This window comes from Rana temporaria, chromosome 5 (genome assembly GCF_905171775.1).
Source record: "Rana temporaria chromosome 5, aRanTem1.1, whole genome shotgun sequence".
Taxonomy (NCBI): domain Eukaryota; kingdom Metazoa; phylum Chordata; class Amphibia; order Anura; family Ranidae; genus Rana; species Rana temporaria.
The window spans coordinates 4,551,973-4,673,407 of NC_053493.1; the positions used below are offsets into that span (position 1 = coordinate 4,551,973).

At 51.2% G+C, this 121,435-nt stretch overlaps 3 protein-coding genes across 3 annotated transcripts; 1 reads left to right on the forward strand and 2 right to left on the reverse strand.

The window, feature by feature from the left end:
- The first annotated feature begins 471 nt into the window (after positions 1–471).
- Positions 472–29,908, forward strand: LOC120939744 (atypical protein kinase C-like). Its single transcript, XM_040352078.1, has 7 exons — positions 472–1,469; positions 20,758–21,026; positions 22,651–22,739; positions 22,943–23,144; positions 25,341–25,535; positions 27,221–27,349; positions 27,453–29,908. The coding sequence occupies exons 1-7, from the start codon at positions 1,196–1,198 to the stop codon at positions 28,506–28,508; spliced, it is 2,214 nt and encodes a 737-aa protein (XP_040208012.1). The 5' UTR covers positions 472–1,195; the 3' UTR covers positions 28,509–29,908.
- A 27,348-nt stretch (positions 29,909–57,256) lies between these two features.
- On the reverse strand, positions 57,257–85,600 carry GPAA1 (glycosylphosphatidylinositol anchor attachment 1). The gene is made up of 13 exons (XM_040352079.1): positions 85,492–85,600; positions 80,492–80,621; positions 79,195–79,374; positions 78,514–78,625; positions 78,135–78,282; positions 74,680–74,781; positions 74,400–74,596; positions 69,536–69,732; positions 68,718–68,871; positions 68,497–68,568; positions 65,375–65,571; positions 62,206–62,376; positions 57,257–58,493 (listed from the first exon to the last, which is right to left on the reverse strand). Exons 2-13 carry the CDS (start codon positions 80,563–80,565, stop codon positions 58,250–58,252), a joined length of 1,848 nt encoding a protein of 615 aa, XP_040208013.1. The 5' UTR covers positions 80,566–80,621; positions 85,492–85,600; the 3' UTR covers positions 57,257–58,249.
- Positions 85,601–92,561: 6,961 nt separating this feature from the next.
- On the reverse strand, positions 92,562–98,936 carry EXOSC4 (exosome component 4). Its single transcript, XM_040352081.1, has 3 exons — positions 98,610–98,936; positions 95,274–95,480; positions 92,562–93,137 (listed from the first exon to the last, which is right to left on the reverse strand). Exons 1-3 carry the CDS (start codon positions 98,778–98,780, stop codon positions 92,766–92,768), a joined length of 750 nt encoding a protein of 249 aa, XP_040208015.1. The 5' UTR covers positions 98,781–98,936; the 3' UTR covers positions 92,562–92,765.
- Between the last annotated feature and the right edge of the window lie 22,499 nt (positions 98,937–121,435).

Below are 121,435 nucleotides of genomic sequence, written 5' to 3' on the forward strand. Positions count from 1 at the left end.
TCCTTTCAAATTTGTCTGTCAGTGAAGGTAATGAATTATTAACCAATATTATAGTTTATTATTATTATTATTATTATTATTATTATTAATACAATTGCTAATAATAATGAAAACTATAATAATAGTTATAAATGAATACATTTTAGGAATTGTTTTTTGTTTCAAACCTGGCAGTTAGTGAACATAACAAATTATTAACAATTATTATATATAATAAAATATTATTATTCTTTATTATTAATAAGTAATAATTAATAAAAACTATAATAATAGTTATAAATTATTTAATTATAGGTCTTGGAATTTCCTTTCTAATTTGTCTGTTAGTGAAGGTAATGAATTATTAACCATTATTATAGTTGTATTATTATTATTATTATTATTATTATTTATAAATAATATATTATAATAATAAAAACTATAAAAGTTATAAACTAATAAATATATTTCCTTTTAAATTTGTCTGCTAGTGAACGTAAGAAATACAAAAAAAAAAAAAAAAACGATTACCGCATCTATACAATTAGAATGTACTGAATTAGAATTTTTCTGAATTTGCGAATGATCCTAAAAAAAAAAAATGAATTTTTCGGCCGTGCAAATGTCTTTAATTAATTGTTAAAGGTACAAAGAAACTGCCTAGAAGAGACACGTTTTGTCGGACAACAAATGCAGCAAATCGCACAAACCTTCACAAATTGGTTATAATATTGCTTTTGTTTGCTTTAAAAGTCATTTTAGCGAATTTGTTTCCTAATAATATGCGATTGATAAACAACTGTGTAAATATCTTGTGACATAAAAAATTACAAATGCCGCCATTTGATTCTGCAGAGCCTCCGCTTTCAGAAAATATATACTTTTTACAGTAATTTCTGCTCATTTTAATGAACAAAAACATATTAAGAAAAAGTCCCCGGCAGTGAAGGGGTTAAACAGTTGTTTGTACAGTGCACCAGACTGGCTGTAGATTTGAATTTTTGTCGGTTGGTTCTAAAAATAGAACAGGAAGGCTCATTTGCATACTGAACACTGATTGGCTACGGAACATGATGATGTCACTGGCTCCTCCCCTTATGGAACACTGATATGCATATGGGACTATGTGATGTCACTGTGGCTGCTCCACTTTTGCCAATTTAAGGAACACGCAGGGGACTGCAGCTCACTTGCTGCGTGTATCTGACCGAGCAGGATGCGTTATCTCTCTCTCAGCAGTGTTGCGAGTTCCATGAGAACAATGACACGATTTATGAGAAAGAACGTTTACAAAGCGAAGAACAACAAGGAAGAACCTGTTGTATTGCCCAGTGTGCGCCCTTTATCCGAGGAGCACCAGGCAAACCCACCGCCCCAAACTACCGCCCCTAAAAAGGGTGGAGCCAAGACTATTGGGCAGAAGGTCAGGGATGCCATATATAGAACCTGTCCCTGCCTACAACCCGAAATCCTAAAAGATGACTTTTATGGTAAGTAATATATTAGAGAATTATAATGCGAGGTGCAGAAATAAGCCGCAGTGCAAAGCAATCAATCCTTCCCATAGGAGATATATAGAAATAAGAGAAATCTGCCCTTCAAAGAGCACATTATGTAATCTGTGTAACATTTTGGATTTTTTATTTTGGATTCGATGTTATATATATATATATATATATATACACACACACACATTTATATATATATATACACACACACACATTTATATATATATATATACACACACAAACATTTATATATATATATGTGTTATATTTATTTTTTTATATATATATATATATATATATATATATATATATATATATATATAAAACTTCGAATCCATAAAAAATCCAAAACTAGATATATATAACATTTTAATATATATATTATGTAATTAATTATTTAACACAAACACACATATGTATACATTTATATATATATATATATAGATATAGAAAAATTATATTTTATATTATATTTTAATATATATAATATATATAAATATAACATTTTTATATATATATATATATATATATATATATATATATATATATATATATATATATATATATATATATATATTACATACTTACTTATATATTTTTTATCAATTGATGTAATTAATTATTTAACACAAACACACACATATGTATATATTTATATATAGATATAAAAAAATATATATGGGGTCACCTCTATATACACATAGTGGGCTCACCTCTATATACACATAGTGGGCTCACCTCTATATACACATAGTGGGATCACCTCTATATACACATAGTGGGGTCACCTCTATATACACATAGTGGGGTCACCTCTATATACACATAGTGGGGTCACCTCTATATATACACATAGTGGGATCACCTCTATATACACATAGTGGGGTCACCTCTATATACACACATAGTGGGGTCACCTCTATATACACACATAGTGGGGTCACCTCTATATACACACATAGTGGGGTCACCTCTATATACACATAGTGGGATCACCTCTATATACACATAGTGGGGTCACCTCTATATACACATAGTGGGATCACCTCTATATACACACATAGTGGGGTCACCTCTATATACACATAGTGGGGTCACCTCTATATACACATAGTGGGGTCACCTCTATACACACTTAGTGGGATCACCTATATATACACATAGTGGGGTCACCTCATCCATTGATACTAATCAGTCAGTCAGTCAGTGTCAGAGGTGGAGTAGGGTGCTTCGGACCTTCCGCTTACGAGCCTGCTCCCACCCAGACCTGGCAGTCAGAAACTAGGCAGACTAGGCAGACTTCCATTACCTGTGCTGCACAAGAAACAGCTCCTAGGAACCAGGAATCCAGCTCTCTCCTCTCCTCGTGGACTCCTTCTTTCCCTGCAGGTAAGACCCTGTCTCTCAGGGCCTACCATCCTGGGGAACCACTGACGGCCGTCCTTCTCAGGGCAGCCGTCACACAGACCCCACACTGCGGCTCTCTATTTTCGTCTTTTGCTCGGCATCCTCACTCGCACGGCCACCCACGATTGTGGTGGCCCCCAGACACCCCCCCTGGGTGTATTTTCGGCGCTTTTTGGCGTTTTTACACGCCCGCGCCAGCCTGCTACTTTTCGTGGCCGCCGCGCCTCAGGAAAGTCCGCGGCTTCAGCCGCGGCCTACCGGCGCTCCGACCGTTTCTCCCTGCACCTACCACCAACAGTGCAGTTTTCTTTGTTTATCGCCCCTGCACCCCTAGAGGTCCCCTCCACCCCCCTATTAGCAACCAGATCGGTGGAATCATTTTCTTACCTACCTGATTGCCCCCCCCAGCCTGGGTCCTGTGTCTTCGCCTGGCGGCCATCTTGGTGCACCCCAGCAACAGTGACACCCAGCATCCCCCCCCCTTTTCCCCTCATTAAGTCATCAATCTTTGATCCAGGGCTTGAGCCGATCGCCTTTAGGGATCAGGAAGGAATTTTTTTCCCTGCCGCAGCACATTGGCCAGCTTGCCCAGGGTTTTTTTTGCCTTCCTCTGGACCAAGGATTGCTGAGAGCGAGGATTCTCCGAATCCTCTCTCACCAAACACCCGCACCCCCCCGCACGGTGACTGGCAACAATGGTTAAATTGCGATACTCTGCGGAAACCATTTGGGGTCTGAGACAATTCGCAACAATATTACCTGCCGTCACCACAAAAGCCTTAAAATCAGATCAACTTTTGAGAATCGATCGACGATCGATCATCAAAAATTTCAACCATTCAACACAGCTCAAGCACATATCATGTGCGTTGCTTAACACTAGATCGGCAGTTAAACACCGCTCAGAAATCCATGATTTCTTACTACAAAACGATCTAGACTGCCTCTTTATTACAGAAAGTTGGCTGTCAGACGACTGCAACACCATTCTCGGAGAATTGGTGCCAGAAAATTATCGCATCCTAACGGAAAATAGAATAGGGCAAAGAGGAGGAGGCCTGGCGGTGATTCATAAGTCGCATATTGCAATCACTAAACCGGTCCTTCAAAATCCTCTACCTTTTATGGAAACCCTTACGCTTCAACTTCAATCTCACTCTCAGGAGACCGTTCACATTCTCCTCTGCTATAGGCCCCCTGGGCCCAAATCGCAGTTGATTTCAGCATTAACGGAGTTCATTTCCACTTACTCCCTTAACAGCAATCATCTTTTGCTGCTCGGGGATTTCAATTTGTGGGCCAACTCCTCACAGGATCCCATCGCGGAGGCCTGCATCGACCACCTGGAAGGATTAGGACTTCAGCAACTTATATGCGGACCCACGCATGCCTCAGGTCACACACTCGACCTAATTTTCAGACAAAATCTGAAAATAAACATTTTGGGAAATGAACCTTTGCCATGGACAGACCACCATGCAATTAGCTTCATAATCCCCAGAACTCCATTAGTCATGAAAGTACCCAAGCCGGTGACAATACACTGGGCTAGATCTCAGAGGAAGCTCCACTCGGAACTCTTCAGATCTACCCTGGGAAACCGAATTGGGGCTATTCCTCCTCAGCTAGCAGCCTCAGATACTTTGGATGCCATAAATGCAGCTCTGCTACAGTCAGCCGACTTAGCAGCACCAAAGCGCAAACTCCGCAGCCGGGCAAAAAAGTCCAGCTGGTTCAATAACCAGCTGTCGCTATTGAAGCAAGAGCGCAGAAGGGCGGAAGCCGCCTGGAAAAGAAGTCCTTCAGAAGACCGCCTCAACTTCTACAAAGCAGTAACAACACGATATCACAAGGAAATTTTCAAAGCCAAAAAACTTCACTTTTCTATGGTAATTAACAGCGCAATGAATCGCCCACGCGAACTCTTCAGGATGGTCACCCAGACCATGAATCCGGGATGTCTTGAAGTCCCCACTTCAGACACCCAAGAGTTCTGCAATGAACTATCGGATTTCTTCATCAACAAAATTGAAAAAATTCGGGTAAGTATTCGGCAAAACAATACTCCACTCAGCCCCCTCTTCAATCAATACACCGACGGAACGCCTCTACAATCAACTAAGTTCACTTTGGAACCCATCTCCATCGATACCACAAAAAAATTCATTGGTGCGCTGCGCAACAGCACAGCACCCAATGACATCATTCCCACCAAGCTACTGAAGGAATGTGCCGACATCCTGGCGCCTCCGATCACGCAGCTTATAAATCAGTCATTTAAGGAAGGCATAGTGCCTTCCCTGCTGAAAGAGGGCACAATCCTGCCGATCTTGAAAAAACCTAATTTGGATCCTATGGACCCAACTCACCGCCGTCCCATAACAGGTCTAAATGCTCTGTCCAAGATAATGGAGAAAGTGGTGGTAAATCAGCTGCAACAGCATCTGGACACCCACAACCTACTCGATCCATTTCAATCCGGGTTCCGTCCCGGACACGGTACAGAAACGGCCTTACTGAAAATATGGGACGATGCGCTCGAGGCCGCAGACGAAGGAGAATCGTGTCTCCTGGTTCTGCTGGACCTAAGCGCAGCTTTTGACACAGTAGACCATAAATTGCTACTGAGACGACTAACAGAAGTCGCCGGAGTCTCAGAAGATGCCTTACCATGGTTCTCCTCTTTTCTCGGAAACCGATCACAAACAGTGAAACTGGGATCCTTCACGTCAGAAAAACGCACGGTGCCATGTGGGGTCCCCCAAGGATCCCCCCTATCACCGGTGCTGTTTAATATCTATCTTCGTCCTCTCTTTGATATTATCGGTAGCCAAGAACTACTCTATCACTCTTATGCAGACGACACGCAGTTGTATTTTCGCATCTGCCATAAAAAGGATCATCATCTCAGATTAGAGAAATGTCTCTCTTCAATAGAAAACTGGATGACTAAGAGTTATCTCAAACTCAATAGCGCTAAAACAGAACTCTTTATCTTCGATGCCAGTCGGAAGAAACAACCGACAACAAACTGGACACCATCTCCCATCCTGGGACAAATCATCTCCCCTAGCTCCAAAGTCAAAAGTCTGGGAGTCACGTTTGACACCTTCATGACAATGGACGCACAAATAGGGTCAGTAGTCAGCGGGGCGCACCATTTGATGCGCCTACTACGCAGACTGATTCCATTTATCCCCAAAGAAGACGTAGCAGTCGTGGTGGGAACAATCGTGAATTCCAGACTGGACTATGCAAATGCCCTTTACCTCGGGCTACCCAAGTACCAAATCGCTCGTCTTCAAGTCGTACAGAATACGGCCGCTAGACTGGTGACTGGGAAAAAATCTTGGGAATCAATCTCACCTTCACTGAGATCCCTTCACTGGTTGCCAGTGAAAGACAGAATTGCATTTAAAGCACTCTGCCTGACACATAAGTGCATCCATGGGAAGGCTCCTAGATATCTATGCGACAAGATCAAACCGCACAATTGCAACCGCATTCTGCGATCCACCGACCAAAATCTGGTCAAGGTTCCTAAAACCAAATACAAGTCCAAAGGAGAAAGAAGGTTTGCTTTCCAGGGCCCCAGGCTTTGGAATGCTTTACCAACCAGCATTCGGTTGGAGCAAAACCACCTGACTTTCAGAAGGCAGATCAAAACTCTGCTTTTCTGAAAGGCATGAGACACAAACAACAAGCGCCCAGAGGCGATTCAGTTCGCATGTGCCGCGCTATATAAATTTTTCATTCATTCATTCATTCACCTCTATATACACATAGTGGGATCACCTCTATATACACATAGTGGGCTCACCTCTATATACACATAGTGGGGTCACCTCTATATATACACATAGTGGGATCACCTCTATATACACATAGTGGGGTCACCTCTATATACACACATAGTGGGGTCACCTCTATATACACATAGTGGGGTCACCTCTATATACACATAGTGGGGTCACCTCTATATAAACACATAGTGGGGTCACCTCTATATATATACACATAGTGGGATCACCTCTATATACACACATAGTGGGGTCACCTCTATATACACATAGTGGGCTCACCTCTATATACACACATAGTGGGGTCACCTCTATATACACATAGTGGGATCACCTCTATATACACATAGTGGGATCACCTCTATATACACATAGTGGGGTCACCTCTATATATACACATAGTGGGGTCACCTCTATATACACATAGTGGGGTCACCTCTATATATACACATAGTGGGCTCACCTCTATATACACATAGTGGGGTCACCTCTATATACACACATAGTGGGGTCACCTCTATATACACATAGTAGGGTCACCTCTATATATACACATAGTGGGCTCACCTCTATATACACACATAGTGGGGTCACCTCTATATACACATAGTGGGGTCACCTCTATATACACATAGTGGGGTCACCTCTATATATACACATAGTGGGGTCACCTCTGTATATACACATAGTGGGGTCACCTCTATACACACATAGTGGGGTCACCTCTATATACACATAGTGGGGTCACCTCTATATACACATAGTGGGGTCACCTCTATATACACATAGTGGGGTCACCTCTATATACACATAGTGGGGTCACCTCTATATATACACATAGTGGGGTCACCTCTATATACACATAGTGGGGTCACCTCTATATACACATAGTGGGGTCACCTCTATATATACACATAGTGGGGTCACCTCTATATATACACATAGTGGGGTCACCTCTATATACACACATAGTGGGCTCACCTCTATATACACACATAGTGGGGTCACCTCTATATACACACATAGTGGGGTCACCTCTATATACACATAGTGGGATCACCTCTATATACACATAGTGGGATCACCTCTATATACACACATAGTGGGATCACCTCTATATAAACATAGTGGGGTCACCTCTATATACACATAGTGGGATCACCTCTATATACACATAGTGGGGTCACCTCTATATACACATAGTGGGGTCACCTCTATATACACATAGTGGGATCACCTCTATATACACATAGTGGGATCACCTCTATATACACATAGTGGGGTCACCTCTATATACACATAGTGGGATCACCTCTATATACACATAGTGGGATCACCTCTATATACACATAGTGGGATCACCTCTATATACACATAGTGGGGTCACCTCTCTATACACACTTAGTGGGATCACCTATATATACACATAGTGGGATCACCTCTATATACACATAGTGGGATCACCTCTATATATACACATAGTGGGGTCACCTCTATATATACACATAGTGGGGTCACCTCTGTATATACACATAGTGGGGTCACCTCTATACACACATAGTGGGGTCACCTCTATATACACATAGTGGGGTCACCTCTATATACACATAGTGGGCTCACCTCTATATACACACATAGTGGGGTCACCTCTATATACACATAGTGGGGTCACCTCTATATACACATAGTGGGGTCACCTCTATATACACATAGTGGGCTCACCTCTATATACACACATAGTGGGCTCACCTCTATATACACACATAGTGGGGTCACCTCTATATACACACATAGTGGGGTCACCTCTATATACACATAGTGGGATCACCTCTATATACACACATAGTGGGCTCACCTCTATATACACACATAGTGGGGTCACCTCTATATACACATAGTGGGGTCACCTCTATATACACATAGTGGGGTCACCTCTATATACACATAGTGGGATCACCTATATATACACATAGTGGGGTCACCTATATATATACACATAGTGGGCTCACCTCTATATACACATAGTGGGGTCACCTCTATATACACATAGTGGGGTCACCTCTATATAAACATAGTGGGGTCACCTCTATATACACACATAGTGGGGTCACCTCTATATACACACATAGTGGGGTCACCTCTATATACACATAGTGGGGTCACCTCTATATATACACATAGTGGGGTCACCTCTATATACACATAGTGGGATCACCTCTATATATACACATAGTGGGGTCACCTCTATATACACACATAGTGGGGTCACCTCTATATACACATAGTGGGGTCACCTCTATATACACATAGTGGGGTCACCTCTATATACACATAGTGGGGTCACCTCTATATACACACATAGTGGGCTCACCTCTATATACACACATAGTGGGCTCACCTCTATATATACACATAGTGGGCTCACCTCTATATACACACATAGTGGGGTCACCTCTATATACACACATAGTGGGGTCACCTCTATATACACACATAGTGGGGTCACCTCTATATACACATAGTGGGATCACCTCTATATACACATAGTGGGGTCACCTCTATATACACATAGTGGGATCACCTCTATATACACACATAGTGGGGTCACCTCTATATACACATAGTGGGGTCACCTCTATATACACATAGTGGGGTCACCTCTATATACACACATAGTGGGGTCACCTCTATATACACATAGTGGGGTCACCTCTATATACACACATAGTGGGGTCACCTCTATATACACATAGTGGGATCACCTCTATATACACATAGTGGGGTCACCTCTATATACACACATAGTGGGATCACCTCTATATACACATAGTGGGCTCACCTCTATATACACACATAGTGGGGTCACCTCTATATACACATAGTGGGCTCACCTCTATATACACACATAGTGGGGTCACCTCTATATACACATAGTGGGCTCACCTCTGTATACACACATAGTGGGGTCACCTCTATATATACACATAGTGGGCTCACCTCTATATACACATAGTGGGGTCACCTCTATATACACATAGTGGGCTCACCTCTATATACACATAGTGGGCTCACCTCTATATACACACATAGTGGGGTCACCTCTATATACACACATAGTGGAGTCACCTCTATATACACATAGTGGGGTCACCTCTATATACACATAGTGGGGTCACCTCTATATACACACATAGTGGGATCACCTCTATATACACATAGTGGGGTCACCTCTATATACACATAGTGGGGTCACCTCTATATACACATAGTGGGCTCAACTCTATATATACACATAGTGGGGTCACCTCTATATACACATAGTGGGGTCACCTCTATATACACATAGTGGGGTCACCTCTATATACACATAGTGGGGACACCTCTATATACACACATAGTGGGGTCACCTCTATATATACACATAGTGGGGTCACCTCTATATACACATAGTGGGCTCACCTCTATATACACATAGTGGGGTCACCTCTATATAAACATAGTGGGGTCACCTCTATATACACACATAGTGGGGTCACCTCTATATACACACATAGTGGGGTCACCTCTATATACACATAGTGGGGTCACCTCTATATACACATAGTGGGGTCACCTCTATATACACATAGTGGGGTCACCTCTATATACACACATAGTGGGGTCACCTCTATATACACACATAGTGGGGTCACCTCTATATACACACATAGTGGGGTCACCTCTATATACACATAGTGGGGTCACCTCTATATACACATAGTGGGCTCACCTCTATATACACATAGTGGGGTCACCTCTATATACACACATAGTGGGGTCACCTCTATATACACATAGTGGGGTCACCTCTATATACACATAGTGGGCTCACCTCTATATACACACATAGTGGGCTCACCTCTATATACACATAGTGGGATCACCTCTATATACACATAGTGGGCTCACCTCTATATACACACATAGTGGGGTCACCTCTATATACACATAGTGGGGTCACCTCTATATACACATAGTGGGATCACCTCTATATACACATAGTGGGATCACCTCTATATATACACATAGTGGGGTCACCTCTATATATACACATAGTGGGGTCACCTCTGTATATACACATAGTGGGGTCACCTCTATACACACATAGTGGGGTCACCTCTATATACACATAGTGGGGTCACCTCTATATACACATAGTGGGCTCACCTCTATATACACACATAGTGGGGTCACCTCTATATACACATAGTGGGGTCACCTCTATATACACATAGTGGGATCACCTCTATATACACATAGTGGGCTCACCTCTATATACACACATAGTGGGTTCACCTCTATATACACATAGTGGGGTCCCCTCTATATACACATAGTGGGGTCACCTCTATATACACACATAGTGGGATCACCTCTATATACACATAGTGGGCTCACCTCTATATACACACATAGTGGGGTCACCTCTATATACACATAGTGGGGTCACCTCTATATACACATAGTGGGGTCACCTCTATATACACATAGTGGGATCACCTCTATATACACATAGTGGGGTCACCTCTATATACACATAGTGGGGTCACCTATATATATACACATAGTGGGGTCACCTCTATATACACATAGTGGGGTCACCTCTATATACACATAGTGGGGTCACCTCTATATAAACATAGTGGGGTCACCTCTATATACACACATAGTGGGGTCACCTCTATATACACACATAGTGGGGTCACCTCTATATACACATAGTGGGGTCACCTCTATATATACACATAGTGGGGTCACCTCTATATACACATAGTGGGATCACCTCTATATATACACATAGTGGGGTCACCTCTATATACACACATAGTGGGGTCACCTCTATATATACATATAGTGGGCTCACCTCTATATATACACATAGTGGGCTCACCTCTATATACACATAGTGGGGTCACCTCTATATACACATAGTGGGATCACCTCTATATACACATAGTGGGGTCACCTCTATATACACACATCGTGGGGTCACCTCTATATACACATAGTGGGATCACCTCTATATACACATAGTGGGGTCACCTCTATATACACATAGTGGGATCACCTCTATATACACACATAGTGGGGTCACCTCTATATACACATAGTGGGGTCACCTCTATATACACATAGTGGGATCACCTCTATATACACATAGTGGGATCACCTCTATATACACATAGTGGGGTCACCTCTATATACACATAGTGGGGTCACCTCTATACACACATAGTGGGGTCACCTCTATATACACACATAGTGGGCTCACCTCTATATACACATAGTGGGCTCACCTCTATATACACATAGTGGGCTCACCTCTATATACACACATAGTGGGGTCACCTCTATATACACACATAGTAGAGTCACCTCTATATACACATAGTGGGGTCACCTCTATATACACATAGTGGGGTCACCTCTATATACACATAGTGGGGTCACCTCTATATACACATAGTGGGCTCAACTCTATATATACACATAGTGGGGTCACCTCTATATACACATAGTGGGATCACCTCTATATACACATAGTGGGGTCACCTCTATATACACATAGTGGGGTCACCTCTATATACACATAGTGGGGTCACCTCTATATACACATAGTGGGGTCACCTCTATATACACATAGTGGGGTCACCTCTATATACACATAGTGGGCTCACCTCTATATATACACATAGTGGGGTCACCTCTATATACACATAGTGGGGTCACCTCTATATACACATAGTGGGGTCACCTCTATATACACATAGTGGGCTCACCTCTATATACACACATAGTGGGGTCACCTCTATATATACACATAGTGGGGTCACCTCTATATACACATAGTGGGGTCACCTCTATATACACATAGTGGGCTCAACTCTATATATACACATAGTGGGGTCACCTCTATATACACATAGTGGGGTCACCTCTATATACACATAGTGGGGTCACCTCTATATACACATAGTGGGCTCACCTCTATATACACACATAGTGGGGTCACCTCTATATATACACATAGTGGGGTCACCTCTATATACACATAGTGGGGTCACCTCTATATACACATAGTGGGCTCACCTCTATATACACATAGTGGGGTCACCTCTATATACACATAGTGGGCTCACCTCTATATACACATAGTGGGCTCACCTCTATATACACATAGTGGGCTCACCTCTATATACACATAGTGGGGTCACCTCTATATACACACATAGTGCGGTCACCTCTATATACACATAGTGGGGTCACCTCTATATACACACATAGTGGGATCACCTCTATATACACACATAGTGGGCTCACCTCTATATAGACACATAGTGGGGTCACCTCTATATACACACATAGTGGGGTCACCTCTATATATACACATAGTGGGGTCACCGCTATATATACACATAGTGGGGTCACCTCTATATACACATAGTGGGATCACCTCTATATACACATAGTGGGGTCACCTCTATATACACACATAGTGGGGTCACCTCTATATACACATAGTGGGGTCACCTCTATATACACACATAGTGGGGTCACCTCTATATACACATAGTGGGGTCACCTCTATATACACATTGTGGGGTCACCTCTATATACACATAGTGGGATCACCTCTATATACACATAGTGGGGTCACCTCTATATACACATAGTGGGATCACCTCTATATACACATAGTGGGGTCACCTCTATATACACATAGTGGGGTCACCTCTATATATACACATAGTGGGGTCACCTCTATATACACATAGTGGGGTCGCCTCTATATACACATAGTGGGGTCACCTCTATATATACACATAGTGGGGTCACCTCTATATATACACATAGTGGGGTCACCTCTATATATACACATAGTGGGCTCACCTCTATATACACACATAGTGGGGTCACCTCTATATACACATAGTGGGCTCACCTCTATATACACACATAGTGGGGTCACCTCTATATACACATAGTGGGGTCACCTCTATATACACACATAGTGGGGTCACCTCTATATACACACACATAGTGGGATCACCTCTATATACACATAGTGGGGTCACCTCTATATATACACATAGTGGGGTCACCTCTATATATACACATAGTGGGGTCACCTCTATATATACACATAGTGGGCTCACCTCTATATACACATAGTGGGGTCACCTCTATATATACACATAGTGGGGTCACCTCTATATACACATAGTGGGATAACCTCTATATACACATAGTGGGGTCACCTCTATATATACATAGTGGGCTCACCTCTATATACACATAGTGGGGTCACCTCTATATACACATAGTGGGGTCACCTCTATATACACACATAGTGGGGTCACCTCTATATACACACATAGTGGGGTCACCTCTATATACACACATAGTGGGGTCACCTCTATATACACATAGTGGGGTCACCTCTATATACACACATAGTGGGGTCACCTCTATATACACACATAGTGGGGTCACCTCTATATACACATAGTGGGGTCACCTCTATATACACATAGTGGGGTCGCCTCTATATATACATATAGTGGGATCACCTCTATATACACATAGTGGGGTCACCTCTATATACACACATAGTGGGGTCACCTCTATATACACACATAGTGGGGTCACCTCTATATACACATAGTGGGGTCACCTCTATATACACATAGTGGGGTCACCTCTATATACACATAGTGGGGTCGCCTCTATATACACACATAGTGGGGTCACCTCTATATACACATAGTGGGGTCACCTCTATATATACACATAGTGGGGTCACCTCTATATACACATAGTGGGCTCGCCTCTATATACACATAGTGGGCTCGCCTCTATATATACACATAGTGGGGTCACCTCTATATATACACATAGTGGGGTCACCTCTATATATACACATAGTGGGCTCACCTCTATATACACACATAGTGGGGTCACCTCTATATACACATAGTGGGGTCACCTCTATATACACATAGTGGGCTCACCTCTATATACACATAGTGGGGTCACCTCTATATACACATAGTGGGCTCACCTCTATATACACATAGTGGGGTCACCTCTATATACACACATAGTGGGGTCACCTATATATACACATAGTGGGATCACCTCTATATACACATAGTGGGATAACCTCTATATACACATAGTGGGGTCACCTCTATATACACACATAGTGGGGTCACCTCTATATACACATAGTGGGGTCACCTCTATATACACATAGTGGGCTCACCTCTATATATACACATAGTGGGGTCACCTCTATATACACATAGTGGGGTCACCTCTATATACACATAGTGGGATCACCTCTATATACACATAGTGGGCTCACCTCTATATACACACATAGTGGGCTCACCTCTATATACACACATAGTGGGGTCACCTCTATATACACATAGTGGGGTCACCTCTATATACACATAGTGGGGTCACCTCTATATACACATAGTGGGATCACCTCTATATACACATAGTGGGGTCACCTCTATATACACACATAGTGGGGTCACCTCTATATACACATAGTGGGGTCACCTATATATATACACATAGTGGGCTCACCTCTATATACACATAGTGGGGTCACCTCTATATAAACATAGTGGGGTCACCTCTATATACACACATAGTGGGGTCACCTCTATATACACACATAGTGGGGTCACCTCTATATACACATAGTGGGGTCACCTCTATATATACACATAGTGGGATCACCTCTATATACACACATAGTGGGGTCACCTCTATATACACACATAGTGGGATCACCTCTATATACACATAGTGGGGTCACCTCTATATATACACATAGTGGGGTCACCTCTATATATACACATAGTGGGGTCACCTCTATATTCACATAGTGGGGTCACCTCTATATACACATAGTGGGATCACCTCTATATACACATAGTGGGGTCACCTCTATATACACATAGTGGGATCACCTCTATATACACATTGTGGGGTCACCTCTATATACACACATAGTGGGGTCACCTCTATATACACACATAGTGGGGTCACCTCTATATACACACATAGTGGGCTCACCTCTATATACACATAGTGGGGTCACCTCTATATATACACATAGTGGGGTCACCTCTATATACACATAGTGGGATCACCTCTATATACACATAGTGGGGTCACCTCTATATACACATAGTGGGATCACCTCTATATACACATAGTGGGGTCACCTCTATATACACACATAGTGGGGTCACCTCTATATACACACATAGTGGGGTCACCTCTATATACACACATAGTGGGCTCACCTCTATATACACATAGTGGGGTCACCTCTATATATACACATAGTGGGGTCACCTCTATATACACATAGTGGGGTCACCTCTATATACACACATAGTGGGGTCACCTCTATATACACACATAGTGGGGTCACCTCTATATACACATAGTGGGGTCACCTCTATATACACATAGTGGGGTCACCTCTATATACACACATAGTGGGGTCACCTCTATATACACACATAGTGGGGTCACCTCTATATACACATAGTGGGGTCACCTCTATATACACATAGTGGGATCACCTCTATATACACATAGTGGGCTCACCTCTATATACACATAGTGGGATAACCTCTATATACACATAGTGGGGTCACCTCTATATATATACATAGTGGGCTCACCTCTATATACACACATAGTGGGGTCACCTCTATATACACATAGTGGGGTCACCTCTATATATACACATAGTGGGGTCACCTCTATATACACACATAGTGGGGTCACCTCTATATACACATAGTGGGGTCACCTCTATATATACACATAGTGGGCTCACCTCTATATACACACATAGTGGGGTCACCTCTATATACACATAGTGGGGTCACCTCTATATATATACATAGTGGGCTCACCTCTATATACACACATAGTGGGGTCACCTCTATATACACATAGTGGGGTCACCTCTATATATACACATAGTGGGGTCACCTCTATATACACACATAGTGGGGTCACCTCTATATACACATAGTGGGGTCACCTCTATATACACATAGTGGGGTCACCTCTATATACACACATAGTGGGGTCACCTCTATATACACACATAGTGGGGTCACCTCTATATACACATAGTAGGGTCACCTCTATATATACACATAGTGGGCTCACCTCTATATACACACATAGTGGGGTCACCTCTATATACACATAGTGGGGTCACCTCTATATACACATAGTGGGGTCACCTCTATATACACATAGTGGGGTCACCTCTATATATACACATAGTGGGGTCACCTCTATACACACATAGTGGGGTCACCTCTATATACACATAGTGGGCTCACCTCTATATACACATAGTGGGGTCACCTCTATATACACACATAGTGGGGTCACCTCTATATACACATAGTGGGGTCACCTCTATATACACACATAGTGGGGTCACCTCTATATACACATAGTGGGGTCACCTCTATATACACATAGTGGGGTCACCTCTATATATACACATAGTGGGGTCACCTCTATATATACACATAGTGGGGTCACCTCTATATACACACATAGTGGGGTCACCTCTATATACACATAGTGGGCTCACCTCTATATACACACATAGTGGGGTCACCTCTATATACACATAGTGGGGTCACCTCTATACACACATAGTGGGGTCAACTCTATATATACATAGTGGGGTCACCTCTATATACACATAGTGGGGTCACCTCTATATACACATAGTGGGGTCATCTCTATATATACACATAGTGGGGTCACCTCTATATACACATAGTGGGCTCACCTCTATATACACACATAGTGGGATCACCTCTATATACACATAGTGGGGTCATCTCTATATATACACATAGTGGGGTCACCTCTATATACACATAGTGGGCTCACCTCTATATACACACATAGTGGGGTCACCTCTATATACACATAGTGGGGTCACCTCTATATACACACATAGTGGGATCACCTCTATATACACATAGTGGGGTCATCTCTATATACACATAGTGGGCTCACCTCTATATACACACATAGTGGGGTCACCTCTATACACACATAGTGGGGTCACCTCTATATACACATAGTGGGGTCACCTCTATATACACATAGTGGGGTCACCTCTATATACACATAGTGGGGTCATCTCAATATATACACATAGTGGGGTCACCTCTATATACACATAGTGGGGTCACCTCTATATACACATAGTGGGGTCACCTCTATATACACATAGTGGGGTCACCTCTATATACACATAGTGGGGTCACCTCTATATACACATAGTGGGGTCACCTCTATATACACACATAGTGGGGTCACCTTTATATACACACATAGTGGGGTCACCTCTATACACACATAGTGGGGTCACCTCTATATACACATAGTGGGGTCACCTCTATATACACATAGTGGGCTCACCTCTATATACACACATAGTGGGGTCACCTCTATATATACACATAGTGGGCTCACCTCTATATACACATAGTGGGGTCACCTCTATATACACACATAGTGGGGTCACCTCTATATACACATAGTGGGGTCACCTCTATATACACACATAGTGGGATCACCTCTATATACACACATAGTGGGGTCACCTCTATATATACACATAGTGGGCTCACCTCTATACACACATAGTGGGGTCACCTCTATACACACATAGTGGGGTCACCTCTATATACACATAGTGGGGTCACCTCTATATACACATAGTGGGCTCACCTCTATATACACATAGTGGGCTCACCTCTATATACACACATAGTGGGGTCACCTCTATATACACATAGTGGGGTCACCTCTATATACACATAGTGGGGTCACCTCTATATACACATAGTGGGGTCACCTCTATATACACATAGTGGGGTCACCTCTATATACACATAGTGGGGTCACCTCTATATACACATAGTGGGGTCACCTCTATATACACACATAGTGGGGTCACCTCTATATATACACATAGTGGGATCACCTCTATATACACACATAGTGGGGTCACCTCTATATACACATAGTGGGGTCACCTCTATATATACACATAGTGGGGTCACCTCTATATACACACATAGTGGGATCACCTCTATATACACACATAGTGGGATCACCTCTATATACACACATAGTGGGATAACCTCTATATACACATAGTGGGGTCACCTCTATATATACATAGTGGGCTCACCTCTATATACACACATAGTGGGGTCACCTCTATACACACATAGTGGGGTCACCTCTATATACACATAGTGGGGTCACCTCTATATACACATAGTGGGGTCACCTCTATATACACATAGTGGGGTCACCTCTATATATACACATAGTGGGGTCACCTCTATATACACACATAGTGGGATCACCTCTATATACACACATAGTGGGATCACCTCTATATACACACATAGTGGGATAACCTCTATATACACATAGTGGGGTCACCTCTATATATACATAGTGGGCTCACCTCTATATACACACATAGTGGGGTCACCTCTATATACACATAGTGGGATCACCTCTATATACACATAGTGGGGTCACCTCTATATACACATAGTGGGATCACCTCTATATACACACATAGTGGGGTCACCTCTATATACACATAGTGGGGTCACCTCTATATATACACATAGTGGGATCACCTCTATATACACATAGTGGGCTCACCTCTATATACACACATAGTGGGGTCACCTCTATATACACATAGTGGGGTCACCTCTATATACACATAGTGGGGTCACCTCTATATACACATAGTGGGGTCACCTCTATATACACACATAGTGGGGTCACCTCTATATACACACATAGTGGGGTCACCTCTATATACACATAGTGGGGTCACCTCTATATACACATAGTGGGGTCACCTCTATATACACATAGTGGGATCACCTCTATATACATAGTGGGGTCACCTCTATATACACATAGTGGGGTCACCTCTATATACACACATAGTGGGGTCACCTCTATATACACACATAGTGGGGTCACCTCTATATACACATAGTGGGGTCACCTCTATATACACATAGTGGGGTCACCTCTATATACACATAGTGGGGTCACCTCTATATACACACATAGTGGGGTCACCTCTATATACACATAGTGGGCTCACCTCTATATACACATAGTGGGGTCACCTCTATATACACACATAGTGGGGTCACCTCTATATACACATAGTGGGGTCACCTCTATATACACATAGTGGGGTCACCTCTATATACACATAGTGGGGTCACCTCTATATACACATAGTGGGGTCACCTCTATATACACATAGTGGGGTCACCTCTATATACACATAGTGGGGTCACCTCTATATACACACATAGTGGTGTCACCTCTATATATACACATAGTGGGGTCACCTCTATATACACACATAGTGGGGTCACCTCTATATACACACATAGTGGGGTCACCTCTATATACACATAGTGGGGTCACCTCTATATACACATAGTGGGGTCACCTCTATATACACACATAGTGGGGTGACATTCTATATTCAATTGTCGCCACTGTGTTATGCCAAACGCAGCCACTGTGCCATCAATTGTCGCCACTGTGCCATGCCAAACGCAGCCACTGTGCCATCAATTGTCGCCACTGTGCCATGCCAAACGCAGCCACTGTGCCATGTTATTCAGATTGCTGGCGCTCACTAGGGGGGCGGCCATCTGAATAGTGGGCAGCAGCAACAATGCACGAATCTATGTATTGTATTTCAGTGGCGGTGCAGGAGCGAGAGGGGGCGGCGCTCCTGCGCCCTCTATGGATGCACCGCCACTGCTCATGACACTCACTAATATCTGATGATCCATCTAAATGTGCACAGATTTCGTGTAAGATCGATCAATGGGGTGTAAAGAGCAAGAATAAAAATGACTGTTTTCTTCTCTCTCTAGGACTAGACGGTGAACGTCGCAACCAGTCACGCGTACTCTCCATTGAAAAGATGAACTGTCATAGAATGATCGGAGGGGGACGCTACGGGACTGTGCATTTGGGCTCTCATCCCGCCATTGACCAGAAGCTGGCAGTTAAAATTATAAAAAAGAAAAAATTACGGAAAAACGAAGATCATTGGAAAACGGTTTCCACAGAACTTGGCGTGCTGGAGAAAGTCGGCCAGAGTCCATATATCACACATATGTATGGAATGTTACAGACAAAGGTAAGTCTTTTCACCTTCCACTTTCTTCACCTCTTTCCTGTACTGCACTCCACTACTGATCCAGACCCCCTGAAATTTACACAAGGCTAAGCAACCCCCTTCCCCCTCATATGACGGTCTTCACACCAATAGTCCCTAAGGCGGCACTGAGTGCTGAATTGTGAGCTTCACTTGTGTCCCACACCAGGTTTTTCCTGAGGGGTCCGGCTGTCAGGGCCGCCATCAGGAATTATGGGGCCCCTTACACAGCTTCAGGCATGGCCCCTTTCTGGAGCTGCCGCGAATCGAATTGAGAAGCGGGGGGGCTCTTTACAAAAAAAAAAAAGAAGAAATAAAGAAAAATATATATAATAAAAGGGGGGTAGCCATCCGGGGCCCTGGGGACCTCTGGGCCCTTTAATAAAAATAAAAAAAGAAATAAAAAATATATAAATATATAAAAAATAAAATAAACATTTATAAAAAAATAAAAAAAGGGGGGGGTTGCCATCCAGAGCCCTGGGGACCTCTGGGCCCTTTAATAAAAAATAAATATATAAACAAAAATAAAAAAATAAACATTTATAAAAAAAATAAAATAAAGGGGGTTTGCCACATGGGGCCCTGGGGACCTCTGAGCCCTTTAATAATTATTAATAATAATAATATTTTATATATATATATATATATATATATATATATATATATATATATATAAAATAAAAGAAATAAAAAAATATATAAAAAAAGGTTGTCATCCGGGGTCCTGAGGATCTCTGGGCCCCTGGGGACCTCCGGACCCCTAAAAAAAAAAAAAAAATGGCCCTTTAATAAAAAATAAAATAAAAATATATTAAAAAATATATATATTTTTTATAAAAATAAATAAAAAGGGGGGGGGGGTTGCCATCCGGACCTCCGGACCTCTAAAAACAAAAACAAATTGGCCCTTTAATAAAAAATAAAATAAAAATATATTAAAAAATATGTATATATTTTTTATAAAAAATAAATAAATAAAAGGGGGGTTGCCATCAAGGGCTCTGGGGTCCTCCGGGCCCCTGGGGACCTTTGTACCTCTAAAAAAATAAAATAAAAAGAATTGACCCTTTAATAAAAAATAAAATAAAAATATATTAAAAAAAATATATATATTTTTTTTTTATAAAAAAATAAATAAAAAAAATTGTCCCTTTAATAAAAAATAAAATAAAAATATATTAAAACAAATATATATATTTTTTTATGAAAAATAAATAAAAAAAGGGGGGGGTTGCCATCCGGGGTCCTCCGGGCCCCTGGGGACCTCCGGACCTCTAAAAATAAAAAAAATTGGCCCTTTAATAAAAAATAAAATACAAATATATTAAAAATATATATATTTTTTTAATAAAAAATAAAATAAAAAAAAGGGGGGTTGCCTTCTGGGGCCCTGTGGGCCTCCGGACCCCTGCCTGTACCCCCCTGATGGCGGCCCTGCCGGCTGTAGTGGATGGAAAGCAGTATGGGTAAGAGCAGAACTCTAGAGTGCCTCCTACAACTACAACTCTATCCACTTTTCCTAACTTGTGTGTGTGTGTCTGTCTATTACAAAATGAAATCCTGCATGACTATAATGTAAACTTTTTCTCTTATTTCTACACAGCATGAAATCGTCGTTGTCATGGAACGCCTGAGCAGAGAGGATCTCTTCGACAACATGGTTCCAGGTCCATTACCCGATGACACCATCAGGTAAGTTCAATACCCGGGTCACTCTGGAGTCGGGGGAGGGGGGGGGGTGAACGACCACTGAGAAAATGGCAGTGATCACCCCCTTCACCTGAGCCCTGACCATCCACACCCCTATGTACTATAGGGGGAAGTCATTTCATCTTTAGATTAAATTAGTCTGCAATGATTTGGGATGCTAATTTATATATCTCTTTCCCCATCAGATACTTCATAGCGGAAATGATCTGCGCTCTACGGTACCTGCGTTCTAAGGAGATCGTCCACAGAAACATCAAGCCTAAAAATATCCTCTTGAGTGATGACGGCCACATCAAAATCACGGGTTTTGGCTTGGCAGTTGCTGGAGTCACAGAGTCCAAGAGGATCAAAGGACAAGCCGGGAGTCTAACGTTCAGGGCGCCAGAGGTAAGATACATGCTAGCCACCTGATATTAGATCTAATTGTAATGTTTGTTATTATGGGATATAGACATAAGATAAAGTGGGGCCTATTGGGGCCCCCCCCCCATCTGTGTGTATTGGTGACCACTGTCATTGAGGAAGAAAGTAAGATCCAAAGTTATAGAGTTTTCCCCAAAAACCTTCAATAGGGGTGCCTGTTCTGGGGACAATTCTTTAACCACTTAAGCCCCGGACCTTTAGGCAGCTAAATGCCCAGGCCAGGTTTTGCGATTTGGCACTGCAACGCTTTAACTGACAATGGCGGGGTCGTGCGACGTGGCTCCCAAACAAAATTGGCGTCCTTTTTTCCCCACAAATAGAGCTTTCTTTTGGTGGTATTTGATCACCTCCGCGGTTTTTATTTTTTGCGCTATAAACAAAAATAGAGCGACAATTTTGAAAAAAATTCAATATTTTTTTACTTTTTGCTATAATAAATATCCCCCGAAAACACATATAAAAATTTTTTTTTCCTCAGTTTAGTCCGCTACGTATTCTTCTACCTATTTTTGGTAAAAAAAAAATCACAATAAGCGTTTATCGATTGGTTTGCGCAAAATTTACAAAATAGGGGATAGTTTTATTGCATTTTTATTATTTATTTATTTTTTTACTACTAATGGCGGCGATCAGCGATTTTTTTCCTGACTGTGACATTATGGCGGACACTTCGGACAATTTTGACACATTTTTGGGACCATTGTCATTTTCACAGCAAAAAAATGCATTTAAATTGCATTGTTTATTGTGAAAATGACAGTTGAAATTTGGGAGTTAACCACAGGGGGCGCTGTAGGAGTTAGGGTTCACCTAGTGTGTGTTTACAACTGTAGGGGGGTGTGGCTGTAGGTCTGATGTCATCGATCGAGTCTTCCTATAAAAGGGATGACACAATCGATGCAGCCGTCACAGTGAAGCACGGGGAAGCCGTGTTTACATACGGCTCTCCCCGTTCTTCAGCTCCGGGGAGCGATCGCGAGGGGGCGGCTAGAAACAAATAGCCGCGCCCTCATCCCGGATCGCTCCCCGGCAATTTCCGACCGCCGCATGTACCGGGGGGGGGTCCCGATCGGACCCCCGACCCGCGGAAAAGCAGGGACGTACATGTACGCCCATTTGCCTGTACGTGCCATTCTGTGGACGTATATATACATGCGGCGGGCGTTAAGCGGTTAAGAGAGAAATTTCCCTCAATTTGGGAGACTGTGACAGAACCCACTGTCACTGGGCCAGATTCAAGAAGCACTTGCGCCGCGCAACCTATGGTTGCGCGGGCGCAAGTGCTTACTTGCTCCGGTGTAACGAGTGCTCCTGATTCAGGAACCTCGTTACACCGACTGCAGCCTAAGATATGACAGGCATAAGCCTCCTTATGCCTTCATATCTTTGGCTGCATTCTTGCGTTGGCCGCTAGGTGGCGCGGCCATTGTGATCTGTGTATAGTATGCAAATTGCATACTACCACCGATTCACAAAAGATGCGCGGGCCCTGCGCACGCAAGGTACGGAGTTTCCGTACGGCGACTTTAGCATAAGGCTGCTCCTGCTAATAGCAGGGGCAACCAATGCTAAAGTATAGCTGCGCTTCCCGCTCGTGAAATTTAAATTTCACGTCGTTTACGTAAGTGAACCGTGAATGGCGCTGGACGCCATTCACGTTCACTTAGAAGCAAATGACGTCCTTGCGACGTCATTTGCCGCAATGCACGTCGGGAAAGTTTCCCGACGGAGCATGCGCTGTTCGCTCGGCGCGGGAGCGCGCCTAATTTAAATGATTCCTGCCCCCGGCGGGATCATTTACATTAGGCAGCCTTACGCCCGGCTGTTTAGCATATCGCCCGCGCAATTTACGGAGCAACTGCTCCGTGAATCGCGGGCAAAACGCAATATTTGCGTGGGCGCAGAGAAAAATATTTGCTCTTTGCCCACGCAAATATTGCTCGGATCTACCTGAATCTGGGCCACTGTGTGTTTTGTTAGGGACTGTAGGCGGGCCTCCTACCCACAGATTAAGGCCCAGAAGAGACTGGAGACAAGCTGGCATTGAGATAATGTAATGCTACATCCCTGCTCCCCCATCCCCCCTCTTGTTGCTGTGTCTAATTGTGTTGGTAAATGACAATCAGCTAATTTATCTTTCTCTTCATCATGTTTTTACAGGTCCATCGAGGTTTAAAATACTTCGGCATGGTCGACTATTTTGCACTGGGAGTAATAGTCTATGTGATGGCGTTCGGCTGGCATCCATTTCTTAGAGGCGGAGAGCCAACCATGAAAATAACAGGGAAAGTGCTCGGCAAGAAACCGCGTTTTCCAGAAGGCGTGAACCCTGCCCTCCGTAGCATCATAGAGATCGTAAGTATACATAGAGGTTTTATATCTTTTAAGGGACAAAGTCCTTTCCAGGTTACATATATCTTATTAGGATTGTAGAAGACACATTAGAAATGTCACATGTTTACCTGCACACATTGATGGAACTGAGCACCACACTCCCAGAGTCCATTCCCTTCCTACAATAGTGCTGACCAGCCTGATTCCTACACCAACCACTACACTTCACTCTACACTGACCTATACTGACCACTACACTGTCCACTATGCTGACCACTACACTATACTGTCCACTACACTACACTGACCTACCCGATTCATATACTGACCACTACACTACACTATACTGAATACTATACTGACTGTTACACTACACTGACCACTACACTATACTGACCACTGTACTACACTACACTGACCACTATACTAAGCACTATACTATATTGACCAAAATACTACACTACACTGACCACTACACAATACTGACCACTTCACTGACAGTTATATTGACCGCTACACTACACTGACCACTATACTACACGCTACACAACACTTACCACTATACTATACTGACCACTATACTATACTGACCACTATACTATACTGACCACTATACTGCCTGCTACACTACACTGACCACTATACTGACCACTACACTATACTGACCACTACACTATATTGACCACTACACTATACTGACCACTATACTACACTGACCACTACACTACACTGACCACTACACTATACTGACCACTACACTATACTGACCACTACACTATATTGACCACTACACTATACTGACCACTATACTACACTGACCACTACACTACACTAACCACTACTAACCACTATACTATACTGACCACTACACTATCCTACCTACAGTATTTCTATACTGACCACTACACTACACTGCATGAATCTAGCTGCACTAGCTGCTCTTCTCTCTCTCTCTGGCTGCTCCATCTCCCCAGACTGTGTCCAAAATACCCCCTCACGATCACGAGGGAATCTCCTTCTCTGTTATCCATTGGTCCGGAGAAGAAGTAGACAGCGGCGGTTCAAAATCTTAATTTCTTGTGTCTCCCGCCGCCCGCGCTTTGCCATGTTCAGACTCCATCTCCGGAACCCTGTGATTGGGCGTATGGGGTCATCAGCGGCGGCGGGGCAGGCCTGTTAACGATTGCGGTTGCTCCTGAAGTCCAGCCTTCGACCAATCACAATGCCGGATACTGGACATGGGCAGAGGCGGGACTCCAGGATCTACCGCAATCGTGGACCGGCCAGCCCCGCCGCACATGCCCCCATACGCCCAATCACAGGGCGCCTGAGACTAAACATGGCGGCAAAGCACGGAGGAAAGTACATTTAGGAGGAGACAGCATTTGTGACACATACTGGAGGGGAATTGCGCCCCCCTAAATGTTGCACCCAGTGCCATGCCCCCCCCCCCCCCACGCTACACCACTGGGTCTGTGTGGTTTCCTTGGATCAAGACCGAACCAATCACATACGCAGTGAATTCAATTTCTGGGGACATTCCTTACACAGACAGCATCTAGAACTCCCCTGGGGCTGCCATCATCATAAGAGCGATATAAGAAATATGTAACTGTCAGAATCAAATATTAAAAGGGGAATTCTATTGTTCAGAGATTGTTTATGTTATATCAGTGTTTCTTATTATATTCTTTTCCTTTTTACAGTTACTATGTAAAAACCAAGATGAGCGGATGATGCTAGCACGTGGCATCCGAGGACACCCCTTCTTACGGAATGTGGACTGGAAGGAGACAAAGCAAGGGAATTCACCGCCACCATTTCCATCAGGAAATGTAAGTATACGTATAAGGGAGGAGTCCCAGCACAATTGCGAGATTTATAGATATTTTTTTCTGAATAAATTCGAAACATTGACAAGTCTTTTTCTCTTTCCAGGTTCCTGAGGAAGATCTGAGTGCAGGAATACCAGGGGATAAATTCCTTCAATCTGAAGAACACCATGAGTCGCCGATAGAGCCAGAGGAGCAGAAGAAATTCCATGGCCAGGATCCTCACCGTAGTGCCTCATCACCACCATCGGAGAGCCAGGATCCTCACCATAGGGCCTCATCATCACCATTGGAGAGCCAGGGTCCTCACAGTATGGCCTCATCACCACCATCGGAGAGCCAGGATCCTCACTGTAGGGCCTCATCACCACCATCGGAGAGCCAGGGTCCTCACAGTATGGCCTCATCACCACCATTGGAGAGCCAGGATCCTCACAGTATGGCCTCATCACCACCATTAGAGAGCCAGGATCCTCACAGTAGGGCCTCATCACCACAATCGGAGAGCCAGGATCTTCACCGTAGGGCCTCATCATCATCATCGGAGAGCAGGGATCCTCACCGTACGGCCTCATCATCACCATCGGAGAGCAAGGATCCTCACCGTACGGCCTCATCATCACCATCGGAGAGCCAGGATCCTCACAGTATGGCCTCATCACCACCATCGGAGAGCCAGGATCCTCACCGTAGTGCCTCATCACCACCATCGGAGAGCCAGGATCCTCACCGTAGTGCCTCATCACCACCATCGGAGAGCCAGGATCCTCACCATAGGGCCTCATCATCACCATTGGAGAGCCAGGATCCTCACAGTATGGCCTCATCACCACCATCGGAGAGCCAGGATCCTCACTGTAGGGCCTCATCACCACCATCGGAGAGCCAGGATCCTCACAGTATGGCCTCATCACCACCATTAGAGAGCCAGGATCCTCACAGTAGGGCCTCATCACCACAATCGGAGAGCCAGGATCCTCACCGTAGGGCCTCATCATCATCATCGGAGAGCAATGATCCTCACCATACCGCCTCATCACCACCACCAACGTACAGCTTCACCATCGCCATGGAAGAGCCAGGATCCTTACAGTGGAGCCTCATCACCTCCATCGAAGAGCCAGAATCCCCACATTGGAGCCTCAGCATCACCTTTGAATAGGCAGGATCATCAATGTGGAGCCTCAGATCATTAGACTCTGAAGGATCTACAACCATCTAATGTGACATTTATTTTTCAGGGACAACTTTTTAAGGTCCCAATGATATAGGTAGGAAGATACATTTTATTTATCATCTACGGATGACAAGACATAAAGACATTGTGACAACAACCACTGACTTCCCTATTACCAAGATCTCCAGAGAATGTGGTTGTGTCACATATCAGACCACCCATCACATGTGATCTGACTGCTGCATGATAGCGGCGTATGACGTCACACGTGACATGGGCATGCCTACTGTGCATTCGTAGAGCAGCCACAATCCAGAAGGCCAATCAGAGCGAAGCGTGATCTCAAGCTCCACCCCCAGGCAACAACCAGCTCAGACCACTCCCAAAGAGTCACTGCCATTGGCAGGACATGTGGAGGAGGAGCGGGCTATATGGGAAGGAGTCTAACCAGCATATAATTGGGAAAAAATCAGGAGTGTCCATCTTCTTAAACCACTAAGGACTCCTTCACACCTACCATTTTAGCATGCAGCGAAATGGAGTATTATCCATGGGTGCAAAGTGTGCAGTGCACATGGGCCCCATTGGGGGGTGGGGTCCACTGTGCTCTGACCCACACTGCAACCATGGAACTGTGACGACTGTGAGACACCATTGTCCTGTTTTCCCACTTATATGCCGGATAGAATCTTCCCCCATAGCCCACTCATCCTCCATATTTCCTGCCAATGGTATCTGCAGCATTGACTCTCCGGGAGTGATTTAGGTGGGTTGCTCCCCAGGGGGGGAGGGGGGACTTGGGAATGGGCCTCCCTCTGTATGGCTTCCTGGAATGATATCCATGTAACCCCAGGAGATGGTTGGGGTTACATGGATGGAGGTCGTAGTAATAGGAAAGTCAGTGGATGTTGTCACAATGTATTTATGTCTTGTTTTCTGTAAATGAGAAATAAAATGTATTTTCTTATCTATCCCGCCTTGATGTGGGGACCTTAAAAAGTCCAACTTTGTCCCTCTAAAATAAAAGTCAAATCAGATGATCCGAGGCTCTATATTTATGAGAAATAGAATGTATGTTCTGATCTATAATGTCTTGAACAGTATAGAAAGTCGTGCATTTCATAAGGAGATGAACTGGTCACCCTAGACTGATGATTCAGGGACTATCTGATCGCCTTAGGGGGTCAGGAAGGAATTTTTTCCCTTTGAAACTCATCTGACTGAGGGGGTTTTCGCCTTCCTCTGAATCATCCTAAAGGTTTAGGAGTCTGAAAAGGCCCCGCCTCTGAGGAGTCAGAGGATAACAATTAGAGGTAGACCTATATGGGTTTTTCTATGGCCGATGCCGATATTTAGAAATCAGGGCGGCCGATGGCCGATATATAATGCAGATTTTTGCGGCCGATTTTTTTTTTTTTTTGCTAGGCGCGGGTGGTGCTGCGTTGTGGAGAGGGATGGGTGGTGCTGCGTTGTGGAGAGGGATGGGTAGTGCTGCGTTGTGGAGAGGGATGGGTGGTGGTGCGTTGTGGGGAGGGATGGGTGGTGGTGCGTTGTGGGGAGTGATGGGTGGTGGTGCGTTGTGGGGGGGAGGGATGGGTGGTGGTGCGTTGTGGGGAGGGATGGGTGGTGGTGCGTTGTGGGGAGGGATGGGTGGTGGTGCGTTGTGGGGAGGGATGGGTGGTGGTGCGTTGTGGGGGGGAGGGATGGGTGGTGGTGCGTTGTGGGAGGGATGGGTGGTGCTGCGTTGTGGAGAGGGATGGGTGGTGGTGCGTTGTGGGGGGGGAGGGATGGGTGGTGGTGCGTTGTGGGGGGGAGGGATGGGTGGTGGTGCGTTGTGGGGGGGAGGGATGGGTGGTGGTGCGTTGTGGGAGGGATGGGTGGTGCTGCGTTGTGGGGAGGGATGGGTGGTGCTGCGTTGTGGGGAGGGGGATGGGTGGTGCTGCGTTGTGGGGGGGGAGGGATGGGTGGTGCTGCGTTGTGGGGGGGATGGGTGGTGGTGCGTTGTGGGGAGGGATGGGTGGTGCTGCGTTGTGGGGGGAGGGATAGGTGGTGGTGCGTTGTGGAGAGGGATGGGTGGTGCTGCGTTGTGGGGGGGATGGGTGGTGCTGCGTTGTGGGGAGGGATGGGTGGTGCTGCGTTGTGGGGAGGGATGGGTGGTGGTGCGTTGTGGGGAGGGATGGGTGGTGGTGCGTTGTGGAGAGGGATGGGTGGTGCATTGTGGGGAGGGATGGGTGGTGGTGCGTTGTGGAGAGGGATGGGTGGTGCTGCGTTGTGGGGGGAGGGATGGGTGGTGCTGTGTTGTGGGGAGGGATGGGTGGTGGTGCGTTGTGGGGAGGGATGGGTGGTGGTGCATTGTGGAGAGGAATGGGTGGTGGTGCATTGTGGGGGAGAGGGATGGGTGGTGGTGTGTTGTGGAGAGGGATGGGTGGTGTGTTGTGGGGAGGGATGGGTGGTGTGTTGTGGGGAGGGATGGGTGGTGGTGCGTTGTGGGGGGGGGGATGGGTGGTGCTGCGTTGTGGGAGGGATGGGTGGTGCTGCGTTGTGGGAGGGATGGGTGGTGCTGCGTTGTGGGGAGGGATGGGTGGTGGTGCGTTGTGGGGAGGGATGGGTGGTGGTGCGTTGTGGAGAGGGATGGGTGGTGCTGCGTTGTGGGGGGAGGGATAGGTGGTGGTGCGTTGTGGGGAGGGATGGGTGGTGGTGCGTTGTGGGGGGGGATGGGTGGTGCTGCGTTGTGGGGGGGGGAATGGGTGGTGCGTTGTGGGGAGGGATGGGTGGTGCTGCGTTGTGGGGGGGGGATGGGTGGTGGTGCGTTGTGAAGAGGGATGGGTGGTGGTGCGTTGTGGGGGGGGGGTGGGTGGTGCGTTGTGGAGAGGGATGGGTGGTTCTGCGTTGTGGGGGGGATGGGTGGTGCTGCGTTGTGGGAGGAATGGGTGGTGCTGCGTTGTGGGGGGGGATGGGTGGTGGTGCGTTGTGGAGAGGGATGGGTGGTGGTGCGTTGTCGGGGGGGGGATGGGTGGTGCTGCGTTGTGGGGGGGGAGGGATGGGTGGTGCTGTGTTGTGGGGGGAGGGATGGGTGGTGCTGCGTTGTGGGGGGGGGGAATGGGTGGTGCTGCGTTGTGGGGGGAGGGATGGGTGGTGGTGCGTTGTGGGGAGGGATGGGTGGTGCTGCGTTGTGGGGGGGAGGGATGGGTGGTGGTGCGTTGTGGAGGGAGGGATGGGTGGTGGTGCGTTGTGGGGGGGGATGGGTGGTGGTGCGTTGTGGGGAGGGATGGGTGGTGGTGCGTTGTGGAGAGGGATGGGTGGTGGTGCGTTGTGGGGGGGGGGATGGGTGGTGGTGCGTTGTGGGGGGGAGGGATGGGTGGTGCTGCGTTGTGGGGGAGAGGGATGGGTGGTGCTGCGTTGTGGGGGAGGGATGGGTGGTGCTGCGTTGTGGGGGGGAGGGATGGGTGGTGGTGCGTTGTGGGGAGGGATGGGTGGTGCTGCGTTGTGGGGGGGAGGGATGGGTGGTGCTGCGTTGTGGGGGGGATGGGTGGTGCTGCGTTGTGGGGGGGGGATGGGTGGTGCGTTGTGGGGGGGGATGGGTGGTGCTGCGTTGTGGGGGGGGGTGGGTGGTGCTGCGTTGTGGGGGGGATGGGTGGTGCTGCGTTGTGGGGGGGATGGGTGGTGCTGCGTTGTGGGGGAGAGGGATGGGTGGTGCTGCGTTGTGGGGGGGGGGGGGGTGGGTGGTGCTGCGTTGTGGGGGGGAGGGATGGGTGGTGCTGCGTTGTGGGGGGGGATGGGTGGTGGTGCGTTGTGGGGGAGAGGGATGGGTGGTGGTGCGTTGTGGGGGGAGGGATGGGTGGTGCTGCGTTGTGGGAGAGGGATGGGTGGTGCTGCGTTGTGGGGGGAGGGATGGGTGGTGCTGCGTTGTGGGGGGGGATGGGTGGTGCTGCGTTGTGGGGGGAGGGATGGGTGGTGCTGCGTTGTGGGGGAGGGATGGGTGGTGGTGCGTTGTGGGGGGGGGGGGGTGGGTGGTGCTGCGTTGTGGGAGGGGAGGGATGGGTGGTGGTGCGTTGTGGGGAGGGATGGGTGGTGCTGCGTTGTGGGGGGAGGAATGGGTGGTGCTGCGTTGTGGGGGGGGGAATGGGTGGTGCGTTGTGGGGAGGGATGGGTGGTGCTGCGTTGTGGGGGGAGGGATGGGTGGTGCTGCGTTGTGGGGAGGGATGGGTGGTGCTGCGTTGTGGGGGGAGGGATGGGTGTAGGGTGACCACATTTCCAAACTACCATTCAGGGACACCCCCCTTCCCAAAAATCAGGTGGGATTTATGATTTCTCCAATCACAAGAAGGGGGCTGGGACTGTGCTCCTCCAGGCATTCCCGGCCAGGGCAAGTACCGTCGGTGAGTAAAGCGTGATGTGGCGGCCTTTTTTGGGGTCATCAGATTGGCCCGGGTGATGGCTGTGTCAGTTTCATTCCGGGACACTGTATTGTCCTGGAATGAAGGTGCCCGGGACAGACCTGCAAAATGCGGGACTGTCCCGGGCAATCCGGGACACGTGGTCACCCTAGATGGGTGGTGGTGCGTTGTGGGGGGGGATGGGTGGTGGTGCGTTGTGGGGAGGGATGGGTGGTGGTGCGTTGTGGGGGGGAGGGATGGGTGGTGGTGCGTTGTGGGGGAGAGGGATGGGTGGTGCTGCGTTGTGGGGGAGAGGGATGGGTGGTGCTGCGTTGTGGGGGAGAGGGATGGGTGGTGCTGCGTTGTGGGGGGGGGATGGGTGGTGCTGCGTTGTGGGGGGGGATGGGTGGTGCTGCGTTGTGGGGGAGAGGGATGGGTGGTGCTGCGTTGTGGGGGGGGGGATGGGTGGTGCTGCGTTGTGGGGGGGAGGGATGGGTGGTGCTGCGTTGTGGGGGGGATGGGTGGTGCTGCGTTGTGGGGGGGAGGGATGGGTGGTGCTGCGTTGTGGGGGGGAGGGATGGGTGGTGCTGCGTTGTGGGGGGGAGGGATGGGTGGTGCTGCGTTGTGGGGGGGATGGGTGGTGCTGCGTTGTGGGGGGGGATGGGTGGTGCGTTGTGGGGGGGGATGGGTGGTGCTGCGTTGTGGGGGGGGATGGGTGGTGGTGCGTTGTGGGGGAGAGGGATGGGTGGTGGTGCGTTGTGGGGAGGGATGGGTGGTGGTGCGTTGTGGGGGAGAGGGATGGGTGGTGGTGCGTTGTGGGGAGGGATGGGTGGTGCTGCGTTGTGGGGAGGGATGGGTGGTGCTGCGTTGTGAGAGGGATGGGTGGTGGTGCGTTGTGGGGAGGGATGGGTGGTGGTGCGTTGTGGGGAGGGATGGGTGGTGCTGCGTTGTGGGGGGAGGGATGGGTGGTGGTGCATTGTGGGGGAGGGATGGGTGGTGGTGCGTTGTGGGGAGGGATGGGTAGTGCTGCGTTGTGGGGGGGGGGGGGGGATGGGTGGTGCTGCGTTGTGGCAATGAAGATGATTGATTTGCAATGCATTGTGAAAATGAATGAGGATGAGAGTTACATTGTGAAGAGGATGCGTTGTGGTTGCATGGGTGGTGCTGCGTTGTGGGGGGGGATGGGTGGTCCCATTGGGTCCCGTCCCATGGACAGACTGCAGCACTTATAGCAAGCGGCTGCTGGGGGCCCCTGGCCAGCTCGGGGCCCCAGGCAGTTGCTTGCTTTGCCTGTCCTGTTCCGACGGGCCTGCCGATCGCCTTAGGGGATCAGGAAGGAATTTTTCCCCTTTGGAGCCCATCTGACTGAGGGGGTTTTCGCCTTCCTCTGAATCATCCTAAAGGTTTAGGAGTCTGAAAAGGCCCCACCTCTGAGGCCTTGTACTCACAGCAGGACATGTCCGATGAAAACGGTCTGCAGACCGTTTCCATCGGACATGTCTGGCCGGGGACTGCCCGGGGACTTCTGTTCGATGGCTATACACACCATCGAACAGAAGTCCGCGCGTAAACAATACGCGGGGCGTGTCCGCGGTGTCGACGCGTCGATGACGCGGTGTCGCCGCGACAATGACGCGGCGACGTGGGCGGCCCGCCTTTAAAATACTTCCACGCATGCGTCAAAGTCATTCGACGCATGCGAGGGATGGCGGGCGGCCGGACATGTACGGTAGGTCTGTACAGACGACCGTACATGTCGGGGGGACAGGTTTCCAGCGGACTGTTTTAAAGCAAGTCCAGGAAACAGTTGTCCGCTGAAAACCTGTCCGATCCGCCCGAAAATGGTCCGCTCGGGCCTACACACGGCCAAACATGTCTGCTGAAACTGGTCTGCGGATCAGTTTCAGCAGACATGTTTGGTCGTGAGTACGGGGCCTGAGGAGTCAGAGGATAACAATGACCAATCTCCAATAGACAGAGGATGAACTTGCCACCCTAGACTGATGATTCAGGGACTATCCGATCGCCTTAGGGGATCAGGAAGGAATTTTTCCCCTTTGGAGCCCATCTGACTGAGGGGGTTTTCGCCTTCCTCTGAATCATCCTGAAGATTTAGGAGTCTGGAAAGGCCCCACCAAGGTAAGTAACCCACTTATTCGGGGTACTTTGTCGCAGTGAGTGGGCTTAGCACTATAGACCATATAGTGTGACCAAACCCCCGTATTTTTTTGAATAAGTTCAGGTGTTTTTAAATAGCCTTGCATGATAAATGTAATTCTTGTATGTGTGTGCTGTAATCTGTTTTGTAGGAGTCTGAAAAGGCCCCGCCTCCGAGGAGTCAGAGGATAACAATGACCAATCTCCCATAGATAGACGATGATTAGGTCACCCTAGACTGATGATTCAGGGACTATCTGATCGCCTTAGGGGGTCAGGAAGGAGTTTTTTTCTCCTTTGACTGAGGGGGATTTTCGCCCTTCCTCTGAATCATCCTGAAGGTTTAGGAGTCTGAAAAGGCCCCGCCTCTGAGGAGTCAGAGGATAACAGCGATGGACCAACCAATGTTCTCCGAAGACCTACAATCATTTTCTTGTAAAAATGTTTCCTTGTAAAGAATTAAAAATTTCAATAAAATTGTGTGTACCTTAATTGTCTTTTGTATGTGAAGGTTATTTTTCCTATCTCTATAGTTTAATATAATGATGAATGACAGCAGGGTGGGGAGTCTCATCCCATATTTCATGATTATATCACCCATAGGCCATGGGATGGTGATGGGAAACACCATTAACATAGGGTTGCCAACTCTCTGAAATTCACTTGGACAGTCCAGGTTTTGAATCGTGTGTCCGGGTTTCAGTTCACCTGAAACCCGGACACATTATTCAGACAGGAATGTGGTTCGGAATAGGGCCTGAAGCAGGGTCAGGGGGCACTATGTGTGCCGCATTACTATTCTCATTGGAGTGCCCAAAGGTGTTACAATCCTATAGTGTATATTAGAAAAATCAAAAATTGCTGCGCACCGCTAAAGTGTTGGGGTTTGGCCTGAAGAAACGGTTGCAACCCTAAATTAACACCAAAAGTCTAGTCTCTATATTGTCAAAAGTATTAGGACGCCTGCCTTTGCACGCACATGAACTTTAATGGCATTCCCGTCTTAGGCTCGCAGATTCGTAATTTCGTAAGGCGCAAGTTTTCCTATTCGGACCCGTTCGTATTTTCGCAACAGTTTTGTTTTCGTTGATACTGAATGATTCGTAATTCTGTCTAATTTATTTTCGCTGATTCGAAATTCGTAATTTTGTGAGCTAATAATTTTAGTTTAATGGATTCGTAATTGTGTACTTTCGTAAATGCATCGCGGCGCGGTCATTCGCAATCTCATATTTTAGTTTAACCACTTAAGGACCTCCTCCTGCACATATACGTCGGTCCGAAGCTCCGTGACCTATTTTGTAAACGCTATAAATTTTGCGCAAACCAATCGATAAACGCTCATTGCGATTTTTTTTACCAAAAATATGTAGAAGAATACGTATCGGCCTAAACTGAGGGAAAAAACGTTTTTTTATCTATTTTTGGGGGATATTTATTATAGCAAAAAGTAAAAAATATTGAATTTTTTTCAAAATTGTCGCTCTATTTTTGTTTATAGGGCAAAAAATAAAAACCGCAGAGGTGATCAAATACCACCAAAAGAAAGCTCTATTTGTGGGGAAAAAAGGACGCCAATTTTGTTTGGGAGCCACGTCGCACGACCGCGCAATTGTCAGTTAAAGCGACGCAGTGCCAAATTGCAAAAACTGGCCAGGACCTTTACCTGCCTAAAGGCCCGGGTCTTAAGTGGTTAATGTCTTAGCCAATCAGCTTATCTCTTTTGTGCTGAGTCACATTGGACAGTGTAAAGCCTCGTACACACGATCAGACTTCAAACTTTTCCGTGGATTTTTGTCAGAAGGGAGTTGGCTGGACTTTTGTTGCCGAAAAGTTTGTCCGTTTGCAGAGCGAACTTTTGTCCGATGAAAACCGAAAAAAGTTTGTCCGATGGAGCGTACACACGGTCGGATTTTTTGGAAAACGCTCATTTTGAAGTTTGTTGCCAAAAAGTCAGACTGTGGATACAAAACAAAGATACGCCGGAGCAAACTAGAAGTTACGCGGCGTATCAATAAATAGGCCAGCGTAACTGCTCCGTGGATCTGGCCCTGAGTGCTCACTTCCTTTCAGTCCGGCCGGGAACAGGAAACTGAATCTCCTGTACCGCGCAGTACCCGGCCGGACTGTCAGGATTAGGGATGAGCCGAACATACCCGGGTTCGGTTCGCATCAGAACGTTCGAACAGACCGCGGGTTCGCGCGAACATTTAGAACCCCATTGAAGTCTATGGGACTCGAACGTTCGAATTCAAAAACGATCATTTTAAAGACCAATATTCAATTTAATGTTGGTAAACGTCTTTCAGAACCCGGGTCTTGCCCCAGGGAACATGTATCAATCGAAAAAAATATTTTAAAAACGGCCGTTTTTGCGGAGCAGCGATTTTAATGATGTTTAAAGTGAAAAAAAAAAAAATGAAAAATTCCTTCAAATATCACACCTGCTGTGTGTCTCTAGTAGTGGCACATGTTTAGAAATGTCCCTGCACAACATTAAATTATTATAAGAACAAAGTAATTTAATACTGGTTGCGCACGTGCTGTGTGGGAACAATATCTCGATTATTTTAGGGGTGGTGGGGGGGTGGCATTATCTTTTTGGGAAAGCAAAATTGTAGAAAAAAGGGCACCCCTCAAACATACTGTAATTGTAGCGCAACAAAGAGCCACGTGCAAAGTATTGCATCAAAAATTGTTATTAGGCGCCCTTGTTACACAGGGTCATAAAAATGTGTCCGTAGGCGCAACATAACACTGCAACCCCTCCCAATATCTGTAATTGGAGCGCAACAAGGAGCCACGTGCAAAGTATTGCATCAAAAATTGTTATTAGGCGCCCTTGTTACACAGGGGCATGAAAATGTGTCCGTAGGCGCAACATAACACTGCAACCCCTCCCAATATCTGTAATTGGAGCGCAACAAGGAGCCACGTGCAAAGTATTGCATCAAAAATTGTTATTAGGCGCCTCTGTTACACAGGGGCATAAAAATGTGTCCGTAGGCGCAACACAACACTGCAACCCCTCCCAATAACTGTAATTGGAGCGCAACAAGGAGCCACGTGCAAAGTATTGCATCAAAAATTGTTATTAGGCGCCCTTGTTACACAGGGTCATAAAAATGTGTCCGTAGGCGCAACATAACACTGCAACCCCTCCCAAAATTTCTTACTAGCTAACAGCATGAAAAGTGAGGAGGAGAAGGATATTCCATCAGCAGCACAACAGGACAGTCACTCAGCATCAGCAGTCTCAAAGGGATCTGATATTTCAACACAAAATTCTTATTCAGTAACATCAGCATCAGGTGCTTGGTAGCCGGTGTTGATCCAAGCCTGATTCATTTTGATGAAGGTCAGTCGATCAACAGAGTCGGTGGAGAGGCGTACCCTGTGATCGGTCACAAAGCCTCCAGCAGCACTGAATGTGCGTTCTGAAAGAACACTGGATGCAGGGCAAGCCAGTAGCTCAATTGCGTACTGTGCAAGCTCTGGCCAGTGATCCATCCTCAAGACCCAGTAAGTCAGAGGATTTTTCGTGGGGAAGGTGTCCAAGTCGGATCTTGCCGCTAGGTATTCCCGGACCATGTAAACCAGACGCTGGCGATGGTTGCTGGAACCGGTCAGACCTTGGGGCTGCGGACTAAAAAATTGTCTGAACGCATCGGTCAGACGGCCACCTTCTCCACCGCTCCTTCTCTGACTCACCGAAGCCTCAGCAAGACGTTGTCCAGGGCCAGGTTTTGGTAATCCCCCCGGTTCTGGGAACGCATTGCACAGACCCTTCTGCAAGGCCTCCCGCAGTAGTTTCATCTTCTGCTCCCTCTGCGATGGCAACATAAGATCCGTTACCTTACTCTTGTAACGTGGATCAAGGAGAGTTGCCAGCCAGTAATGATCCCTCTCCTTGATAGCACGTACACGAGGATCCTTACGCAGGCTTTGCAGGATCAGGGAGGCCATGCAGCGTAGGTTTGCAGAGGCATTCGGGGCACAGTCCTCTGGGTCACTGAGGACGACAGGATCCTCAGCCACCTCATCCCAGCCACGTAAAAGTCCACGTGTTCCTTGGGACTGTAAATGATCCCTTGAAGACTGCTGCTGTTGATGCTGAGTGCTAGGCTCCACCTCCATGCTGCTGATACAATCCTCCTCCTCCTCCTCTTCCTCATCCTCCTCCTCCTCTTCCTGTGTTCCAGGTGGGTAAGCAGGAACAGTGTCTGGATAAAGGGGGCCTTGAGAGGTAAGGAAGTCCTCCTCTTCCTCCCTCTGTTCTGCCTCAAGGGCCCTGTCCATTATTCCACGTAGGGTGTGCTCCAACATGTGAATAAGCGGGACAGTCTCACTGATGCATGCACTGTCACTGCTCACCATCCTTGTGGCCTCCTCAAATGGTGACAGGACAGTGCATGCATCCCTGATCAAGGCCCACTGGCGTGGTGAAAAAAACCCAAGCTCCCCTGAGCCAGTTTTGCTGCCATATTGGCACAGGTACTCATTGATGGCCCTCTGCTGCGTGTGCAGCCGCTGCAGCATGGCCAACGTAGAGTTCCATCTGGTGGGCATGTCACAGATTAGGCGGTTCTTGGGCAGGTTGTATTACCTCTGGAGGTCTGTCAGCCGAGCAGTGGCATTATATGACCTCCGGAAATGCACACAGACTTTCCTGGCCTGCCTCAGGACATCCTGTAAGCCAGGGTACCTGCCCAAGAACCGCTGCACCACCAAATTGAGAACATGCGCAAAACAGGGCACATGGGTGAGTTTTCCACGTCGCAGGGCAGAGAGGAGGTTGGTGCCATTATCGCTGACCACCATTCCAGGCTTCAGCTGGCGTGGCGTCAACCACCTCTGAGCCTGCCCCTGCAGAGCTGAAAGAACCTCTTCCCCAGTGTGGCTCCTGTCTCCCAAGCACACCAGCTCTAGGACCGCATGGCATCTCTTGGCCTGCATTCCTGCGTAGCCCGTCGTACGCCTACGGAGCATGGCTGGTTCTGAGACAACATCACCACAGGAAGAGGCCACAGAGGAAGAAGAAGAGGAGGGGGTGGATGAGAGAGGTGTGTCACAAGCAGTTGTAGTGTTTTGGAGGCGTGGTGGTGGAACAACCTCCAAAACTACTGTACCTTGACCTGCGTCTTTCCCAGCTGCCAGCAGAGTCACCCAATGGGCCGTAAAAGACAGGTAACGTCCCTGTCCATGCCTGCTGGACCATGAGTCATCGGTAAGATGCACCTTACCACTGACCGCCCTGTCCAGCGAGGTATGGACATTGCATTCCACATGCCGGTAGAGAGCCGGAATCGCCTTCCGTGAAAACGCCTGGCAGGTCGACATATGTCTGGACAAGCATGTGGTGCCCAAGCGGGTGATGTTTTGGCCATGCGAGATACGCTTGAGACATATGTTGCAAACAGCAAAGGTAGGATCTGATGGACAGGTTTCAAAAAAGGCCCACACCAAAGAACTTTTGCTGTACCGTTGAGACACAGCAGCGCCACGTAATGCAGTTGGTGTACTGCCCTTAAGCTGACCCCTGGAGGGCTTCCTGCCTCTTTGAAGATGTGCCTGTGCCTCGTCCTCTTCCTCCTCCTCCTCTCTCCTACCAGGCACCCAGGTAGAGTCAATGACCTCATCATCCCCTCCCTCCTCATCATCACTGGCGACAACCTGGCAGTATGCTCCAGCTGGGGGAACATCACTCCCAGATTGTTGTCCCTCTCGGCCACCCCCTCTCCCTGGGCTCACATCAATGCCTTTCCTCTATCAGTGTTCCGTCATCGGAGTCTTCAAAACGCTGTGCATCTTCAGCTAGCATGTACCCAACACTGTGTTGAAACAGTTCGGGGGACTCCTCAGGAGGACACGGTGGGACTAGGGAAGGATTGTGTGATCCCATTGTGCAGAGGGTAGAGGACGCCTTGGCAGCTGCTTTGCCAGACAAACTATAATCAGTCTGTGTGAGAGAGGATGAGGAGGATGAGGACGGCTTGGTCATCCACTCAACTAATTTCTCAGCATGTTGAGGCTCAACACGGCCAGCTCCCGAAAAGAAGGACGAGCGGCCACGGCCACGTGCTGAAGAGGATGCACCACATCCATCACCAGCGTTACCTCTAGATGCAGAGCCTGCTTGCCCTCGTGACTCTCTGCCTCTCTTTGTCCTTCCAGCCATAGTTATGCGTTCAGGTGTTATGTAACAAAATAGTCGCTGTCACACCAACTGCGTTCAGATGGTATTAAACAGCAACCACACAGTAAGAGCGACTTGGCTCAAGTGTAAAGTAACAAAATAGTCGCAGTCACACCAACTGCGTTCAGATGGTATTAAACAGCAACCACACAGTAAGAGCGACTTGGCTCAAGTGTAAAGTAACAAAATAGTCGCTGTCACACCAACTTCGTTCAGATGGTATTAAACAGCAACCACACAGTAAGAGCGACTTGGCTCAAGTGTAAAGTAACAAAATAGTCGCAGTCACACCAACTGCGTTCAGATGGTATTAAACAGCAACCACACAGTAAGAGCGACTTGGCTCAAGTGTAAAGTAACAAAATAGTCGCAGTCACACCAACTGCGTTCAGATGGTATTAAACAGCAACCACACAGTAAGAGCGACTTGGCTCAAGTGTTATGTAACAAAATAGTCGCTGTCACACCAACTGCGTTCAGATGGTATTAAACAGCAACCACACAGTAAGAGCGACTTGGCTCAAGTGTAAAGTAACAAAATAGTCGCTGTCACACCAACTGCGTTCAGATGGTATTAAACAGCAACCACACAGTAAGAGCGACTTGGCTCAAGTGTAAAGTAACAAAATAGTCGCTGTCACACCAACTGCGTTCAGATGGTATTAAACAGCAACCACACAGTAAGAGCGACTTGGCTCAAGTGTAAAGTAACAAAATAGTCGCAGTCACACCAACTGCCTTTAGTTGCTATTAAGCAGCACGCACGCAGTAATAGCGACTGCGGTCAAATGCGATTTAACAGCACGCACGCAGTGACACCAACTGCCTTTAGTTGCTATTAAACAGCACACACGCAGTAATAGCGACTGCGGTCAAATGCAATTTAACAGCACGCACGCAGTGACACCAACTGCCTTTAGTTGCTATTAAACAGCACGCACGCAGTAATAGCGACTGCGGTCAAATGCGATTTAACAGCACGCACGCAGTGACACCAACTGCCTTTAGTTGCTATTAAACAGCACGCACACAGTAATAGCGACTGCGGTCAAATGCGATTTAACAGCACGCACGCAGTGACACCAACTGCCTTTAGTTGCTATTAAACAGCACGCACGCAGTAATAGCGACTGCGGTCAAATGCGATTTAACAGCACGCACGCAGTGACACCAACTGCCTTTAGTTGCTATTAAACAGCACGTACGCAGTAATAGCGACCGCGGTCAAATGCGATTTAACAGCACGCACGCAGTGACACCAACTGCCTTTAGTTGCTATTAAACAGCACGCACGCAGTAATAGCGACTGCGGTCAAATGCGATTTAACAGCACGCACGCAGTGACACCAACTGCCTTTAGTTGCTATTAAACAGCACGCACGCAGTAATAGCGACTGCGTTTCTGTGCAATTCAATAGCCCAGTTGCATTAACAGCGACTGCGCTTCTGTGCAAATAAATTGCACACGTGCAGTAACAGGTAATGCGTCTGTGTGTGCAATTAACTAGCACACGTTAAATAACACAGAATAATTATATTTAAAGTAAATCCCTAATGCAGGCAATACAACACGTTAGAGCGCTGCATGTAGAACAATCTCCTGCCTGACAGATACTAATAGATAAACTAGCTGAGCTGTACAGTTTATAAATATATTGACAACGCCTAAGGATGTGAATATATTCTCTACAAACTGTACTTTTAACTATACTGACTACACTTCCTACTCTATCTATCTATCTATCTATCTATCTATCTATCTATCTATCTATCTAGTTAAGACACTGTGTCTCTATCTCTCTCTGTCTGACTGACTGATCTCTAGAACCGCCAACACACTACACTAGGCAGCCGTGCAGGCTGCCTTTTATAGTGGGGGGCGTGTACTAATCCCCCTGAGCCATAATTGGCCAAAGCCACCCTGGCTTTGGCCAATTATGGCTCTTCGTTTTTTGAGCGCTGTGATTGGCCAAGCATGCGGGACATACAGCATGCTTGGCCAATCATCAGCGCTCAATGCCCCAGTGAATTATGGGACGTTTTGTGTTGTGATACATGTGCCTATATGTCTCAGTTTACTGCTCCCTGCTAGCCAGGTTATTGATGTGCTAATGTCCCCTCACTATTTCTAAAGGTTAATTGATCTATTGTGTTGTGTGAAGGAGAGCTGGGTTTAAGTGGCTTGTGTTAATTATTCTGATTGCTTCATTGTGGTAATTATCTCTCTATATGCGGGGTCGAGCGGTCTGGTTGATGTATTCAGTACAGCTAGTGCTCAGCGTCATTGATGTCATTGTCTAAAGAAAATGTGTTTTCAGCATCGGCCCCGTCGTGTCTGCCTATAATCTGTATGGAAGCCCCAGTGTGAGGGGGGCGGAGATTTGTCATTGTAACAGTTTTGGAAATGACATATAAGCTGTGTGTTATAACATTAAAGGCTGTGTTGTTCAAGCAGTAAGCTGGTCTCATGTGTGGCTTTCTGGGCGATTCCAGGGATATCCCTCCTCGTGGAATATTGGGGTGATTTTCGTTATGGGAAGAAGGGAACGTTGACGGGGATATCATACCGATACCGTCACAATTGGTTGGCAGCAGCGGGATCTTCCCTTCTACTCTCCTTTACACCCGGATTCCAAGCAGACACTGGAAGAACTACTGGAAGTTCGTGGAAGGATTGCTAGCAACAAAACCAAGCGGGTCATCATAGCAGAATCAATGGAGCTAGACCAGGAGGACGGGATTGCAGCAACGCCAGCAGTACAAGAGATGGAGACACCAGTGATTCAGGAGGAGGAATCGCCAGCCAACAAGCTAATGAGAGAGAAGCTAGCGTGGTTCGGCCCGAACCCAACGCCAGATGTGGTACTGAAAGTGATGGACCTGTTAGTAAACGCAGAACTACAGAAGGCTAAAGAAATAAGAGACGCAGAACTACAGGAGGATAAAGAAATAAGGGACGCAGAACTACAGAAGGATAAACAAATAAGGGACGCAGAGCTACAGAAGGATAAACAAATAAGAGACGCAGAGCTACAGTTAAAACTGGCAGCAGTCCAACAAGCAGCCGCACCTTCTCCGAACAGTGAGTACAGCACAGCAGACGCAAGGAAGATTCCGTTTAGCGCTTTTAAAGCTTTTGATGAAAAGGACTGTGAGATTGATGACTTCCTGGCAGATTTTGAGCGACAATGTAACCTGCACCGAATAGCTAGAGGAGACTGGGTTGCAATATTGTCAGGCAAACTGTCAGGCAAAGCTTCTGATGCTTTCCGGACCGTGCCAGATCAGGATATTCATAGCTACGCCCGGGTTAAAGAAGTGCTCCTAGCTCGTTATGCAGTAACCCCAGAGTCCCACCGACAGAAGTTCAGGGACTCACGCAAAACCACGAAAGACTCTTATGCGGAATGGGCATGCCAATTGTCCCGGTCGGCCTCTAACTGGGCTAACAGCAGCCAGGCCACCACCGCAGAGGACATTTTGCAACTAATGCTCCTGGAGCAATTTTACAATCACATCCAGACGGACGTCAAGGATTGGGTGAGAGATCGCAGGCCCATGACTCTACCAGAGGCCGCGAAGTTGGCGGATGAATATGCAGATACTCGCAAGACGAACCAGGTCACACCACAGGAACAACCTCCACCACAAACGGTGCCCTCACACCCACCAACCGCTAGATACCAACCTCCTAACAGACCGGTGACATCTAGCCCTCGCTATCATCGCCAGGAGGGCAACGAAAAACGCTGCTTCCGGTGCAAACAGCTGGGTCACTTCAAGCAGAATTGCCCCATGAATGACAACACCAGGTCGAATTGGTCTCAACCTGGGTACCGCCCACCAGCAGCAGCCCATTGTGTAGACTCGGCTTGGGATCCAAAGGAGCTGGGTCAGGAAGAACCATTGGGCACCCCTTACGAAGCCCTCATGGTACAATCTGTTATTACGGACAACAGGGAACACCATTGTCAGCTGGTCATGGGCGACAGCCCTGAGCCGGAGGGGCCCTGGAGGGAGCTGGGCAGAAAGAGGCACCGCCGGCCACCCTTCAAGAAGAAGAGGTCCTGGAAGCCGTATAACAAGCTGACCTGGGAGGAGAAGAAGCGACTGGAGGAGAGGGAGTCGCAGCGGGCGTCCCAGATGCGTGCCGAGATGTTCGCCAAGGGCCCACCGGTGGCCCCTTACACCACCACCCAGTTCCTGATGATGAAGGACCACGTGGAGAGCCTGCAGGACATGAGCAAGCAGGAGCTGATCCGTGAGTACATAGAGCTGGAGGAGTGCATAAGCCGCATGGAGGAGGAGAACAACCACCTGAGGTCACAGCAGCATGAACTGGAGATGGAGCTGGAGAAGCTCCAAGAGGAGAACCGGCGGCTGCGGAGGGAGCAGGGGGTGGCTGACCTTATGGGGCTCTGATTCCACTCCCCCCCCCACCCCAGACTCTGAGCACCAGTGCTACAGCATTTCAACAAATATAACTTTTTCTTTTTATGAATCTCCTGGGATTGTCACTTCAGAGCCATAACCTGCCCCCTCCCATAGCGGGACACCTAGACGGCGGCGCACAGACCCATTCGCTGTCTTCACACTGACTTCTGGTGACTTTGCAGATCGCACAAAGACTTGGGGACTGACCGGCGTGTGATCTGACGACCCGGTGACATACCTGAGTCTGAAGCAGTTGCCAAGGGAGGTCAGTCATGCCAAACGGAGTTAACCTCTGACTAATAGCTCTGAACCCGTCAACCCTACTGGACCAGGGAAGGTCCAACCGGGTTTTCCGGAGCAGGGAGCAAAAGGGGGGCCATTGTGATACATGTGCCTATATGTCTCAGTTTACTGCTCCCTGCTAGCCAGGTTATTGATGTGCTAATGTCCCCTCACTATTTCTAAAGGTTAATTGATCTATTGTGTTGTGTGAAGGAGAGCTGGGTTTAAGTGGCTTGTGTTAATTATTCTGATTGCTTCATTGTGGTAATTATCTCTCTATATGCGGGGTCGAGCGGTCTGGTTGATGTATTCAGTACAGCTAGTGCTCAGCGTCATTGATGTCATTGTCTAAAGAAAATGTGTTTTCAGCATCGGCCCCGTCGTGTCTGCCTATAATCTGTATGGAAGCCCCAGTGTGAGGGGGGCGGAGATTTGTCATTGTAACAGTTTTGGAAATGACATATAAGCTGTGTGTTATAACATTAAAGGCTGTGTTGTTCAAGCAGTAAGCTGGTCTCATGTGTGGCTTTCTGGGCGATTCCAGGGATATCCCTCCTCGTGGAATATTGGGGTGATTTTCGTTATGGGAAGAAGGGAACGTTGACGGGGATATCATACCGATACCGTCACATGTGTCATTCGAATTTGGCGCGAACGACCCGTTTTGTTCGATTTTCGACGAACAATCGAACGACCGATGTTGAATGAATGAAAAACTTATATAGCGCGGCACATGCGAACTCAATCGCTTCTGGGCGCTAGTTGTTCGTGTCTCATGACATCAAAAGAGCAGAGTTTTAATCCGTCTTCTGAAAGTCAGGTGGTTTTCCTCCAACCGAATGCTGGTTGGTAAAGCGTTCCATAGTCTCGGACCCTGAAAAGCAAACCTTCTTCCTCCTTTGGACTTGTACTTGGTTTTTGGAACCCTGACCAGATTTTGGTCAGTGGATCGCAGAACGCGATTAGAATTGTGAGGTTCTATCTTGTCGCAAAGATATCGCGGAGCCTTCCCATGGATGCACTTATGTGTCAGGCAGAGTGCTTTAAATACAATTCTGTCTTTTACTGGCAACCAGTGAAGGGTTCTCAACGAAGGTGAGATTGATTCCCATGTTTTTTCCCAGTCACCAGTCTGGCGGCCGTATTCTGAACGACTTGCAGATGGGAGATTTGGTACTTTGGGAGTCCGAGGTACAGGGCGTTAGCATAGTCCAGTCTGGAATTCACGATTGTTCCCACCACGACTGCTACGGCTTCTTTGGGGATAAATGGAATAAGTCTGCGTAGTAGGCGCAACAGATGGTGCGCTCCGCTGACTACTGACCCTATTTGTGCGTCCATTGTCATGAAGGTGTCAAAAATGACTCCTAGACTTTTGACTTTGGAGCTAGGGGCGATGATTTGGCCCAGAATGGGCGGGGGTGTCCAGGTTGTTGCCAGTTGACTCTTTCGGCTGGCGTGAAACATAAGGAGTTCCCTTTTGGAACTGTTGAGTTTAAGATAACTCTTATGCCGCGTACACACCATCACTTTATGTGATGAAAAAAAATGACGTTTTTAAAAACGTCACTTTAATTGACTGTGTGTGGGGGAAAACGTCGTTTTATGTCTTGTAAAAAACTACCAAAAAAAATTGAAGCATGCTTCAATTTTATGTGTCGTTTTTCAAAAGTGCACTTTTTACTTCACAGAAATTGACCGTGTGTAGCAAAAAACGTCGTTTTCTAAGACATTTTTTCATCCACGCATGCCCAGAAGCTACTTATGAAGCGAGCTTCAATGGTAAAACGTGGTGGAACGTAACCTCACTTTGCAAGAACACTGTGAAAAAACGATGGTGTGTAGGCAACTTCGTCTTTGAAAATTGAAGTTTCAAAAACGTCATTTTTTACTTCACAGAAAGTGTCGTTTTTTTTCATCACATAAAGTGATGGTGTGTATGCGGCATTAGTCATCCAGTTTTCTATCAAAGAGAGACATTTCTCTAAACTGAGATGATGACCCTTTTTGTTGCAGATGCGAAAATACAATTGCGTATCGTCTGCATAAGAGTGATAAAGTAGTTCTTGGCTACTGATAATATCAAAGAGAGGGCGAAGATAGATGTTGAACAGTACCGGTGACAGGGGGGATTCTTGGGGGACTCCACATGGCACCGTGCGCTTTTCCGACGTGAAAGATCCCAGTTTCACTGTTTGTGATCGGTTTTCAAGAAAGCAGGAAAACCATGGTAAATCACCCTCTGCGATTCTGGCTACCTCGGCCAGTCGCATCAGTAACATTTTGTGGTCTACCGTGTCAAAGGCTGCGCTTAGGTCCAGCAGAACCAGGAGACAAGATTCTCCTTCGTCTGCGGCCTCGAGGGCATCGTCCCATATTTTGAGTAAGGCCGTTTCTGTCCCGTGTCCGGGACGGAAACCTGATTGAAATGGATCGAGTAGATTGTGGGTATCTAGATGCTGTTGCAGCTGTTGTACCACTATTTTCTCCATTATCTTGGAGAGAATATTTAGGGGATCCAAGTTAGGTTTTTTCAAGATGGGCTGGATTGTGCCCACTTTCAGCAGGGATGGCACTGTGCCTTCCTTAAATGACTGGTTTATAAGCTGTGTGATGGGAGGCGCCAGAATGTCGGCGCATTCCATCAGCAGCTTGGTGGGAATGATGTCATTGGGTGCTGTGCTGTTCCGCAACGCACCAATGATATTTTTGGTGGTATCGATGGAGATGGGTTCCAGAGTGAACTTAGTTGATTGTAGAAGGTTTCTGTTGGTGTTTTGTAGTTGATTGAAGAGGGGGCTGAGGGGGGTATTATTTTGCAGAATACTTACCCGGATTCTTTCGATTTTGTCGATGAAGAAATCCGATAGTTCATTACAGAACTCTTGGGTGTCTGAATTGGGGACTTCAAGACATCCCGGATTCATGGTCTGGGTGACCATCTTGAAGAGTTCTCGGGGGCGGTTTAGGGCGCTGTTAATCGCCATAGAAAAATGATGTTTCTTGGCTTTGAAGATTTCTTTATGATATTGTGTTGTTATTGCCTTGTAGATGATGAGGTGATCTTCTAAAGGGCTTCTTTTCCAGGCGGCTTCCGCCCTTCTGTGCTCTTGCTTCAGTAGGGACAGCTGGTTGTTGAACCAGCCGGACTTTTTTTTCCGGATGCGGACTTTGCGTTTCGGTGCTACTAAGTCGGCTGATTGTAGCAGAGCTGCATTTATGGCATCCAGTGTATCTGAGGCTGTTAACTGAGGATGAATAGTTTCGATTCGGTTTCCCAAGGTAGAGTTGAAGAGTTCCGAATGGAGCTTCTTCTGAGATCTAGCCCAGTGTATTGTCACCGGCTTGGGTGCTTTTATCACTGGTGGAATTTTGGAAATTATGAAACTAATTGCATGGTGGTCTGTCCATGGCAAAGGTTCATTTCCCAAAATGTTTATTTTCAGATTTTGTCTGAAAATTAGGTCGAGTGTGTGACCTGAAGCATGCGTGGGTCCGCATATAAGTTGCTGTAGTCCTAACCCTTCCAGGCGATCGATGCAGGCATCCGCAATGGGATCCTGTGAGGAGTTGGCCCACAGATTGAAGTCCCCGAGCAGCAAAAGATGTTTGCTGTTAAGGGTATAAGTGGATATAAACTCCGTTAATGATGGTAGAAGCTGCGATTTTGGCCCAGGTGGCCTATAGCAGAGGAGAATGTGAGCAGTCTCCTGGGGGTTAGTTTGAAGTTGAAGAGTAAGGGTTTCCATGAATGGAAGAGGATTTTGAAGGACCGGCTTAGTGATTGCAATATGAAACTTATGGATCACCGCCAGGCCTCCTCCTCTTTGCCCTATTCTGTTTTCCGTTATAATGTGATAGTTTTCTGGCACCAATTCTCCGAGAATGGTGTTGCAGTCGTCTGAGAGCCAACTTTCTGTAATAAAGAGGCAGTCTAGATCGTTTTGTAGTAAGAAATCGTGGATTTCTGATCGGTGTTTTACTGCCGATCTTGTGTTGATCAAAGCACATGATATGTGCTCGAGCTGGGTTAAATGGTTGAAATTTTTGATGGTCGATCGTCGATCGAATCTCAAAAGTTGGTCTATTTTTAAGGCCTTTTTGGTGACGGCTGGTAATACTGTTGCGAATTGTCTCAGACCCCAAATCGTTTCTGCAGAGTATCGCAGTTTAACCATTGTTGCCAGTCACCAGGGGGGGGGGGGGATTAATTGCAATAGAGGGAAGATTCGCTGAATCCTCTCGCTTGGCCTTGGTCCAGAGGAAGGCAAAAAAACCCTGGCAGTGCTAAGCCAATTTGCTGCCGCAGGAAAAAAAAATCCTTCCTGATCCCTGAAAGGCAATCGGACGAAACCCTGGATCAAGTACTGTTTGGAATGGGGAGGGGGAAGGGGGGAAGAAGGGTGTCACTGTAGCTGAGGAGTACCAAGATGGCCGCCGACCGGGCCACAGGCCTCAGGTTTGGGGGCTGTTTGGCTTGGTGGGTATGAGCTGGTTGTTAATCCAGGGGAGGATGGGATCCTCCAGGGATAGGGGGATGATCCCTGACATTTCCAGGAAAATTTCCAGGCTGTCAGTGCTCCTTTTTGCGGAGCGCCGCTAGGCCGCGGCTGAAGCCGCGGTCTTTCCTAATTGCGGCGGCCGCGAATAAGGCCTGGTCTGGCGCGGATGCGGGAAAGAGCCGCAGATCACCAGAAAAAAGCGCTGCTATGCGCGGCGGGTGGCCGGGGTGATTATGGGTGACTGATTGGGGTGCATGCGGCTCTAAGAGAAGGTAAACAGCCGCAATTTGGATCGCTGGAGTGGCTGTCCTGAAAAGGACGGTCACTAGCGATTCCTGGGGGTGGAAAGATGGCCCTGAAAGACAGGGTCTTACCTGAAGAGAGGGGCCCACGAAGGGAAGGAAGGAGCCGGTCCTATGGGCTGCAAGTTGATTCATGCAGCAAAGATTGTAGGAGCCTGCCTGCCTGTCTGCGGTGTCTAGCTGGCTATCTGTCTGGTCCCTGGAGAGAGCAGACTCGTCGGGAAGCGTCCTACTCCCTCACTGAACTGATTATCCAGCTAAGCCTTGTCAGCGGTGACATCCACCACCCCCCCCCCCGAGAGGAGGATGGGACATCCACGACCCCCCCGAGAGGAGGATGGGACATCCACGACCCCCCCGAGAGGAGGATGGGACATCCACGACCCCCCCGAGAGGAGGATGGGACATCCACCACCCCCCCGAGAGGGGGATGGGACATCCACGACCCCCCCGAGAGGAGGATGGGACATCCACCACCCCCCCGAGAGGAGGATGGGACATCCACCACCCCCCCCGAGAGGAGGATGGGACATCCACGACCCCCCCGAGAGGAGGATGGGACATCCACGACCCCCCCGAGAGGAGGATGGGACATCCACGACCCCCCCCCCCCCCGAGAGGAGGATGGGACATCCACCACCCCCCCCGAGAGGAGGATGGGACATCCACCACCCCCCCCGAGAGGGGGATGGGACATCCACGACCCCCCCCCGAGAGGGGGATGGGACATCCACGACCCCCCCGAGAGGAGGATGAGACATCCACGACCCCCCCGAGAGGAGGATGGGACATCCACCACCCCCCCGAGAGGAGGATGGGACATCCACGACCCCCCCGAGAGGGAAATGGGACATCCACGACCCCCCCGAGAGGAGGATGGGACATCCACGACCCCCCCCCCCCCCCGAGAGGGGGATGGGACATCCACGACCCCCCCGAGAGGGGGATGGGACATCCACGACCCCCCCGAGAGGGGGATGGGACATCCACGACCCCCCCGAGAGGAGGATGGGACATCCACGACCCCCCCGAGAGAGAGGGGGATGGGACATCCACCACCCCCCCGAGAGGAGGATGGGACATCCACGACCCCCCCCCTGAGAGGAGGATGGGACATCCACGACCCCCCCGAGAGGAGGATGGGACATCCACGACCCCCCCCCCCCCCGAGAGGAGGATGGGACATCCATGACCCCCCCGAGAGGAGGATGGGACATCCATGACCCCCCACCCCGAGAGTGGGATGGGACATCCACGACCCCCCCCCGAGAGAAGGATGGGACATCCACGACCCCCCCCCCCCCCCGAGAGGGGGATGGGACATCCACGACCCCCCCGAGAGGGGGATGGGACATCCACGACCCCCCCGAGAGGAGGATGGGACATCCACGACCCCCCCGAGAGGAGGATGGGACATCCACGACCCCCCCGAGAGGAGGATGGGACATCCACGACCCCCCCTGAGAGGAGGATGGGACATCCACGACCCCCCCGAGAGGAGGATGGGACATCCACGACCCCCCCGAGAGGGGGATGGGACATCCACGACCCCCCCCCCCCCCCGAGAGGAGGATGGGACATCCACGACCCCCCCGAGAGGAGGATGGGACATCCACGACCCCCCCTGAGAGGAGGATGGGACATCCACGACCCCCCCGAGAGGGGGATGGGACATCCACGACCCCCCCGAGAGGGGGATGGGACATCCACGACCCCCCCGAGAGGGGGATGGGACATCCACGACCCCCCCGAGAGGGGGATGGGACATCCACGACCCCCCCCCGAGAGGAGGATGGGACATCCACAACCCCCCCGAGAGGAGGATGGGACATCCACGACCCCCCCGAGAGGGGGATGGGAGAGCGTCCTTCCTGAAGGTTTCAGAATACTCAAAATAAATATCTGAAGCCAAACTTTTCTTTCCTTCATATTTCATAGAGTCGGGGAAATTATTAAAGTGGAACTCCAACCAAAAATAAGATGATAATGAACGGCCAATTAACCGCTTGCCGACCGCCGTGCGCACATTTACGTCGGCAGAATGGCACGGCTGCGCAAAGGGACGTGTACCTGATTTGGGCAAGGTTCGTGCAAGGAGGGGTGATTTGGGAGGGGGGGGGGGATATTTGTGCTAGTAGCGGGAATTTGGGGGAGGGATTTGAGCTGGAAGGGGCGATTTGTGGGGGGGGGGGATTTGAGCTGGGAAGAGGGATTGGGGGGAAAAGATCTGTTCTGGGAGGGGTTGGATTTGTGCTTGTAGCAGAATTTTTTTTTGGGGGGGGGAGAGGATTTGAGCTGGGAGGGGGATTTGTGGGGGGGGGGGAGAGAGGATTTGAGCTGGGAAGAGGGATTGGGGGAAAAGATCTGTTCTGGGAGGGGGGGGTGGATTTGTACTGGGAGGGGGATTTGGGGAAGGTTTGTGCAAGGAGGGGTGATTTTGGGGGGGGGTATTTGTGCTAGTAGCGGCAATTTGGGGGAGGGATTTGAGCTGGAAGGGGCGACTTGTGTGTGGAGGGGGGGGGGAGGATTTGAGCTAATGAGAGGGATTGGGGGGAAAAGATCTGTTCTGGGAGGGGGGGGGGTGGATTTGTGCTTGTAGCAGAATTTTTTTTGGGGGGGGGGGGGGGGAGAGGATTTGAGCTGGGAGGGGGATTTGAGGAAGGCTTGTGCAAGGAGGGGTGATTTGGGGGGGGGGGAGGTATTTATGCTAGTAGCGGGAGGGATTTGAGCTGTAAGGGGCGATTTGTGGGGGGGGGGGGAGAGGATTTGAGCTGGGAAGAGGGATTGCGGAAAAGATCTGTTCTGGGAGGGGGGGGGGGGACTTGTGCTTGTAGCAGAATATTTTTTTGGGGGGGGAGAGGATTTGAGCTGGGAGGGGGATTTGGGGAAGGTTTGTGCAAGGAGGGGTGATTTTTTTTGGGGGGGGGGGTATTTTTGCTAGTAGTAAGAATTTGGGGGAGGGATTTGAGCTGGAAGGGGCGATTTGTGGGGGGGGGGGAGAGGATTTGAGCTGGGAGGGGGATTTGGGGAAGGTTTGTGCAAGGAGGGGTGATTTTTTTTGGGGGGGGGGGGTATTTGTGCTAGTAGTAAGAATTTGGGGGAGGGATTTGAGCTGGAAGGGGCGATTTGTGGGGGGGGGGTAGAGGATTTGAGCTGGGAGGGGGATTTGGGGAAGGTTTGTGCAAGGAGGGGTGATTTTTTTTGGGGGGGGGGTATTTTTGCTAGTAGCAGGAATTTGGGGGAGGGATTTGAGCTGGAAGGGGCGATTTGTGTGGGGGGGGGGGGGGATTTGAGCTGGGAAGAGGGATTGTGGGAAAAGATCTGTTCTGGGAGGGGGGGTGGATTTGGGGAAGGTTTTTGCAAGGAGGGTGATTTTGGGGGGGGGGGGGGCATAATGTGCAATCTTTGCCCCGGGTGGCCCTATCCATTGGTCGGGGGTTCCGGTCCTCTTTGATAAAAGTAGAAGAGATGTGATGTCAGAGGTGGGGTGCGGGGGAGGGGAGGGGGGGGGACACGCGCCTTTTGTTGGCCGCCATTGTTTTCTGGAGTCGCAGGAAATGCGGAACAACTTCCTCTTCCTGAGAGACGCATGACGAGAGAATTCCCTCCTGGGGGGGGCGATATTACCACGCCGAGCGATCCTTGTCATCGGGACGCAACATTTTCCATCTCTATTCCCCGCCGGAGGACAAAGCCGGACCGAGATCAGTCCAAACCCGGGCGGCGCTTGGGGGGCCGGCCTGGGCATCTCAGCCCCCCCCCCCCCACTTACACATAGATCAGGGATATGCAATTAGCGGACCTCCAGCTGTTGCAAAACTACAAGTCCCATCATGCCTCTGCCTCTGGGTGTCATGCTTGTGGCTGGCAAAATCTCGCTATGCCTCATGGGAATTGTAGTTCTGCAAGAGCTGGAGGTCCGCTGATTGCAGATCCCTGACATAGATGGTGTGAAGTGGACCCGTCATCAGATAGAGTCATCACAGTGCTGCAGCCTCTCACCTTGTGACTTTCTACAAAGTTACAACGTACAGTCTGATCACTGGGGGGGAGGGGAGACTGAGGAAATGTCTCCTCCTCCTTCTACAAAGTTACAATGTACAGTAGAGGTCGACCGATATGGGTTTTTCTCTGGCCGATAGTTAGAAATCGGGGTGGCCGATATATGATGCCGATTTTTGCGGCCGATTTTTTTTGGTGGCACTGGCTCATGGCACTAATTGGCCCCGAAAGATGGCACTAGCAGAAGGCACTGATTGGCAGGTGGCACTGACTGGCAGGTGGCACTAATTGGCACTGGATGGCAATAGTTAGCATTGGCAGATGGCACTGGTTGGCATTGGCAGGTGGCACTGATGGCTTTAGTTGGCACTGGTGGGTGGCACTGACTGGCAGGTGGCACTAATTGGCACTGGATGGCAATAGTTAGCATTGGCAGATGGCACTGGTTGGCATTGATGGCTTTAGTTGGCACTGGTAGGTGGCACTGACTGGCAGGTGGCACTGGATGGCTTTAGTTGGCACTGGTAGGTGGCACTGGATGGAAGGTGGCACTTATTGGCACTGGATAGCAATAGTTAGCATTGGCAGGTGGCACTGGTTGGCATTGGCAGGTGGCACTGATGGCTTTAGTTGGCACTGGTAGGTGGCACTGGATGGAAGGTGGCACTAATTGGCACTGGATAGCAATAGTTAGCATTGGCAGGTGGCACTGGTTGGCATTGATGGCTTTAGTTGGCACTGGTAGGTGGCACTGACTGGCAGGTGGCACTGGATGGCAATAGTTAGCATTGGCAGATGGCACTGGTTGGCATTGGCAGGTGGCACTGATGGCTTTAGTTGGCACTGGTAGGTGGCACTGGATGGAAGGTGGCACTAATTGGCACTGGATGGTGGCACTGGCAGATGGCACTGGATGGTGGCACTGTTATTGGCACTGGACAGCAAGTGGCACTAATTGGCACTGGCAGGTGGCACTGGTGCAAAAAAAAATAGTGTCACCCCCCTCTCCCTCCAGTATACACCCCCCCCCCTGCCCCCCGTAGTACAGACACCAGAGAGCGGTGTGTGTCCCACGAGCGCGGGGTCCCTCCTCCTCTGTGGGTGTAAACAGAGAGGAGGGCCGCCGCGCTGGGTGTACCAAGATGGCCAGGGCTCCAGAGCTAGGCCGCAGCCTTTCCTGATGCTCGCGGATTGCCGCCGCGGTCACAGCATCAGGAAAGGCCGCGGCTTCGGCCTAGCCCCGGATCCGTGGCACTGCTAGCGGCCATGTTAAATATCGGCCTAATTTGGATAAAAAACGTCCGGTTTCTCCAAAACGGCCAAATATCGGCCGATATATCGGTCGCCCTCTAATGTACAGTGTGATCAGCGGGGGAGGGGAGATGTTGCCGTGTTCCTCTCTGGTAAGTCTCACACGCAGCTCATGAAAACCTTTTATTTAATCATTATCTTTCATAAACAGATGAAGTGTTATTCGGTTTGTAGGGATATTCCTTAAGAGAAGTGCTCCGCCCTCTATCCACGACAGACCCCGCCCCCGCAGAGCCTGGACGTCTGAAAACCCCATTCTAGCAGCATGGGAGGGCGGGGCATAAGAGAGATGACACACATTGCTACACTGAGGACACACCTCCCTGGAATCTCAGGAGCGGTTTGAAGTCTTTGGGGGGGGGGGTGGGGAGTCATTTCTACGTCCGGCCAGTAAGCCCGCCCCCTCTCGTCACAATAGTATATATTTTTTTTTTATATTCTCAATAATTTGGTTTGAAGTAAACGCAGCCAGCCGCATAAATTATCCTGCTCGCAGCAATCCTGGAAAAATGCCGCGAGGCCGGACGCCGCGGACAAGGCCGAAGCCGCAGCCTCGCTGTGTTTTCCCAGGACCGCTGCGGACTAGGCCGAAGCCGCGGCCTCGCCTAAAAAATCCTGCCCGCAGCTCTCCGCGATCCTGGGAAAACGCAGCGAGGCCGCACGCCGCGGACTAGGCTGAAGCCGCGGCCTTGTGGTCTTTTCCCAGGATCGCGGCGAGCTGCGAGCAGGATTTTTTGGGCGAGGCCTTTTCCCAGGATCGCGGCGAACTGCGAGCAGGATTTTTTAGGCGAGGCCGTGGCTTCGGCCTAGTCCGCGGCCTTTTCCCCGGATCGCGGCGGACTAGGCCGAAGCCGCGGCCTCGCCTAAAAAATCCTGCCCGCAGCTTTCCGCGATCATGGGAAAAGGCTGCGAGGTCGCGGACTAGGCTGAAGCCACGGCCTTGTGGTCTTTTCCCAGGATCGCGGCGAGCTGCGACCAGGATTTTTTAGGCGAGGCCTTTTCCCAGGATCGCGGCAGACTAGGCCGAAGCCTCGCCGTCTTTTCCCAGGATCGCGGCGAACTGCGAGCAGGATTTTTTAGGCGAGGCCGCGGCTTCGTCCTAGTCTGCGGCCTTTTCCCAGGATCGCGCCGGACTAGGCCGAAGCCGCGGCCTCGCCTAAAAAATCCTGCTCGCAGTTCGCCGCGATCCTGGAAAAAGGCCTTGCCTAAAAAATCCTGGTCGCAGCTCGCCGCGATCCTGGGAAAAGACCACAAGGCTGCGACTTCAGCCTAGTCCGCGGCGTGCGGCCTCGCTGCTATTTCCCAGGATCACGGAGAGCTGCGGGCAGGATTTTTTAGGCGAGGCAGCGGCTTCGGCCTAGTCCGCCGCGTTCCTGGGAAAAGGCCTCGCCTTAAAAATCCTGCTCGCAGTTCACCGCAATCCTGAAAAAAGGCCTCGCCTAAAAAATTCTGGTCGCAGCTCGCCGCGATCCTAGGAAAAGACCACAAGGCTGCGGCTTCAGCCTAGTCCGCGGCGTGCGGCCTCGCTGCTATTTCCCAGGATCACGGAGCACTGCGGGCAGGATTTTTTAGGCAAGGCCACGGCTTCGGCCTAGTCCGCCGCGGTCCTGGGAAAAGACAGGCGAGGCTGCGGCTTCGGCCTTCCTTGCGGCATTTCCCCAGGATCGCGGCGAGCTGCGAGCAGGATTTTTTAGGCGAGGTCGCAACTTCGGCCTAGTCCGCCGCGATCCTGGGAAAAGGCCGCGGACTTTGGAGAAAAGGCCGCGGTCTTTGGAGAACAGGTCCTCTTTGAAGACATCTCCATTGGTGGATAGGAGAGTACACAGTGACATCACAGTGACATCACTCCGATCCTCATTCCTGGTGTTCTCATGGCTCCTCCTACTTCTTCCTCAAAACCCAAAGAAAAAACAAAAAAATCAACAAGAAGTCAATATAAAAAGTCAGTAAATGAAGATCATGCGCGGAAATCTTCTCTCCCGCAGCTTCCGATTCAATAAATATTTCCCAGACCCGTCTGCGGCCGGACCCTTCACCTGAGATTGGCCGCTTCCCGGTACGAGAACAAGATGGCGCTTCCCGCGTCGTCACCCCTCCTGGGCAGATAAAAGGAAGAAGGTCCAGGCCAGGAAGATTTGTCGGGGGAAGGAGGACCACGCCGAGTTCACTTCCAGAAGACCACGTTCCACAGCTGAAGCCAACACGGGTAAATGAAGAAGGCGGTGAAGGGGAAGAGCAAGGATCCGTAGAGGTAATGGTCTAGCATGCCGCCTGCGATGGCCTGCAGGAAGATCTGCCAGCATTCTAAGAAGGAGACGGGGTATTCGATCAGTTCCCTGTACAGGAAGATGCTGCCGAGGAGGGTGGCCGCCGGGGTCACCAGGATGAGAAGAAGGGCATGGAGGAGCCTGGAAAGAGAGGAAGAGAGGCGGGACATGTTATGGGTCATGTGATCGGAAACGAGGCCAGAGCACGACTCCGACATCTCCATACTCCGCTTGTACTCCCCTCCCCCCTAGATTGGGTCTTCTCTGTCAGTCCCTACATTTCTCCATCAGTCCCTTACATGTCTCTGTCAGTCCCTACATGTCTCTGTCAGTCCCTACATGTCTCTGTCAGTCCCTACATCTCTCCGCCAGTCCCTACATTTCTCTGTCAGTCCCTACATGTCTCTGTCAGTCCCTACATCTCTCCGCCAGTCCCTAAATTTCTCTGTCAGTCCCTACATCTCTCCGCCAGTCCCTACATGTCTCTGTCAGTCCCTACATCTCTCCGCCAGTCCCTACATCTCTCCGCCAGTCCCTACATTTCTCTGTCAGTCCCTACATGTCTCTGTCAGTCCCTACATTTCTCTGCCAGCCCTTACATTTCTCTGTGTCCCTACATTTCTCCATCAGTCCCTTACATGTCTCCGTCAGTCCCTACATGTCTCCGTCAGTCCCTACATGTCTCCGTCAGTCCCTACATGTCTCCGTCAGTCCCTACATGTCTCCGTCAGTCCCTACATGTCTCCGTCAGTCCCTACATGTCTCCGCCAGTCCCTACATTTCTCCGCCAGTCCCTACATTTCTCTGTCAGTCCCTACATGTCTCTGTCAGTCCCTACATCTCTCCGCCAGTCCCTACATCTCTCCGCCAGTCCCTACATTTCTCTGTCAGTCCCTACATGTCTCTGTCAGTCCCTACATTTCTCTGCCAGCCCTTACATTTCTCTGTGTCCCTACATTTCTCCATCAGTCCCTTACATGTCTCCGTCAGTCCCTACATGTCTCCGCCAGTCCCTACATTTCTCCGCCAGTCCCTACATGTCTCTGTGTCCCTACATTTCCCTGCCAGTCATTACAGGCTGATGTGCCTCTTCCTCTTCGGGGACCGATGTCCCTTACATATAAGTCGGTGATCGGCTTTTTTCTCCTCACGCTGTCAGCGCTAGCAGAAAAAATAATCGATTACCGAGCTTTTGTTTACATCACATGATCAGCTGTCATTGGCTTCCACGTGGAAAGGGGGCGGATCTGTGAGTCTCAGTGATCGCGGGGCGCACTGCGAAGGGGGAGTCGTCTATTGACGTTCTCCCGGCAATTGGGATCGGCGATGTGGCCGTCATTCGGCTATACCTAGAAAGTCTTCCTGGATCTGCCACCTCTTTGTATCAACACTTTATCCCTAAGATATGAAGCCACCAGGATGGACCTTCCCTCCACACCTCTCTCCGAGGACTCTTTACTTCTTCAGGACACAAACCCCACACTCACCTAGAAAGTCTTCCTGGATCTGCCGCCTCTTTGTATCTCCACTTTATCCCTAAGATATGAAGCCATCAGGATGGACCTTCACTCCACACATCTCTCCGCGGACTCTTTACTTCTTCAGGACACAAATCCCACACCCACCTAGAAAGTCTTCCTGGATCTGCCACCTCTTTGTATCTCCACTTTATCCCTAAGATATGAAGCCATCAGGATGGACCTTCACTCCACGTCTCTCCATGGACTCTTTACTTCTTCAGGACACAAACCCCACACCCACCTAGAAAGTCTTCCTGGATCTGCCACCACTTTATCCCTAAGATATGAAGCCATCAGGATGGACCTTCACTCCACGCATCTCTCCATGGACTCGTTACTTCTTCAGGACACAAACCCCACACTCACCTAGAAAGTCTTCCTGGATCTGCCACCTCTTTGTATCTCCACTTTATCCCTAAGATATGAAGCCACCAGGATGGACCTTCACTCCACGCATCTCTCCATGGACTCGTTACTTCTTCAGGACACAAACCCCACACCCACCTAGAAAGTCTTCCTGGATCTGCCACCTCTTTGTATCTCCACTTTATCCCTAAGATATGAAGCCATCAGGATGGACCTTCACTCCACGTCTCTCCATGGACTCTTTACTTCTTCAGGACACAAACCCCACACCCACCTAGAAAGTCTTCCTGGATCTGCCACCACTTTATCCCTAAGATATGAAGCCATCAGGATGGACCTTCACTCCACGCATCTCTCCATGGACTCGTTACTTCTCCAGGACACAAACCCCACCTAGAAAGTCTTCCTGGATCTGCCGTCTCTTTGTATCTCCACTTTATCCCTAAGATATGAAGCCATCAGGATGGACCTTCACTCCACGCATCTCTCCATGGACTCTTTACTTCTTCAGGACACAAACCCCACACCCACCTAGAAAGTCTTCCTGGATCTGCCGCCTCTTTGTATCTCCACTTTATCCCTAAGATATGAAGCCATCAGGATGGACCTTCACTCCACGCATCTCTCCATGGACTCTACTTCTTCAGGACACAAACCCACACCCACCTAGAGAGTCTTCCTGGATCTCCCGCCTCTTTGTATCTCCACTTTATCCCTAAGATATGAAGTCATCAGGATGGACCTTCCCTCCACACCTCTCTCCGAGGACTCTTTACTTCTTCAGGACACAAACCCCACACCCACCTAGAAAGTCTTCCTGGATCTGCCGTCTCTTTGTATCTCCACTTTATCCCTAAGATATGAAGCCATCAGGATGGACCTTCACTCCACACATCTCTCCGCGGACTCTTTACTTCTTCAGGACACAAATCCCACACCCACCTAGAAAGTCTTCCTGGATCTGCCACCTCTTTGTATCTCCACTTTATCCCTAAGATATGAAGCCATCAGGATGGACCTTCACTCCACGCATCTCTCCATGGACTCGTTACTTCTTCAGGACACAAACCCCACACTCACCTAGAAAGTCTTCCTGGATCTGCCACCTCTTTGTATCTCCACTTTATCCCTAAGATATGAAGCCACCAGGATGGACCTTCACTCCACGCATCTCTCCATGGACTCGTTACTTCTTCAGGACACAAACCCCACACCCACCTAGAAAGTCTTCCTGGATCTGCCACCTCTTTGTATCTCCACTTTATCCCTAAGATATGAAGCCATCAGGATGGACCTTCACTCCACGTCTCTCCATGGACTCTTTACTTCTTCAGGACACAAACCCCACACCCACCTAGAAAGTCTTCCTGGATCTGCACCACTTTATCCCTAAGATATGAAGCCATCAGGATGGACCTTCACTCCACGCATCTCTCCATGGACTCGTTACTTCTCCAGGACACAAACCCCACCTAGAAAGTCTTCCTGGATCTGCCGTCTCTTTGTATCTCCACTTTATCCCTAAGATATGAAGCCATCAGGATGGACCTTCACTCCACGCATCTCTCCATGGACTCTTTACTTCTTCAGGACACAAACCCCACACCCACCTAGAAAGTCTTCCTGGATCTGCCGCCTCTTTGTATCTCCACTTTATCCCTAAGATATGAAGCCATCAGGATGGACCTTCACTCCACGCATCTCTCCATGGACTCTACTTCTTCAGGACACAAACCCACACCCACCTAGAGAGTCTTCCTGGATCTCCCGCCTCTTTGTATCTCCACTTTATCCCTAAGATATGAAGCCATCAGGATGGACCTTCACTCCACACCTCTCTCCATGGACTCTTTACTTCTTCAGGACACAAACCCCACACCCACCTAGAAAGTCCTCGTCATTGTCCCCGATCATCTAGAACCTGACTTATCACTTATGTGAGGGAACTTCTTGGAGGTGATACTTACTTGGGCCCCACAGGCTGGACCACGGCAGCCACGGGTACAAGGGTGACGGCCAGGATGAAGCCCAGGGAGAAGTTGATGACGGCGATACAACCCAACAGGACAGCCAGATATAAGAGGGAGATGAGCTTGAGGGTCATCCATCCCTGATCCGAGCCGGAGCCGGTCAGAACCCTGCCGAGAGAGAATCCCACCATAATGAGAACCAAGAAACGTGAAATCTCACCTCTGTACAGTCTCATTCCTGCTGCTGCATCTAAAAAAATGCTGACTGAATGGAAAAAGTCCAACAGGCCAGAGCTGGAAGCTTGGAGGGGGAGGGGATATCCCTTTACTGCCCTGATAGGGAATACAGCAGAACCGTCTGCAACTGAATTATGAGTTTTAGGCTGAATTCACACGCGAGCGCAGCGTCTTTACGCCATTTTCCGGCATTTCTTGCAAGTTTGTGTGCAGCGTTTTTGGGATTTGGCGTATTTTTATTGGCCAATAGAGAAAACTATTATCTGTTGCATCATTTGGTGCTCGGTATTTCAGCTTTTTTAGCTTTTATTTCTTCTTTTATTATTAATTTGTTATAATGTTTTTTTTCGTTAGGGTTAGGAGTTGGGGTTAGGGTTATTTATTATTATTTTATTTATTATATGAATAAATGTAAATTAAATACACAAATAAATGAAAAATAAATACATAGGGCCAGATTCACGTAGAATCGCAGCGGCGTAACGTATCGTAGATACGTTACACCGCCGCAATTTTTCATCGCAAGTGCCTGATTCACCAAGCACTTGCGATGAAAACCTGCGCCGGCGGGCCAATTCAAATGGGCGTGTGCCATTTAAATTAGGCGCGCTCCCGCGCCGGACCTACCGCGCATGCTCCGTTTCCGAACTCCCGCCGTGCTTTGCGCGAAGTGATGTCATTTTTTCGAACAGCGACGCGCGTAGCGTAATTCCATATTCCCGGACGGCTTACGCAAACGACGTTATTTTTTACATTTCGACACGGGAATGACGGCCATACTTTATACAGCAATACGTTTGCTGTGTAAAGTTAATGCAGCAAAAAAAACGACTAACTTTGCGACGGGTAAACTATACTAGCGGCGACGTAGAGAACGCGAAAAACCGTTGTGAATCGCCGTAACTGCTAATTTGCATACCCAACGCTGGTTTACGACGCAAACTCCCCCCAGCGGCGCCCACGGTACTGCATCCTAAGATCCGACAGTGTAAAACAATTACACCTGTCAGATCTTCTGGCTATCTATGCGTAACTGATTCTATGAATCGGTCCCATAGATAGAACAACAGATACGCCGTCGTATCTCCACTGTGAATCTGGCCCATAGTAACAATAAATAGGTAACCCTGAACTTTAACCCTTAGCCCTTAAAAAAAAAAAAGAGTTTGGGTGTTATTATATTATTATTAATAATACTAATAATAATAATATATTTAATATTTTTTAAGATTAATTATTATTTATGTATTATTACATATTATTCATTTATTTTACTTATTTGGCATGATTTTTAGTTATGTGTGTATTTATTTTACATTTATTTATTCATATATTATTACTAGGGGTTGAAGTAAAGTTTCGGTTGGGATTAGGAGTTGGGGTTAGGGTTATTGATTATTGTGTCTCTGTTATTTATACGCCTGTAATTTTCTATGATACTGTATTGCTATGAATTTTTCTACTACTTTGTATAATAAATTAATTATTTTTTATATATTTTTTTTGATTATTATTGTTGCCTACACAATCCCAACCTTAGAGGTTTTCATATTCAGGGTTATTTATTAAATATTTTTATGAATAATATATTTTTTTGTTCGAGTTTGGGTGTTATTTTATTATTATTATTAATAATAATAATAATAATAATAAAAATAATATATTTAATATTTTTTACGGTTAGAGGTTAATTATTTAATGAGTTCTGGAGTGGGGGTGTGGAGCGGAGACGTGGAGCGGGGGCGTGGAGCGGGGGCGTGGAGCGGGGGCGTGGAGCGGGGGTGTGGAGCGGACATGTGGAGCGGGGGCGTGGAGCGGAGATGTGGAGCGGAGATGTGGAGCGGAGATGTGGAGCGGAGATGTGGAGCGGGGGCGTGGAGCGGAGATGTGGAGCGGGGGCGTGGAGCGGGGGCGTGGAGCGGGGGTGTGGAGCGGACATGTGGAGCGGGGGCGTGGAGCGGAGATGTGGAGCGGGGGCGTGGAGCGGAGATGTGGAGCGGAGATGTGGAGCGGGGGCGTGGAGCGGAGATGTGGAGCGGGGGCGTGGAGCGGAGATGTGTAGCGGAGATGTGGAGTGGGGGCGTGGAGCGGAGATGTGGAGCGGGGGCGTGGAGCGGAGATGTGGAGCGGAGATGTGGAGCGGAGATGTGGAGCGGGAGCGTGGAGCGGAGATGTGGAGCGGGGGCGTGGAGCGGAGATGTGGAGCGGGGGCGTGGAGCGGGGGCGTGGAGCGGAGATGTGGAGCGGGGGCGTGGAGCGGAGATGTGGAGCGGAGATGTGGAGCGGGGGCGTGGAGCGGAGATGTGGAGCGGGGGCGTGGAGCGGAGATGTGTAGCGGAGATGTGGAGCGGGGGCGTGGAGCGGAGATGTGGAGCGGAGATGTGGAGCGGGGGCGTGGAGCGGAGATGTGGAGCGGAGATGTGGAGCGGAGATGTGGAGCGGAGATGTGGAGCGGGAGCGTGGAGCGGAGATGTGGAGCGGGGGCGTGGAGCGGAGATGTGGAGCGGGGGCGTGGAGCGGGGGCGTGGAGCGGAGATGTGGAGCGGGGGCGTGGAGCGGAGATGTGGAGCGGGGGCGTGGAGCGGAGATGTGTAGCGGAGATGTGGAGCGGGGGCGTGGAGCGGGGGCGTGGAGCGGAGATGTGGAGCGGAGATGTGGAGCGGAGATGTGGAGCGGAGATGTGAACCGTCTTCATAGAGAATTATCGATTTTTTTCCCCTCCGGTGTTTTTGAGCTTCCAGCAGATAATCCCTCTGGTGTGGATGGGCCCTTAAGGTGGACTGGGTCTTAAGGTGGACTGGGTCTTAAGGTGGACTGGGTCTTAAGGTGGACTGGGTCTTAAGGTGGACTGGCCCCTTCACCACACGTCCCTCCACCTTCCACGGACCAGAACCCCCAGGGTGTCCAGGCGGCTGCCCGGCGCTCATACCTGTGTGTGTTGTGGGGCAGCGCCAGCCCAGCCACGTAGATAGCGATGGCGATCAGCACCACGGCCTCGGACTCGGACACGGGGAAGTGATCGGTGGCCATCTCCTGGCTCATCACCGGTAGGTAGTAGAGGCTGAGGCCGGTAGCGTGGCAGATGACGATCGGGGTGGCCAGGGACAGGATGCTGGGCCTGGTGTCCTGGACAAAGGAAGACATAAAAACATAAAATACTCAGCACCCGAGTTCCAGGGACTCCCGGAACTTTCCATACACGAGGGTATCAGACCCCGCCCTAGAGGAGCTTACAATCCAAGGTCATACAGACTACAGCCAGCTTGGAGAGGAGACAACTAACCTTTGTCTTTAGACTGTCGGAGGAAACCCGGATTAGCTCAGGTTTTGAATGTTGAATGAAACTGCGTGTAGGAAGGTAGCCACCCTGCCAAAGTCCCATTGTATGTAGGAATGTAGCCACCCTGCCTGGGTCCCCCTGTATGTAGGAATGTAGCCCCCCTCTCTTGGTCCCCCTGTATGTAGGAACGTAGCCCCCCTCTCTTGGTCCCCCTGTATGTAGGAAGGTAGCCCCCTCTCTTGGTCCCCCTGTATGTAGGAATGTAGCCCCCCTCTCTTGGTCCCCCTGTATGTAGGAATGTAGCCCCCCTCTCTTGGTCCCCCTGTATGTAGGAATGTAGCCCCCCTCTCTTGGTCCCCCTGTATGTAGGAATGTAGCCCCCCTCTCTTGGTCCCCCTGTATGTAGGAAGGTAGCCCCCCCTCTCTTGGTCCCCCTGTATGTAGGAATGTAGCCACCCTGCCTTGGTCCCCCTGTATGTAGGAATGTAGCCACCCTGCCAAAGTCCCACTGTATGTAGGAGCGTAGCCCCCCTGCCTGGGTTCCCCTGAATGTAGGAACGTAGCCCCCCTCTCTTGGTCCCCCTGTATGTAGGAACGTAGCCCCCCTCTCTTGGTCCCCCTGTATGTAGGAATGTAGCCACCCTGCCAAAGTCCCCCTGTATGTAGGAACGTAGCCCCCCTCTCTTGGTCCCCCTGTATGTAGGAATGTAGCCACCCTGCCAAAGTCCCCCTGTATGTAGGAACGTAGCCACCCTGCCTTGGCCCCCCTGTATGTAGGAATGTAGCCCCCCTGCATGTAGGAAGGTAGCCCCCCTCTCTTGGTCCCCTATATGTAGGAAGGTAGCCCCCCTCTCTTGGTCCCCTGTATGTAGGAATGTAGCCCCCTTGCATGTAGGAAGGTAGCCCCCCTTTCTCAGTCCCCTGTATGTAGGAAGGTAGCCCCCCTCTATTGGTCCCCTAATTGTAGGAAGGTAGCCCCCCTGCCTTGGTCCCCCTGTATGTAGGAAGGTAGCCCTCCTCTCTTGGTCCCCCTGTATGTAGGAATGTACCCCCCCTTTCTCAGTCCCCCTGTATGTAGGAAGGTAGCCCCCCTGTATGTAGGAAGGTAGCCACCCTGCCTGGGTTCCCCTGTATGTAGGAATGTAGCCCCCCTCTCTTGGTCCCCCTGTATGTAGGAACGTAGCCCCCCTCTCTTGGTCCCCCTGTATGTAGGAAGGTAGCCCCCCTCTCTTGGTCCCCCTGTATGTAGGAACGTAGCCCCCCTCTCTTGGTCCCCCTGTATGTAGGAATGTAGCCCCCCTCTCTTGGTCCCCCTGTATGTAGGAATGTAGCCCCCCTTTCTTGGTCCCCCTGTATGTAGGAACGTAGCCCCCCTCTCTTGGTCCCCCTGTATGTAGGAACGTAGCCCCCCTCTCTTGGTCCCCCTGTATGTAGGAATGTAGCCACCCTGCCAAAGTCCCACTGTATGTAGGAGCGTAGCCCCCCCTGCCTGGGTTCCCCTGAATGTAGGAACGTAGCCCCCCTCTCTTGGTCCCCCTGTATGTAGGAATGTAGCCACCCTGCCAAAGTCCCCCTGTATGTAGGAACGTAGCCACCCTGCCTTGGCCCCCCTGTATGTAGGACTGTAGCCCCCCTGCATGTAGGAAGGTAGCCCCCCTCTCTTGGTCCCCTATATGTAGGAAGGTAGCCCCCCTCTCTTGGTCCCCTGTATGTAGGAATGTAGCCCCCTTGCATGTAGGAAGGTAGCCCCCCTTTCTCAGTCCCCTGTATGTAGGAAGGTAGCCCCCCTCTATTGGTCCCCCTGTATGTAGGAAGGTAGCCCTCCTCTCTTGGTCCCCCTGTATGTAGGAATGTACCCCCCCATTCTCGGTCCCCCTGTATGTAGGAAGGTAGCCCCCCTTTCTCGGTCTCCCTGTATGTAGGAATGTAGCCCCCCTTTCTCGGTCTCCCTGTATGTAGGAATGTAGCCACCCTTTCTCGGTCACCCTGTATGTAGAAATGTAGCCCCCCTCTCTTGGTCGCCCTGTATGTAGAAATGTAGCCCCCCTCTCTTGGTCGCCCTGTATGTAGGAAGGTAGCCCCCCTGCCTTGCTCCCCCTGTATGTAGGAAGGTAGCCCCCCTGCCTTGCTCCCCTTGTATGTAGGAAGGTAGCCCCCCTGCCTTGCTCCCCCTGTATGTAGGAAAGTAGCCCCCCATTCTCGGTCCCCCTGTATGTAGGAAGGTAGCCCCCCTTTCTTGGTCCCCCTGTATGTAGGAATGTAGCCCCCCTTTCTCGGTCCCCCTGTATGTAGGAATGTAGCCCCCCTTTCTTGCTCCCCCTGTATGTAGGAAGGTAGCCCCCCTGCCTTGCTCCCCCTGTATGTAGGAAGGTAGCCCCCCTGCCTTGCTCCCCCTGTATGTAGGAAAGTAGCCCCCCATTCTCGGTCCCCCTGTATGTAGGAAGGTAGCCCCCCTTTCTTGGTCCCCCCTGTATGTAGGAATGTAGCCCCCCTTTCTCGGTCCCCCTGTATGTAGGAATGTAGCCCCCCTTTCTTGGTCCCCCTGTATGTAGGAATGTAGCCCCCCTTTCTTGGTCCCCCTGTATGTAGGAAGGTAGCCCCCCTTTCTCGGTCCCCCTGTATGTAGGAATGTAGCCCCCCCTTTCTTGGTCCCCTGTATGTAGGAATGTAGCCCCCCTGCCTTGGTCCCCCTGTATGTAGGAGTCCCCGGACTGATCTGATTGGTTACATTGTAACAGAACTCCTCCCACCCCCCAATGAGGGCTCAGTACCTGCTCAGTGTCCCCGCCTCCGTCCTCGGCCCCGGACTCGGACCGGCTCAGCTTGATCCACAGATCCAGAGACTGAGACTCCGCTAAGGAAATAGAACATCGGGGGATGGGAAGCCGCGGAACTCCACCCATTCCATTTACCAAAAACGATGCAAGCCCCTCCCCCTTCTACCCAACCAATCCCTATCCCCCAACTCGTACTGTCAGCAGAGAAAGGATACTCGGAGGATGAGGATGAGGATGATGAAGCCGATGGCCGGCATGTAAATCCCGATGGAGACGAAGCGGGAGAGGGAGGGCAGCAGGTAGAAGAAGTACGACTGGTGGAGCCGCTCTGATAGGTTGTTCAGCTTGCGGAACATTCCTTCTATGGTTCTGCGGGGGCGGGACAAGCAGGAGAGTCATACAAGAGTACATACAGGAGCTTACAGCCACGCCCCCTCCTGGAGACTCAGGAGAACTACAAGCACAGCACCCCCTCCTGGAGACTGAGGAGAACTACAAGCACAGCACCCCCTCCTGGAGACTCAGGAGAACTACAAGCACAGCACCCCCTCCTGGAGACTCAGAACTACAAGCACAGCACCCCCTCCTGGAGACTGAGGAGAACTACAAGCACAGCACCCCCTCCTGGAGACTCAGGAGAACTACAAGCACAGCACCCCCTCCTGGAGACTCAGAACTACAAGCACAGCACCCCCTCCTGGACACTCAGGAGAACTACAAGCACAGCACCCCCTCCTGGACACTCAGGAGAACTACAAGCACAGCACCCCCTCCTGGACACCCAGAACTACAAGCACAGCACCCCCTCCTGGAGACTCAGAACTACAAGCACAGCACCCCCTCCTGGACACTCAGAACTACAAGCACAGCACCCCCTCCTGGACACTCAGGAGAACTACAAGCACAGCACCCCCTCCTGGACACTCAGCAAAACTGCAAACAAGACACGCTCCCTGAAATAAATAGGTAAAATGGCTTCTGGGTAATTAGTTTGGTCCCCGTCTCTCAGCGTGGGGCTGCCACGGGTACTCACTGTCCGATGGTGACCGTGTCGTATTTGTATTGGCGGAAGCTGTTGATGCCGCGCAGGGTAATGGCTTCGATGTGGTATCGGAGGAACAGGCCGTGGTCCCCCTGCGGCCGGCCGGAGCCCTGCTTCAGGACCATCAGCATCATCGTCTGCAGGTTGTGGATGTACCCGGGCAAAGTGTCATAGTCGCTCCGCTGCAGCTGCACCACCCAAGAGACAAAGCGGCACATTATATAAAGAACATTCCCATAAGATCATACCAGGTCCATACAGGACCAACTCAGCATTACCTGCCCCTCCCCCACAGGACCAACTCAGCATTACCTGCCCCTCCCCCACAGGACCAACTCCGCATTACCTGCCCCCTCCCCCACAGGACCAACTCAGCATTACCTGCCCCCTCCCCCACAGGACCAACTCAGCATTACCTGCCCCCTCCCCCACAGGACCAACTCAGCATTACCTGCCCCCTCCCCCACAGGACCAACTCAGCATTACCTGCCCCCTCCCCCACAGGACCAACTCAGCATTACCTGCCCCCCCCCCCACAGGACCAACTCAGCATTACCGGCCCCTCCCCCACAGGACCAACTCAGCATTACCTGCCCCCTCCCCCACAGGACCAACTCAGCATTACCTGCCCCTCCCCCACAGGACCAACTCAGCATTACCTGCCCCCTCCCCCACAGGACCAACTCCGCTTTACCTGCCCCTCCCCCACAGGACCAACTCAGCATTACCTTCCCCCTCCCCCACAGGACCAACTCAGCATTACCTGCCCCTCCCCAACAGATTTCTGCCCTGTGCGCCCCTCTGAGACAAACAGATCCTCCTCTTCAGGGGTCTCCCAGCCAAGATCTGCTGCTTCCACATAGGTGTGCTGCACCCTTCATTTATTTCTATGGAAAGCCCGTCATCTGCCCATGGAAAGCCCGTCACTTACCCATGGAAAGCCGTCATCTACCCATGGAAAGCCCATCATCTACCCAAGGAAAGCCCGTCACCTACCCAAGAAAAGCCAGTCATCTACCCAAGGAAAGCCCGTCATCATCCCATGGAAAGACCGTCATCTACCCAAGGAAAGACCGTCATCATCCCATGGAAAGACCGTCATCATCCCATGGAAAGACCGTCACCTACCCATGGAAAGCCGTCATCTACCCATGGAAAGCCCGTCATCTACCCATGGAAAGCCCGTCATCATCCCATGGAAAGCCCGTCATCTACCCATGGAAAGCCCGTCATCTACCCATGGAAAGCCCGTCATCTACCCATGGAAAGCCCGTCATCTACCCATGGAAAGCCCGTCATCTACCCATGGAAAGCCCGTCATCTACCCAAGGAAAGCCCGTCATCTACCCATGGAAAGCCCGTCATCTACCCAAGGAAAGCCCGTCATCTACCCAAGGAAAGCCCGTCATCTACCCATGGAAAGCCCGTCATCTACCCAAGGAAAGCCCGTCATCTACCCAAGGAAAGCCCGTCATCTACCCAAGGAAAGCCCGTCATCTACCCAAGGAAAGCCCGTCATCTACCCATGGAAAGCCCGTCATCTACCCATGGAAAACCCGTCATCTACCCATGGAAAGACCGTCATCTACCCATGGAAAGCCCGTCATCATCCCATGGAAAGCCCGTCATCTACCCATGGAAAGACCGTCATCATCCCATGGAAAGACCGTCATCTACCCATGGAAAGCCGTCATCTACCCATGGAAAGCCCATCATCTACCCAAGGAAAGCCCGTCACCTACCCAAGAAAAGCCCGTCACCTACCCAAGAAAAGCCAGTCATCATCCCATGGAAAGACCGTCATCTACCCAAGGAAAGACCGTCATCATCCCATGGAAAGACCGTCATCATCCCATGGAAAGCCGTCATCTACCCATGGAAAGCCCGTCATCTACCCATGGAAAGCCCGTCATCATCCCATGGAAAGCCCGTCATCTACCCATGGAAAGCCCGTCATCTACCCATGGAAAGCCCGTCATCTACCCATGGAAAGCCCGTCATCTACCCATGGAAAGCCCGTCATCTACCCATGGAAAGCCCGTCATCTACCCATGGAAAGCCCGTCATCTACCCATGGAAAGCCCGTCATCTACCCAAGGAAAGCCCGTCATCTACCCAAGGAAAGCCCGTCATCTACCCAAGGAAAGCCCGTCATCTACCCAAGGAAAGCCCGTCATCTACCCATGGAAAGCCCGTCATCTACCCATGGAAAACCCGTCATCTACCCATGGAAAGACCGTCATCTACCCATGGAAAGCCCGTCATCATCCCATGGAAAGCCCGTCATCTACCCATGGAGAGCCCGTCATCATCCCATGGAAAGCCCGTCATCTACCCATGGAAAGACCGTCATCATCCCATGGAAAGACCGTCATCATCCCATGGAAAGACCGTCATCTACCCATGGAAAGCCCGTCATCTACCCATGGAAAGCCCGTCATCTACCCATGGAAAGCCCGTCATCTACCCATGGAAAGCCCGTCATCTACCCATGGAAAGCCCGTCATCTACCCATGGAAAGCCCGTCATCTACCCAAGGAAAGACCGTCATCTACCCAAGGAAAGCCCGTCATCTACCCATGGAAAGCCCGTCATCTACCAATGGAAAGCCCGTCATTTTCCCATGGAAAGCCCGTCATCTACCCATGGAAAGCCCGTCATCTACCCATGGAAAGCCCGTCATCTACCCATGGAAAGCCCGTCATCTACCCATGGAAAGCCCGTCATCTACCCATGGAAAGCCCGTCATCTACCCATGGAAAGCCCGTCATCTACCCATGGAAAGCCCGTCATCTACCCATGGAAAGCCCGTCATCTACCCATGGAAAGCCCGTCATTTTCCCATGGAAAGCCCGTCATCTACCCATGGAAAGCCCGTCATCTACCCATGGAAAGCCCGTCACCTTCCCATGGAAAGCCCGTCACCTTCCCATGGAAAGCCCGTCACCTTCCCATGGAAAGCCCGTCACCTTCCCATGGAAAGCCCGTCATCTACCAATGGAAAGCCCGTCATCTACCAATGGAAAGCCCGTCATCTACCAATGGAAAGCCCGTCATCTACCCATGGAAAGCCCGTCATCTACCAATGGAAAGCCTGTCATCTACCCATGGAAAGCCCGTCATCTACCCATGGAAAGCCCATCATCTACCCATGGAAACCCCATCATCTACCCATGGAAAGCCCGTCATCTACCAATGGAAAGACCGTCATTTTCCCATGGAAAGACCGTCATCTACCCATGGAAAGCCCGTCATCTACCCATGGAAAGCCAGTCATCTACCCATGGAAAGCCCGTCACCTTCCCATGGAAAGCCCGTCATCTACCCATAGAAAGCCCGTCATCTACCAATGGAAAGCCCGTCATCTTCCCATGGAAAGCCCCTCATCTACCCATGGAAAGCCCCTCATCTACCCATGGAAAGCCCCTCATCTACCCATGGAAAGCCCCTCATCTACCCATGGAAAGCCCGTCATCTACCCATGGAAAGCCCGTCATCTACCCATGGAAAGCCCGTCATCTACCCATGGAAAGCCCGTCATCTACCCATGGAAAGCCCGTCATCTACCCAAGGAAAGCCCGTCACCTACCAATGGAAAGCCCGTCATCTTCCCATGGAAAGCCCGTCATCTACCCAAAGAAAGCCCGTCACCTACCCATGGAAAGCCCGTCACCTACCCATGGAAAGCCCGTCATTTACCCATGGAAAGCCTGTCATTTACCCATGGAAAGCCCATCATCTACCCATGGAAAGCCCGTCACCTACCCATGGAAAGCCCGTCATCTACCCATGGAAAGCCCGTCATCTACCCATGGAAAGCCCGTCATCTACCCATGGAAAGCCCGTCATCTACCCATGGAAAGCCCGTCATCTTCCTAAGAAAAGCCCATCACCTTCCAATAGAAAGCCCGTCATCTACCAATAGAAAGACCGAAAAAAAGGCTAGTATGAGGCCATGGTCACTTATAAGGTCAGAGGTCATAGAGCTGGATAAGAGAAGGGATAGGAGGAGTCAGTGATGAGGTCAGAGGTCACAGAGCGGGATAAGAGAAGGGATAGGAGGAGTCAGTGGTGATGTTGAAGGTCAGAGGTCACAGAGCGGGATAAGAGAAGGGATAGGAGGAGTCAGTGATGAGGTCAGAGGTCATAGATGGGGATAAGAGAAGGGATAGTAGGAGACAGTGATGAGGTCAGAGGTCATAGAGGGGGATAGGAGAAGGGATAGGAGGAGTCAGTGATGAGGTCAGAGGTCATAGAGCGGGATAAGAGAAGGGATAGGAGGAGTCAGTGATGAGGTCAGAGGTCACAGAGCGGGATAAGAGAAGGGATAGGAGGAGTCAGTGGTGATGTTGAAGGTCAGAGGTCACAGAGCGGGATAAGAGAAGGGATAGGAGGAGTCAGTGATGAGGTCAGAGGTCATAGATGGGGATAAGAGAAGGGATAGGAGGGGTCAGTGATGAGGTCAGAGGTCATAGAGCGGGATAAGAGAAGGGATAGGAGGAGTCAGTGGTGAGGTCAGGGGTCATAGAGGGGGATAGGAGAAGGGATAGGAGGAGTCAGTGATGAGGTCAGAGGTCATAGATGGGGATAAGAGAAGGGATTGGAGGGGTCAGTGATGAGGTCAGAGGTCATAGAGCGGGATAAGAGAAGGGATAGGAGGAGTCAGTGGTGAGGTCAGGGGTCATAGAGCGGGATAAGAGAAGGGATAGGAGGAGTCAGTGATGAGGTCAGAGGTCATAGAGCGGGATAAGAGAAGGGATTGGAGGAGTCAGTGGTGAGGTCAGAGGTCACAGAGCGGGATAAGAGAAGGGATAGGAGGGGTCAGTGGTGATGTTGAAGGTCAGAGGTCACTCACTTTGCCTTGGATGGTGCACAGCAGTTGGTTCTTCTGGCAGAAGGCGAGGAAGAGGTTGACCATGTCCAGGTTGGGCAGCTGTCCATTGAGCCCCTCCACCACCACATCAAAGCTGGTGATGACATCACTGCTCATCTCCAGGGATATCGCTGCCTGAATGGCGCCCGCGCGCCCCATCATCACCGATGACTTTATCTCTGAAGGGGGCGGAGACAAGGAAGTATTACAGTATCGATCCCGGGTCGTATCAATGTATCGGATTGTGGGCCCCGCCCCCTACCTGTGACATTGACATCGTGGTAACCCTCCAGCCACGCCTCCATGCCGATCAGGTCATGTTCATTCACCAGGAAGATGATGTCCTTGGCCCAGTAGATCTGCCCTGAAGACACCGGGAGATGATTTCCACATAAGACGACCAAGCAACTGGATATACAGCAGACACACATATGGTGGGTGTGGCCCGCCCCGCCCAATACAACACCGTCAGGGAGAAGAGCGCCCTCTGCTGGTCACACAGAGAGAAGAGCGCCCTCTGCCGGTCACACAGTCGGGGAGAAGAGCGCCCTCTGCTGGTCACACAGTCGGGGAGAAGAGCGCCCTCTGCTGGTTACACAGGGAGAAGAGCGCCCTCTGCTGGTCACACAGGGAGAAGAGCGCCCTCTGCCGGTCACACAGTCGGGGAGAAGAGCGCCCTCTGCTGGTCACACAGTCGGGGAGAAGAGCGCCCTCTGCCGGTCACACAGTCGGGGAGAAGAGCGCCCTCTGCTGGTCACACAGTCGGGGAGAAGAGCGCCCTCTGCCGGTCACACAGTCGGGGAGAAGAGCGCCCTCTGCCGGTCACACAGTCGGGGAGAAGAGCGCCCTCTGCCGGTCACACAGTCGGGGAGAAGAGCGCCCTCTGCCGGTCACACAGTCGGGGAGAAGAGCGCCCTCTGCTGGTCACACAGGGAGAAGAGCGCCCTCTGCTGGTCACACAGGGAGAAGAGCGCCCTCTGCCGGTCACACAGGGAGAAGAGCGCCCTCCGCCGGTCACACAGGGAGAAGAGCGCCCTCTGCCGGTCACACAGGGAGAAGAGCGCCCTCTGCTGGTCACACAGTCGGGGAGAAGAGCGCCCTCTGCCGGTCACACAGTCGGGGAGAAGAGCGCCCTCTGCTGGTCACACAGTCGGGGAGAAGAGCGCCCTCTGCCGGTCACACAGTCGGGGAGAAGAGCGCCCTCTGCCGGTCACACAGTCGGGGAGAAGAGCGCCCTCTGCCGGTCACACAGTCGGGGAGAAGAGCGCCCTCTGCCGGTCACACAGTCGGGGAGAAGAGCGCCCTCTGCCGGTCACACAGTCGGGGAGAAGAGCGCCCTCTGCCGGTCACACAGTCGGGGAGAAGAGCGCCCTCTGCCGGTCACACAGTCGGGGAGAAGAGCGCCCTCTGCCGGTCACACAGTCGGGGAGAAGAGCGCCCTCTGCCGGTCACACAGTCGGGGAGAAGAGCGCCCTCTGCCGGTCACACAGGGAGAAGAGCGCCCTCTGCCGGTCACACAGGGAGAAGAGCGCCCTCTGCTGGTCACACAGTCAGGGAGAAGAGCGCCCTCTGCCGGTCACACAGTCGGGGAGAAGAGCGCCCTCTGCCGGTCACACAGTCGGGGAGAAGAGCGCCCTCTGCTGGTCACACAGGGAGAAGAGCGCCCTCTGCTGGTCACACAGGGAGAAGAGCGCCCTCTGCTGGTCACACAGTCAGGGAGAAGAGCGCCCTCCGCCGGTCACACAGGGAGAAGAGCGCCCTCTGCCGGTCACACAGGGAGAAGAGCGCCCTCTGCCGGTCACACAGGGAGAAGAGCGCCCTCTGGTGGTCACACGGGGAGAAGAGCGCCCTCTGCTGGTCACACAGGGAGAAGAGCGCCCTCTGCTGGTCACACAGGGAGAAGAGCGCCCTCTGGTGGTCACACAGGGAGAAGAGCGCCCTCTGGTGGTCACACGGGGAGAAGAGCGCCCTCTGCTGGTCACACAGGGAGAAGAGCGCCCTCTGCTGGTCACACAGGGAGAAGAGCGCCCTCCGCCGGTCACACAGGGAGAAGAGCGCCCTCTGCTGGTCACACAGGGAGAAGAGCGCCCTCTGCTGGTCACACAGGGAGAAGAGCGCCCTCCGCCGGTCACACAGGGAGAAGAGCGCCCTCTGCTGGTCACACAGGGAGAAGAGCGCCCTCTGCCAGTCACACAGTCGGGGAGAAGAGCGCCCTCTGCCGGTCACACAGTCGGGGAGAAGAGCGCCCTCTGCCGGTCACACAGTCGGGGAGAAGAGCGCCCTCTGCCGGTCACACAGTCGGGGAGAAGAGCGCCCTCTGCCGGTCACACAGTCGGGGAGAAGAGCGCCCTCTGCCGGTCACACAGTCGGGGAGAAGAGCGCCCTCTGCCGGTCACACAGTCGGGGAGAAGAGCGCCCTCTGCCGGTCACACAGTCGGGGAGAAGAGCGCCCTCTGCCGGTCACACAGTCGGGGAGAAGAGCGCCCTCTGCCGGTCACACAGTCGGGGAGAAGAGCGCCCTCTGCCGGTCACACAGTCGGGGAGAAGAGCGCCCTCTGCCGGTCACACAGTCGGGGAGAAGAGCGCCCTCTGCCGGTCACACAGTCGGGGAGAAGAGCGCCCTCTGCCGGTCACACAGTCGGGGAGAAGAGCGCCCTCTGCCGGTCACACAGGGAGAAGAGCGCCCTCTGCCGGTCACACAGGGAGAAGAGCGCCCTCTGCTGGTCACACAGTCAGGGAGAAGAGCGCCCTCTGCCGGTCACACAGTCGGGGAGAAGAGCGCCCTCTGCCGGTCACACAGTCGGGGAGAAGAGCGCCCTCTGCTGGTCACACAGGGAGAAGAGCGCCCTCTGCTGGTCACACAGGGAGAAGAGCGCCCTCTGCTGGTCACACAGTCAGGGAGAAGAGCGCCCTCCGCCGGTCACACAGGGAGAAGAGCGCCCTCTGCCGGTCACACAGGGAGAAGAGCGCCCTCTGCCGGTCACACAGGGAGAAGAGCGCCCTCTGCCGGTCACACAGGGAGAAGAGCGCCCTCTGCCGGTCACACAGGGAGAAGAGCGCCCTCTGCTGGTCACACAGGGAGAAGAGCGCCCTCTGCCGGTCACACAGGGAGAAGAGCGCCCTCTGGTGGTCACACGGGGAGAAGAGCGCCCTCTGGTGGTCACACGGGGAGAAGAGCGCCCTCTGCTGGTCACACAGGGAGAAGAGCGCCCTCTGCTGGTCACACAAGGAGAAGAGCGCCCTCTGGTGGTCACACGGGGAGAAGAGCGCCCTCTGCTGGTCACACAGGGAGAAGAGCGCCCTCTGCTGGTCACACAAGGAGAAGAGCGCCCTCTGGTGGTCACACAGGGAGAAGAGCGCCCTCTGGTGGTCACACGGGGAGAAGAGCGCCCTCTGCTGGTCACACAGGGAGAAGAGCGCCCTCTGCTGGTCACACAGGGAGAAGAGCGCCCTCCGCCGGTCACACAGGGAGAAGAGCGCCCTCTGCTGGTCACACAGGGAGAAGAGCGCCCTCTGCCAGTCACACGGGGAGAAGAGCGCCCTCTGGTGGTCACACAGGGAGAAGAGCGCCCTCTGCTGGTCACACAAGGAGAAGAGCGCCCTCTGCCGGTCACACAGGGAGAAGAGCGCCCTCTGGTGGTCACACAGAGAGAAGAGCGCCCTCTGCCGGTCACACAAGGAGAAGAGCGCCCTCTGCTGGTCACAATCCAGGATTACCTCTGAAGTAGGATGCGAGGGATAAGAGGAGCCCCACAGCTTGGTTGTTATTCTGCCCCTCACTGCAGGGGACGCTGAGGACCAGGGACTCTGTACTGGCAGCACGAGGGGCCCGCAGGATGCCGTACACGTTGGTACCCTTCACCATCTGCAAGGGAGAGCAACAAATATGTCACGTGATCGCCTGAGAATGGAAAGATTACACATCCCCACAGATATACATAGAAGGATACCGTCCCATAAAGAAAGCAACGCTGGCCCCTCCCACCCGCCATGATCTGCCTGCATCGCATAGAGAAGCACAGAGACATGATAAAGGAAAGGTCTAATAATAAGAGAGGACCCCGCATCGGCAGAGCCCCGCATCGGTCATACATACGAATCTCTCGGTGGCCTCATCAGGGAAGGGAAGATTCCGCACGAAGCTCTGCGTGTAAACCTCCAGGCCCATCCCCCGCATCGTCCTCTCCAACCACGCCACGGGAGACCCCCTGAGACACAGAAACCAGACAGCCGCTGTCAGGATCCTCCCAACAACACAACGCTGATCAATGTCACCCCCTCTTCTCATGTCCAGTGATGTGACTCCTCCCCCTTCTACAAGGTTACAATGTACAGTCTGATCAGTGGGGGGGGGGGGGGAGACTGAGGACATGACCCCTCCCCCTTCTACAAAGTTACAATGTACAGTGTGATCAGTGGGGGGAGGGGGAGACTGAGGACATGACCCCTCCCCCTTCTACAAAGTTACAATGTACAGTGTGATCAGTGTGGGGGGAGGGGAGACTGAGGACATGACTCCTCCCCCTTCTACAAAGTTACAATGTACAGTGTGATCAGTGGGGGGGAGGGGAGACTGACATGACTCCTCCCCCTTCTACACAGTTACAATGTACAGTCTGATCGGTGGGGGGAGGGGAGACTGAGGAAATGACTCCTCCCCCTTCTACAATGTAGTGTGATGAGTGGGGGAGGGGAGACTGAGGAAATGACTCCTCCCCTTTTACACAGTTACAATGTACAGTCTGATCACTGGGGGGGGGGGGGGGGGGAGACTCACCCGGCGGCCTTCTTGTGCGCGGTGAACTCGCGGGTGTAGGAGAGCGCTCGGTCGCCGTAGATGAACTTCTCGTCCACCATGGTGGAGCCCATGGAGTTCTCGGAGATGTAGGTCCGCAGAGTGAATGGCTGGAAGGCCAGGCCCAGGAACCAGCACACACCAATCAGATAGCTGATGACACTGCGGGAGAGACGGGGAGAAGGCGGAGCTTTCAGACACACGACACAAAATCCCAACCAATAGGAAGAGCGTTCTGATATAAATCGCTGTTCATGGGGCTCAATGGGGAACAGCCGTATACATCCAATGATAAGGGAGCTGTATGTGGCCCCTCCCCCCAGCATGTCCCCTCAGCCAATAGATGTGACAGGGGCGGACCCAGACTCAGCGCTTCTTCCAATGATCCTAAAGTGGGCGGGCCTACACTCAGCACTCCTTCCAATGAGCCTAAAGTGGGCGGGCCTACACTCAGCACATGCACCAATGATTCTAAGGAGGGCGGGCCCAGACTTAGCACTTCTTCCAATGATCTTAAAGTGGGCGGGCCCAGACTAAGCACTCCTTCCAATAATCCTAAAGTGGGCGGGCCTAGACTCAGCACATCTTCCAATAATCCTAAAGTGGGCGGTTCCAGACTCAACACAACTTCCAATGATCCCAAAGTGGGCGGGCCCAGACTCAGCACATTTTCCAATAATACTAAAGTGGGCGGGCCCAGACTCAGCACATGCACCAATAATTCTAACGAGGGCGGACCCAGACTTAGCACTTCTTCCAATGATCATAAAGTGGGCGGGCCCAAACCCGACACTCCTTCCAATGATTCTAAAGTGGGCAGGTCTACATTCAGCACTCCCTAATATGATCCTAAAGTGGGCGGGACCAAACTCAGCACATGCACCAATAAATCTAAAGTGGGTGGGCCTAGACTAGCACACCTTCCTATGATCCTAAAGTGGGCGGGCCAAGACTCAGCACTCCTTCCAATGATCCTAGAGTGGGCGGGCCCAGACTCAGCACTCCTTCCAATGATCATAAAGTGGGCGGGTCTACAGTCAGCACTCCCTAATATGATCTTAAAGTGGGCGGGACCAAACTCATCACATGCACCAATAAATCTAAAGTGGGTGGGCCTAGACTAGCACACCTTTCAAGGATCCTAAAGTGGGCGGGCTTAGACTAAGCACACCTTCCAAGGATCCTAAAGTGGGCGGGCTTAGACTCAGCACTCCTACCAATGATCCTAGAGTGGGCGGGGACAGACAGCACACAAAGCACAGACATTACCACTACTCACCACAGGGGGGCGTTCAGACTGGTGATGACGCGGGAGAGGGCCTGCCTACGGTTCGGGTCGGATAGAATCCCCATGGTGTGTGCGCTCCCCGATCCAACCCCCGACACCGACTGCGACACCGACTGCGACACTGCAAGGAAAACGCACAATTATTATACGATGGAAATTACAAATCATTACAGAGAGAGACGGAAAATAACCTTTATTATTTGTTCTGATGATTGCATTGTGTGCGATGGCGTTTCCAAACATTCAGAATTTCCGAGCGTTTCAGATGCAGTTCAGTTTTAAAAATGTGATTGAGTGTAAAGTGGGAGGAGTCAGAGAATGAGGCGTATAGTATAGGGGGTGGAGTCAGGACAGCTGAGAACAGGAAATGATGTCATAGTGTAGAATGAGGAATGGGGGGGGGGGGGGAGTATCGGCCTCTCCGCTCGCCGGATTTTACCGGAACGGAAGAAAATGATACAAAGTAACAAAATACATTCCCAGACAACGCAGAATAAAGCCAGCCCCGCCCCCTCCGAGGACATTGTGATCACAGATCAGAGGGAGCATTACAGCCCTGGCCAGAGGGGGGCGCTCCGATCGTTATAATATACTAATGTGATCGCAGATCAGAGGGGGGATTACAGCCCCGGCCCAGATTAGATGAATGCTGTACTGATTAACCACATCAGCCCCAGAAGATTTGGCTGCCAAATGACCTGGCCCCTTTTTGCAATTCGGCACTGCATCGCTTTAACTGACAATTGCGCGGTCGTGCGACGTGGCTCCCAAACAAAATTGGCGTCCTTTTTTCTCCACAAATAGAGCTTTCTTTTGGTGGTATTTGATCACCTCTGCGGTTTTTATTTTTTGCGCTATAAACAAAAAAAATGCAGACAATTTTGGGAAAAAAAATATATATTTTTTACTTTTTGCTATAATAAATATCCCAATTAAAAATAAAATATATATGCTTCCTTAGGCCGATATGTATTCTTCTACTCATTTTGGGTAAAAAAATATAAAAAATCACAATAAGCGTATATTGATTGGTTTGCGCAAAAGTTATAGGGTCTACAAAATAGGGGAAAAGATTTATGGCCTTTCGTATTATTATTATTATTTTTTTACTAACAATTTTTAGTGGGACTGCGACATTGCATCGGACACTTTTGACGCTATTTTGGGACCATTGACATTTATACAGCGATCAGCGCTATAAAAAATTACTGATTACTGTATAAATGTCACTGATAGAAAAGGGGTTAACACTAGGGGGGCGATCAAGGGGTTAGTTGTGTGTCCTAGGGAGATGCTTCTAACTGTGGGGGGAGGGGACTGCCTGGGAGTACAGAGAGATCGCTGTTCCTGATCACTGGGAACAGCAGATCTCTCTCTCTCCCCCTCTGTCAGAACGGGGATCTGTTTGTTTACATTGACAGATCCCCGTTCTGGCTCTCCGAGGCGCGATCGCGGCAGCCAGTCACGCACATCGGCTTCCGGCATTGCGCCCCCCTATCGCTCTTAAAGAGGCCGACGCACACCTAAAGCGATTCGCGCAGCCGTGCCAACCTGCCGCAGTATAACGCGGCGGCTGGTCGGCAAGCGTTTGTTAACCCCAAATAAAAAAATGAAGATCCCGGTCCCTTAAAGCAGATTAAACAGCCCAGTGCTTGTTCTGAGTGATCTGCCCCCCCCCCCCCTACACTGGAAAACCCCTCCCTGATCCTGCCACTTCCTGTATCCCCCTCTCTGTACTGACCACGACAATCAGGGCTGCTGAGCCCCGACCACCGTGGTCAGTGTACGTCCCTCCGTCATATGCTGCTCTCCTCTCTCCCCCTCCTCCATGGCTGTCAGCTCCGTGTCTGTGTCTCCGCCCCCGAGGTCTTGGGAGGAGCGGAGAGGACGAGGTTGGGTGACTAGATTGGTGATGAGGCTCGGGGCCGAGTTGTAGATGGCTTCGCAAATTATTGTTAGTATTTTGAATTTAATTTGTTGAGTAAGTGGAGGGATCGGTAGAGATGGGTGGACGACACTGAATGGAGGCCAGTGGAAGGATTGGCAGAGAGGGGTGGAGGGCACTGAATGGAGGCCAGTGGAAGGATTGGCAGAGAGGGGTGGAGGGCACTGAATGGAGGCCAGTGGAAGGATTGGCAGAGAGGGGTGGAGGGCACTGAATGGAGGCCAGTGGAAGGATTGGCAGAGAGGGGTGGAGGGCACTGAATGGAGGCCAGTGGAAGGATTGGCAGAGAGGGGTGGAGGGCACTGAATGGAGGCCAGTGGAGGGATTGGCAGAGAGGGGTGGAGGGCACTGAATGGAGGCCAGTGGAGGGATTGGCAGAGAGGGGGGTGGAGGGCACTGAATGGAGGCCAGTGGAGGGATTGGCAGAGAGGGGGGTGGAGGACACTGAATGGAGGCCAGTGGAGGGATTGGCAGAGAGGGGGGTGGAGGACACTGAATGGAGGCCAGTGGAGGGATTGGCAGAGAGGGGGGTGGAGGACACTGAATGGAGGCCAGTGGAGGGATTGGCAGAGAGGGGTGGAGGGCACTGAGTGGAGGCCAGTGGTGGGATTGGTAGAGAGGGTGGAGGACACTGAATGGAGGCCAGTGGAGGGATTGGCAGAGAGGGGGGTGGAGGACACTGAATGGAGGCCAGTGGAGGGATTGGCAGAGAGGGGTGTAGGACACTGAATGGAGGCCAGTGGAGGGATTGGCAGAGAGGGGTGGAGGGCACTGAATGGAGGCCAGTGGAGGGATTGGCAGAGGGGTTGTAGGACACTGAATGGAGACCAGTGAAGGGATTGGCAGAGAGGGGTGGAGGACACTGAATGGAGGCCAGTGGAAGGATTGGCAGAGAGGGGTGGAGGACACTGAATGGAGGCCAGCGTAGGGATTGGCAGAGAGGGGTGTAGGACACTGAATGGAGGCCAGTGGAGGGATTGGCAGAGAGGGGTGGAGGGCACTGAATGGAGGCCAGTGGAGGGATTGGCAGAGGGGTTGTAGGACACTGAATGGAGACCAGTGGAGGGATTGGCAGAGAGGGGGGTGGAGGACACTGAATGGAGGCCAGTGGAGGGATTGGCAGAGAGGGGTGTAGGACACTGAATGGAGGCCAGTGGAGGGATTGGCAGAGAGGGGTGGAGGGCACTGAATGGAGGCCAGTGGAGGGATTGGCAGAGAGGGGGGTGGAGGCCAGTAGAGGGATGGAGGCCAGTGAAGGGATTGGCAGAGAGGGGGGGTGGAGGCCAGTAGAGGGATGGAGGCCAGTGGAGGGATTGGCAGAGAGGGGTGGAGGGCACTGAGTGGAAGGATTGGCAGAGAGGGGTGGAGGACACTGAGTGGAAGGATTGGTAGAGAGGGGTGGAGGACACTGAGTGGAAGGATTGGTAGAGAGGGGTGGAGGACACTGAGTGGAAGGATTGGCAGAGAGGGGTGGAGGACACTGAGTGGAAGGATTGGCAGAGAGGGGTGGAGGACACTGAGTGGAAGGATTGGCAGAGAGGGGTGGAGGACACTGAATGGAGGCCAGCGTAGGGATTGGTAGAGAGGGGTGGAGGACACTGAATGGAGGCCAGCGTAGGGATTGGCAGAGAGGGGTGTAGGACACTGAATGGAGGCCAGTGGAGGGATTGGCAGAGAGGGGTGGAGGGCACTGAATGGAGGCCAGTGGAGGGATTGGCAGAGGGGTTGTAGGACACTGAATGGAGACCAGTGGAGGGATTGGCAGAGAGGGGGGTGGAGGACACTGAATGGAGGCCAGTGGAGGGATTGGCAGAGAGGGGTGTAGGACACTGAATGGAGGCCAGTGGAGGGATTGGCAGAGGGGTTGTAGGACACTGAATGGAGACCAGTGGAGGGATTGGCAGAGAGGGGGGTGGAGGACACTGAATGGAGGCCAGTGGAGGGATTGGCAGAGAGGGGTGTAGGACACTGAATGGAGGCCAGTGGAGGGATTGGCAGAGAGGGGTGGAGGGCACTGAGTGGAAGTCAGTGAAGGGATTGGTAGAGAGGGGTGGAGGGCACTGAATGGAGGCCAGTGGAGGGATTGGCAGAGAGGGGTGGAGGACACTGAATGGAAGTCAGTGAAGGGATTGGTAGAGAGGGGTGGAGGGCACTGAATGGAGGCCAGTGGAGGGATTGGCAGAGAGGGGGGTGGAGGCCAGTAGAGGGATGGAGGCCAGTGAAGGGATTGGCAGAGAGGGGGGTGGAGGCCAGTAGAGGGATGGAGGCCAGTGGAGGGATTGGCAGAGAGGGGTGGAGGGCACTGAGTGGAAGGATTGGCAGAGAGGGGTGGAGGACACTGAGTGGAGGCCAGCGTAGGGATTGGCAGAGAGGGGTGGAGGACACTGAGTGGAAGGATTGGTAGAGAGGGGTGGAGGACACTGAGTGGAAGGATTGGCAGAGAGGGGTGGAGGACACTGAGTGGAAGGATTGGCAGAGAGGGGTGGAGGACACTGAGTGGAAGGATTGGTAGAGAGGGGTGGAGGACACTGAGTGGAAGGATTGGCAGAGAGGGGTGGAGGACACTGAGTGGAAGGATTGGCAGAGAGGGGTGGAGGACACTGAGTGGAGGGATTGGTAGAGAGGGGTGGAGGACACTGAATGGAGGCCAGCGTAGGGATTGGCAGAGAGGGGTGGAGACCGGTGGGGGGATTGGTGGAGAGGGGTGGAGGCCAGTGGAGGGATTGGTGGGGGAGGGGTGGAGGACACTGTCTGTGTATAATAGCAGAGTATTATTATAATACACAGATCAGTGATTATATACAGGAGATTATAATATATTCCTCCCAGCAGTATACAGACAATAATAATACACAGTGTCGGGTACTATACAGAGCACAGGGAGGGGATATACACACTACAATCATCATACATAGGATATAAGAACATATTCATCCTCACTCTATTACAATAATAGTCACTATATAAAGGGCATTATACACAGTATCCAATCATCACACAGACACAATACAGTAGAATAATAAAGATACAATGTATGGAGCCTCACCTGCTACTGTCACTGCAATCACTTCCTCATCATAGAGTACACAGGATGGAGGACAGACAGGACACCACCATAGAGGGACACAGTGACACCTACAGGTGGGAGGATGTAAGACACCACCTAGGGAACACAAGTGACACCTACAGGATGGAGGACAGACGGGACGCTACCAGGGGGGGGGGGGGCACAAGTGACACCTACAGGCAGGAGGGGGCACTACATCGAATCCTTGGCAGCATTTCTTCTGATGTTATTGTTTATATTATTATTATTTATTTATATATTAAGGAAACATAAGACCCAATGCAAGATTTTATAATCCATCACAAAATATCCCTGCACTGTTAAAAAAAAAAAAATCGAAACCAATACTGAAAGTGTTACATAATCAGCCAATCATGTGGCAGGTCAGGCTCGGGTCACTAATAATAATAATGACTAAATCTGCAGCTTGCAGGACAGTGATCTGATATATAAGAATGAAATAAAAAAAAGATTGACAATCACTCTGCATTGTTTCCCTGGTGGTCAGTGGAATGTCCCCCCTTACATTGGTGGTCAGTGGAGTGTCCCCTTACATTGGTGGTCAGTGGAATGTCCCCCCTTACATTGGTGGTCAGTGGAGTGTCCCCTTACATTGGTGGTCAGTGGAGTGTCCCCTTACATTGGTGGTCAGTGGAATGTCCCCCCTTACATTGGTGGTCAGTGGAGTGTCCCCTTACATTGGTGGTCAGTGGAGTGTCCCCTTACATTGGTGGTCAGTGGACTGTCCCCCCTTACATTGGTGGTCAGTGGAGTGGGGCTCCCCCTACGGTGTGATGGCGTGGCTCCTCCTACGTTGTGATGGCGGGGCTCCTCCTACGATGTGATGGCGGGGCTCCCTCTACGTTGTGATGGCGGGGCTCCTCCTACGTTGTGATGGCGGGGCTCCTCCTACGTTGTGATGGCGGGGCTCCTCCTACGGTGTGATGGCGTGGCTCCTCCTACGTTGTGATGGCGGGGCTCCTCCTACGTTGTGATGGCGGGGCTCCTCCTACGGTGTGATGGCGTGGCTCCTCCTATGTTGTGATGGCGGGGCTCCTCCTACGTTGTGATGGCGGGGCTCCTCCTACGTTGTGATGGCGGGGCTCCTCCTACGGTGTGATGGCGTGGCTCCTCCTATGTTGTGATGGCGGGGCTCCTCCTACGTTGTGATGGCGGGGCTCCTCCTACGTTGTGATGGCGGGGCTCCCCCTACGATGTGATGGCGGGGCTCCTCCTACATTGTGATGGCGGGGCTCCTCCTACGTTGTGATGGCAGGGCTCCTCCTACATTGTGATGGCGGGGCTCCTCCTACGTTGTGATGGCAGGGCTCCTCCTACGTTGTGATGGCGGGGCTCCCCCTACGGTGTGATGGCGGGGCTCCTCCTATGTTGTGATGACGGGGCTCCTCCTACGTTGTGACGGCGGGGCTCCTCCTACATTGTGATGGCGGGGCTCCTCCTACGTTGTGATGGCGGGGCTCCTCCTACGTTGTGATGGCGGGGCTCCTCCTACGGTGTGATGGCGTGGCTCCTCCTATGTTGTGATGGCGGGGCTCCTCCTATGTTGTGATGGCGGGGCTCCTCCTACGTTGTGATGGCGGGGCTCCTCCTACGTTGTGATGGCGGGGCTCCTCCTACGGTGTGATGGCGTGGCTCCTCCTATGTTGTGATGGCGGGGCTCCTCCTATGTTGTGATGGCGGGGCTCCTCCTACGTTGTGATGGCGGGGCTCCCCCTACGTTGTGATGGCGGGGCTCCCCCTACGATGTGATGGCGGGCTCCTCCTACATTGTGATGGCGGGGCTCCTCCTACGTTGTGATGGCAGGGCTCCTCCTACATTGTGATGGCGGGGCTCCTCCTACGTTGTGATGGCAGGGCTCCTCCTACATTGTGATGGCGGGGCTCCCCCTACGGTGTGATGGCGGGGCTCCTCCTATGTTGTGATGGCGGGGCTCCTCCTACGTTGTGATGGCGGGGCTCCCCCTACGTTGTGATGGCGGGGCTCCCCCTACGATGTGATGGCGGGGCTCCTCCTACATTGTGATGGCGGGGCTCCTCCTACGTTGTGATGGCAGGGCTCCTCCTACATTGTGATGGCGGGGCTCCTCCTACGTTGTGATGGCAGGGCTCCTCCTACATTGTGATGGCGGGGCTCCCCCTACGGTGTGATGGCGGGGCTCCTCCTATGTTGTGATGACGGGGCTCCTCCTACGTTGTGATGGCGGGGCTCCTCCTACATTGTGATGGCGGGGCTCCTCCTACGTTGTGATGGCGTGACTCCTCCTACGTTGTGATGGCGGGGCTCCTCCTACATTGTGATGGCGTGGCTGCTCCTACGTTGTGATGGCGGGGCTCCCCCTACGTTGTGATGGCGTGGCTCCTCCTACGTTGTGATGGCGTGGCTCCTCCTACGTTGTGATGGCGTGGCTCCTCCTACGTTGTGATGCCTTTCTGATGTGAATGGAGAAGTGATCCAGGCTGGAGCTGGGAAGCTCAAGGAGCTCCTGGTGTGGCGCCCCCTGGGGGTGACTTCCCAGAGGAACTTTGAATGACAATTGCGCAGTCGTGCTACACTGTACCCCAACAATTTTTTTATCATTTTGTTCCCACAAATAGAGATTTCTTTTGGTGGCATTTGATCACCTCTGCGATCTTTATTTTTTGCGTAACAACTAAAAAAAGACCGAAAATTGTGAAAAAAAATAAAGTTTTTTTTTTTTTTGTGAATAAGTAAGTTTTCTTCTTCGATTACGGGCACTGATAGGCGGCACTGATAGGCGGCGCTGGTATGCGGCACTCAGGCGGCACTGGGCACTCATAGGAGACACTGATGGGCACTCATGGGTGGCACCGATGGGTACCTATGGGTGGCACAAATGGGCACTGATAGGTGGGCACTGGGCATGGATGGGCACTGATGGACACTGAGGGGTGGCACTTATGGCATCACTTGTGCCCATGTTGCCAGTCAGTGCCCATTTGTGGGCACTGATTGGCATCTTTCTCATTTATTTTTATTTTTTACTGCCCCCTTCCCTGGTGGTCCAGTGTGGGCATCCGAGGGGGGGCTGCGCTGATAAACAATCAGCGCGAACCCCCCCTGTCAGGAGAGCAACCGATCGGCTCTCCTCTACTCGCGTCTGTCAGACGCGAGTGAGGAAGAGCCGATCAATGGATCTTCCTGTTTACATCGTGATCAGCCGTGATTGGACACGGCTGATCACATGGTAAAGAGTCTCCGCCGGAGGCTCTTTACCGAGATCGGAGATGCAGGGTGTCAGACTGAAACCCCGCATCACCGATCGCCGCGATGCGCGCCCCCATGAAATCCTGCAGGACGTCAATTGTATATTGACCGGGCGGGAAGTGGATGGATATATATATATATATATATATATATATATATACTCACCGGACACTTTATTAGGTACACCTGTTCAATTGCTTGGCGATCAGCCAATCACATGGCAGCAACACAATGCATTTAGGCATGTAGACGTGGTGAAGACGACTTGATGAAGTTCAAACTGAGCATCAGAATGGGGAAGAAAGGGGATTTAGGTGACTTTGACCGTGGCATGGTTGTTGGTGGCAGACGGGCTGCTCTGAGTATTTCTCTCGGGGTTTACAGAGAGTAGTGGGGAAAAGAGAAAATATCCAGAGTTGTGTGAAGGAAATTGCATTGTTGAGGTCAGAGGAGAATGGGGCAGACTGGTTCCAGATGATAGACAACAGTAACTCAAATAACCCCTTGTTACACCCGAGGTATGCAGAATACCATCTCTGAACACACAGCACATCCAACCTCGAAGCAGATGGGCTACAGCAGCAGAAGACCACACCGGGTGCCACTCCTGTCAGCTAAGAACAGGAAACTGAGGCTACGATTGGCACAGGATCATTCAAATTGGACAATAGAAGATTGGAAAATCTTGCCGGGTCTGATGAGTCTGGATTTCTGCTGCGACATTCAGATGGTGGGGTCAGAATTTGGCGTCATGGATCCATCCTGCCTTGTATCACCGGGTCAGGCTGGTGGTGGGGGTGGAATGGTGTGGGGGATGGGGTATCACCGGGTCAGGCTGGTGGAGGGGGTGGAATGGTGGGTGGGATGGGGTGACACCGGTTAGGGCTGGTGGTGGGGGGGATGGGCACACTTTGGGCCCCCCCCATGGTTTAATCACCAATCTCTGAGGAACGTATTCAACACCTTGTTGTATCTATTCCACCAAGAATGAAGGCAAAAGGGGGTCCAACCCACTACTAGCAAGGTGTACAGTTGCCTTGAAAAAGTATTCATACCCCTTGAAATTCCCCACACTTCTTGTCACTCTTCCATAAAGGGCAGATTTGTGGAGAGACCACTAATAGTTGTCCTGTGGACAGATTCTCCCCCCTGAGCTGTGCAGCTCCTCCAGAGTTACCATGGGCCTCTTGGCTGCTTCTCTGATGAATGCTCTCCTTGCCCGGTCAGTTTAGGTGGACGGCCATGTCTTGGTAGGTTTGCGGTTGTGCCATACTCTTTCCATTTTCCGATGATGGATTGAACAGAAGCTCCGTGAGATCTTCAAAGCTTGGGAGATTTTTTTATAACCTAACCCTGCTTTATACTTCTCCACAGCTTTATCCCTGACCTGTCTGGTGTGTTCCTTGGCCTTCATGATGCTGTTTGTTTACCAAGGTTCTCTAACAAGCCTCTGAGGGCTTCACAGAACAGCTGTATTTATTCTGAGATTACGTGACACACAGGTGGACTCTATTTACTAATTAGGTGACTTCTGAAGGCAATTGGTTCCTCTAGATTGTAGTTGGGGGTATCAGAGTAAAGGGGGCGCCATACAAATGCCCCTCCCCCCACACTTTTCACATATTTATTTGTATAATTTTCCTTCCACTTCACAATTATGTGACACTTTGTGTTGGTCCATCACATAAAATACATTTATGTTTTTTGGCTGCAACGCGACAAAATGTGGGAATAGGGGGTATGAATACTTTATCATGGCACTCTACCCAATAAAGTGGCCGGTGAGTGTACGTGGCACCTGGGTGTAAATGTTCACCGGGCGAGCTGCTGGTGGGAACAATTTCTATGAGATCTTAGAGATCAGCTTTACACCCTTTATAAGAAGAACTCAAGCTTTTCACACCATTTACAGGCCAAGCTGGCCCACACTGAGACGCGAGGCCGCTGGATGTGCGGTATACACGGCATGGAGCTGCGGCTCTGTATGCAGCCCACCGTACTGTGTTCCGGGTTGGAGCCGACACTTCCTGCCTCATACCCGGAACATAGGAGATTCTACAGCAGCGGAGCTCAGCCAATCAGAGCGAGCGATGTATTCTATCAATGTCAGAGGTGTGACCTCATCAGCCCGCCTCAGCCAATCAGAGGAAGCTTTGCATTAATTGCTAGAAGACGTCACTTACTCTGAATGGCCAATCAGATGCTCTTTTATGTTCCGGGTATGAGGCAGGAAGTCTTGGCTGGAAACCGGGACACACAGTGCAGTATGTGGCCTCAGCTCTATGGTTTGTACCGCACATCCAGCCGCCTCCCGGGTTAGTGAGGGACCTTGTTTGTTTGCCCCAAAGGAACTTCTGTGTTTCCCTGAAAATAAGCCCCTAGTTTTATATTCAAGTTTGGCAACAAAGGACACAGTAGGGCTTATTTTCGGGGTAGGTCTCGTCGTGCCATGTGCCGTCTTCTCTCCCTGCCTGTCAAGAATCCCCCCGAGGAAAAGTGTTTGTAAAATGTTAGAATCCATTCTATTACAGTATTATATCATGTGAACTGTGTGTTTCTGTGATTGTGCCAAATGCCTTCTTATAGCGCTGCTCTGCGTTTCCGTGACCCGCCGGAGCTCTCTTGCCCGCTCTGGGCACTGGAGAGGGACTGCCCGAGATCCCCCGCTGACAGCTGGGAGAAGAGGAGAGCAGCAGGAGACCAACTGAGCGCCGCTTTATTGGCCGCTCTCTTCCCCCGCTTTCAAGCACTGCAGAGGGAGGGGCCAAGATCCCCCGCTGGAAGAAGAGGAGAGCAGCCGAGCACCGCTTGGCACCTCCATGGCCTGCCAGAGCTCTTACCTGCTGAGTACTGGAGAGGGAGGGACCGAGATCCCCCTCTGGGAGAAGAGGAGAGTATCTGAGCGCCGCTTGGAGCTTCCATGGCCCGCAGGAACTCTCTTCCCTGCTCCGAGTACTGCAGAGGGAGGGTCCGAGATCCCCCGCTGACAGCTGGAAGAAGAGGAGAGCAGCTGATGCCGCTTGGGACTGCCATGGCCCGCTGGAGCTCTTCTCTGCTGATTACTGGAGAGGGAGGGACCAAGATCCCCCACTGGGAGAAGAGGAGAGGAGCCGAGCGCCGCTTGGAGCTTCCATGGCCCACAGGAGCGCTCTTTCCCGCTCCGAGTACTGCAGAGGGAGGGCCCGAGATCCCCCGCTGACAGCTGGAAGAAGAGGAGCGCAGCAGGAGATCAGCTGAGCGCCGCATTAATGGCCACTCTCTTCCCCGCATCAAGCTCTGCAAAGGGAGGGGCCGAGATCTCCCGCTGACAGCTGGGAGAAGAGCGGTGGGAGGTCAGCTGAGCGGCGCTATACCGAAGGTATTTGGCACGATTAGATTACAGAAACACAGATTACATCATATAATACTGTAATAGAGTAGATTCTGGCATTTTACACTAGGGCTTATTTTCGGGGGTGGGGCTTATATTGCGGTCCTTCCCGGAAAATCACACGTCTTATTTCGGGGGAAACACATTATGCAATTGTGTGAAAAGCTGGAGTTCTTCTTTAATTTCTCTAGGAAGTTGGGCGACATGAATTCAATCAACAAAAAATAAATAAAAATTTCCAATATGATACAAAATATGTTTCTTTATTAAACTATTGATGAAAAAAACAAAAAACACATTTCTATAAACCAGAGGGTCGTGTCAATTTAGTGGCCCAGATATTTATGGGCCAAAAAATAAATAAATCAGTTCTGTGTGCTCAACCTGCGGCCCTCCAGCTGTTGTGGAACTACAAGTCCCATGAGGCATTGCAAGACCGAGTTACAAGCATGACTCCCCAAGTGAAAGGCATGCTGGGACTGTAGCTCCGCAACAGCTGGAGGGCTGCAAGTTGAGCCCCCATGTGTGGTAGAGTTCTTCTGGGCACGTGCCTGGTAAAGTCCCCGTACATCCATCTCCACCTCAATTGTGGAAGGAGAACGTCCTCCTAAAACCGGGGGACGGGAGCGGCGGCCATTACGACGAGCCGCGGTCTCCCAGCAGCGCGGTGGTCTCCTGCAGATGCTCCCTGACGGCCTGGTCCAGGACGGCGTACACGTCCTTGCAGGCTTTGGTGGCCGCGTCCATGACGCGCTCCAGGTGATCCTCGTGGAGCCGCGAGTTCATTTCCAGCAGCGCTATCCGGTCAGATTTCGGCAACAAAGCCAACGCCAGCTGAGGGCCCCCGGCCGCCTCCTCGATGTAACTCAAGTCCACCAGCGGCGTGTCCTCGATGAAGCCGGCCGAGCATGCGCACACGTAATCCCTCATGGGGATGCCGGCGTCGATCACCGCCAGAGTGGCCGCGTTCACAGAGGTGCAGTAATTCCCGCCGTCCGCCTGGAGGATCTGAAATATAAAGACGCGATAATCAATGGAGAGCGGAGTCCGCGTCTATGTCTTTACATATTAAAGGGCCACTCCACCCACAGCACTCTACAATTACAATATAGCCAGGTACAAAAAAAATGAAGTGCTTGACCCCTTCAATACCGCGCCCCCCCGCCCCCCCCCCAATTTTCACTGCTGTCACACTCTGAATGACAATTGTAACACTGTACCCATGAGATTTTTATCTTTTCTTTTTCACACAAATAGAACTTTCTTTTGGTCGTATTTACTCATCACCATCTCATCATCATTTGGTAAAAAAAAAAAAATTCATAGTTTGTGATAAAACTTTGCAAAGGTACATTTTCTCCTTCACTGATGAGGCGGCACATGGCGGGGCACGGGCGAGGCGGCACCGGCGGGGCGAGGGGGCACCGACGGGGCGGCACCGGCGGGGCACAGGCGACGGGGCACAGGCGACGGGGCGGCACCGACGGGGCACAGGCGACACCGACGGGGCACAGGCGACAACGACGGGGCACAGGCGACAACGACGGGGCACAGGCGACAACGACGGGGCACAGGCGACAACGACGGGGCACAGGCGATTGGGCGGCAACGACGGGGCACAGGCGATTGGGCGGCAACGACGGGGCACAGGCGATTGGGCGGCAACGACGGGGCACAGGCGATTGGGCGGCAACGACGGGGCACAGGCGATTGGGCGGCAACGACGGGGCACAGGCGATTGGGCGGCAACGACGGGGCACAGGCGATTGGGCGGCAACGACGGGGCACAGGCGATTGGGCGGCAACGACGGGGCACAGGCGATTGGGCGGCAACGACGGGGCACAGGCGATTGGGCGGCAACGACGGGGCACAGGCGATTGGGCGGCAACGACGGGGCACAGGCGACGGGGCGGCAACGACGGGGCACAGGCGACGGGGCGGCAACGACGGGGCGGCAACGACGGGGCGGCAACGACGGGGCACAGGCGACGGGGCACAGGCGACGGGGTGGCAACGACGGGGCACAGGCGACGACGGGGCACAGGTGACGGGGCGGCAACGACGGGGCACAGGCAACGGGGCGGCGACACCGACGATCAGTTCCTTTCATGCCAATAACCAGCTGTGATTGGCCCTTTACCCTGATCTGTGATCAGCTTTGTCTGATAAACACAGCAATCACAGAGCGCACCACAGAGGGTGTGCGAGGGGCGCGGTTCTGGGAAAGTCTGACACCCTCCCAGAGCTGGACGGGCCGCGCTGTAGCCATCATTAAAATTATAGTGCAGTCGGGAAGCGGTTAATAATTGTTAGAGACGTTAACCCCTTCCCTGCCAGTATAATTTATACAGTGACAGTGCACTTGGTGATATTGGTGTGACTGGTCCCCAGAAAGTGTCACTTGGTTCGCCGCAGTCCCTCCAAAAAAAAAATGTAAACAAATGAAAAAAAAAAAAAAAGCTGATCGCCGCCATTAATAGTAAAAAAAAAAAAAAGTCACTGACCTATCCTAGTTTGCAGACGCGATAACATTTTGTGGAAACCAATCAATATATTGAAGAGGTTAAAGTTGCGCACGCTCCTGGAACGGCGACAAACCTAAAACTCTCCAAAGACGACGCTTTAAACTCCTTTTACAGGTAACATCAGGGGGTCCTCAAACTGCGGCCCGCCAGGGTGATTTACCCCCCGACCCACAGACTGCCCCTTCCATAAGATCGCAGCACTTCACCCCCTCCCCCACATTATTCACATAAGACAGGAAACATGACAGGTCCGGACAAAGGGCCATCTGATAACCAATCACCCGCTTCTTAACCTGAAAAGTCCCGCCCTCTTTGTCCGGACCTGTCATGTTTCCTGTCTTATGTGAATAAGGTGGGGGAGGGGCAGTCTGCGGGTCGGGGGGTAAATCACCCTGGTGGGTTGTAGTTTGAGGCCCCCTGATGTAACCTGTAAATAAAAAAAGTTTAAAGCGTCGCCTGTGGAGATTTTTAGGTTTGGCGCCATTCTAGGAGCGTGCGCAACTTTAAAGAGCGACATGTTGGGTATCTATTTACTCGGCGTAACGTCATCTTTTATATTTTACAGGGAAATTGGTGTATAGATTGTGTTGGGGCAGGAATGGCGTCCACCTCCCTCACCTGTACGTAGATGTCGATCTGGGAGCGCGGGTATTGCTGGGTGAGGATGGCCGCCTCGAACGTTTGCTTGAGGTGAATGGTCATCTCGGTGGACTTGCGGTCTCCATGGGGGCGTCGCTTCCTCTCCGCCGTGCTGAAGGTGGCCATACTGAACTGACAGTTCACCACCGCCCGGTCATGGAGGGTCTTACTGCGAGGACCTCGGATCTACAGAGCGGGGGAGGAAAACGGTCAGGATCTACGAGTGACACACACAGCGACCCCCCCCCATGTCATGTGTCCCCCCCCTCCACACAATGACCCCCCCATGTCATGTCCCCCCCCTCCACACAGCGAACCCCCCATGTCATGTCCCCCCCCCCTCCACACAGCGAACCCCCCATGTCATGTCCCCCCCCCTCCACACAGCGAACCCCCCATGTCATGTCCCCCCCCCCTCCACACAGCGAACCCCCCATGTCATGTCCCCCCCCTCCACACAGCGACCCCCCCATGTCATGTGTCCCCCCCTCCACACAGCGACCCCCCCATGTCATGTGTCCCCCCCTCCACACAGCGACCCCCCATGTCATGTGTCTCCCCCCTCCATGTCATGTGTCCCCCCCTCCACACAGCGACCCCTCCCCATATGTCATGTCCCCCCTCCACACAGCGACCCCTCCCCATATGTCATGACATGTCCCCCCCCTCCACACAGCGACCCCTCCCATATGTCATGACATGTCCCCCCCCCTCCACACAGCGACCCCTCCCATATGTCATGACATGTCCCCCCCCCTCCACACAGCGACCCCTCCCATATGTCATGACATGTCCCCCCCTCCACACAGCGACCCCTCCCATATGTCATGACATGTCCCCCCCTCCACACAGCGACCCCTCCCATATGTCATGACATGTCCCCCCCTCCACACAGCGACCCCTCCCATATGTCATATGTCATGACATGTCCCCCCTTCCACACAGCGACCCCTCCCATATGTCATGACATGTCCCCCCCCCCTCCACACAGCGACCCCTCCCATATGTCATGACATGTCCCCCCCCCCCTCCACACAGCGACCCCTCCCATATGTCATGACATGTCCCCCCCCCTCCACACAGCGACCCCTCCCATATGTCATGACATGTCCCCCCCCCTCCACACAGCGACCCCTCCCATATGTCATGACATGTCCCCCCCCCCTCCACACAGCGACCCCTCCCATATGTCATGACATGTCCCCCCCCTCCACACAGCGACCCCTCCCATATGTCATGACATGTCCCCCCCTCCACACAGCGACCCCTCCCATATGTCATGACATGTCCCCCCCCCCTCCACACAGCGACCCCTCCCATATGTCATGACATGTCCACCCCCCCCTCCACACAGCGACCCCTCCCATATGTCTTGACATGTCCCCCCTCCTCCACACAGCGTTCCTCCCATATGTCATGACATGTCCCCCCCTCCACACAGCGACCCCTCCCATATGTCATGACATGCCCCCCCCCCTCCACACAGCGACCCCTCCCATATGTCATGACATGTCCCCCCCCCTCCACACAGCGTTCCTCCCATATGTCATGACATGTCCCCCCCCTCCTCACAGCGACCCCTCCCATATGTCATGACATGTCCCCCCCCCCTCCACACAGCGACCCCTCCCATATGTCATGACATGTCCCCCCCCCCTCCACACAGCGACCCCTCCCATATGTCATGACATGTCCCCCCCCCCACACAGCGACCCCTCCCATATGTCATGACATGTCCCCCCCTCCACACAGCGACCCCTCCCATATGTCATGACATGTCCCCCCCTCCACACAGCGACCCCTCCCATATGTCATGACATGTCCCCCCCTCCACACAGCGACCCCTCCCATATGTCATGACATGTCCCCCCCCTCCACACAGCGACCCCTCCCATATGTCATGACATGTCCCCCCCTCCACACAGCGACCCCTCCCATGTGTCATATGTCATGACATGTCCCCCCCTCCACACAGCGACCCCTCCCATATGTCATGACATGTCCCCCCCCCCTCCACACAGCGACCCCTCCCATATGTCATGACATGTCCCCCCCCCTCCACACAGCGACCCCTCCCATATGTCATGACATGTCCCCCCCCCCCCTCCACACAGCGACCCCTCCCATATGTCATGTCCCCCCCCCTCCACACAGCGACCCCTCCCATATGTCATGACATGTCCCCCCCCCCCTCCACACAGCGACCCCTCCCATATGTCATGACATGTCCCCCCCCTCCACACAGCGACCCCTCCCATATGTCATGACATGTCCCCCCCCCCTCCACACAGCGACCCCTCCCATATGTCATGACATGTCCCCCCCCCCCTCCACACAGCGACCCCTCCCATATGTCATGACATGTCCACCCCCCCCTCCACACAGCGACCCCTCCCATATGTCATGACATGTCCCCCCCTCCACACAGCGACCCCTCCCATATGTCTTGACATGTCCCCCCTCCTCCACACAGCGTTCCTCCCATATGTCATGACATGTCCCCCCCTCCACACAGCGACCCCTCCCATATGTCATGACATGCCCCCCCCCCCCTCCACACAGCGACCCCTCCCATATGTCATGACATGTCCCCCCCCTCCACACAGCGTTCCTCCCATATGTCATGACATGTCCCGCCCCCCTCCACACAGCGACCCCTCCCATATGTCATGACATGTCCCCCCTCCACACAGCGACCCCTCCCATATGTCATGACATGTCCCCCCCTCCACACAGCGACCCCTCCCCATATGTCATGACATGTCCCCCCCCCTCCACACAGCGACCCCTCCCATATGTCATGACATGTCCCCCCCCCCTCCACACAGCGACCCCTCCCATATGTCATGACATGTCCCCCCCCCCTCCACACAGCGTTCCTCCCATATGTCATGACATGTCCCCCCCCTCCACACAGCGACCCCTCCCATATGTCATGACATGTCCCCCCTCCACACAGCGACCCCTCCCATATGTCATGACATGTCCCCCCTCCACACAGCGACCCCTCCCATATGTCATGACATGTCCCCCCCTCCACACAGCGACCCCTCCCCATATGTCATGACATGTCCCCCCCCCCTCCACACAGCGTTCCTCCCATATGTCATGACATGTCCCCCCCCCTCCACACAGCGACCCCTCCCATATGTCATGACATGTCCCCCCTCCACACAGCGACCCCTCCCATATGTCATGACATGTCCCCCCTCCACACAGCGACCCCTCCCCATATGTCATGACATGTCCCCCCCCCTCCACACAGCGACCCCCCCCCCACACACATTGTCCCCCGCCCCCATGTCCCCCCCTCACCTCATGAGGCCCGTACACGGTGGCCAGCGCCTTGGTGTTCCCCTGCTCTACATAGGCCGATCCGTCCGCCTGTTCGAACACCCCCATCCGGCACTGAATCTTCCGGAGCTCCGCCGGCCTCCTCCCGTCCTGCCGGAACCCTTCATCGGAGAGCAGCTCCAGTCCCGCCATCACCGAGCACACACGTGTAGAGAACCCCAACTTCCGGACACACGCCTCACTTCCGGGAAACTTTAGTAACTTCCGACAGGCTTCAGACACTTCCGGTCTATCCTTCGTCCCGTTTCTCTTTGATCTAACTCGTCACTTCCGGTCTATCCCGTTTACCTCCCGTAACTCGCTGATCCGCACCGCCTTTCCTCACATCCGGCCTATCTGTCACACACACCCTCCACTCACTGATTTCCTTGGTCGTCACTTCCGGTGACGGTTCCCTAGTCTGAATGGAGGCAGAAGGGGGCGTTGGGGGTGGGGGGTGAGGTTTGCTCACATGGCGGGGGATTCCCTTTCGTTTCTTTATTTGGAGAGGCAACAGGAAGTGAGATGGAATCCCAAGTGTAGTTGTCACCACCATAGGTGTCCCCGTTGGAAGGTTTCCCCTCACTTCCTGTTCTGGTGACAACTGTAATATGTTTTGCTGCAGTATAAATGGAGGAGAAAAGCCCCCTGGATGGGACTCCCATAATTTGATGACTCTCACTGCTGCATCTTATTCTAAAATACAATGATCTTTACATACAACGTGATTCCCCCACCCCAGAGGAGAATAGGAGGACCTGGCTCTTATGGTGGCAATCTCCCACCATGTGAGTGACATCATAGAGACAGGGTCTCTCAGGATCCAGAAGAGGAGTGACATCATAGAGATGGGGGGGCTCTCAGGATCCAGAAGAGGAGTGACATCATAGAGATGGGGGCTCTCAGGATCCAGAAGAGGAGTGACATCATAGAGATGGGGGCTCTCAGGATCCAGAAGAGGAGTGACATCATAGAGATGGGGGGCTCTCAGGATCCAGAAGAGGAGTGACATCATAGAGATGGGGGGGCTCTCAGGATCCAGAAGAGGAGTGACATCATAGAGATGGGGGTCTCTCAGGATCCAGAAGAGGAGTGACATCATAGAGATGGGGGCTCTCAGGATCCAGAAGAGGAGTGACATCATAGAGATGGGGGCTCTCAGGATCCAGAAGAGGAGTGACATCATAGAGATGGGGGGGCTCTCAGGATCCAGAAGAGGAGTGACATCATAGAGATGGGGGCTCTCAGGATCCAGAAGAGGAGTGACATCATAGAGATGGGGGCTCTCAGGATCCAGAAGAGGAGTGACATCATAGAGATGGGGGGCTCTCAGGATCCAGAAGAGGAGTGACATCATAGAGATGGGGGGGCTCTCAGGATCCAGAAGAGGAGTGACATCATAGAGATGGGGGGGCTCTCAGGATCCAGAAGAGGAGTGACATCATAGAGATGGGGGTCTCTCAGGATCCAGAAGAGGAGTGACATCATAGAGATGGGGGCTCTCAGGATCCAGAAGAGGAGTGACATCATAGAGATGGGGGCTCTCAGGATCCAGAAGAGGAGTGACATCATAGAGATGGGGGGCTCTCAGGATCCAGAAGAGGAGTGACATCATAGAGATGGGGGGCTCTCAGGATCCAGAAGAGGAGTGACATCATAGAGATGGGGGGCTCATGGTACAGAAGAGGAGTGACATCATAGAGATGGGGGCTCTCAGGATCCAGAAGAGGAGTGACATCATAGAGATGGGGGCTCTCAGGATCCAGAAGAGGAGTGACATCATAGAGATGGGGGCTCTCAGGATCCAGAAGAGGAGTGACATCATAGAGATGGGGGGCTCTCAGGATCCAGAAGAGGAGTGACATAGAGATGGGGGGGCTCTCAGGATCCAGAAGAGGAATGACATCATAGAGATGGGGGGGCTCTCAGGATCCAGAAGAGGAGTGACATCATAGAGATGGGGGCTCTCAGGATCCAGAAGAGGAGTGACATCATAGAGATGGGTGGCTCTCAGGATCCAGAAGAGGAGTGACATCATAGAGATGGGGGCTCTCAGGATCCAGAAGAGGAGTGACATCATAGAGATGGGGGTCTCTCAGGATCCAGAAGAGGAGTGACATCATAGAGATGGGGGGCTCTCAGGATCCAGAAGAGGAGTGACATCATAGAGATGGGGGTCTCAGGATCCAGAAGAGGAGTGACATCATAGAGATGGGGGCTCTCAGGATCCAGAAGAGGAGTGACATCATAGAGATGGGGGGCTCATGGTACAGAAGAGGAGTGACATCATAGAGATGGGGGCTCTCAGGATCCAGAAGAGGAGTGACATCATAGAGATGGGGGCTCTCAGGATCCAGAAGAGGAGTGACATCATAGAGATGGGGGCTCTCAGGATCCAGAAGAGGAGTGACATCATAGAGATGGGGGGCTCTCAGGATCCAGAAGAGGAGTGACATCATAGAGATGGGTGGCTCTCAGGATCCAGAAGAGGAGTGACATCATAGAGATGGGGGCTCTCAGGATCCAGAAGAGGAGTGACATCATAGAGATGGGGGCTCTCAGGATCCAGAAGAGGAGTGACATCATAGAGATGGGGGGCTCTCAGGATCCAGAAGAGGAGTGACATCATAGAGATGGGGGGCTCTCAGGATCCAGAAGAGGAGTGACATCATAGAGATGGGGGGCTCATGGTACAGAAGAGGAGTGACATCATAGAGATGGGGGCTCTCAGGATCCAGAAGAGGAGTGACATCATAGAGATGGGGGCTCTCAGGATCCAGAAGAGGAGTGACATCATAGAGATGGGGGCTCTCAGGATCCAGAAGAGGAGTGACATCATAGAGATGGGGGGCTCTCAGGATCCAGAAGAGGAGTGACATAGAGATGGGGGGGCTCTCAGGATCCAGAAGAGGAATGACATCATAGAGATGGGGGGGCTCTCAGGATCCAGAAGAGGAGTGACATCATAGAGATGGGGGCTCTCAGGATCCAGAAGAGGAGTGACATCATAGAGATGGGTGGCTCTCAGGATCCAGAAGAGGAGTGACATCATAGAGATGGGGGGCTCTCAGGATCCAGAAGAGGAGTGACATCATAGAGATGGGGGGCTCTCAGGATCCAGAAGAGGAGTGACATCATAGAGATGGGGGTCTCAGGATCCAGAAGAGGAGTGACATCATAGAGATGGGGGCTCTCAGGATCCAGAAGAGGAGTGACATCATAGAGATGGGGGGCTCATGGTACAGAAGAGGAGTGACATCATAGAGATGGGGGCTCTCAGGATCCAGAAGAGGAGTGACATCATAGAGATGGGGGCTCTCAGGATCCAGAAGAGGAGTGACATCATAGAGATGGGGGCTCTCAGGATCCAGAAGAGGAGTGACATCATAGAGATGGGGGGCTCTCAGGATCCAGAAGAGGAGTGACATCATAGAGATGGGTGGCTCTCAGGATCCAGAAGAGGAGTGACATCATAGAGATGGGGGCTCTCAGGATCCAGAAGAGGAGTGACATCATAGAGATGGGGGGCTCATGGTACAGAAGAGGAGTGACATCATAGAGATGGGGGCTCTCAGGATCCAGAAGAGGAGTGACATCATAGAGATGGGGGCTCTCAGGATCCAGAAGAGGAGTGACATCATAGAGATGGGGGCTCTCAGGATCCAGAAGAGGAGTGACATCATAGAGATGGGGGTCTCTCAGGATCCAGAAGAGGAGTGACATCATAGAGATGGGGGGGCTCTCAGGATCCAGAAGAGGAGTGACATCATAGAGATGGGGGCTCTCAGGATCCAGAAGAGGAGTGACATCATAGAGATGGGGGGCTCATGGTACAGAAGAGGAGTGACATCATAGAGATGGGGGCTCTCAGGATCCAGAAGAGGAGTGACATCATAGAGATGGGGGCTCTCAGGATCCAGAAGAGGAGTGACATCATAGAGATGGGGGCTCTCAGGATCCAGAAGAGGAGTGACATCATAGAGATGGGGGTCTCTCAGGATCCAGAAGAGGAGTGACATCATAGAGATGGGGGGCTCATGGTACAGAAGAGGAGTGACATCATAGAGATGGGGGCTCTCAGGATCCAGAAGAGGAGTGACATCATAGAGACAGGGTCTCTCAGGATCCAGAAGAGGAGTGACATCATAGAGATGGGTGGCTCTCAGGATCCAGAAGAGGAGTGACATCATAGAGATGGGGGCTCTCAGGATCCAGAAGAGGAGTGACATCATAGAGATGGGGGGGCTCTCAGGATCCAGAAGAGGAGTGACATCATAGAGATGGGGGGGGGGCTCTCAGGATCCAGAAGAGGAGTGACATAGAGATGGGGGGGCTCTCAGGATCCAGAAGAGGAGTGACATCATAGAGATGGGGGGCTCTCAGGAACCAGAAGAGGAGTGACATCATAGAGATGGGGGCTCTCAGGATCCAGAAGAGGAGTGACATCATAGAGATGGGGGGGCTCTCAGGATCCAGAAGAGGAGTGACATCATAGAGATGGGGGGGCTCTTAGGATCCAGAAGAGGAGTGACATCATAGAGATGGGGGCTCTCAGGATCCAGAAGAGGAGTGACATCATAGAGATGGGGTCTCTGAGGATCCAGAAGTGGAGTGACATCATAGAGATGGGGGGGCTCTCAGGATCCAGAAGAGGAGTGACATCATAGAGATGGGGGCTCTCAGGATCCAGAAGAGGAGTGACATCATAGAGATGGGGGCTCTCAGGATCCAGAAGAGGAGTGACATCATAGAGATGGGGTCTCTCAGGATCCAGAAGAGGAGTGACATCATAGAGATGGGGGGGCTCTCACGATCCAGAAGAGGAGTGACATCATAGAGATGGGGGGCTCTCAGGATCCAGAAGAGGAGTGACATCATAGAGATGGGGGGCTCTCAGGATCCAGAAGAGGAGTGACATCATAGAGGTGGGGGGGCTCCCAGGATCCAGAAGAGGAGTGACATCATAGAGACAGGGTCTCTGAGGATCCAGAAGAGGAGTGACATCATAGAGATGGGGGCTCTCAGGATCCAGAAGAGGAGTGACATCATAGAGATGGGGGGCTCTCTGGATCCAGAAGAGGAGTGACATCATAGAGATGGGGGGCTCTCAGGATCCAGAAGAGGAGTGACATCATAGAGATGGGGGGGCTCTCAGGATCCAGAAGAGGAGTGACATCATAGAGATGGGGGCTTTCAGGATCCAGAAGAGGAGTGACATCATAGAGATGGGGGGCTCTCAGGATCCAGAAGAGGAGTGACATCATAGAGATGGGGGGGCTCTCAGGATCCAGAAGAGGAGTGACATCATAGAGATGGGGGCTTTCAGGATCCAGAAGAGGAGTGACATCATAGAGATGGGGTCTCTCAGGATCCAGAAGAGGAGTGACATCATAGAGATGGGGGGGCTCTCAGGATCCAGAAGAGGAGTGACATCATAGAGATGGGGGGCTCTCAGGATCCAGAAGAGGAGTGACATCATAGAGATGGGGGGCTCTCTGGATCCAGAAGAGGAGTGACATCATAGAGATGGGGGGCTCTCAGGATCCAGAAGAGGAGTGACATCATAGAGATGGGGGGGCTCTCAGGATCCAGAAGAGGAGTGACATCATAGAGATGGGGGCTTTCAGGATCCAGAAGAGGAGTGACATCATAGAGATGGGGGGCTCTCAGGATCCAGAAGAGGAGTGACATCATAGAGATGGGGGGGGCTCTCAGGATCCAGAAGAGGAGTGACATCATAGAGATGGGGTCTCTGAGGATCCAGAAGTGGAGTGACATCATAGAGATGGGGGGGCTCTCAGGATCCAGAAGAGGAGTGACATCATAGAGATGGGGGCTCTCAGGATCCAGAAGAGGAGTGACATCATAGAGATGGGGGCTCTCAGGATCCAGAAGAGGAGTGACATCATAGAGATGGGGGGCTCTCAGGATCCAGAAGAGGAGTGACATCATAGAGATGGGGGCTCTCAGGATCCAGAAGAGGAGTGACATCATAGAGATGGGTGGCTCTCAGGATCCAGAAGAGGAGTGACATCATAGAGATGGGTGGCTCTCAGGATCCAGAAGAGGAGTGACATCATAGAGATGGGGGGGCTCTCAGGATCCAGAAGAGGAGTGACATCATAGAGATGGGGGCTTTCAGGATCCAGAAGAGGAGTGACATCATAGAGATGGGGGGCTCTCAGGATCCAGAAGAGGAGTGACATCATAGAGATGGGGGGGCTCTCAGGATCCAGAAGAGGAGTGACATCATAGAGATGGGGGGCTCTCAGGATCCAGAAGAGGAGTGACATCATAGAGATGGGGGGCTCTCTGGATCCAGAAGAGGAGTGACATCATAGAGATGGGGGGCTCTCAGGATCCAGAAGAGGAGTGACATCATAGAGATGGGGGGGCTCTCAGGATCCAGAAGAGGAGTGACATCATAGAGATGGGGGCTTTCAGGATCCAGAAGAGGAGTGACATCATAGAGATGGGGGGCTCTCAGGATCCAGAAGAGGAGTGACATCATAGAGATGGGGGGGCTCTCAGGATCCAGAAGAGGAGTGACATCATAGAGATGGGGGCTCTCAGGATCCAGAAGAGGAGTGACATCATAGAGATGGGGGGCTCTCAGGATCCAGAAGAGGAGTGACATCATAGAGATGGGGGGCTCATGGTACAGGAGAGGAGTGACATCATAGAGATGGGGGGGCTCTCAGGATCCAGAAGAGGAATGACATCATAGAGATGGGGGGGCTCTCAGGATCCAGAAGAGGAGTGACATCATAGAGATGGGGGCTCTCAGGATCCAGAAGAGGAGTGTCATGAATTACCTCGGCCACCAGAGGGCGCTAGCGGCGCATCGGCACGCGCAATGCGCGCGCAACCACGGCATCGCGCTCGTGCACGCGCGCACCGGCGGTAACGGCGCACGGGAGCGCGCACCGGCGGTAACGGCGCGCGGGCACGTGCAGGCGTCCATTTGGCGCCAAAACAACCTACTTAAAGTGTCCTGGGAGCCTGGCCCCTTGCTGTCCGGTCTGCAGCGTTTCCTGAGACCACCTGTACCTGTACCTATACCTGTACCAACTACTCCTGCTTGATCCAGATCCTGATACCCGGCTTGTCTTCGTTGTTCCTGTCTTCCGCCTGCCCTGACCTCGGCTTGCTCTGACCATCCTTCTGCCTGACCCCTGGTACTCCGCTGACCGTCTGTTGCCGACCCGGCTAGTCGACCTCTCTGTTACCTGGGCCTCTCCTGTTACCAGTCCGGCTGCTCCTGCCTATCCAGTCTTCTGGGACCCTGTCCAGTCTTCTGGGACCTGCTGCGGCCAGACTTTCAGAATACCTTCCTTTCCGGCTTACCTGCTGTTCCAGTGCTCCTGCATCCAGGCTGCTACTTACCGGCCTGCACCTGCCTCTCAGAGACTTCCTTGGACTCCGCAGAAGCTCCATCCGGCCCCTGCACCAGCGTCATCCCTGGCGCTTGTGCGACTCTGCATTCCCGCTCCCCTGTCTACTCTACCAGGGGTCCGGGATCAGAGGAGCAACAGCAGCCACTTCCTGCACGTCGGGCTCATCCTTAAGGTACGTGACAGTACCGGACAGCCATGTCCGAGCCCGCGCAGGGAGTGGATCCGATGCAGGAACTCTGCCGCCATTTGGAAGGACTAACCCAGGCCGTCCGAACCCTGCAAGAAGGTTACACACGTCTGGAAAATCGGGTCCAAGCCTTGTCCACTCCTGCCACAGCCTCTGCGACTTCAGGAGCATCCGCTTCGCCATCAGTAATAATGCTGCCACCTGAACCTAAAGTTCCCATGCCCGAGAGGTTTGCGGGAGAACGTAACAAATTCCGAGCCTTCCGCAACGCTTGCGAATTATACTTCGCCCTCCAACCCCGGACTTTCTCTCTGGAAGCTACTAAGGTGGGCTTCGTCGTTTCGCTACTGTCTGGCGAACCGCAAACCTGGGCTCATCGCCTCATGGAGATCAAGGATGAATCACTTGACAACTTAACCGCCTTTTTCCAGGCTATGTCTCTGCTTTATGAGGACCCGCATCAAACCGCCACTGCAGAAGCCGCATTACATGCTCTACAACAGGGTCGCAGACCCGCCGAAGACTATGTGTCCGAATTCCGCAAATGGTGTTCTGACACAACCTGGAACGATTCGGCTCTCTGCTACCAGTTTCGCCTTGGTCTGTCCGAACCGCTAAAGGACGAGCTGGCCCGGGTAGGAGTTCCTGGGACCCTGGACGCTTTAATCAACTTGACCATCCAGATCGATCGACGCCTGAGGGAGCGCAGGACTGAAAGGACCACTGCCCCATCCCGTCCGGTCTGGATGATGCCACGGGTACCTTCCACGTTCAATCCACCTCTACCAGCGCCCACAGCCTCTTCTACCCCTGATAATTCAGAGCCTATGCAGCTAGGCCTCCTTCGCCCTTCACTTACTCCGGAGGAACGACAACGCCGTAGGGCCAACAACCTGTGCCTGTATTGCGGGGAGTCCGGACACTACGTGAGGACCTGTCCTGCCAAGCTGCGTAAGTGTCAATCCTTGTCGTCTGTATCCCTACCTGTCCGTCCAAGCAATTCCACTCATCTGGCTATCCTTGTTTTATTCCAGCTTCCAGGAAGAACTATACAAACCAGCGCCATTATTGATTCAGGAGCCTGTAGCTGCTTTTTGGATCAATCATTTGCCTTCAGATATCAGATTCCTCTCCGCCCCAGGTCTACTGGACTTTCTGTGTACTTAGCAGACGGCTCGGTGTTAAAATCTGGTCCCGTTACCCAGGAGACCCAGCCTCTTGCCACCACCATTGCCGATAACCACCACGAACTCTTATGCTTGGATGTGATCAACTCCCCTCTGTTTCCTGTCATACTGGGAGTACCATGGCTCCAAGTCCACAACCCCCAGATTGACTGGGCCACTGGTAAAATTGACTTCAACTCTCCATTCTGCCGACAGCATTGCCTGCAACTACCGTCTCCACCCCTGCCATTACTCTGTTCGGACTCTGACATTGAGACTCGTCAATCCGTCCCAGAAATTTATCATGACTATCTGGATGTTTTCAGCAAAAAGGGGGCCGAGACCCTCCCACCCCACAGGGCCTATGACTGCCCCATCGAACTCCTCCCTGGTGCCGAAGTCCCCTTCGGAAGGATCTTCCCCTTAACCGGACTTGAACTTGAGACCCTGAAAACCTATATCGATGACAGCTTGAGGAGGGGGTTCATCCGTGCCTCCACGTCACCCGCGGGTGCAGGCATCTTTTTTGTTGAAAAGAAAGATCATTCCCTTCGCCCCTGTGTGGACTACCGGGAACTCAACAAAATAACTATTAAAAACAGATACCCTCTTCCCTTGGTACCCGAACTATTTCAGCGTCTGGGGTCCGCGGTCATTTTTACTAAATTGGACCTCCGAGGGGCCTACAACCTTGTCCGCATACGCGAAGGCGATGAGTGGAAGACCGCCTTCCGTACCCGTTTCGGGCACTTTGAATATCTAGTCATGCCCTTTGGGCTCTGTAATGCTCCGGCAACATTCCAACATTTTGTCAATGACATTTTTAGAGATTATCTGGACCTTTTTGTGATTGTCTATCTGGATGATATCCTAATCTTCTCCCCTTCCCTAGAGAAACACCGTGTACATGTGAGGAAGGTGCTTGAACGTCTCCGTATCCACGGACTGTACGCAAAACCCAGCAAATGCGAGTTCGAGCGCCCCAGTATACAGTTTCTGGGACTTATCATCTCTGTAAGGGGCGTTGAGATGGATCCTCAGAAAGTTTCCGCAATACTTGACTGGCCGGCTCCGACTGACAGAAAAAGTGTTCAGCGATTCGTCGGGTTTGCGAATTTTTATAGGAAGTTCATCAAAGCCTTTTCCAACATCATTTCTCCTATAACGGACTTGACTAAACTGTCTGCTCGGTTTCGCTGGACACCAGAGGCCCAAGCAGCCTTCGAAACCCTGAAAGGCTTGTTCACCTCGGCATCCATTCTGAGACATCCCGACGCAAGCCTGCCCTACATTCTTGAAGTGGATGCATCTGAAACCGCGGTTGGAGCAGTCCTCTCTCAGAGGCAGGGTCCCAAGGCATTGCTATATCCCGTCGCTTACTTTTCCCGTAAACTATCTGAAGCAGAAAAAAATTACGATGTTGGAGACCGAGAGCTGTTGGCGATAAAAGCCGCCTTGGAGGAGTGGCGGTACCTCCTGGAAGGAGCAGCGCACCCGATTTTGATTTTTACAGATCACAAAAACCTGGAGTACCTAAAGGTAGCCAAGAGACTTAGACCACGCCAGGCCAGGTGGGCACTTTTTTTTACAAGGTTTTCATTCCACATCACGTACAGGCCAGGGTCGAAAAATGTCAAACCGGATGCTCTTTCCCGCATGTACGCCAGTTCGGAGCCTCCCAATCCTCCGGACACTATTCTGTCATCAGGGAACTTTTTGCTACTACAAAGAGACTTGGTACCCCAGATCAGGCAGGCATCCGCTGGCATTTCTTCTCCACCTGATTCGGAGCTACAATCCAGGGACGGTCTGCTATGGTACCGGGATAAGATCTTCGTACCCGAGGGGCTGCGAGTTAATGTTCTGGGCTCCTGTCATGACCACAAGCTGGCTGGGCACTTTGGGATACAAAAGACCGCTGAACTTCTGCAACGCACCTTTTGGTGGCCCCAACTTCTAAAGGACTGCAAAGAGTATGTGGAATCATGCACTACGTGCATTCGAAACAAAGGTAGTAAACTCAGAGCCTGGGGGCTCCTTAAACCATTACCCGTACCGGAAAGACCTTGGAGAAGGATCTCCATGGACTTCATCGTGGAACTTCCCCCATCAGAGGGCTTCACCACTATCTTTGTGGTAGTGGACAGGCTGTCTAAGATGGCACACTTTGTCCCCTTAAAGGGCACACCCTCGGCTCCAGAGACGGCTAAAGCCTTCATCAGAGAAATTGTCAGACTCCACGGCGTTCCTGCGGATATTGTGTCCGACCGTGGAGTACAGTTCACATCTAGGTTTTGGAGGGCACTTTGCAGTAGTCTCGAGATTGGCCTATCGTTTTCCTCAGCATACCACCCCCAGTCAAATGGGCAGACGGAGAGGACGAATCAGACCCTTGAACAGTATCTCCGCTGCTTCTCGTCCTTTTCGCAAGAAGACTGGGTTTCTCTGCTGCCCTTGGCGGAGTTCGCCTATAATAATTCTATCCATTCGGCCACCAAACAGTCTCCTTTTTTTGCCAACTACGGGTTCCACCCACTGTTCCTCTCTAATTCTGTTCCAGAAAGTACGGTACCCGCCGTTCAAGACACCTTGGATTTCTTTAACTCAAATAACAGGATCCTGCAGGAAACCATGACCCAAACACAGGAACGTAATAAGGAAATCTTTGACAGGAGAAGAAGGGGGGAACTCAACTTAGTACCCGGAACTAAAGTTTACTTGTCCACTTTGAACTTAAGGCTTGCATGCCCTACGAAGAAACTGGGTCCTAAATTCGTGGGTCCCTTTGCTGTCAAGAGAAGGATAAACGAGGTGGCCTACGAACTTGACTTACCGGAGTCCTTTCGAATCCACCCGGTGTTTCACGTGGCCCTGCTCAAACCGGACGTCCCCAACTCCTTCCCTGGACGGGATACCGATCCCCCAGAACCAGTATTAGTCGACGGTGAGGAGGAATTTGAGGTGGAATCTATCCTGGATTGCAGGAAGAGACGCAACCAAATTCAGTTCCTTGTTAAATGGAAGGGGTATGGGCCAGAGGAAAATTCATGGGAACCGGAGGACAACATACACGCCGAAAGACTAATTCAGTTGTTTAAAGACTCTCACCCGCTGAAGATGACTCAGTTGGGCATCCGGAGGCTGCCCCTTGGGGGGGGGCAATGTCATGAATTACCTCGGCCACCAGAGGGCGCTAGCGGCGCATCGGCACGCGCAATGCGCGCGCAACCACGGCATCGCGCTCGTGCACGCGCGCACCGGCGGTAACGGCGCACGGGAGCGCGCACCGGCGGTAACGGCGCGCGGGCACGTGCAGGCGTCCATTTGGCGCCAAAACAACCTACTTAAAGTGTCCTGGGAGCCTGGCCCCTTGCTGTCCGGTCTGCAGCGTTTCCTGAGACCACCTGTACCTGTACCTATACCTGTACCAACTACTCCTGCTTGATCCAGATCCTGATACCCGGCTTGTCTTCGTTGTTCCTGTCTTCCGCCTGCCCTGACCTCGGCTTGCTCTGACCATCCTTCTGCCTGACCCCTGGTACTCCGCTGACCGTCTGTTGCCGACCCGGCTAGTCGACCTCTCTGTTACCTGGGCCTCTCCTGTTACCAGTCCGGCTGCTCCTGCCTATCCAGTCTTCTGGGACCCTGTCCAGTCTTCTGGGACCTGCTGCGGCCAGACTTTCAGAATACCTTCCTTTCCGGCTTACCTGCTGTTCCAGTGCTCCTGCATCCAGGCTGCTACTTACCGGCCTGCACCTGCCTCTCAGAGACTTCCTTGGACTCCGCAGAAGCTCCATCCGGCCCCTGCACCAGCGTCATCCCTGGCGCTTGTGCGACTCTGCATTCCCGCTCCCCTGTCTACTCTACCAGGGGTCCGGGATCAGAGGAGCAACAGCAGCCACTTCCTGCACGTCGGGCTCATCCTTAAGGTACGTGACAAGGAGTGACATCATAGAGATGGGTGGCTCTCAGGATCCAGAAGAGGAGTGACATCATAGAGATGGGTGGCTCTCAGGATCCAGAAGAGGAGTGACATCATAGAGATGGGTGGCTCTCAGGATCCAGAAGAGGAGTGACATCATAGAGATGGGGGCTCTCAGGATCCAGAAGAGGAGTGACATCATAGAGATGGGGGGCTCTCAGGATCCAGAAGAGGAGTGACATCATAGAGATGGGGGGCTCTCAGGATCCAGAAGAGGAGTGACATCATAGAGATGGGGGGGCTCTCAGGATCCAGAAGAGGAGTGACATCATAGAGATGGGGTCTCTGAGGATCCAGAAGTGGAGTGACATCATAGAGATGGGGGGGCTCTCAGGATCCAGAAGAGGAGTGACATCATAGAGATGGGGGCTCTCAGGATCCAGAAGAGGTGTGACATCATAGAGATGGGGGCTCTCAGGATCCAGAAGAGGAGTGACATCATAGAGATGGGGGGCTCTCAGGATCCAGAAGAGGAGTGACATCATAGAGATGGGGGGCTCTCAGGATCCAGAAGAGGAGTGACATCATAGAGGTGGGGGGGCTCCCAGGATCCAGAAGAGGAGTGACATCATAGAGACAGGGTCTCTGAGGATCCAGAAGAGGAGTGACATCATAGAGATGGGGGGCTCTCTGGATCCAGAAGAGGAGTGACATCATAGAGATGGGGGCTTTCAGGATCCAGAAGAGGAGTGACATCATAGAGATGGGGGCTTTCAGGATCCAGAAGAGGAGTGACATCATAGAGATGGGGGGCTCTCAGGATCCAGAAGAGGAGTGACATCATAGAGATGGGGGGGCTCTCAGGATCCAGAAGAGGAGTGACATCATAGAGATGGGGGGCTCTCAGGATCCAGAAGAGGAGTGACATCATAGAGATGGGGGGCTCTCTGGATCCAGAAGAGGAGTGACATCATAGAGATGGGGGCTCTCAGGATCCAGAAGAGGAGTGACATCATAGAGATGGGGGGGCTCTCAGGATCCAGAAGAGGAGTGACATCATAGAGATGGGGGCTTTCAGGATCCAGAAGAGGAGTGACATCATAGAGATGGGGGCTTTCAGGATCCAGAAGAGGAGTGACATCATAGAGATGGGGGGCTCTCAGGATCCAGAAGAGGAGTGACATCATAGAGATGGGGGGGCTCTCAGGATCCAGAAGAGGAGTGACATCATAGAGATGGGGGGCTCTCAGGATCCAGAAGAGGAGTGACATCATAGAGATGGGGGGCTCTCTGGATCCAGAAGAGGAGTGACATCATAGAGATGGGGGGCTCTCTGGATCCAGAAGAGGAGTGACATCATAGAGATGGGGGGCTCTCAGGATCCAGAAGAGGAGTGACATCATAGAGATGGGGGGGCTCTCAGGATCCAGAAGAGGAGTGACATCATAGAGATGGGGGGCTCTCAGGATCCAGAAGAGGAGTGACATCATAGAGATGGGGGGCTCTCAGGATCCAGAAGAGAAGTGACATCATAGAGATGGGGGGCTCTCAGGATCCAGAAGAGGAGTGACATCATAGAGATGGGGAGCTCTCAGGATCCAGAAGAGAAGTGACATCATAGAGGGACCGTCTGTTCCAGAAATGGCGGCCCCCTTTTTATCTAACACCACCAATCCCCGGTCATACCCTTTCCTTCATTTCTGTCTGTTTCCTGGCTCTGGATCCACAGCCCTCTCTGCCCCTCCCCCACCTCCCGGGAACATTCCCTTCCACAAAGAAATTGCAATTAAAAGAAAATAAAAGGATTGCATGTCAGACGCTGATATGGGAAATCCCCATTACAGTTGCGGAATCCCCTCCATAGCTGAAGGGGTAAGACCCCCAGATGTCTCCTCTGCCCCTACAAGCATCTGATCCCACCAAGATCGGTGTCATCAGATGTTTTACCAATTTAAAAATGGCGATGTTTACATTTGAGAAACCGGAAGTGATGAAAATGCTCGTCACTTCCAATTTTCCAGACCATAGAAACCTTCAGGGACCTTCTGTTCCTCAACGATCTCTATGGTCAGCTGGTGAAAGCCCCAACTGTGATCCCGGTTTTCCCAGTGAAACGGTAGAGCTTGGAAAGGCAGCGGAAGGCGTGGTTCTCTTTATGGTGCTCTTTATGGAGAGATCTGGGGTCTGTTAGACCCCAGATGTCTCCTCTGCCCTTACAAGCATCTGATCCCACCAAGATCGGTGTCTTCGGATACTTTCCAAATTTAAAAATGGCGCTGCTCTTACATCTGGGGAAACCAGAAGTGACGTAAATGCGCATATGAGATGCGCTACGCCTGCTCAAAGATACGACAATGTATCTGAATCGCGGCCTCCATGTTCAGCAGACAAACAAGTCTTGTCTCGTTGTGTGCTTGTGAGCAGCTGGAATATCTGATATCTATATCCAGACTGATAGGAAGCGGTATATGACGGAAGAACTCAAGCGGAGTGTGGGACGTTCCGTTACACTTACCTTCCCAATCCTCCTCTTCTGGGGTCCCTCAGCGGCACTCCTGGCTCCTCCTCTTCTCGAGTGCCCCACCGGAGAAGTGCTCTCCAATGGGACACCCTTGCGGGCACCCCCTTGTGGTCCTGCCACTGCGTTCGTAGACACGGACAACAGGACTCGGCTCCGCCCCCGGGGCGCCTGTGTCAGTAGATTTGATTGGCGGGAGCCAATGGCTGCACTGCTATTAATCTATCCAATCAGGACCCAAGACACTGGCCGAAGCTGGTGTGCTCTTCCCGTTGTGGGAATTACGGGGCTCAGGCAAGTAAAAGGGGGACTCGGGGGCGCTGCTGCAGCACAGGAGGTTTTTCACCTTAATGCATAGAATGAGGGTTTACAACCCCTTTAACCACTTAAGCCCCGGGACAATATGCTGCTAAATGCCAAAAGGCGTTTTTATAATTCGGCACTGCGTCGCTTTAACAGACAATTGCGCGCTCGTGCGACGTGGCTCCCAAATAAAATTGGCGTCCTTTTTTCCCCACAAATAGAGCTTTCTTTTGGTGGTATTTGATCACCTCTGCAGTTTTTATTTTTTGCGCTATAAACAAAAATAGAGCGACAATTTTGAAAAAAATGCAACATTTTTTACTTATTGCTGTAATAAATATCCCCCAAAAACATATATAAAAAAAAAATTTCCTCAGTTTAGGCCGATACGTATTCTTCTACCTATTTTTGGTAAAAAAAATCGCAATAAGCGTTTATCGGTTGGTTTGCGCAAAATTTGTTGCGTTTATAAAATAGGGGATAGTTTTATTGCATTTTTATAAATTTTTTTTTTTTTTACTACTATTGGCGGCGATCAGCGATTTTTTTCGTGACTGCGACATTATGGTGGACACTTCGGACAATTTTGACACATTTTTGGGACCATTGTCATTTTCACAGCGAAAAATGCATTTAAATTGCACTGATTACTGTGAAAATGACAGTTGCAGTTTGGGAGTTAACCACTAGGGGGCGCTGTAGGAGTTAGGATTCACCTAGTGTGTGTTTACAACTGTAGGGGGGTGTGGCTGTAGGTCTGACGTCATCGATCGAGTCTCCCTATATAAGGGATCACTCGATCGATGCAGCCGCCACAGTGAAGCACGGGGAAGCCGTGTTTACATACGGCTCTCCCCGTTCTTCAGCTCCGGGGAGCGATCGCGACGGAGCGGCTATAAACGAATAGCCACGCCGTCGTCCCGGATCGCTCCCCACGGGAATCCGACCGCCGCATGTAGCGGGGGGGGGGTCCCGATCGGACCCCCGACCTGCGGAAAGGCAAGGACGTACCTGTACGCCCATTTGCCTGTACGTGCCATTCTGTGGACGTATATGTACATGCGGCGGTCGGGAAGTGGTTAAAGCGGGAGTTCACCCATTTATGAATTTTTTTTTTTTCTCCCATAAGGTTCCTGCTCGTTCGGTCTAGGGGAATCGGCTATTTGTAGTAAAATATGATCCGTACTTACCCGTTTTCGAGCTGCATCTTCTTCCGTCGCTTCCGGGTATGGGTCTTCGGGAGCGGGCGTTCCTTCTTGATTGACAGCCTTCCGAGAGGCTTCCGACGGTCGCATCCATCGCGTCACTCGTAGCCGAAAGAAGCCGAACGTCGGTGCGGCTCTATACTGCGCCTGCGCACCGACGTTCGGCTTCTTTCGGAAAATCGTGACGCGATGGATGCGACCGTCGGAAGCCTCTCGGAAGACTGTCAATCAAGAAGGAACGCCCATTCCCGAAGCCCATACCCGGAAGCGACGGAGAGGATGCATCTCGTAAACGGGTAAGTACGGATCATATTTTAAAATAAATAGCCGATTCCCCTAGTAAAAACGAGCAGGAATCTAAGGGGGAAAAGTGCCCTCTAAGGGTGAACCCCCGCTTTAAGAAATCATTAGGGGTTCCACCTGTGAAGTGAGTGGTATGATTACCCTCCGGCCTCTGTCTCCAATTGGTACCCTTAGAATTTTACTTTGTGTATTGAATTGCCTCCTAAAATTATCAGTGCACTTCTTGTGCCTAGACACCCCTGATATCAGTGCAGATCATTTGCAAATGAAAGAAATACAAGTCTTTCAATTTGTATGGTGTTCCCAAATCATATAAGGTGGTAGTCACAGGAGATTGTCCCGTCCCTACGTGTTCCGCTGTTTAGGCTTCCTCAGGGGTGGTCTCAGTTTAAATCCCCTGAGGAAGCCTAAACGGCGAAACACGTAGGGACGGGACAATCTCCTGTGAACACCAGCGAACCACAAACTTCAATGTCTGCTTTAACACTTGGTTTTATTGAACCCTCTTTTTGTACAATTTACTGCATATACTCGAGCATAAGCCGAGTTTTTCAGCACGTTTTTTTTGTGCTAAAAATGCTGCCCCTCGGCTTATACTCGAGTCACCTTTTTGCGCCTGATCTCCCGGACTTTGGGGACCCGATACCAGCCTCTTTCTCTAAAAGTGTGCAAAGTTTGTTGTCCGGAGAACCTACGGCCGGGGAGCACCGATTTTTCAAAGCCGGGCATCCCTTCCATAGACTCACATGTTAAATGGTAATCTCTCCAGTAACTTTGGGGACCCGGTACCGGACGGTTATATGTCCCCTGGACCCAGAACTTGGCACACATGTAGCCAGGGCCGTCTTAATGGCATCATGGGCCCCTGGGCAAAGTAATGCTTTGGGGCCCCTACAATGGAGACAGTGCAGGTAAACAGAAATGGAGGTAGGGGATATCTAGGGTTTAGAGGGGTCAGAGTGCTGGGGAGATATCTGGGATGTAAAGGGGCAGCCCGGGCTCAAGGACCAGCTGCTTTGGGGAAAGGGCAGGGGCCCCCATGCAGCTGGGGCCCCTGGGCAGTGCCCAGGTGTGCCCTTTTATTAAGACAGCCCTGCATGTAGCCCCATTTCTCCTCTACAAGTGTGCAACGTTTGTTGTCTGGAGGGCCTACGGCCGATGGAGCACCGATTTTTCAAACCCGGGCACTCCTTCCATAGACTCCCATGTTAAATGGTCATTTCTCTGGTGACTTTGGGGACTCGGTACTAGCCGGTCGTAGGTCTCCTGGACCCGAAACTTGGCACACACGTAGCCCCGTTTTTCCTCTATAAGTGTGCAAGGTTTGTTGTCTGGGGGACCTAAGGCCTGGGAGCACCGATTTTTCATACCCGGGCACCCCTTCCATAGACTCCCATGTTAAACGGTAATTTCTCTGGTGACTTCGGGGATCCGATAGCGGCCGGTCGTAGGTCTCCTGAACCCGAAACTTGGCACACACGTAGCCCCGTTTCTTCTCTACAAGTGTGCAAAGTTTGTTGTCTGGGGGATCTATGGTCGGGGAGCACTGATTTTTCATAACCGGGCACCCCTTCCATAGACTTCCATGTTAAACGTCAGTCTAGTCATGAGCACAGTGAGGCATGGGCGCAGTGATGCATGGGCACAGTGAGGCATGGGAGCAGTGAGGCATGGGCGCAGTGAGGCATGGGCACAGTGAGGCATGGACACAGTGAGGCATGGACACAGTGAGGCATGGGCACAGTGAGGCATGGGCACAGTGAGGCATGGGCACAGTGAGGTAAAATTAGGTGCCGTGGCTTATACTCGGGTATATACGGTATATGTGTTTGTTATTCCAATAAAAATATATATATTTTTATATATATTGTTCATTTTGACTATATTGTCCTTAGCAGCGCTATAGTCCCACCCTCCTCCTCTGTTCTTGCTGTGTGAAGACAGTCGGTGGCGGCGATGAAATATGCGATCGGTTTGCGTTCGCCTCCGATATTTATAGCAGGGGCCACGGGAGAATTGTGAGATTTGTAAATGAAATTTATATTATTCCTGCCTATCAGGAGACAAGATGCAGAGGACCGTTGTCTGATTATTATTCAGCTCCTAATAGGAAGTTACACAGAGCTATAAATAGCCTGCGATGACACCGGGGCCGCGCTACGCCAGAAATAGGAATGCGATTATCATTCTGTGTTTACACAAAACGCGTTTCACCATGGAGAGCGAACCAGTGGAAACCGGGAACGAGGAGCGAACCCGAGCACAGCGCCCGGGGACAGACTCTACTAATCAGTCACTGGCCTACAGCGAAGGGCGCCGACCTCGGGGGGGGTTCACTCTTCCTTTCCATCTTTTCCATGACTATTTTCCAGGTCAGAAAATAGGAAGAGATTAACCCCTTCAGTACCGCAGACTTTCACCCCCTTCTAGGGTGACCATGTGTCCCCGGATTGCCTGGGACAGTCCCCGCATTTTGCAGGTCTGTCCCGGGCACCTTCATTCCAGGACAATAACGTGTCCCGGAATGAAACTGACACAGGAGTATAAAGAGGACCCGTCATGGCTCTATACATGTATATTGGAGTATAAAGAGGACCTGTCATGGCTCTATACATGTATATAGGAGTATAAAGAGGACCTGTCATGGCTCTATACATGTATATAGGAGTATAAAGAGGACCTGTCATGGCTCTATACATGTATATAGGAGTATAAGGAGGACCTGTTATGGCTCTATACATGTATATAGGAGTATAAAGAGGACCTGTCATGGCTCTATACATGTATATAGGAGTATAAAGAGGACCTGTCATGGCTCTATACATGTATATAGGAGTATAAGGAGGACCTGTTATGGCTCTATACATGTATATTGGAGTATAAAGAGGACCTGTCATGGCTCTATACATGTATATAGGAGTATAAAGAGCAGTGGCGGCCCGTCCATAGGGACGCACGGGCGCCGCCCCCCCTCCCACAGTCACACAAAAAAAAAATATTTAAAAAAAAAACGGGCCGTTTAAGAACTTTTATTCGGCTAAAATGTAATTTTGACATTTTAGCCGCAGTTCTGGCGGCCGTCTATAGAGGGCGCTGCAGCGCCACCCCCTCTCGCAAATAACACACATTCGTGCATAAATGCACGAATGTATGTTATTGTTGGTTGCCAGCGCTGCCTGGTCTATTCAGATAACCGGATGCGGGACGCCGGTTACCCGAATAGCGGCAGCTGGTTGGCTGAGGGGAACTGCCTATCAAAGCCAGCGGCTCTGATAGGCTTTTCTCCGGCTCTCAGATGTCTATACTCTGAGCGCAGGCAATCTGCGCTCATTGTATAAGACAAACGGCCGTTTCAGCCAATCAGGTTCCCGGATTCTGGTTATCAGGAACCTGATTGGCTGAAGCTTCACCACAGCGGCAGAAGACATCGAGGGAGGACATGGAATCCTCAGGTAAGTGATTTTTACAGGGAAAGGGCACAGTGACATCATGGGGCACAGTGGTGACAAAGGGCACAGAGGTGACAATTGGCACAGTGGGGCACAGTGGTGACAAAGGGCACAGAGGTGACAATTGGCACAGTGGCATCATGGGGCACAGTGGTGAGTGACAATGGGCACAGTGGCATCATGGGGCACAGTGGTGACAATGGGCACAGTGGCATCATGGGGCACAGTGGTGAGTGACAATGGGCACAGTGGCATCATGGGGCACAGTGGTGTCAAAGGCCACAGAGGTGACAATTGGCACAGTGGCATCATGGGGCACAGTGGTGACAATGGGCACAGTGGTGACAATTAAAGGGCACAGTGGTGACAATTGGCACAGTGGCAACAATTGAGGGGCACAGTGGCTCTCGTTTGATGGCATGGCACAGTGGTGACAATTGATGGCACAGTGGCTGCGTTTGATGGCACAGTAGCTGCGTTTGATGGCATGGCACAGTGGTGACAATTGATGGCACAGTTGCTGTTTGATGGCATGGCACAGTGGTGACAATTGATGGCACAGTGACTGCATTTGATGGCATGGCACAGTGGTGACAATTGATGGCACAGTGGTGACAATTGATGGCACAGTGGCTGCGTTTGATGGCATGGCACAGTGGTGACAATTGATGGCACAGTTGCTGTATGATGGCATGGCACAGTGGTGACAATTGATGGCACAGTTGCTGTATGATGGCATGGCACAGTGGTGACAATTGATGGCACAGTTGCTGTATGATGGCATGGCACAGTGGCTGCATTTGGTGGCATGGCACAGTGGCTGCATGTGATAGGCACAGTGAGGCTGCAATTTTTTTTTTTCGTTTGCACCAGCCGCCACTGATAAAGAGGACCTGTCATGGCTCTATACATGTATATAGGAGTATAAAGAGGACCTGTCATGGCTCTATACATGTATATAGGAGTATAAAGGGGACCTGTCATGGCTCTATACATGTATAGGAGTATAAAGAGGACCTGTCATGGCTCTATACATGTATATAGGAGTATAAAGGGGACCTGTCATGGCTCTATACATGTATATAGGAGTATAAAGAGGACCTGTCATGGCTCTATACATGTATATAGGAGTATAAAGAGGACCTGTCATGGCTCTATACATGTATAGGAGTATAAAGGGGACCTGTCATGGCTCTATACATGTATATAGGAGTATAAAGGGGACCTGTCATGGCTCTATACATGTATATAGGAGTATAAAGGGGACCTGTCATGGCTCTATACATGTATATAGGAGTATAAAGAGGACCTGTCATGGCTCTATACATGTATAGGAGTATAAAGGGGACCTGTCATGGCTCTATACATGTATAGGAGTATAAAGAGGACCTGTCATGGCTCTATACGTGTATATAGGAGTATAAAGAGGACCTGTCATGGCTCTATACATGTATATAGGAGTATAAAGAGGACCTGTCATGGCTCTATACGTGTATATAGGAGTATAAAAGGACCTGTGCGTGGCTGGCGGCCGCAATGTCCGCCGGCCACCCGCCATCGCTCCAGAGACAGTCAGAATGGGGATCTCTCAGTGTAAACAAACAGATCCCCGTTTCTGTCATGGGAGGAGAGACAGATCGTCTGTTCCTAGTGATTAGGAACAGCGATCTCTCTCTCCTCCTCCAGTCAGCCCATCCCCCCATACAGTTAGAAACACCTCCTTAGGAAACTCATTTAACCCCTTGATCGCTCCCCGAGTGTTAACCCCTTCCCTGCCAGTGACATTTATACAGTAACCAGTGGCTGTTTTTAGCTCTGATCGCTGTATAAATATCAATGGTTCCAATTTTTTTAACAAAATTATATAGAAAAGAATACGTATCGGCCTAAACTGAGAAAAAAAAAATTGTATATCTTTTTTGGGGATATTCGTTATAGCAAAAAGTAAGAAATATTGCATTTTTTTCACAATCTATCTATTTTTGTTTTTAGCGCAAAAAAGAAATAGGTAGATTCAGGTACCTATGCCTAACTTTGCGGCGGCGTAGCTTAAGGCATTTAAGCTACGCCGCCGTAAGTTAGCTAGGCAAGTACATGATTCACAATGTACTTACCTGCTAAGTTACGGCGGCGTAGCCTAAATCGGCGGGCGTAAGGGCGCCTAATTCAAATGTGTTTGAGGGGGGCGTGTTGTATGTTAATGGGGCTTGACCTTACATTTGTTGAGAACTGCGCATGCGCCGGGCGCCTACATTTCCCAGCGTGCATTGCAGCTAAGTACGCCGCACGGGCCTATTGATTTTGACGTGGACGTAAACGACGTAAATCCCGATTCACGGACGACTTACGCAAACGACG

What these genes read in the sequence shown, in the direction of transcription:
- LOC120939744 (XM_040352078.1), top strand. Translation starts at nt 1,196, where the DNA reads ATGCGTTATCTCTCTCTCAGCAGTGTTGCGAGTTCCATGAGAACAATG. An exon ending in ATGGAATGTTACAGACAAAG is followed by an intron (nt 21,027 to 22,650) that starts GTAAGTCTTTTC and finishes ATTTCTACACAG; the next exon opens with CATGAAATCGTCGTTGTCAT. An exon ending in CACCATTTCCATCAGGAAAT is followed by an intron (nt 27,350 to 27,452) that starts GTAAGTATACGT and finishes TTCTCTTTCCAG; the next exon opens with GTTCCTGAGGAAGATCTGAG.
- GPAA1 (XM_040352079.1), bottom strand. Translation starts at nt 80,565, where the DNA reads ATGGGGATTCTATCCGACCCGAACCGTAGGCAGGCCCTCTCCCGCGTC. An exon ending in CCTCGCATCCTACTTCAGAG is followed by an intron (nt 74,782 to 78,134) that starts GTAATCCTGGAT and finishes CGGTGTCTTCAG; the next exon opens with GGCAGATCTACTGGGCCAAG. An exon ending in CCACGATGTCAATGTCACAG is followed by an intron (nt 74,597 to 74,679) that starts GTAGGGGGCGGG and finishes CGCCCCCTTCAG; the next exon opens with AGATAAAGTCATCGGTGATG.
- EXOSC4 (XM_040352081.1), bottom strand. Translation starts at nt 98,780, where the DNA reads ATGGCGGGACTGGAGCTGCTCTCCGATGAAGGGTTCCGGCAGGACGGG. An exon ending in CCGTGTACGGGCCTCATGAG is followed by an intron (nt 95,481 to 98,609) that starts GTGAGGGGGGGA and finishes CCCGCTCTGTAG; the next exon opens with ATCCGAGGTCCTCGCAGTAA. An exon ending in AGATCGACATCTACGTACAG is followed by an intron (nt 93,138 to 95,273) that starts GTGAGGGAGGTG and finishes TTTATATTTCAG; the next exon opens with ATCCTCCAGGCGGACGGCGG.